General features: G+C 28.5%; 6 protein-coding genes and 1 long non-coding RNA gene across 13 annotated transcripts; 4 read left to right on the top strand and 3 right to left on the bottom strand.

Annotated features, from left to right (window-relative positions):
* Nucleotides 1-14,583: 14,583 nt before the first annotated feature.
* Nucleotides 14,584-32,255, top strand: LOC132933756 (dihydropyrimidine dehydrogenase [NADP(+)]). Its single transcript, XM_061000036.1, has 14 exons — nucleotides 14,584-15,189; nucleotides 17,312-17,521; nucleotides 19,190-19,393; nucleotides 21,696-21,857; nucleotides 22,744-22,973; nucleotides 24,014-24,173; nucleotides 24,466-25,138; nucleotides 25,385-25,650; nucleotides 25,867-26,316; nucleotides 27,112-27,264; nucleotides 28,014-28,487; nucleotides 29,470-29,955; nucleotides 30,482-30,642; nucleotides 31,285-32,255. Exons 1-14 carry the CDS (start codon nucleotides 15,100-15,102, stop codon nucleotides 31,442-31,444), a joined length of 3,879 nt encoding a protein of 1,292 aa, XP_060856019.1. The 5' UTR covers nucleotides 14,584-15,099; the 3' UTR covers nucleotides 31,445-32,255.
* A 2,082-nt stretch (nucleotides 32,256-34,337) lies between these two features.
* On the bottom strand, nucleotides 34,338-42,438 carry LOC132933757 (uncharacterized). 3 transcript variants are annotated; one of them, XR_009662936.1, is made up of 5 exons: nucleotides 41,081-42,438; nucleotides 36,071-36,212; nucleotides 35,785-35,990; nucleotides 35,472-35,710; nucleotides 34,338-35,387 (listed from the first exon to the last, which is right to left on the bottom strand). It is a non-coding gene; the product is annotated as an uncharacterized LOC132933757 (long non-coding RNA). The 3 variants fall into 3 exon arrangements; XR_009662935.1 differs by having other exon boundaries at nucleotides 34,338-35,710; XR_009662937.1 differs by lacking the exon at nucleotides 41,081-42,438 and adding an exon at nucleotides 39,938-39,956 and having other exon boundaries at nucleotides 34,338-35,710.
* Nucleotides 42,439-44,301: 1,863 nt separating this feature from the next.
* Nucleotides 44,302-74,492, top strand: LOC132953588 (uncharacterized). Of its 5 annotated transcripts, none has more exons than XM_060999882.1 (5): nucleotides 44,302-44,482; nucleotides 44,616-44,710; nucleotides 68,486-68,640; nucleotides 69,740-70,037; nucleotides 71,405-74,492. In XM_060999882.1, exons 3-5 carry the CDS (start codon nucleotides 68,490-68,492, stop codon nucleotides 72,882-72,884), a joined length of 1,929 nt encoding a protein of 642 aa, XP_060855865.1. In that variant the 5' UTR covers nucleotides 44,302-44,482; nucleotides 44,616-44,710; nucleotides 68,486-68,489; the 3' UTR covers nucleotides 72,885-74,492. The 5 variants fall into 5 exon arrangements, with proteins under 5 accessions (XP_060855865.1, XP_060856477.1, XP_060854858.1 ...); XM_061000494.1 differs by having other exon boundaries at nucleotides 44,302-44,513; XM_060998875.1 differs by lacking the exons at nucleotides 44,302-44,482; nucleotides 44,616-44,710 and adding an exon at nucleotides 52,513-54,663.
* Nucleotides 74,493-80,701: 6,209 nt separating this feature from the next.
* LOC132936556 (uncharacterized) lies at nucleotides 80,702-90,682 on the top strand. The gene is made up of 4 exons (XM_061003296.1): nucleotides 80,702-81,651; nucleotides 83,869-84,023; nucleotides 87,023-87,323; nucleotides 88,891-90,682. Exons 1-4 carry the CDS (start codon nucleotides 81,632-81,634, stop codon nucleotides 90,365-90,367), a joined length of 1,953 nt encoding a protein of 650 aa, XP_060859279.1. The 5' UTR covers nucleotides 80,702-81,631; the 3' UTR covers nucleotides 90,368-90,682.
* Nucleotides 90,683-100,262: 9,580 nt separating this feature from the next.
* On the bottom strand, nucleotides 100,263-101,095 carry LOC132941402 (uncharacterized). The gene is made up of 3 exons (XM_061009443.1): nucleotides 101,049-101,095; nucleotides 100,451-100,902; nucleotides 100,263-100,387 (listed from the first exon to the last, which is right to left on the bottom strand). Exons 1-3 carry the CDS (start codon nucleotides 101,093-101,095, stop codon nucleotides 100,263-100,265), a joined length of 624 nt encoding a protein of 207 aa, XP_060865426.1.
* Nucleotides 101,096-103,465: 2,370 nt separating this feature from the next.
* Nucleotides 103,466-109,919, top strand: LOC132941392 (uncharacterized). Its single transcript, XM_061009432.1, has 4 exons — nucleotides 103,466-103,521; nucleotides 104,286-104,440; nucleotides 105,591-105,891; nucleotides 108,328-109,919. The coding sequence occupies exons 1-4, from the start codon at nucleotides 103,466-103,468 to the stop codon at nucleotides 109,802-109,804; spliced, it is 1,989 nt and encodes a 662-aa protein (XP_060865415.1). The 3' UTR covers nucleotides 109,805-109,919.
* Nucleotides 109,920-114,449: 4,530 nt separating this feature from the next.
* Nucleotides 114,450-115,501, bottom strand: LOC132937554 (uncharacterized). The gene is made up of 2 exons (XM_061004376.1): nucleotides 115,014-115,501; nucleotides 114,450-114,938 (listed from the first exon to the last, which is right to left on the bottom strand). Exons 1-2 carry the CDS (start codon nucleotides 115,152-115,154, stop codon nucleotides 114,576-114,578), a joined length of 504 nt encoding a protein of 167 aa, XP_060860359.1. The 5' UTR covers nucleotides 115,155-115,501; the 3' UTR covers nucleotides 114,450-114,575.
* Between the last annotated feature and the right edge of the window lie 2,131 nt (nucleotides 115,502-117,632).

Here is a 117,632-nt window from a genome sequence, read left to right as displayed (position 1 = left end):
ATACATAAAAATAAATTTAACTGTTTTGTTTTGTTATTTTCAATGTAAATGTATAATAAGGTATATATTTATATTCAGTATAATATTATACTTAATAGTGGTTCTTGGGCAGTCGTATTCTGATTGGATATAATGATTAATAAAGATAAACGATGTATGTATTATTTTCTTTGTTTAACCGTATACATGTATGGAATCAAGCGACTATGTAGAAGGAATGTTTAAAAAATTTCACGTACCTAGATCTATTATTTAATTGGATTTTGGAAATCGATTAACTTAGGGAGAATATCAAAGGTAATCACTAATCATAATAGGTCTCTTTTAGATACCCAGGAAAAACAGAAAAGATGATTGAAGCAATTAATTATAGACATGCTCTGTTTGAATGCAACCACCGCTCCACACAGCTCCACAAATAAATCAATTAATTGTTATTGTGTTTTACATAAAAAAATACAAATTCCATACATCAATATTTATTTATTTATTTATTTAATAATAATAACGGGCAGAGCCCATTTTAAATATTAATATAATACGGTATTACTATTATAGTAGGTAGTTGTAGTCAATTTTTTAACGTTGTTTGTTATTGCGTCATTATAATATTTATCATCTACTTTTATAACGAATCCCACCATTAATCATTAGAATTTTTTTTGTTAAAATATAATATTTATTTTTAATTTTAATTTTAACGTACACATTTTATGTAAAACAAATGTTTATAAAATACTAATATATTTATATAATAATATATTAATATGTACAACTAACGCAATAGGACTTAAAGCATGTAAGATAAATTGTTGATAGGTACTTAAGTTAAATTTATTTGTATTATAGTACTCTACGATCTATATTCTATATTTTATTTTCAATATTATAAAATATAATATATTGGTTTTCCAATGTGTGTGATTTTTTCATGAATGTCTTCATACCTTAAAGCATAAAAAATGATTCAAATGTGGTATGTGGTTCCTGGGAAAAAATTGAATCCAATTGTTAATTTGGCGTTTAAAAATAAAATATGTTCAGAATTTTTAAAAATAATTTTTTAAAAAACAAAAAAAATTAGAGACAAACGGAAATATTTACGTTAAGACAGTTTTCAACTAAATCGGTTTTCTTATAATTAAAAAATGAATAACAACTGTAGATATTTTAAATTATCACCAAATACTCATATAAAATGTACTTTAACATGATATAATTTTTTAAATTTTTATTCCAATTTATATAAATAAACATATGTTTGATAAAATATTTGTTCTTAAGTAAAAAAATTTTAAAAGGTTCCTTTTAAGTTATTTATATGTTTATAACCTAAAAAAAAAAAATAAAAATATTTATTCACAATTTTTTTTATAAGCGTTTAAAATTTAAATTTTTACAAATTTCATCAAAACTTCGATCATTTGCAAATTATTTTCTAGTGGAAACTCATAAAATGTTTGGTTTTAACACCTATTATGTTTGAAAATGTACACTATATGGTATATGGAGTTCAACGAAATTACAATTTGTTTAAAGTAAAATACTTATACAAATAAAAATATGATATAATTAAATAAACATATTAACATGATAAAAAAAAAAAGGTGGGTAAGTGGATGTCGCTCTGCTGTACAGTAGGTTACAAGTGGGTCACTGTAATGGATGGTGTTAAATATGAGTTCAATGATATAATATCATTGTATAAGAAAAACGATTCTGAGCGAAAACGGTCAGTCAGCCTATGATATTACCAAGTATATTTGATGATATTATTGTGAATAAAGTAATTTATATATAACCTATTTACGTGGAGCCTTTCTTTCAATTTTCAATCCTAAGCTATAAAAGTTGAACATTTTATAAATTTTTAACTACAAAATAATTATGAAATTTTAAATTTGATAAATTTTGTCAAAATTTGAACTTTAAATGCTTATATGTGCTCAAGTATTTTTAATATTTTTCAACTGCTATTGTAAAAATATATCACGAGCCTTGCATTAAATTTTCACGCTTTTTTACCCAACAAATAAAATTTTATTGATATTTAAAGAAAAAAAAACTAAAAAAATTGAAAACTGACAATGTCCGTAAACAGAATCTAATACAAATTTCTAGTAAGTACCTACATCTAAAAATATATTATATCAATAATTAATTTAATGTCGCCATATAAAGTTCAGTTAACGTGTCAAAACTATTTTTTGTAATTTCAGAACGTATAGTATTAATTGATTGATAAGTCATGTCGTTGCCCGTTGGCTCTTATACGCACTTTACACTTTCATGGTTATGAATTGCTGATCACAGTTAAATTTTTATTTTTAATTAGTCTTGCTAAATACGATTACATTATACTACCAGATTTACTTTCATAATCTTTTCTAAAATATTTACAACTATATCGACAATAATTAAATCTTTAAAATGATTTTTACAAGTATAATTATTTCTTATATAGTGAAGTACGACAACTGACTTAGGGCCAGTTGTACCGTCTACGGTTAAGCTTCGATTACGCTTAATCGGCTGATAACAGATATTTAACTGGGCAAATTCGGCCAATTAAACTCCGGTTAACTTTAATTGGAGATGGTACAACTGACTAACAAGCGTTTGAGAAAATAGTTCATTTGAGTATCGTGGTATCGATAAACAAATAATTATCTACTGACAAGTTAGATAATAATATGATTATATACGAGTAAGTACCTTTGTATGAACTATGTACCTCCCAAATACTATATTCGACAATTCGGGATAGTAACAAATTATATAGAAATTGGCAAACCATATTTTCTTATAAGAATACCATTACAATATCATTGCCCTCCGAGATTGTGATAAAAGTTGCCTATTTTACTCCTTAATATTAAAATGTACAGCACGAATTAAGATAATATAATATATTAATTCGTGTTGTACAATATACTAAAATATAGGCAAATTATATACAATCTCTAAGGGCAATGATAACTATTTTAGTATAGAGTGCCCTGTATTATAGTATAATATAGTACTTATTTGGTATCTTTCATGACAGATATAGAAATTAAATTTCCCTGCATTGTTATCAAACGTATAGATTTTTACTGGGTTCAAATAAGTATTTTTACGTTATTTAATTTTATTAAATGCAATAGGTAATTGAAGTTTTTCCATACAGGCGTGAATACTGTAACTAGACACAATCGTGGTCTCTCCTGCCATAATAGGGGCTTACATATTGACGGGATTGCCGAATACCGTCTATAATATCATCACCGATCGACGAGATTGACCTAATTGTGTTTTATATCAAATTTAATATTTAAAGACTGGCTGCCCGAGTAACCCGCCACAGCGAGTGACATCTGATTACCCCCGTGAAGACTCAGTCATTAATATTATAATAAAATTAATATTAAATGATACATACGTGATGTGTGCTCTACGTCTAGAAGGTCTATAGTGGTCTATAGTGGTCAGTCAAAACTCAAAAGTTTAGTTTTTACCGCTGGTGATAACGTCAGTGATAAAGTTTGGTGATGTTGTCACAAACTCACAGATATATACAATAATATGTTGTCTATATCTATAGGTGTTGTGATGTTTGTGATGTTGGTACCACTTATTAGTTATTTGGCAGACCGACGCTTATGCTGTCTCGTTTCGAAAGCAGGAATTTTTTTTGAAAGCCGAGTCGTCTGTCATTACTGGTGTAAATTGAACATTGACGGTCACACAAATAAATAATAATATAAGACAAATAATAAATTATGGGATAAAAAAATGATTTAAAATGATTGTAAAATTCTATGATTGTTTAATATTCAAGTAGTTTCTAGTTCATAGTGCCAAATATTTTACTTACCAATAACTACAATGCTATATTTTTAGAATATCTTACGAAGCTATTCATTCTAGCATTACACAATGTAGAAATTCGGTAGACTAAACCACAATGAACAATGTAAATGATATGGTCCAAACATCCCGGTGCGTTATTTTTCTCACCAGCGAATTTCTACAATATTTAAACCATTAAACATCGGGAACACATTGGTATTATACTAATAGCCAATATTATACCAATATTTGGTATCTTATAGCTTTCATATCGAGCCAGAAGAAAATCAAAGAAAATTGGACAGCCACGATTACAGAATTCTGCGTTCTACGGACTATAGATACACAGGATCGGCGAAACTAAGACTCGTCATTAGTCGTCAGTGGCAGCGGTTCACGAACAGGATATCATAGCGCTATCTAGCGTTCCGGCACGCAACCTTCGTCTGGCGACCGCTACAGGAGAACGTCGCACTCACATGCAGGCACGTAGCCAGAAAATTTCTACTAGGGGGGGCCAGTAATGTTTGGCCCTTTTATAATTTTCCATAATTTTTCTTTATGAAATTCTTGTAGGGGGTATGCAATAGGTAGTGTTCTGTACTACTGTTTAGTGTTTAAACGTCTATTAATGTTCAAAGATACAAAAAGTATTATTATTTTATGCAACTCAGCATAAGTATACTTATAATATTAGCAAATAATATGTAACTTATAAAATACATATAACATGGTTATTGATTAATAATACCTACATTGCAAAATTACCGACTACATAATACTAAAACTTATTTTATTAAATTGTAAATATGTAGTATTTTTATTAATATATTATAATATTATAAAGTAGGTATACTTTATAGATACTAAATATTAGTATAAATATATCAAAAAATATTATTTATTATATTTACCAGCATCTTCAATTTATAATTTACAAGAATCTGTTGAGAATAATGGTTCTTTGTTTGACACTTTCTCAGTCTCAATTTCATAAGCACAACTAAATATGAAATATATTAGGTAATTAATTTTTTGTAAAATAAAAATTGATATAGTTTTTATTTTACCGTCGTGAAGGTATCAAATATTTAAATATAGAAGATGGTAATTTTAAATTATTTAAGTAAATAGTAATAGGTACTTACCAGATGGAGTAGAACATAATATATTTTCAATAGCGTCAAATTTAGTCGTACAATTTTTTTTAGCACTTTTTGCACTAGCATTGCTATTAAATTAACGTTTAATTGAATTAACAAATATATTATCAGTTCACATATGACACGGACTATTTATAGGCTTATAGCTGCGGCTAGTCTATTATTGTTTATAAAACAGGTATCAAGACCTTATTATAAATCTTTTTCAGATAAAGTTATCCACGGTTCCGCGAATATAAAAATTAAATTATTACTAGATCAAATATTTGATGATAAAATAAAAATGGCAGCGTAAAGGGAGCCAATAATCATCAAGTATACATGCGCGAGAATTTTGAATTTGTTAGCTTTTGTTAGCGTGTTTTTGATGATATGAAAAATGTATATTTTTTTGATATCCCTTTACGCAGCCATTTTGTTTCTGATGATAAAAATCCGAGTCAACATGCAATAACCTGTATATTTCAACCATGATTATTTCAATAATAATTGTAATACCTAGCAGTAATCACAATAGATTTTTCTCTGTGTGCATAATCACATTTTTGATAATTGGTAAAAATAATTATATTTTGAATTTGGGGGGACCGGCTCTGGGCCAGAGTAAATTTATGGTGGGCCTGCCTGGCTACGTGCCTGCTCACATGTGTTGTACACTTGTACTGCTGTCGTCCGTCTTACACACGGACGACATGGAGAATTTTCGTTCGATAGTTTCAATAGGGTGCTGTCAGTTTTGATATTTGAGTGAATTGACCTGTTATGAAACTTTTAAGTAACAACATTATCTGTGTTCTTTCAACTTATGAGAAACATTGTATTGCATTTTCCGGATCTTTTTACCCAAAAAAAAATATTTAAAAATCCACCATTAAATGTATTCATTTTTTCTCGAACATATAGCATAATATTAATATGTACTGTAAACATAAATTATGATTTTATTGTTCAATTATGCATAGTAAATAACCCATAGATAGCCATAGGTATGCAATAACCATTTTCTAGATGCATGTTAGGTGGTATCACTTGCAAACTACCTGGAGTTTCTAACGGAATGGTCAATGTATTTACCATAGTTAGGAAAAGTAATCGTAATACGCAGATGTACAGTGTGAACAATATTGCACTTAATTATTAAATTTGAAATTTAATAAAAAGTTATACTGTAAAGTGTATTATTATTTATTCCCAGACAGCATTTTGTAATGATAATATTATAATAGTATTATAATAACGTTATACTAATATTATTCATTATTACAATGTTATAATAATATTATTAATCATAAAACTGCTGTCTGGGTTCCCGCACGAAGTCTATAAGCGAGTAATGTACTCTCCTCCCCCAATATATTCATAGTTTTCTCGAATATATAATTTTGGATGATTATAGTCATGAAAAATGTTTTCCTCAATGGGGCACACAATTGGCTAAGAAATAAAAACAAGTACCTATGCTATGGACTGTTTCTCAAATTTAGCTTTTCTCAATAACTATATAATGAATGTGTTATTTTAAAGAGTCACTTGTCAATTTATTAAAAATGACGACATATGTATTATAAATATCCAAAAATCAAATTTTTAATACTCATACAAAACTTAAAATACTGAAAATTTGTATTAAAATAAATTTCAATGTTTCAATTCAAAAATTTATTGAAATATTATCGTAAATTGATATTTATTTATTATTATGAAGTACTTATAAATATATAAACTTAGAGGAGGGGAATTTTCACACAGATTAATAAAGAAAAAAATAAGAAACGCCACTATATCCCCCCATCAAAAGAAAAAAAATGGTTTTACTTGTGCTTATGAGTTATGACTTTAGTGCCTAACTGTATAATATGATGTAGGTATGTATAAATCATAAATGTAACATATTAATGTATATTATATGACTCATCATAGAAATAGTAGTAACCGATAATATTTAGGTACCTAGTATACACTATATACGCATGGTCATGATTATTATATTTTATAATCGACTTTTTAAAAGAATTGTAATTTATTATTAAATTATTTTGATATGATGTATAAATGTATAATAACTATTTACGTATCTCAGAATAGATTAGGAATTTAAATATTCAGAAATATTACTTTATCTATTTAGATGTTTTTTATTTAAAATTGTAGTCATGATTATTTTGATTGTTAATAATTATATTTAATATAATATTGCGATTCCTATATAACATCCATTACCAGTGTATTTAATTGTATCGTCGACATTCAAGTAGTGTCCATGTCCTTATTGATTTACGATTTATAATTTAAATTATTGATTATTGTCTATACCTACTATTAATTGCTAGTATACTACAATTTTAACAAGAATTATTAATTTTAATGGGTACCTATTATACATTCATACACATTATTTATAATTATTTATTTATTTATTAATTATTTATGGGTTAAAACCCCATTTAGAAGAGATTTTAAAACTTTATACACAATAATATGAAAATAAATAAACTGATAACATTAGAATAATAAGTACCTACATTTGAAATAATAATACAATTATAACAAAAATAAAGTTTAAAAAAAAAAGTTTACATAAATATTGAATGATTTGATAAAAAAACTTAACGCTTCGTTAACATAGTGTATAAGTATAATTAATATGCCAAAATAACATTGACAACAATTGATGGATAGTTGGGATTATTGGCGAAACAAACTCAGTCTTTGAAGCGATTGCTTCTTATACTATGTTATTTATGAGTTAGTATAGGTTCGTTTCGACAATGGATTTGGTTATTATTGTTTTATAATGTAAAATAACTTACCAAACAAAGATTTCTGTAAATTGAATCACTCATTGCATCAGCTATAATACAACTATATATTATAGACAAAGTTGGACATTAACTTGTTAAAAAGTTTTTAACAAGTTAACTTAACTAGTTAATTATTTTATTTTTAAGTTAACTAATTGAATAAATTAGTTAACTTAAAAATAAACAATTATAACTAAATAAGTTAAAATTGTTATTGTTGTGTTATATTATTGTGTGTGTTATTGTTGTATTTTATAGTTAATAAATTATCATTGTCGTGCAGTTAAGTAAATTTTCTTTTCGTGTCATGCGGAACCAACTATAGACAATACAGATTCGAAGACTCTATTTCGATTTTAGTCATTTTTTTCTAATTATGGATATAATAATATAATTTTTTACACAGTGTTAAACGTCTTGATAAATGCTCGAGTAAACCAAAATACTAGGACAGTTAATGACTTAAAAATATTGTTACTTGAAAAAAAATTGTTTAACTAAGTTAAGTTAAGTTAATTTTTTATCTCAACTTAAAACTTTTCTAGTTAATTTTTAACTCAACTGAAGGCAATTTAATTGAATTAACTTAACTTTCCACAAATAATTGTTTTATAATTAATTTGTTCCACTTTGTTTTATAGAACACAAAGAGTTCATACGAGTAATAGTAATATTCTCTGAAACGTAATACTTAGGTGGTCCCTTTCACGTAGTAAGGGACCGCTCACGTAAAAGTTAAAAAATCCAAAAACAGCTAGGTTAAAAGCAAAAGCAAAAGCAAAAGCAGCTGGGTTGCATGTGTTTAACATGTCTACTTAAACATTATTTAGGTTTAGGTATTCGTATTTAGTTATAAATGTTATAATAAATAAATTGCAGTTGTTAATTGTTATTATCGAATGTGTTTGTTTAATGTCTGCATCAGGTTTAGGAATCAATTATTAAACTCTTACGTAAATACGTAATTATATGAATACATATTATAATTATTAATTGCATGACTCAAGGACTACATGTCTATAGTACGGGTCATTTATATTTTCAGATAAATGTATCGGTATAAATTTTACTATATTTTAGTTTACTTATCTAAAATCTAGGTAGTTTAAAATAATATAATAGTTTACATACATGAACTATAATACCTATATACTAGTATATAGTCCACTGCAATTGTATACAGTAAAACCGTATAAATTTAATATGCATTAAAAACTCGAGGAATTCGCTCTACTGTATCTATAGTAAGAGTTGACTGTCGAGTGTACCTCGTGATTGAGTAAGCAGCTACTGTATTATGGCTGTGTTAAATTTTAATTCGATATATTATAAACCATTGTAGGTATGCAAAAAATAGTGATTCCGAGCAGAGTCTATATTATATCTAAGGATATTTTATTATATATTTATATTGCTACCCTTTATATTATAGTAACACGATAAGTTGAACTAATTTTTGACAGTAAGAAATTGCATATGGTTGTTATTAAATAGTAATTATTATTATATTATTTCACATAATATGCCTAGCTGTTATTAGCTATTATAAAGTTATAACTTATCAGTCAACTCCGACATACAGGTATCGTCGTACCTATCGTAGAGCGGTGTGAATAGGTTCATGGTATAAATAGCTTAAAATTAATCTAAATATTTTGAAAATTTCATACTGTATAGCGTATTATAGTAAATAACAATAAACGTATTGGTGAAAAATGCCTACACAGAATATTGTAAGAAATTCAAAAACTTCAAAGACAATTTCCTAGAAATATCTTAAAATTAGTTAAAATATTTTGAAAATAATATTATTACCTATTTGTTATTGCGAAATATGCACAATATAGAGCGTACAGAAAACATCGGTTATTCAAGTTTGGCATAATAATATTAAAATCACATTTAATGATGTAAGATAATACTAATTTATGTAAAAATGAAATACAAAAAATCATATATTATTACAATAATTATTATTTAGATGTATAAAAGACACCGGACGAATGAACAGTGTATGAACTACGAAATGCTTACTACCTAGTAGTTAGTACAATAGTACGTAATAATATGTATAAATTACAACTTCTATAAGACAAATTTTTATCGCATGTAATTATATAAAATATGTTTGTAAAATAAAAATATCCAACGTTTAAGAATGTGTAAAATACTTAGGTACCTACGTAAAATCTAGTTTTATTATTGATAATTTTATTTACACATATAGCTAGTAATAATGAAAAATGTGAGGCTATTATTTAATTTTGATGCTAAAAAGTATTATATATGCTTCGTCCGTCTAATGGAGTAACTGAATTTTTACAAATTTCGCAAGTTATAAGAAAATCATATACAGATTTATAATAATTGTTTTTAAATTTCCAATATTTTAATATTGAAATGTAGAAATGTAAAGAAAAAAGACTTGAGTATTAAAAATTCTTGGTTATTTTATCTTCAATATCGCCAATTTCAGTGAATATAACTATTTGTTACAAGTTTACGGCATGATGTGTCTCGAATGTGCAGACCATAATATAGTTGAGGCAAATGATACTTAAAAATGGAAACATATATTTTAAACCTACGATGTACCGGTACGAAATCGAGCTTTCATAACTGCAGATCTAATTACTATGGTGTTATACTTTTACGTTACCTACGCCAGTCAAACGGGTTGAGTGATGAGGGGGATCTTTTCTTCAATATTTATAATAATTTGAAAGAAAATATTAAAATTATATTCAAAAACTGGTTTTGCATACAATTCAAGTCTTTTCCTAATTTAAGTTATGAGTTATGAATGTATTCATTTTACAATTGTGTGTAATTTTTTTATTTTTGTGTCTGTGTACACGTCACATGATAATCAGTCGGAATAATACTTTCAATTTTTAACTTTAGTGTCTAATAATCTGATAATAGAAAGTACTTGACATTTTGACCAGTAGGTATTATCATTTTCTATACAGGATGACATTTTAAAAATAAATTAACTCTTTTTGAGCTATTTATAGACATTTTCAATTTTTAATTTTTTTAGTTTTTTTTTAATTAAGTTCAAAAAATTAAATATTTTTTTATAAGCAATTTAAGTTCAAATTTTCTAAAAATGTATCAAAATTACGAAAATTTGCAAATTAGTTTTCGCTCAGAATCGTTTTTCTTATACAATGATATTATATCATTGAATTCAAATTTAACACCATCCATTACAGTGACCCACTTGTAACCTACTGTACAGCAGAGCGACATCCACTTATCCACTTTTTATAGATAAGGATTGACATTTTAAAACAAGCATTCTTATAAGTAGTTCATATTATAACCAAACAAGTTTAAAAATAAATACATACATTATATAGATTTTTTCATAGACATTCTTATTCTAAATTCTAAGTTTGAATAAATTAGATATTTTAAGGAAAAATAACGATTTTAGTTTATGGAAGGATTGTTTAGGATGAACATTTAATAAATGAATGAATTTCTAAAGATAAAAAAATAATATTGGTAAACAACGAAGTGAAACATAACTTGTGTGCAGTATATGATTTTGAAAAAGTCCTTACTAGGCCTCAAGGTGAAGAAAGTATAATACATTTTATTATACATTTTAATTATAATAGACAATTTTCAACATGGAATTACACGGTTATGATGTAAGTAAAAAAAAAAATGGTTTATTGGTTTATTGCTGGTCAATTCATTTAATATGCATATTATAATTTTTAATAATTAATACCTAGCTTGAATAGAGACAAAATATTTTGAAAATTATCCTATTTACCTACAGAAATGCTAAATCTATATTAACATTTCAACATTTGGTGAAAATTGTAAGTATCTGCGGGTATATAGATTTTGAATTAAATTATATAAATTATATGTTTAACGAGCATAATAATGCATAATAGTGCATGTTAAAAAATCAGCCACATTCCCCCCTCTCACGTCTCACCATGACAGTATTCAAATGAATGCAAATGCCCACCGTTGCACTACGCCTATAATACATCCTAATATATTATTAATTTAACGTACAGTGGTCAGTGAACTATATGTCCTTCTCCATGTATATAATAATAAAAAGACTGAATAACAATAGGATGATATGTCGACAGAGAATTGTAATATATCAATAACGTTAAATAATATAAGAACGCGGGACGTCTACACTGCAGTGTTTTATTTATTTATTTTATTATTTAACATTAAATATTTACAAGACGTGTAGTTCTTCTGTACTATAATACAGTATACACAATTGATAACAAAAACTCGTATCATAAAATTAATCTTTGATACCTAGCAATTTTCTTGGTTGGAAAATATTGACATTGATATGTAAATAATAAGTAGGTGCATCGTATAACTTCGGTATTTCGGTATAATATTACGTATAGTTATTAGTTAATTTTAAAGGACGGGCATCAATGCACTAGAAAAGTTTAATATAATATACCAAGGCTGGGCAAATTAACGATTTTTTTTACACATCAAGTTAAGTTATTTTAAAATAATATAGTTCAATTAAGTTTATGAGTTTATTTTTTTTTCGTTAGCTCGTTAAGTTAAAAGTTAACTTTGAAAAAAAAGTAACTTAAATTAGTGTAAAATTAAAATTTGCTAATTTGCAAAAATAAAAAATTCCAGACACATAAATACATAATATGGTTTATTAGATACTTTTTCTTTACGCTCAAGAAAGTTACTGTGGAAATTTAAAATGATACATCAAAGTAAAAACTCATTCAACAATTCGCATGATTCTTTGGACGAAAATTAACTTGAAGTTAACACGTTAATTTTGAAAAAAAGTAACTTATAAGTTAAAAGTTATAATTTGAAAAAATAGTAACTAGTTTATTAACTTAATTAAAAATAACTTAACGTTTTAACTTAATTTTAACTCGTTAATATTTTTATACTCTATAAAATGTCAAAATACTGCAGGGATTTGTCAAGGGGAGGGCAAAATATTTTCCTTTTTACATTTTTTGTCTCAGTATCCTATTAGTTATAAAGTATTTGTATTTGTGACATGTTTTTTTTCATATAGACAAGGAATGTAAAAATATTTATGAATTATACGTAGATAGTTAGTTAAAACTTAATTGTACAGCATTAATTTTAATTAATTGTTATGTAATTTTAAATAATCAAATACATTGTTTCTTATAAATAAAATGTTACCGTTGATTTTATAATTTTAGGTAATTTATAAAATTAAATATTTCTAGCTTATTCAGTCATTGATATCACAAACTTGAAAAGTTTAAACTATTGTAGGTATGCCATCTATGAACATTTAATTTTATTATTAAAAAAGTAAAAACTTGGTTGACACTGCAGTATTGCACTTGGTCCCATCACTACATCTCATAATCTATAAAAAAAACGTTCTTAGTTCTGACGTTCATAATTGAGCATATTAAAAATCACTGTAAAAAAAATATGTTTTTATTTTTAATTTAAAAAAGTTTATTTTGAGATATTTTATATTACAACGGTAATGATTGAGGTTGGGATTACGATGCACTTTTCATTGTTTTCCAAATCTAGCTACGCAATACTCGTTTTATAACATATTTACATTGAATTTTTGACGATTTAAAATGTTAAGGTCATTTTTTGGATTTTAAGATTTTTGGAGCATTTTGAAGATTTTTTTAAAATTAAGTTTTAAATTTTAAATTTTATTTTAAATTTTGCACATGTTTTACATGAATTTTATAGTAAATATATGATCTTAAGTCTAAACCTATAGGTATAGAGAAAAAATAGTTAATTTTCAGATTAAATAAGTAGTCCAAATGATAAGTTCTGACTGTAAAACTTTATCAATCGTTTAAAAGTTTAAAATGTATATTATTATGATTCATACATTAAAATCATCAATTATAATTATGATAATCAACCCAGAAAAAGCCAATGGGGGCAACTGCCCTTCCCCCTTGCGGACGCCAATGCGGCTATGCCTTATAATATGCTCTATAAAACGTAATTATATTATGCTTATAAAATAATTAATATCAAGTATACTACTTATGCTGATAAAATAATAAATATTAAATATATATTTGTATGTACCAAAACATTGAAATATGCATTAAAGTATCATATAGTATCAGTAATATATATTGATACAACAAAATCGATCGTGGATCGAGCCCTTATATTATTTATTTTATTTATTTATACATATTAATATTATATTATGCTGCACCTAAATCGTACATAGTTAGCAACAACTCGTATATCCGCGTGGACATTTTTCCTAACCAAAGCACGACGGACGTGCTTCAATTTATTAAATTATTTTGATACCTTTTGTCGTTCAATTCACCTAACCTAATCCACGCGTACCACGGTACAGAAGTCTACGCGTGATTCGCCGCAGTGCTATTTTGTATTATTAATAAATAATATTATTAATGCATTGTGATAACCACCGCGCCGTCGACACAACGACGGCATCCGTCAGTTAATTGAGCAGATTGTAGATATTACAATAACAATAATTATTATTATTATTATTATTACAGCGATCGCGGACGAATGCGGCGGCGACGACAGTGCCGTTTATTGCGCAGCCAACGGCGACGAAAAGAGGTCATCGCCGCGGAATAAACAATAATACAAACAACGCGACGGCGGCGGCGGTCGGGTGTCGGGCCTAGTCGGCTGACCGGGTGTGTGGTACGGTCGGCGGCGGCTAGCGTGTGCGGTGTGTGGGTGCCGGGTGGGGCCTTACGAGTAAGTGGAAGCGCGGCAAGGCCGACATGTGCTCCCGCCGATGCCGAAGCGTGTCGCAATAACGTCGTGCCCGTGATGTGTTAATTCGTTATTGCGTGTGCATACGCTTATCTCTACTACTACTTCTATTATTATTATTTTTAAAGTCGTCGGGCCGCAGCTGGTCTTATAATAATATAATATACAACAGTACTGATCAACCACGTATACGGACGTCGTAACGTATTATAACTATAACATCATAATATTGTTTTATAATACTTTGCTGTCGCGCACCGCTAACCGTTCTCCCGTAATCGCACACAATAATACATTATTATATTTTTTTAAATAAAAAACGATCGACCACCACCCACCCACCTACCCACATACGAGCCCGTCTGCAGAAGTTTCCTGGTTTTTCCGACCGCCGTTGCACATCACCCGTCGCACACGACGAATGGCGACAAGACAATAATAATATTATAAACATCGCGGTACAATTCCAACTATCATCGCTGCCGGACGTACCGTTGTATCCCAGCGGCAGCGGGGGTCACTGACCGATGGCGGCCACCACTACGGTCGGTTACGGACGGGCCGAGCCCAACGGGCCGTACGGCGGACGCTGCAGCGTCGATCCGCCTGACATCGAGGTAAGCGAGTTTCGATGATGTTTTAGGGTAATATACAAGAAGCGGAGATTCGGCCGCGAGAATTCGGAACGCCAGAAACAAACTTTTATAAGTATTAGTGTATATAACTATTTAGGATCGATCCACACAATATGTCCGGTCTGTGTCCGGTCCGTGTCCGTACCACCCGGTCAGTGTCCGACGTTTTGCATTGTATGGCTTATATATTTTAATGTTGTCGTTTACACTTGATTTTACCAAGTATATTTGATGATTTTATTGTGAATAAAGTAATTTAATATATATAACCTATTTACGTGGAGCCTTGTTTTTAATTTTCAATCCTTAGCCATAAAAGTTAAAAATTTATAAATTTATAAATATAATTTTTAACCACAAAATAATTAATAAATTATAAATTTGATAAATGTTGTCAACATTTGAACTTTAAATGCTCATAAAAAAAAATTGTGCCTATATATTTTTAATATTTTTCAACTACTATTAGAACGATATATCAGGAGCCTTATATTAAATTTTCAAGCTTTTTTACTCAACAGATAAAATTTTATTGATATTTATAGAAAAAAAAAACTAAAAAAATTGAAAACTGACAATGGCCGTAAACAGCTCAAAAAGAGTCAAAATATTTTGTAAATTTTATGGTGTATAGAAAATGCTAATATAAACATTCAGTCAAAATTTCATGTCCCTACGGTCATTTGTTTTAGAGTTACACCAAAAACCAAAATCGATTTTCTCGAAAACAGATTTTGCGTAAAAATTCCCATTTTTCCTTAATTTTTCTTTTGTTTTTCACGTCGCTTGTGAAAACTACTGGGAAATTTTTACTTTTGACCCCCCAAAGTACCAACTAGATTCACTTTCCTATCAGAAAAGTTACTATTGAAGAAAGTCCAAGCACTTTTACTGTCTTAAAAGGTGATGACAGACACAAAAATAAAAAAAAAAATTAAAAAAAAATAAAAAAAAAACACGCATCATTGTAAAATCAATACATTCATCGCTTCGCTCAGAATCTAAAATTCATAGTATGATATTCGACTCGAAAAATGTGACCGTTTTGAAGTGGAAAACCACTAATCGAAAGTTCTGATATTAAACTCATCGCGATGATCAGCTGTCGACTGTCTGGCGATCGAAATCAACTGGTTTGGCGCCTGCTATTCGGCTTCCGTATGTATAAATTTAAGTTGCGCATCACAATCTATTTGATTTAACATGTAAATGTCGTTATAGATCTTAGTGGTAAATGATGAATTGAGAAAATCGTATCCCGAGGAGTAACATAGATTTTAGATTTGATTTTCAAACTTTAAACAGAACTTTTATTATATTATTCTGAGCACTGTTTCTATACCAAAGAATCACGACAAATATAATGAAAACGTCATAGTAAAACAGAATCTAAAATAGACACTGAGATACCACATTATCCCAAGTTCGTAATGAAAAGCATATTTTATTATATTATAAATTTATAAGTTATAACATTACATTCATGTGATATACTTCAATAAGTCGCATTGATTTAACTATTTTAGCTTCCAAATGAACATTTTTTGTGGAACTTATGTATTAACTAATTGCAAGCTATTATAAGCTGATAAAAATCATCAGTATAAAAATAGTTTGTTCAAAGACATTTATTATAAATATATTTTGACTAGTCACCCTTCAGTACTACATTACTACCTGAAGGGTACACGACGTAAACTCTACCTGCGAGTCTGTAATAACTTTGTTTGTATATTTTTATTGTATCTATATTCTATATGTACTACTTATATACATTTAATTAATTAAATTTTTATAATATTATGAACATACATATTTAAAAAAGTCAGGTTAACCTAACCTTTATAAATTATAGTAAATAATAAAAAATATATTTCCTTAAAGTAAACTAGTAAACATAATGACCCTGGAGAGTTTACTACCTAATTTAAAAAATCGGGAAAGTATACCATAAAATAGGGTGAGTTTACAACCGGCTAAAATGCAACGATGTCGCTGCCCTCTATTATACGTACATATTAATAGTCTACTGACTACTTTATTATATTATTATGGAGGTGTGTTAATTTAGGGCCATGATCAATTTTGGTTTTTTTTTTCACAGGAGCTCCTCCGGTTGAACCCTAAACCGTTGGCCAACTGCCAATGGACAACCACTGTGACCAACGATGCTGGTACGGCGGCGGGAGGAAAAGGAGTTGGACTGATGGCCGCCGCCGGATCCGGACTGGCCCGGGCCCGGGCGATAGTCAAGCCGTCCGCGGCAACGGTCATGGATCGCCATCACTACAAGCGCAATTCTTCGTATTCCGAGGTGTGTACACTTCACATCTTATACCTACTATTGAACGTTTATGGTTGTTTTTAAAACGGTAACCAGTAAAAACGTAACATAAAGTATATATATGTGATGAATACAAGTCATTATTTAGACAATTTGCACGACAAAAGAATGTGCGGGAAAGGATATAGGTAATAAAATATTAATATTTAATATGTCCATGTAATTACCATATCGTTTTTGTTATCGTCGTATGGACGAACTAATAATAAATTACATTTTTTTTCAAAGATAATAATACTAATATATAGTACCTCAGCCTGTAATATGAGATAAATACGTGATCAAACGCGTTCCGTGGTGGAATAATAGCATAATATTTGTTATTAGTTGGATTCAACTTTCAAGCTAGGTATTTTAAAAATGTAATTTTATTATTTGAAATTGATGGCAGTCAGCAGTATGACAATAATGCAGGCAGTGTAGCTATACAAATTCAGAATATATATATATAGCTATACAAATTCAGAATATATATATATATAATATTATTATTATTTATTATAATATATTAGATAATACTACAACAATTATAATATAGTGAAAATACTTAGATCAATGATACATTTATACCTATAGGCCTTATAGCATTATTATTTCAAGTATAGCAAATTAGAAACTAACTAATATCGGAAAAACTAGGATATTAAAAGGAATTGAGGATGCGTCGCACTGGCATGCAGACGTGATGTCTCTGTTATAGTAGGTAGAGTTATACAAACTTAATAACAGTTATAATAACAGTTACACAAACTTACAACTTGGTAAATTTATAATCAATAGTTCCAATAGTGTAGGCATTTTAAGTGTATTAGTATAAACGCGAATTGATGTATTATTATGAAGTTTAAAGATAAAAATATTATCTGTTTTTTGGTATATTAATTATTTTAAAACGAGATATATGAGCATTTTTGAATTGTGATATTTTACATAGGTAGTTAAATAATCATAACTCACATATAAAAATATCGTAAAAAACTGATACCATTCATACCTTTAAGATTGATAATAGGTCAATTCACTCTAGTATTATAACTGATAACACAAAATTGAAACTGTTGAACGCAAATGTTGTAGGTACCCATGTTTATAAGACTGAGACAATAAAATGTATTAATAATAACTGTATGTCAGTGTATACGCATACAGAATATACAGAGTGGTTTAAATTAAATACAAAATATTTATTTATAAATTTGATTTATTTATAAAAATAAATGGCTAATGAGAAGTCTCCACCCACATCCTAAATATACGGGCATGTATTTATGAAGTATGTATCATATTATCATAGAACTCTGAACTTCGTCACTACGATATTCAGTCGATAACTTCAAAAGACATAGAATATCATTGCACCGGATTTCATTTCGTTTTATATCTTATATCACGATAAAATATTGTGACTATTATTGATAATCGATAATCTGTTTTGACATTTTTACACAATTGCAATAAAATCGTAAGTAAAAAATGTTGTTTCCGGCTTAGTTAGGGTGTTATAATATTATACATAGAGTAGGTATAGTATATAATATATAATATGAGTAGGAACTAGGAACTATATTATTATTGTAACCGTCTTAATTATTGGCCCGTAAATTCTCGTCCTTATTTGTTTGTGTATAATATGTGCAGGATACCGCGGGCGTCGTGGATGGATGTTCTAGTGGCCTGTGGAACAAGTGGTGGACGGACATCAAGCCCAGCACGCTGCGAGGCGGCGAGAAGGCGGCTGTTCGAGAGGCTCGCCGTTGCCTCAAATGCGCTCATGCGCCGTGTCAGCTGTCTTGTCCAACATCCATCGATGTCAAATCGTTTATCACGAGTATCGCTAACCAGGTAATGTTGATTACAGTATTTTTTTCGGTTAAAAAGCTCAAAAATGTTATGCAAGCAGGGACTGGAACCGAACCTAAAATAACCGGTTCTGGAACCGGAACCTGTAAAATATTAAGAACCAGAACCGGAACCAAAACCTTTATTTTAATAAATTAAGTACCGGAACCGAACAGGAATTTTTAAATTAAATAGGTTCTTTTAGGTTTAAAATAAAATAATTGTATTTAGTATAATTTAATGGTATTACTGTTTTGTGTTTGAACTAAATATAATCATACATGAGTTTTCTAATATTTCTCATACTATTAATTAAACTCGAATTCATGATAGGTATTTAAAATTATTATACTTTTCGGTACCTAAGTTATCTGGAACTGGTACCAAAATTATTTAGAACCTATAACTTTATTTTTTTTTGTCAAAAAAAAAGGAACAGTTATTTTATGTTTGAAGAACCAATACCGGAACCGATACCGATAAATTTAAAAGGTTCCAGTGCAAGGTTTCTCTTAAGTTGTTCTTCCGCAGCAATATAAAAAGTGGGTAAGTGGGTCGTGGGTGTCGCTCTACTGTACAGTAGGTTACAAGTGGCTCACTGTAATGGATGATGTTAAATTTAAATTAAATGATTTACCTATTATCATTGTACACGAAAAACGATTCTGAGTGGATACGGTTTGTCAGTCAAGGATAATTTATATCATTATTATTATTATTATTATTATTATTATAATACGGTAGTCGATAAGTTAAATTAATATTATTTGTATAGGTGTATAAGAAGTGTTAGAAGTTATAGGTTTAAGTATCTAATTACGTCCAAACTTGAACTTAAAATAACTATAAAAAAAAAACTGTGTTTATATAGTTTTAGAACTTTTGGTTACAGTAAGAAATTTACGTGGAACCTTGTTTTAAAATTTTAATTCTTAGCTATACAAATTGAACTTTTTATAAACATTTAACTGCAAAATAATTTGTACATTTTCAGTATTCTAAATTTTGTCGAAATTTGAACTTTAAATGCTTATAGAAAAAATATTGTGTATGTATTTTTAATATTTTTAAACTAATATTATAAAAATGTGGAAGGAGCCTTGTTATTAAATTTTCAAGCTTTTTGACCCAACAAATTTTTAAGTATAGAAAATGATAAAATAAACATTTGGTGTAAATTTCAAGTATGGTTATTAGTTTATGAATTACAACCAAATAAGAAAATATCTCCATGAGATTTTAAATAATTTTAATTAAAACTATAGTATAAAGTATACAGTAAACACATCTACTTAGTTAAGCCTTAACTGAAAATTATTATGGATATTACATTATATATATCGTGATGAGCAATTAAATATTGATAGCATGCATGAAATCAGTATGACCGTCTAGTGATGATTTATGAAACATATCAAAAAACAGCTAAAAAAATATTTTTTCAATATTTTATTGAATTATTTCAAAAAGGCTAAAAGTATTTCAAGTTTGAAATATTTCATACTCATAAGTCATAACCCTAGGTATTACCCTATATACCTATACACCTATAGGACTTATATAGTTTCATTTCACGATCAATTAATTGACTATGTATATGTACTATGTAATAGGTAAAGAAATATTATATGTAGAATGTTGAACTCGAATACCTACAGTTTGATAAATATTTTAACATGTAATTAAATACTAACTACCATATATAATTTAAATGTAAAGACCAATAGATCTAACTATTATACAGATGTAGAATGTAGATGATAGACCAAATGTACCAAACCAAAAACTGATAACTGTCTGTAAAGATCATTGTGTAATGCTAATATATAGTTATACAGCGCTTTATATATTATATAATATGTACGTGCCCTACCTGCAATGTGACGGCGATCAATCATATTGTCATGGCATTAAAATAAAATAGACGGCAGTATACAATATTTGGGCAGCTTATTTGAACCATATATGCTGTAAGAAAAGGAGTGACGACCAAATTAAAACATTTCTATACGCTTATACTTTAACCAAATAAGATGGAAGTATATTTTTATTATTACGCCAATTATTCTGCAATTTTTAATGTCACTCTAGTCAACCACTCCACTCAATCTGGACTTAAAGACTTTTTTATTTATTTATATACATTACCTACCTATAATGAGTTAGAAAAATACAAATTATTCAACTCATCTGGCATCGGAAAATCGCGCACAATGGTTATCATTGATTACACGAGGATTATATTATATTAAATACGACAGCCAATTATTATAATATTATTTAAAATTACATGCGAATTCCACAGAACTATTATGGAGCTGCCAAGACGATCCTGTCAGACAACCCGGTGGGCTTATCTTGCGGCATGGTGTGCCCGACGAGTGAGCTGTGCGCCGGTTCCTGCAATCTGGCCGGCTCAGACGGTGGCCCTATCAACATTGGTGGACTGCAGCAATTTTGTCTGGAGGTAAGTGTTGTATTTTCCATACCGTTAATCTACTGCCCGAATTGATGATTTGGTATCGTCTCTCAGTCGGCTTCTGTAGCTACAATAATAAAGGCACCTACTCAATCGCTGTGTCGTGTCCTGTTCCGTTTATTCAAGAGGTATACGTGGCTGGTAACATAACACTGGTATCACGTCATTAAAGCTAGATTCCCACTACACCGTGTCGTGTTCCTTATATTTAATATGAAGGTAGACATGTAAATGTAATTGGTTACCAACTTTTTTTTTACCTACAAGTAAGAATATATTCAACTTCACACGAAACCGCGGTATTATATAGTGGGAACCCAGCCTTATCGACGAAAAATATGACGATTGGTACTTGTGGTTCGGATATTGAGTGTCACATGAATATTCCTAAGTTGCTATTATGATCGGCCTAACTTCTTCGACTGGGCGTGAGCGGACTGCAGTTATTAGATTTCTTGTCGGATTTCAAAGTGGTAGAATTGAGTCGTCTGCCCCAGTGTCGCTGATATGTTCTAAAATAACTCTGCGTTCGTCTCAATCTACTTATGCGTCCTATGCCACCACCAATTATTTAGCTCCTCTAAAACGGGTGATGTCGAAAGCCAACGTGGACACTTTAATTTTTAGTTTATTTTATTAAATTTAAGTAAGGGAATAGTAATTCATATTTATATTGTAAACTTCAATAGTTTATCGTACTCATCGTGTATCAAAGGGCCAAATCGTATATAATAATACATAAATACTTATGTAATGAAATGTTGGTAACATGTTACCCATACTAGTTGAATATACTATTCGTCTATTCAGCGGTACACTACACGGTGTAGTGAGAACCTAGATTTACAGTGGATGTAACTACGTGCACGTGCAGGTGTTCATGGACATGGCAGTGCCTCCTTCAATCGTATCGTCAGACAGCGATGGCGATGACGACGAGGAACGAGACGATGGACCGCTGAAGGCCCGTGGCCAGAGTAGATTGGCACCTATAGCAGTGGTTGGCGCAGGTCCAGCCGGACTGACGTGCGCCACGTACCTGAACCGACTTGGGTACCGGTGCGTAACGGTTTACGAATCGGGTGCGTATGCCGGTGGCCTTAGGTAAGTTCATATTATAGGTAGTCTGTATACGGATTTCCGCCAAAAGTATACCTTTCCCTTTTCCCGCCAAAACCATAGATACGATTCAATTTTCCGCGATTTCTTAAAATGTTTACAATCATAACTCATAACCACAGTTCATGTAACGTACTTATGTATTACAAACATTATAACTGTTATTTCTAACATTATATCATCATTATACATTCATACAGCTCATGGAAAAATAACTGACATAATATTTATGAATATGACGAATTTCGTTAAAGTTTGAACCTATGTATGTACGCTTGTAAAAACAAAGTGACTACCTATATATTTTTTAATATTTATTAATTGTGTTAAAAACATAATGTAAGTATTAGGATTGCAAAGCTCGTAAGTACATGCCCTGAAAAATTCTTAAATAATGTACTATTATGTACTACGAAGTGAAAACTAGCAAAATATGCATTGAAATATGCTTAAAAAGTTTAGAAATATGCATTTTTATGCATAAAAATCTAAAACTATGCACTAAAAATACACGGATTAAAAAAAAGAAATCATAAGCAAAATTCGTAATTGCAAATAATATACATTCATATTTTTATCATTTTACGTTGCGAAAATTCCATGCGACATTTCCAATATCACAACAATATGAAATTATCATATTCACTGAACTATAAAATAACAATAATATATAGAACGTGCATTATTCAATTATTATTATAATTATTCATGCATTAAAAAATGTCCAACTACAAAAGGCTGCCATTTTGATTCCGTTAGCTATAATTCTCATTGTAATTATATTATTATAAGCATTAGGTAATACAATTCTTAGTGATAATTAGATTAATATCTATGCATGTAATGTGTATCAATAACAAAGTAATATAAACATTTATAACGGAATAATACCGGACGCCAATATAGATATAGCTATTGGTGCTATGCGAATTTCATGTTTACAATTCACGCTGTATCGAGTGTGTTATTTTTGTCATGGTAATATCACTGAATGTCTTGTCTTGTCATGTTTTCTGTGTGTATAGTGCCTCCGAGATACCAGAGTACCGGTTACCGTGGAGGGCGGTCCGTTGGGAAATCGAGCAAATGGTCGAGCACGGTCGAGGTGGCGTCCGTCTGGAGTACGGTCGTCGGCTATTTTCTTCCTCCGCCAAGGACAGTAAACCCGGTGACATTACGCTAAAAGTGCGTAACTATACATTATACTTATACAGTAAAACCTCTTTATAACGGACTCTTCAAAGACAAAAATCATCTAACACTTTACAGCCGAATATAACAACAGTTCCGCACAACTAATATACCGCATATTTTAGTCTCTCAAAAATAGGATCTCTTTTTATAACGAATAAATCAGTTGGTACCGGTTGATTCCGTTATGAGGAGATTTTACTGTATTATGGTTAAAACAATAGTCGAACGTTATCAATGTTCTTTAAACGGCGGTTTACGTATATAAAATTTTCACTTTATCAAGGACATACTATCTGGGCCGGATGGCGCACAGGCCGTGTTCGTGGCCGTCGGCCTACCGGAGCCTCAACTTCCAGCCGATCTCTTCCGCGACGTCGACGTCAGCAGCACGACGTCCACCACCCAACATCTGGGCGTGTACACTTCCAAATGGCTGTTGCGTCAGGCCTCGGGGTACTCCAAGCGATTGCCTGACAACCGAGGAGGATGTAACGGCGGTGGTTGTGGCGGAAGTACCAATGACGGTGGCTGTGGGTCGAAACCTGCCACCACGCCTCTGCCCCCAGATTTCCGAGGTAAAACCGTACTTGTGCTAGGCGCCGGCGACACAGCCATGGACTGCGCGACGGTTGCGCTCAGGTGCGGCGCCCGTCGCGTCCGCGTCGTCTTCCGGCGTGGCACGCCTGACGTGCGCGCCGTCCCAGAAGAATTGGAAGGAGCTATGCGCGAGCGTTGTGAGCTAGTTCCCCACTCGCAGCCCGTCCGGTTCTTGTTCCGCAAAGTTCCAGGTGGCGGTACGGATCGTATCAGAGCCGTGCAGTTCCGCCGAACAGATGTGGATGACCTGGAGCCACTGCAGGGCTCCACCGACGACGAAGACCACTCAGCCGACGACCTGTTCGTATTGCGTGCCGACTGCGTTGTCTCAGCGTTTGGCTCACGGTTACCGCAAGAAGGTGAGTTTCTCGCAATCAAATTTCGATGTCAAAAAGTAACTATAATTTAAGGAAATTGGGAGGGAGGTGATGGGATGCAGTCCCTCTCAACATTGAGAAATGGATAAAGACCTCCCCCACCTTAAACGAAATCCTAAATATATCACCACGAGAGGTTGGGGTTGGTGTAGATACTAAAATTAATTAGCTGGTGAACATTATCAAACGAGTTTATTATACGGTCGCCTTTTTGTTGGTTACGTTCAGTGGTGGCAGCGCTGGCGCCATACGCGAGGGTAGATGGACGCACCGGACGAGTGTGCGTCAACGCTCAAACAGGCCGCTGTGAGTGGTGGACGGACGATGGTGACAAAGTGTCTAACGAAAAACAGGAACCACGTGCCCCTCCGCCGGTGTGGTGCGGTGGCGACGCTTCTTGCGCAACAGGATCTGCAGCAGATCCATCGCAGACCACGGTGGAGTCGGCTAACGACGGGAAGACGGCGGCGTATCACATACACCAGTATCTGCAGGTAAACATATTGCTTCTATAAGGGATACGTCATAAAATCTGTAAGACCGCATACGACTTTCAAGTCCGTTGTTACTTTGTTAGATACATTTCAAAAAAGTAAACAGGGAAACAATTTGTTTTAATAACTACATTGTCTACATTGGTCTAGCCTAACCCTTCACGTGACAGACATTATTTGTGCAAAAATGTCTTATGGTCGGTTTTTTTTGAGCAGGAGTTATACGGTTATCGTAATCAAAATCACCAACCATCCGTTTCGCGGCCAATGCTGCCAGGATTCCGAACAGCAATCGACGACGTGGACTTATCTGTTCGGATGTGTGGACTGCGGTTCATGAACCCGTTTGGACTGGCCTCAGCACCGCCCACAACGAGCGCTGCGATGATCCGCCGAGCGTTCCAAGCTGGGTGGGCATTCGCCGTAACTAAAACATTTGGACTGGACAAGGACTTGGTAACGAACGTGTCACCACGTATCGTAGGACTGGGTGGGCACGGTGTGGGAGTTGGTTCGGCTGCCAGTGGCATAGGACCGGGTACTCTCGGTGCCGGAGACTCAGAAGTGGCTAGAAACGCTTTTTTGAACATTGAATTGATTTCGGAAAAGACAGCTGCTTACTGGTTGCGCTCCATTCGGGAACTGAAGCGTGATTTCCCGCAGCACGTGAGTATAATATGGGTACATGATGATTTACCAATATTGATCACTAGCCTATTTTCTTTGATAATGAATTTATTGAAATTCTGATTTTTAGAATTTTTAAGTATATTTAATAATCATATTTTCAAATAAGTTGTTAGATTTGATATATCATTGAAAGAGCGCCCTTTGGCGTGCCAACTTGTTTTTTTCAAATGAGAGACACACATTTTTTCGGTGAATTGTATAACAGATGACTCTTTTGAAGACCTTGATTTATATAAGAGTTTGGACGATATGGGAATATTAGGATCTGTGTTGATTTTCAAAATTATAGTAGTATCTGTAAAAATTTCCAGAGTATAATACAAACTAAATTCAATATTAAACATATTTTATATTTATGTACAACCTTCTATCAGGACTTACTCGTATATACTTTATATTTAAATCGTAATAACTCGGAAACTACTCGTCCGGATTTTGATTTATATTTTAGACAAGTTGATTTCAAATTTCAATCAATATTTTCAAAAAAAATATTCACTTAATAATTTACGATAAAAAAGTCAATTCTCATTTTAAAAAAAGAAATTATGCCGCCGCACAAGACATTCCATGAACGGTATAAAAAATCTAAGCAATTTTAAATACGGTCCTTTAAATAGTTATAACTACTTAAAGATTCCAAAAGTCAATAATTGAATGAGTTCATTTTATGAAATGACTAAAATGGGGGTGAGCATGTATGTTTTTTATTTAAAATCACCATGTACAATTATAACAATGTCGATGAAGCACAAAATGACATCGTTGCAGATTCTAATTGCCAGCATAATGTGCGCGTATATCGAGAGCGATTGGACACTACTTTCCGGGTTGGCGTGCGACGCAGGTGCTGATGCACTGGAGCTGAACCTAAGCTGTCCTCATGGCATGGGGGAATCCGGAATGGGTCTGGCTTGCGGACAGGTATTGAATCAGCATATTGTAATATGCATGACGAAACATTATTATAATAATACATATAATGTTTCCAATAGGTATTATATATTTATTTATTTGTACATTCATTGCAACAGTTAATAATCATTACATTTTACAATTTAAAATAGTTAACGATAGTGCAGCGCCTCTTAAAAGTTCAGCTAGTTTGAGGGGAGCAGTTTTTAATTATTATCAACTAACTGTCTTCTTAACTCAATAACTGTAATATAAAATCTGTAACAGCAAAACCTAATAATTTATAATATAAAAACTTTTAATAATTAAATATATGAAAATAAAATATGAAAATGTTGTTGATAGTAAATAATTTAAGATTTACTTATGTCTAAAAATTCCCCAAAAAAACATTTAAAAAAATTTTTTATCACGTTTCAAATTAATTTAGTACAAGGAAATATTGATACTTTAAAAAATAACAAAAAATAAACTATTTGACTTCAATAAACGATTTACCATAACATTTGTATTTTTAATTGAATTTACAAATTTATATAAAAATGTATTTATTTATTTATTTATTGATTTATAAATAAAAAATGTTTACTTACTATAATTTGGTTAATTATTGTTATAAACGTGTAGTATTATCAGTTGGATTATGTTATCGGTTTTGTCCAGTAGATACCAAAATAATTACTTTAAGTGGCGACCACTGTATCTAAATTTGCATTTTAACGAATTTTATTGAAATTACTTTCATGTGTCCCGCGCAGGATCCGGTGTTGGTGGAGAACATTTCGCGATGGGTTAAGCGAGCGGCGGTGCGACCGGCCAGTGACGGTGGAACGCCAACGGCCGTGCCAGTGTTCGTGAAAATCACGCCCAACGTTACGGACGTGGTGGCCGTGGCTCGAGCGGCTGTGCGACTCGGTGGAGCCGACGGGGTGACCGCGGTCAACACGGTATCAGCCCTCGGCCCGTTGGACGTGACCGGTAACGGCGGTCGGCCGTGGCCGGGAGTCGGCAGAACCACTGCGGAAACACCAAGAACCACGTACGGCGGAATGTCAGGCACGGCAGTCCGGCCGATGGGATTGCGGGCCGTTTCGGCGTTGTCCCGGGCCCTGGGGCCAGACGCAACGGCCGGTGGTGACGGAGGACCACCTGTTCAAATAATGGCCACGGGTGGCGTGGACAGCGCCGCGGCCACGCTCCAATACCTGTACTGTGGCGCCAAAGTCGTGCAGGTATACCATGGTCATGGTTGGGACGGTATCCGTCCAAAATAGCGAAACCGCAATGACGAAACAATAATCACAAAGTAAAAAACATTAAAAACTGTAATAGCAAAAGTTATAATTGTGAAATCCAATGCAAATTGCCAGCAGATAAATCAAAAGGCGAAATATACACCGCTAATAATAAATATGCATAATTTATTAATAAGTAATAGTAATATTTGGAATGTCGAAGTTATGACAGGTATAAATAATAATTTGAGTAATGTGTAATATAAGTATAAAACCACTTCATAATCTGTACTTATCGGTAAAATACAATCGATATTAATAATAATAAAAATGAAGAAATGAAATAGGTACAGAGCCCGTTGGTCTGAGGGAGGGTTGTGGCAGGATTTAGATATTCAGATTTCAGATTTGTCTTATGGGTCATTTTACTTATTATTTTTCGCGTTTATAAGTGAGAGTGTACAATTTGTAAATTCAACCTTTTTGAAATAAGTATAAACTATGCGAGGAATCACATATACAGCTTGAATAATTTTATCAGAGAAGACCTCCATGAACCTAGTCCACCCGCATAGATATACCAGTTAATGTATCAAAATCATGGCAAAAGCTGGCAAATATAGCCTGAAGGCTTGTATACTGTAGAGTTAATCAAATAGAATATCAAATTAATTTTTGAAGTTAGGTCCATTATACATAGTTTAAACATTCTATTATTTAAAAACATAATCAAACATAATCTTGACTCACAATACATTACCTCTTCCGTTATTATAATATGTGTGTTTTTACACGAAAATTAGATTTCTTTTCTTACCTTGGATTTCGCTGTTATTACTTTAGCTAACTATTTCAGTTTGAGCTATTTTTTACCTTCGCGACTATTACTTCGCTACTTTTATATGCACTTTTGCTATTTTGGTATAGACCCGGATGTCCAATCGTGTCCCCGCAGGGTACATAATTTTATTTCACACAGGTGTGCAGTGCTGTCCAGAATCAAGACTTCACGATCGTCCAGGACTACATCACCGGACTCAAGGCATTGTTGTACATGAACGGCCGTGGCGGTGAAGAACGGCAGTTGGAACAGCGTCGCCCCACGGCCGCGCTGGTCAAGGACTCGATCGACCTGTCCGACGACTATGATATCGTATCGACGACGGCGGCGGTTGCCGATAAAAGCGATGGTAAACCGATGTTCGGACCGTACTTGAAGAACAGGCGCTGCGAACAGGCGTCTGGTGCAGCAGCCGACATGGTCGACACGATCCAGGGGAACAAGTCGAACGCAGCCGATCGGAAGCCAGCGAGATCGGTTCCGGCACCGAAAGTGACCAATGATGGACTAGTTCCAGCCGCGGTGTCGACGCCTGTGGAACTGGTCGTGGGCCGCGCGCTAAAAGCCGTCGGCGCATACAAATCGCTCGACCGTCGCGCGCAGGTCGTGGCTCTGGTGAACGAGGTTAGTACGCGTGTGAATTTTCCCTCCCCCTCCCATTTTGTCCCAAGTTACACCGAAAGAATTATAAGTTTCTAAACTTAATTTGTAAATAATTTTGTGTAGTTTTTCGGAATTCGTATGCTCCTCGAAGTTAAGTCTAACCGAGATAAACTTAACATGGAGGAGTTAACTCTATATTAACCCTCTCAGAACTCTGCAGATGAACTTATGAATTCCCTAGACCAATCAACAGTATGACATACAAATATCGAGCTTATAAATTTACGATTTGTCCGGTGTAATTTGGACAAGATGTGGGGGGAGGTTAACTTCACCGATTCGTTACCGGAAATATTGTACACTTTTCTTGTTGGGTTGATATGCATATTCGGTCGGTTGTGTGCGTCCGAGGTGAAAATGTGCTCGCGGGCCGACCGAATTTCCATGTCCCTATATGCGGTTCGTTTCGAGTATTCTATCGTCACGCGATTTGTAGTCGACGATGGACATTTCTGTGTGGCTCATTGTGTAAACGTTTTATATATAGGACTCGTGCATCAACTGCGGCAAGTGCTACATGGCTTGCAATGATTCCGGTTACCAGGCGATTACGATGGACCCCAAATCTCATTCCGTTCACGTCCAACCTGACTCGTGCACGGGCTGCACTCTGTGCTTGACGGTGTGCCCGATTCCCGGTTGCATCAGGTACGTACCTCGGATACTATGTTATAATCAATATTCATATTGTTATGTCTCATAATTCCGAATGTTGTAAGACACTGAGACCCACTTGGTTACAAACATCGTTTGAAAAAAAACACATGTACCTAAATATGATGACGAGTGATATCCTATTATTTAAATACACTTTTATCATTATCTAAGAAAATATAACATTTTTGGAATAAAATTATATTTTGAGGATTTTTTATCGTTATCACTTATAAATAATTAAGTTATTTTAACTTTTGATAACGTACGTTTTAAAATATGTAGAATTCTAATTTCTAAAGAAAAATGTTTTGGAGTACTTCGATAAAAATCGAATTTTGGTCACAAAGGTTCCCTTCTCATACAAACTTTAAAATAGGTACTTAAAAGTTATAACTATAAATTACTTGTGCAACATTTGAATTTTATAAATTAAAATACTCCGAATAATCATCTGTTTTGAAGTATGAAATCACCAACGTATGTTCTCAAAAGTGAAAACTTAAAAAATGATTAAAAAAATACTCAGGTTCTTCGATTAATAACGGTGCTTTTCGATTACGTCTAAACACATTGCTCGTCCTATATGATGACTCAACGGTATGGTTATAATATTGTCATTATTTTTGTTGGCAGTATGGTTGAAAAGACGGTACCACACGTGGTTAACCGTGGTCTGGGACTCCGCCAGCTCGTGTCCACGTACGCGTGTCCCAACGATGGCGAATACATTGGCCAGCAGTGCCGCTCGGAGGAACAGGATGACCGCGGTAGTCCTGCAGTGGCGACTCAGTGATGGCCACGACGATGATATTATTCTCGTCGCCAAAAACATTATTTAAACGAGTCCCCGCGCTTGTTAAATATATTAACTGTGCCGATCGATAATAATAATAGAAATAATAATAATAATAATCATTATTATTATTATTATTATTGTCCGAATCGAAGCGTCTAACAGCGATTTATAAATATATACATACTATTTTATACAAATATATTAACTCATTTTACAACAAAATAGGATTATATCATGGAGTAATATCGGTATGTTACGCTTAAGTTGTTTTTATTAAATGTAGCTGTAACTCGATGCAGTATAGACCTAGAATTATAGTAGATACAGGTATAGTAGGTTATTCTGTGTACAATGTATATGTATATACATTGTACACATTGGGATTAGGTACTCATCACACCATTCATAATCGTATATTATAATATATTTATAAATTTATAATATTATCTTATTAATTGTTTTAAATAAGTTTAAATAACTGTCGATATAAAATAATGGTTAGTGTAAGAAAATCGTAACAAGCGATAATGCAATATCGCAATTTTGTAATGTACCTACCTACATTATTATAATATGTACACGTGCGCAATATTATTATACCTATAATTTAATTGCAAATATTTATGATAACATTATTTATGCTATATAATATAAAATATTATGTATCTATATGAGCACAATGTGATGTAGGTATATAATTAAAAATTCCAATGCCTCACAATATGCTTATGTTGCTTGCTGAAGTCTACAGTTAATAATAATAATATTAATAATAAACAACCATATTTTCTAGTTATTATAATTTCTTGCCATTTGTATTTTTATTTCATCCAAAAATCTATTATTCATTTAGCAGCCAGTAATATAAATTTAAATATTTATTTACTGTATAGGATTACAATGACGTAACTCTACTAATAGGTACTAACAAAATAACTAATATTAGTAATTACTTAAAATCACATTTAAAATTTACAACATTTTTGTTTATAATTAAAGAAAAAAATGTAATTAATAAAATAAAAACTCCTTGCTCGCTCCTCTTGACTTTGGCAACCTCCAAGGTATTTTATCTAAAATTCTTTTTATAATTCAATACTCATAGGTATTTATGCTTGATAGTAGTTTTTTCTATGGAATTTATTATAAAACAATGCTTTATATTATAATAGGTAAAAAGATCCGTCTTGTGTATAGAAAAGTTTTAAAATTGATTTAAAAGAAGAAAATTACATTGGATAGTTTTATTGGATATTTTTAACTATACGTTTGAAGAAACTAAACATTTAAATCAAATAGACTTGTTTTATAGAATACATATTATTTAGAAATTACTTCAACATTTTACAAATTTTTCTTACAACAGTTTCTATTCCAATATTGAACAGACATAATACACTAACAATTATTACAATTTAAAATTAATGCATTCTATAAATTAACAACAAAAATACAAAATAAATATACATTTGAGTACTTACTATTTATTGACATTTAAAACCTTTTCTTATTATCCAAACCAGTGGCGTCCGCAGGGGGGGGGGGGGCTAAAAAGCTGAAGCCCCCTCCCATTGCTCGTATTACTTTAAAAAAAAATATATTTATCAAGTTTCAACTGTCAACTATAGTGAGCAAGACGTAAATTTCATATATGTCTTACTAGAATGAATTCATTTTTGAAAAAACATTGTATTTGCACACCAATGTTCATAAATTATCTGTAATTTTTCGATAAAAGTATGAACTACTTGTATGGAAGATCTTGTATTAAATTGTCTAGCCTTAGCTATACAAATTTAATATTTTATAAGTTTAGTACTTCAAATTAATTGCGGTTTTGACGAAATTTGAACTTTAAATCCTTATAAAAAATAACCATATGATGTCTATGTATCGTTAATATTTTAGATATAATAAAAACTTACGTATTACATTTTTAAGCTTTTTGACCGGATAAATAATTTTTTATTGAAATTTAAAGAAAAAAAAATTAAATTAATCAAATACAATTCAAGTGAGGATGGTATAACCAAGCTGGTTAAAATTATTTTAATAAATTTTCATTTTTTTTCTCCAATTATTTTAAAAAGTACTGAACATTTCTTTTATCAGAAAAGTTGAAAAGTTACAAACATTTTAAAATACCTCAAATAAACGTCTGAAATTATTAGATTGGACAAAAAAAAAAATTTTAACTAATTTTAAAGCCCCCCCCCCATTAAAAAATCCTGCGTACGCCAATGATCCAAACAATATTTTTACGTTATTTTCCAATAAAAATATTACAATTAAATTACAATAATATTATAATGTATTAATCAAGTTGTGAAATATCTATGATAAAACATAGCATGCGGGGATAATAAATGAAAGAACAATTCCCACCTTCTGCAGTTATAGCAATTCAAATAGGAAAAAAAACATTATCTTGGTACCTACATTAAAATTAATTAAGTATATATACATTTACCAATACAATTACCTAATCTAAATAACTAAATAAGTTAGTCAATTTCAGTATTTTCATAGTTCAGATGATGATTACATATTTTAAAATATGTAAAAATTTACCTAACAATAAAACAAACATTTTCGGTACACACTTCGCAACATTACTTTCTCGTGCAGTGTTCTTCGAGAAATTAGCTTATCATTTTATACTTTTTTCTAGCTCATATAGGAATATACTCATATTACATACAGGGTAGAAATAAAGGTAAGTCTCATATTTGAGATAATCGCATTGGCAAGGCTGGGCATTAACGAGTTAAAAGTTAAAATTAAGTTAAGACGTTAAGTTAATTTTAATCAAGTTAATTAACTCGTTAATTGTTTTTCAAATTAACTTTTAATTTAATAAGTTACTTTTTTTCAAGATTAACGTGTTAACTTCAAGTTAATTTTATTTCAAAAGTATCTAAATTAAGTTAATTTTCGTCCAAAGAAAAATACAAATTTTCGAATGAGTTTTTACTTTGATGTATCATTTTAAATTTCCCCAGTAATTTTCTTAAGCGTAAATAAAAACTATCTAACAAACCATATTTTGTGTCTAGAGTTTTTATTTTGCAAATTAGTAAATTTTAAATTTACACTAAGTTACGTTACTTTTTTTTCAAAGTTAACTTTTAACTTAACGAGTTAACGAAAAAAAATACGAGTAACTTTTAACTTAACTTTATTATTTTAAAATAACTTAACTTAACGAGTTAAAAAAAATCGTTAACTTGCCCAGCCTTACATATAGGTTAGGTTAACTAACCTATAGGTATATATTATGGCTATTATGCCTCGTTAAACAATAATACTTTTCAAGCTTTCAAGACTTATGAATATTATGATAGTTAAAAATACTACTACATTGGGTTCAAAATTAAAATATGATTTGATATATAAAATCATTTTACCACCGCTATAGTGCTTGATGGTGCTTGGTGGTATCAAATTTGATAAAAACAATGTTAAAAAACTTAAAGTTATAAATAAAGAAAAATCATTTTATTTTCCTAACTTTAAAAAATTTTACCTTATTATTACAAAATTTACCTTAAAATGATATAACTATGAATCACTATTTTTTTTTATTAGCAACACCGAGCACCATGATGGTGGTTAAATGATTTTTTTTATTGTTTTTGATTGATTATGTTTACGTCATTAACGTACATTAAAACAGCAAAAGCGGCTGATTCTTTAGCTTGAGCAATGGTCAATCCAAAACGAACAAACACCATACCATAAATTATGTTTATTTTTGCCACATTTCCAACGTTTGAAAAAAAAATGTTACTTAACTATAGTTAAGATATCAGATTTTAGTTTTAGTTAATTTCATACCGGGAATTTGTTCACGTACGAAGTACGTTAAGCTCAAATCTTATTTTACTGCGATTGTGTTCAACATATCAACGGCTGAAATATTTTCAAATGAATCAAATTCCTGCATATACATAATCAAAAAAAAAAAATTGTACAATATTGTTAATAACTTCTATATAGTCAAATATACATTACAATATAATACTTTTAGATTTTTTAGACAAGGATTATTGTGTAATCGACCAAATAACTCTCTGACAATTTTCAGAATGCCAGGTGAAGTAGAAATCTCCAATGTCTTTTTGTTATCGAAATTTATCCATGGAATTTTGTGTTTACAGTGCTGCAGAATGTTATCGATTTCGTCTTTGGACAAATTTATTATTTGTTCGTACATTTTTTTAGCCGCTTCGTTTTTAACAACATTTTTCTTTCTACCTTAGCCTGTTAAGAAATATTATCGAAGTTTTCATATAAAAAAAAAAACTATAAACAACTATTACTTTAAAATGTATTACCTATGGATTTGTAAATCATCGTGGAGCATATCGCTGTATGTAAAACCGTATGGCAGTATCTACCTGGTACCATGTCCATATTGATAAAATAATCGTATTTTGGAAAATCCCACTTAAGAATTAGGCACAGGATTTGTATATTATTGATATACCGGTTGTCTATAACCGTCTTTATATTCATACATGATGGCTTTTTGCAGTTTTCCCTGAAAACGAATAGAACATAAAAACTGCAGTTTACAACATTTGTCTGTTTGTATTTTACATATAAAATTAAAATACTTACTTTTTTTTGTTAGTTGAATATCCCGCGTTATCATATTTTGTGGACGTCGTGGGGTCCATTTTAAATGACATAGCACAAAAAAGCTTGATTACAGAAATCAATGATCAATCTGTTTTTTCTATCCAATTGGCAATTGCATATCCTAAAAAATCAATAAACATAAAAAAAATCACTTAGTAATAGATACGTTAAATTTTAATTCAAAAACAAATCATTGCATATGAAAATAGCTTAAAATATGAATCTATATATTTTAAAAATATCAATAAAATATAACAGACTTGAATGTAGGTACCACGAAGACTTGACAAATAAAATAGGTACCTAACTTTTGTTCTGATCAATATTTTTAATTTTTTTTAAATTTATAATTGATTTGTTTTTATGTTACAATAATACACGTGTAATATAACATTTTTTTATTATTATTTTTTAATGAAAATAGAAAACATATCTAGTGTTACGTACACCCGCTTACAGGAGACGGTGCCAGGAATATATGATGGTAGTTGTAATAATTATTGATAATTTTTGTTGTAAAATTGTTGTTTTGTTAAATGTGCAAGATAAATGTCACAAGACCCTTTGAATTTATACTGTTTAGACTATTTAAATCAACGAAGATCGCCGGTACGTTAGAAAATAAGCGATTTCTTGAATACTTTCTAAGTCCTGAAAAACGTCGTTAACTGAAATAATCCAAGTCAAAAGAAAGAGTGATTCTTCAGACGTCTATTATTTTTTTAATTATTTTTGTCTAGTAAATTGTAATATGAATATTCAATGAAAATTGCAAGTAGGTACCTGCAGTTTTCGTTTTTGAAGAATCACAACAAAAAATAAAAACTGATTGTCAGTAATTTATTTTAAAATAAAATTTCTCATTTCTCCTTACATTAGACTCCCCAAAGTACCAACAAGATACAATTTTCCATCATAAGAAACCACCCCAAAGTTGAAAATCTTATAATATTTTTACTGTACCAAAGATGATGATCAGAATTTGGATTTAAAGGCAAATTAATTTTTTTTTATAAACAAATCCTATAGGATAAAAATAAAATAATAATTTTATATAAAATTGTGTTTCATTTCATTTCAATGCGAATTGGTAAACATTATGTTGTTTTATTAGCCTTTTTTTATATGTTGTGTTAATTTATCAATTATTCACAATAATTATCTTATGCGTATTTACGGTAAAAATCGATAAGAGTTTTATGAAGACGAAATTGTGGACTTATTGTGTTTAAAAATACATGTTAATTAATATAGAAATCACTCACATACGTACGATAATCGATAGAACATTTATCAACGCTTATTTTTTTAACGTTTATCAAAGAACCTATACTACTAATATATTAAAATGTGTTCTTGTTGGATAGATTGTTTGTCAGACTACATTCGTCGACCATAAATCTGTATCGTTTTACCGCGTTGTTCTTATTTTGTCAAATATTCGTTTAACGTTAATTTTCTAAGTATAAAAATATTTGAAGACCAAACCTTCAACGCTCAACCAAAAAAGTTTGTCAAAGTACATAGTTGTAAATTTTTTTTTAAAACACAAGTTGGATAATTGGTTTAAACCTATTTCATTTTTTGTACATTTTTTTATGTGCTTTTTACCATTTTTTTTTACATTTTAAGTGCTCTGTTTTATTATTTTTATTACCTTAAAATCCAAACCACGGTTTAATGACAAACACACATTGTAAAACCACTACTATTCATCGCTTCTCTCAGAATCTATTATAAGAAAATATTAAAAATGTATCTTCTTTGAAAAACACTATGTTGATGGATATTAAAGAAAGATTTTAAGTAAAAAAAAAAAAAAAATACATTTTAACAGAAATTAAAAATTCAATAACTGCACTAATACAATGATAAATGCATTACAATTTAAAAAACTGAGTGAAATGAAATATTTATAAAATATAAAATTGTACATTAGTAGGCACCATTTTTTTTAGTAAAAAAACATATTTTTATACCTATTCATATTTTGTTTAAACAATTTAGTTAGTCTTTATGGTCCTTTAGACCCTAATTTGAAGCAGCCTTTGTGAAGAATATTAGGGCGTGCGGCTGCATATCCTGCAAGCTCTGTGATTCCGCCTATGTTGCGGTAGGTACCTATTCCATCTTTGAATGTGTGTTTTTATTCATAATAGACAAGATATACTTTTCTTTATGAAAAATACCTCATCTTATATTTATAAATTACCCTTGATCAAGGCTGGGCAAGTTAATGATTTTTTTTAACTCAGTTAAGTTAAGTTAATATGCACCAATAACAAAAAGTTAAAAGTTAAGAGTTAATTTAACTCTAGGTTAACTCAATTAAGTTAAAAGTTAATACACACTTTTTGTTAACTTTTTATTAAGTTAAAAAAAAGTTAATTTGTTTATACAACGCTAGCTTACTTAATTTTTTTCCACCCCATAATTAAATTGTAGGATATAGTGTAAATACTTCATACAGTATTTCCATATAAGTTAGATTCGAATGATATACATTTTAAACTTTAAACAATTTACGATACATATTTTTTGACATGAAAACGAAATAGGCTGGAACAGTGAAATATTATAAAATTAAAAACAAAATAAATTAACTTCACTTACTTCTTAAAATGAAAAATTAACTCGTTAATTTCACGTTAATTAAGAAAGAAATTTAGTAAGTTAACAGTTAAGTTAATGAAAAGCCAAAAGTAACTAGAAAATTAACTTTTTAACTTAACTTTAACTTTTTAACAAGTTAATGCCCACCTTTGCCCTTGATTATAAATGATTAATGTTTAAAAGACATAGATTTTAAGTGATTTCAATTTTTGATCGATTATAATTTCAATGAAAAAACTACTATATTTAACTGTTTTTTTTTTAAATGATAAATATTATTTTAAAGCACACATTTAACTATAAATCATGAATATTAATCGAGTTTTCAATTGGGTGCCGTACCCGTATGTTACTAACGCATAGTATATCAAAATGTACGTCCGGCAGTTGCTACTTTAAATTGTTAGCTTGATTTATATTAATTTATTGACCTACAATCAAACTTAAAAGTATGAACATTATTATCTGTGTTCTTCTGTTGGTTTCTCTGTGATATTTTAATAATGATTTATGAGCATTTTCAAATATAATATTTTACCATAAAAAACAACGAGACAACCCAGATAATGTTCATACTTTTAAGTTTGACTAAAGGTCAATTCACTCTAATATTTAAGCTAACAACACAAAATTAGAACTGCTGGTCGCTGTACATACATTTTACTATTTTAGCATGACATTATGCGTTAGTATAAAACAGAGATAAAAAATGCGATAACGACGTCCTCTTAATAGTTGATTTGTTTTCTTTATGTTTTAATATTTACACACAAAATATCGAATTTATTGTTCGTTGGACCAATTACCAATACTATAATTTAAGTCATTACACATTATTCATTCAAATACACTTTCTGCATACTTTAATTATGAAACTGAAAGACAAAAACGTCTATTTATGATACAGTTGTGTTATTGTACATTTGTACTTACTTATTTTTAATCTTTATTCATAAAGTCGTATTTTAAATAAACAATTGTTTTAATATTTATATTAAGTTTTAACAAATGTGAAAAAATATTTGAACAAATATTATGATGGCTGGTATCATTATTCAAAACAAAATAAGACACAATGCAAAAGTGACTTAAAAATTAAAAATATTGCAAAATATACTATGACTTATAGTATCCGCGCGGTTAATCTATTAATATTTATTCCGTGAAATTGTTTTCGTATATTCATTAAAAATATAATATTTATTATTATTATTTATTGAAAACACAACTTACGCTATGCGATGACTACGACAGCGGTTAACGGATAACTAAAACAGTAAAACCATATACCTATACGGCTATACATCACTAGTCACTATATATCAGTTTACACTAACTGTATGGATTATCGATTATCGTACCTATCTTTATCTTTATAATATTGACTGGTAGGTACATAAATATATATGAAGTCTATAGTTGGCTTTCGTGCCGATAACGAGTAACAACAAATAACAGTGTTTATCACACGAAATTACTGAATAACGGCGAGTCGCGACCAAATATGGCTGGTAAGTTAGATTAGGTATTATTATTAAGTACCTACCTATAATTTCAAAAATAGTAGATTAAAATATTAAAATAAAAATATTTAAAGGGGATCTGGAGGTTAGGTTAGAGTGTATTTAATTTAGAGATGTATTTGGTTGAAGCTCATACGCTTAATATTTGTAAGATGATTTCTACTATATGTGTATGTGTGTGTGTGATTTTATTCTACTACAAGATATTGCAAGGCTGGGCATTAACGAGTTAAAAAGTTAAAGTTAAGTTAAAAAGTTAATTTTATTTTAACTTTTTAACTTAACTAGTTACTTTTGGCTTTTCATTAATTTAACTGTTAACTTACTAAATTTCTTTCTTAATTAACGTGATATTAACGAGTTAATTTTTCATTTTATAAGAAGTAAGTTAAGTTAATTTATTTTGTTTTTAATTTTATAATATTTCACTATTTCAGTCTATTTCGTTTTCATGTCAAAAAATATGTATCGTAAATTGTTTAAAGTTAAAAATGTGTATCATTCGAATCTAACTTATATGGAAGTACTGTATGAAGTATCAACACTATATCCTAAAATTTAGTTTTGGGTTGGAAAAAAATTAAGTACGCTAGCGTTGTATAAAAAAATTAACTTTTTTTTAACTTAATAAAAAGTTAACAAAAAGTGTGTATTAACTTTTAACTTAACTGAGTTAACCTATAGTTAAATTAACTTTTAACTTTTAACTTTTTGTTATTGGTGCATATTAACTTAACTTACCTGAGTTAAAAAAAATCATTAACTTGCCCAGCCTTGAGATATTGTTATATTTGTGATGTGACTTAGAGCTATACCTTTTAACTTAAACACTTACAAATGTGGTGTCACTTACCTTGACTGTAACGTCTATGTATTCTCTTTTGCTCTTGGTGTCTCTGAAGTTGTCTCGGTTGATCGTGATTCGATACGCGTTATTATTGCAATATTAAATTAACTATATACGAATTACCTCTACAATTGTACGTGTGATCTCTTATGTGATCTAAGATTTATTACGTGATGTTGTTTGTAGTGACTTATCGTTATTCGATGTACACAATACCTCAATATGTATTTATAAAAACACGCATGTAATGTTTAACAGTCGTGGATGCAATTTTAGGATGTTTGTTAAGTATGTGAATGTTATATAGTATGTTCAGAATGCAGATACGTCAAAGAATTCCCTCGCATACGTATTCTTTCAAATACTATCGAACGATATATTCTAATAATATTGTATTGTAAATATACTATAAATCAAACACACAAGATAAACGAGTTTTTGAATTGTGTTCTTTCGAGGAAGTAATGTAAATAGGTATTGTGTATATCATAGAAAGATTTTACATAGGCAGACCAAATTTAAGCTAAGGAATTTTAAACCAATAAGACCATATGTGGTATATTAAATTAACGCAATATTTAAATTCAATTTTGAATAATAAATAACGAACGATAGAATGTTATTCGCTTGAGAAAGATAGAATGAAAATGTGTGTATGTCTTCGATGTTGAATGGCGTAGGTCTTGCGTACTGCTCCGATTCTGACGATGCACTGGCAGTCGTAGGGAAGCATTGTGCCCGGAGAGGTACACACTGCTCTGCTTGTGGAGATGGACTGGTCTTTGTAGTTATATAACCATTTTCTGTCCCCTCTTATATTTGGATATTAAATAATAGTTCTATTTTGAAATTGCGTTCTGATAATCTGCATCCGTTTGCGATTATTACTTTGGGTATTTTCCTTTGACGTGGCTGTGAGATGCCAATCGTTCTTTTTATTGCTTTGTTTTGACGATGTGATCATAGGTATTGCATTCCTTCTTCGTGGTCTGGATTTATGTAATTATATTGATTTAAGTTATAGAAATAAATCATTTTATGTGTTTATTAACGTAGAAGTTAGACATATAATATATTACATTTGTATTATTAATTTTCTCCTGGAACCCTAATACCTAACAATAGTTAAATTCAATTGAGCACTCGTGATAAGGTAAAATTAGGTAAGATTGCCTAATATGTATAACAAATGATCAGATTTTTTTTATCGCAGGCACTACGAAAATATTATGACATATTATATAGAAAAATTAACATATTGTAGTTAATTTGCCTATCCATATCGCCGTGTATTGAAAATTGTATTATTGAAAGTGAAAAACTTTATAAAAATAAATACTTACTGGGGTCTGAGAAACCGTTAAATTAATTCCTAAATGGTACTGGGTTAAAAAATTATTTGCGTACTTTTAATTGCGCGTTTAGTTATGTTGGTATTTATTAGGAAATATAACGTTTTATTAATAAATTAATAATTTAATTTATATTAATGGTGGAAAGAAAACGTTTTGTGATAAACCGTTGGTTCATATTATACAATATACCTACCAACTATAATCACAAAATATACTATCATTGTCATATTTATAGAAAAATAATTTTATTTCATATGATTTTTACATTTGTTAAAACTTAAACTCACTTTAAATCAGTCTACTATTTGTAAGACTTAAACTTATAAATTATAGGTACACTATATTATTATTATACCTTAAACTATTAGTTATGAATTTATAAAAATGAAAAATATAGTCACAATACACATACTTAGGTATTATTGTCGTTAAAATTCAGAACATTTTTATTTGAAAAAAAAAGATAAAAATACAAATCTATGTACCAAAAACATTATTTGAAAACATTTAAATATTGTATTTAAGTAGCGCTATCTATTTTACATTTTAATCGAAGGCTTACCCATTGTAAAAAAAGCATACCAGTCACTATACACATTACACTATACACATTATAAGATAATAATTGTATTTGGTTACTCTTATTTTATAAAAAAAAAACATTGCCCCCAAGGCCAATATTATTAAAATAATTAAACAAAAATAAATTATAATGTTTTAAATGACGAATCCAGAATAAATTGAGTATGGACGAAATTAATGGTACCTAAATTATATCAGTGTTTATTAGGTGTGAAGAACTGGAATTAAGATTAGTCTGGTAAATTTTGGTCCAGAGAATGTATAATTGAATAAGTGTCTTCCATAGTTTAAACTTTATAAAAAACCATTAATCAACCACAGTCAAAATTTAAAAAATCTAACCAAGGGGACTTTTTATTTTATATAATTGTTAAAATTATGAAATTATTATTGATACTGTTAATTTTCATATTAATTCATAATAATATATACAATTATTTTGTTTTGGGAAATACTCAGCACGTTGTTAGCGTGAATTTGCACGACCAAATTTTGAATTAGTTATGAGGAGGGGTTGGATAGATATGCGTTCTTCATCTCACGATTTTTGAAATTACGTGGTGTGTACATTTCATCAATACCCAATAGGTGTTTAATAGTCGTTCAGTCACCAAGACACTATATTTGGTATACCCGTATACCTGTATAATAGCCAGGTGATATGAATAAAAATTTGGAGGTATTATCGATATGGGTGATTCGCGTGTGCTTCATTATTTACATTAATATTATATAATGTCTATTTTTATTGTTATACATTGAACCCTAATTACTGTCTTAATGTGATAAATAACAGATTGACGATTTTATTATAATGTTAAAATAAAAAAATTTTAAAATAAAAATGTACTATTAATTATTATTGCACGTATGTAATGTATACTACAATATGACGAAGGAATACAAAAACAAAAACGCTGATCGATAAATAAGGACGAGTAATGAACTACGCGCATAAATACGTAAGTACATAATAGTATTATGTTATTCGTTTGCGCCAAAGCGACGTACTTATTATAATATATGATTATAATAATATATGTTCTTCTCTGCTATATATTATACTCGGCGGACACGACCGGCATTTGACACAAAAGACATAATGTCATTATATATAAGTATAAGTACACACACTACACACACACACACACACACACACACACACACACACACAAACAATAATATCATATCGATCCGCCGCTAGGATAGGACTCGATGATAAACCGGCGGAGGCGGCGGCGGCAACATGAATCAGTTGCTACGGGAAACAGGCGCGACTATCGGTATAATAGCGCAGATGCGAAACTGCGCCCCCGCAGGACGGCCGAAATAATATTATTATTCGTTTATTATTCTTTGATAACCCGCAGCGGTTTGATACACACGCGCAGCAATAATACAATATTATACGCGACGATCGCAATTCCGTATTTCACGCGGCCTCGCCACCGACTGCTGCAGATTGTCCGCAGTGCGTATTATTCATTTTTTTTTTTTTCAATGTAAATAAACAGTTTTTTGCACATAATATATTAAATTATATAGAAGTACTTATTGTCATCATCATTATCATTATTGTGTTATTATTATTATTATTATTATAGGCCAGCCGATTTGCCACTCGCCGCCGCCACCGACGTGCCATTATTATAGACCGTTGTAACTAGCACACGGTAATAAATACACACCATCGTTGCAGGTAAATTTGCCGCTACGGCGCCTGACACCGTTGTCGTACATATTATAATATTATTATGCCTTGTATAGTAAAATAATATTGTGTAGGTTATACCACTTATACCTACGCTATTTTTGGTACCGTGGTGCGTATAATATATTATATATTATATCGTAGGCGCACAACGGGGAGGCTGGGAGCTGTAAAGTCACGTAGGTACTGCACAATATGTGTATCGTCAGAGGCCCATCACGAGGGGATGGGGGGGGGGGGGGCAAAATAGGCACTTTATAGATGATTTTAGGGAGTGGCAATTTTTTGAAGACTCGCGCATTGATCAATATTAGGAGGTTAAAAATACTGAGCTTAAAAAAAAATATTACAAGTAAAACTAATTGTTTTTATCGATTTTTATTTGATTAAATTATTATGTCCTCGGCCGTAATGAATAAATACAACCGTTTGTACGCTTAAAAGTTAAAAAAAAATGATCTAGTTAAAATATAATTATTAATATTTTATGTTTAATTGTTGTGAATAAATAACAGCAATTACTAATTATTAATTAACATAGATTTTTTTTATTTAATATATTATATATATATATATTGAAATTGATTTAAGTTCAGAGTGAAAATGTTTATTTTACTTTATAATTTGTAGATAAATAAAGAATATAACGTGTTAATGTTTCATGACAAGAAAATATTTCTTATAATATCTAAAACGTATAAGTACTGCAGTCTGCCATACATAAAAACAATTCACAAAATAATGGATAATTCCTAGCATTGCGAGAACAAAGTTTTCACAGTGCTAAACTATTTTAAAGACACTTTAACTGTGACCTCGAACTCTATGGGGTGGCAAATAGTTTTGCCTCCGTTCACACGCTGATCCTTAATGCGCAGCTGTGTCACGTTCACAAGATTGGAAATAATCGAAGGAGTACCCCCCACCCACCACCATCGACCCACCAACCACCGCCCTACATTGAAGTGTGCGCCTATGGTATATTTATTACAATATTATATGTATTAGTAATGTTTTGCTTCGGTTGGATTGTATCATTCAGTATCTACGACAATATTAGATTTCATAGATGGTTCATTAGTATAGAAATAGTGTGCTTCACACGATTTTTTACGTCTACGTACACTATACAGTCTACAGACGTAGCTGGTATAATATTACTTATCTACTATTAAGTATTAACTAATATATTTTTGTATTTATAAATAAGCAGCGTACGGTGGGATGTCGATAACCTGTCACTATATCGTTAAAACCAAAAATGTATAATGCAACTAAATTCATACATATTTTATCCATTATTTACAGAAATACCTAAATTTAATTTCCATGTCTATTGTCCTTTTTATTACCTTAAAGTGTTAGTGTTTTTTTTTTTTTTTTAACAAGATTTATTTCAGTTTGTGCGTATTGAGGGAAAGTTTAGGGTTAGTGGCGTATTTAAAATTGTTTTACCTACTCTAGTTATAACTTTTGTTACAATTTGTTTAAAATACCTATTTTATACATGAAATTCCGACAGTTTTCTCGTAATACTGTTATTAGTTATTACCACCATTACTAGAAAAAACCTATTTTGTTGAACATAATAAACAAAATCATTCAATTGCGTGATGAACTGGTGTTGGATGCATAAACATAAATTATTACACCATTAACCTTTTAAAAAATAAGTATACTATATAAGTATAACTATAATAATTTTCATCCAATATACTTGGACATAGGTCCCTATTTTAAATCCATGATTTAATTTTTAATATATTCACACAAAATATGTACAACACGAGTACCTACAAATAAATTATAATTGAATTTCTACTTATGACTAATGACTTGCTTATTGGTTCTTTTTCTTTTAGTTATAAAAGTATGTTAGGACAAATGTGCCATTTTAATAAAATTTGCTACATAAACTCTTAAAAAGTACTACCTGAGGAAATCATCTCCATACTCCTTAAGTCCTTCTATATGCGCCACTGCAATGTATGTGTGTATTACGGTTGTGACGTCTTGTGGTCCTAAACTTAATACAATATTCACCATTTTGGTAAATTTGAATAATTATCGACGTCTTACTGTATTTGCAGTTTGTTGTTAATTAGTTTTACTAAAATATGCTCAAATACTGTACAATAAAATGCACGTACTTATAATTTTTATTCGTTACCTAGTAGTTTGGTAGAACAAAATTATTTTTATTTCACGCAATATTATAGAAACGAATAAAAATAAAAAACGAAATAATATTATAACGTAATACCTATTCTGTATATATATAATTATCTCACTGAAACAAGATAAAAAATAATAAAACTATAGTTCTCTATACGGCTATATGTAAATTAGTAATAGGAAATAGTAAGTTAAATTCCTATTATTTGTGTTGGTAAATAAGCCTATTTTACATTTTGTCCCCGGAAGTTCAATTAAAATATTAAAACGGGATCTTAGCTATTATTTCCATATTATCTGTATTGATTATACGAAACAACGATTATCCGATGTTTAAATTTCTTAAATCATAATTTTAATCATGAATAAAAATAATAATGGAGACATAGGTATTGACAATATTGTGAATACATTTAAAAAAATCAATAGATTTTTAATTAAGACATTTAAAAAGATATTAAAAATTGAAAATAATAATAGTAGAAGTATAAATAGGTAGGTGCCCACAATATTAAAAACACAATTTTAGTAATCAATAATTATAATTTATATTCCATAATATTATGAACTAAACCCTAGTTTTTTTGTACTTCTAACATAATAATATAAATTTGCCTATAAAAAGATTTTAGTACTTAAAGGCTACATTATAAAATAAATAATAGTATAGGTACCTATTAAGACGTTTTTATAGAAAAGTCATTACTGTACAACTAAATGGTTATAGGTATCATAGGTGTAAATGCGAAATGGTTGAAGTCATATGCTCATAAAGTAGGTATATTTAATACATTTTTGTATGTACCTAGTAGGTATCTTAGTAGCTATCTACCTAGATGTGTAACTATTTTAAACTAACTGAATATGAGAAGTATCTATGACATAGATAAATAACACATTTAATAGGTATCATAAAATTGGAGGTTAAATAAAGATTATATAAGTATAGGTACCTACTAAAATACCTATACAGATTACAAACATACAGTAATTTGCGATTTCATCGAGTAATTCTATAATATGTAATGGGTAAACTTATCATATTCACTAAAATTTTCTTAACATAATCTGCTTAATATATCGCTATAAAACAAAAATATTGACTATTGACTTAATAGGTACTATTGTACTAAAATATTTGATGACGTAAAATATAACTATTTTAAATTGAAAAAATTAAATTATAAAAATAAATATAGATAACTCATATACTTAATTAATCTTTAGATTAAAAATTATATTTACTTTACACTTGTATGCCTATAGGCTATAAGTACCTAAGTACTGTTATGTGTCACTTGATGGGCGCAAATTGTATATTGATAGAAAATAATACTATGTGCAATCATAATACCGGGTGACGATCTAACTCTACCTGAATACAATATAATTTCAATTAATAGTTAATAGGTTTGCTACGATATACACAATGTACATAGTGCTGTATGATTCCAAATGATAATAAATTTGGATTTTATATTAAACCTTTAGTCTTTTAAATTTTTTAAACATCCTTTTAATATATGGGTATATGAGGTATATCTAATACATTTTAGCGATTTTTTACTATAATATGTAAATTCTAAAGAGATACATTATAATAAAATGTACTCGTGATTGTATAGGCTGTTTAGTATTTTGTAGTAGGTAATAGGTATACCTATTGTTACAATAAAAGGGATTCAGTATATGATTTATTTGTTGGTAAGAAATCTATTGCATATAGCGGTGAATGCCAGTTAAAAATGTTTTAAGAAAGAATCAATTTAGTATAGTTATTAGTTTAGTTTTAACATATTTTTTTATTTTTTTTCATACCTGTAGTGGTAAAATATTATATCTTTTATTTTTACTGCAGTACATTCACATTAATACATAATACAGGATTCGTCAATTTTGAATATATTTTAAATTTAACAGTTATTAGAAGTGAACAATATATTATCATGTATTACATTTCAGGTAGAGTTAACAATTATACATAAGGTACATAAATAAAAATAAAAATAATATTATTAAAGTAAAAAGAATATTGTACAAAAATAAAAAACTTTTATTTATCCATACGACTATATAGTTATACAATTTTGGTATAGTATTTGAGTTTTGTTAATATTTGTATCGCATTTTATCACGTTAGTTTTAAATCAATGTTAAAATATCAAATATATCAAAAATAGGTAGGTATAGGTGTACAACAAAACATTAATAATAAACGGGAATTTTTAAGTAGTTTGTTTGTAAATATTTAAGATGTCATGTATATATCTTTATGTCTAGAACCTATAAATCACAGTGATAATATACCTATACGTAAGACACGTGAATATAAATTATAATAGGTATAATCACTCATTTCTTTGATCACAAATAAATAAAATGTTTGATTAAATATAATGGTTATTAATGTAATGATTACATTTTAAATAGTGATACATTGTATTATATTATTGTATGTAAGACAGTACTGTCACTGGACCGTTAGCCATGCCGGGTATTGTATCCAAGTCCCATAGAGCGGCTGGGGACAAAAACGTCGTCACTCATGTGTTCCGCAGAGTAAGGATTTCATTGGCACGAGAACCATCTAACCTATCCAATGAGGAGGTCATGCATCATCCCGAAATGTATAGATTAATGACTTTCCTTGAGAGTATGCCGGTAGAAGAGCGAATTCTTGAGTTTTCTGCACCATCTCTTGAAGAAGAACAAGAATACCTAGCAGAAAAAAGAATTCGTGAAACTGAAGAAGCTCGTAGAGTCCGCGAAACAGAAGAAGATCGCAAGAATTACATGAACCGGTTCTTTCGTTAAGATATTAAATCATAAAAGTAAGTTTGGTCAATAATGTTAAAAAATTACATTTATAATAAATACATAATATTAGCCATTAGGTATGTTTAGAGAGGTATACTGCCCCGTCCTAAGAAAAAAACGCAGTAAATCGAAAAAAAAAAATTAGATAATACTGTATTACGTTTAATATTATAGTTTTACATGTTTTTCCTAAACAAAAATGCCATAACTATGATTATTTATCCAGAATTTTATGTTCATAAAAAAACAATATTGCCGCAATAGTAATAAAATATAATCGGTGCTTAGCAAAAACGCCGTAACCACAGTTTGCTTAGAAAGATTGTCGTAAGTTTTGTTTAAATTACAACGTTTTTACTTATAAATTCCGCAGAATCTATATTAGCGGCGTTGTTTAGGAAACCGGTTGCCATTAAGCCATATCGCCCGTATCTTATATATATATAGTTTTAAATTACTGATAATGTTTGGAAATATTGATGTCATATTGTCATTATACATCGGACACATATTATTTTTCGTTCAGTCATGGATGTACCTCGTCTCGAATATTTTACGCACAGTTTTAATTTTTGCCGTAATCATAAGCCGTAATCAGAATTATATAATATAGGTAGGGTATTTGTATTTCAATAGAAATTTTTTAAAACATTTTATGTGTTAAAAAATTAAAAATTAATATTTAACAATGTATTTTTATATTTTCAAATAATTTATCAGATGATAAACATGATACAATGTGACGACGAATCTGATTTTTATTGGTAGCTTTTATATTCTGAGTGGAGCGATGAACGTATTGATTTTATAATGAAGTGTGTTTTTTCTTATTAATTCATTTATTTTTTTTATGTCTTAGTGACTGTGTACACTATAATAGTAGTCGATTTTCAACTTCAGTATTTTGTTTGACGGGAAAGTGAATCTAGTTTGTGCACGAGAAAAACAGAATTTTTACTCAAAATCAGTTTTTGGCAAAATCATTTTTGGTTTTTAGTGTAATTCTAAAACAAACGACCATAGTGATAACGTGAAATTTTCACTGAATTGTTTATATTAGCATTTGCTATACATCATAACATTTTCAAAATTAATACAAGACTTCTAATATATTGTTACAATACCAGTTGAAAAATATTAAAAATACATATTATCACAATTTTTTTTTATAAGCATTTAAAATTAAAATTTTTACAAAAAACGTAATTATCACAAAAACGTGCAAATTATTTTGAGTTAGAAATACATAAAAATATTTCCTTTTCAATCTAAGATTATTGAAAATGTAATTCAAGATTTCTTAAAAGTTTTTATACTTTAATTTAAAAAAAAATGTCTATCGGAATGTCAAATTAAATTTTTATGAGCGATCGAAATTAAAATTTTTACAATATTGGATACTCACTCGATTCACATATATACGTAGATACTTGAAATTTACACCATCTGTTTATTTTATCAATTCCTATACTTGATAAAATCTTTAAAACATTTTGATTCTTTTCGAGCTGTTTACGAGCATAATCAACTCTCAATTTTTTTAGTTTTATTTCCTATAAATATGAAATATCAATAAAATTTTATTTGTTGAGTCTAAAAGGGTGGAAATGTAATAGAAGTCTCTTAATTTATTGTTATAATAGCAGTAAAAAAATATGAAAATACATAAACACAGTTTCTTTCATAAACATTTAAAGTTAGTTCAAATTTAAAATTTAAAATTTACATATTATTTAGTAGTTAAAAAATTATAAAATGTTCAACATAGCTAAAGATTAAAAATGTAAAACAAGGTTCCTCGTAAGTAGGTAAATAATTTTATATCTTTATTTTTAAAATAAATATATATTTTTGAAATCGGATGAAGACTTTTGATACACCCTGTACATACTTAGTAATATCATAGGCTGACTAACCATCTTCGCTCAGAATCGTTTTTTGTATACAATGATATTATATAATTGAATTCAAATTTAACATCATCCATTACAGTGATCCAATTGTAACCTACTGTACAGCAAAGCGACACCCACTTGCCCATTTTTTTAAAAGTTGTATTGTATATATAAGGACGTTTAGATATAAATTTATATTTAAAAAAAAATTATTGATCAAAAAATTATTTTAATAAATTAAATTATAGTTTGTATAAATGGTTTTATTATTTTTGAACAAACTGTGCGATTTGTTATAAATTATCATGGTTATTATATAAATGATTTATATTCTATTTAAATTTTAATGTATAAATCGAACCTTCCAACTTAGTACTGTGTAGAAACTAGACATAGGTCTATAAGTAGATACTATTTAAAATCACATAAGGTACTATTATTTAAATAATAATATAACGGAGTAGCGAATCAATCAAAATTATTAAAATGGATTACTGTGAAATAATGAATTACAATTTAGTATACTATTTACCATTTTGTACGTTTGTAAGATGAAAACAACACGGCATGCGGATGTGGCGTCCTCTTAATGGTCTTATGTTCTTTAAGTATTTCAACTATTAAGCTATTAATAAATTGAATCTCATTAAAACACTTTTCAAAATAAGACATATATTAATTGTTCAAGATTCTATATTTTTAAAGTTTTTAGGAAAACTATTGTATTGTTTATGAGCTAGTGAAAATTAAAAACAAATTAAGTATTAACATATAATATTTTAATTAAAAATATTGATGGTTAATTAGATTATTCTAATATTATTATTATAAATGTAAAAATATAATTATTTTCTATACAATTATAAAAATTGATGTTCGATTTGATGTGATTTTTAGATTCCAGCAACGTACCTTCATACCTACTTACCCAGGAGTTATCTACTTCATGAATCATAACTGTATTTTATTTTTGATAATTTAATTAGATACCTAAATATTATAGTATAAACACCATTATCAGGTAATAATTATTAACGATATTGTATTATATTCATACTTTTTTTTCATCAACTATAACTTATAATTAATATAAAATACGTTTGCATACATAGGATATATAGACGTGCAATGTTCTATGTACTGAGCAGATATTCCGGGAAGTAGGAACAATACTCAACTATAATATATTATCAATTTACACCACTTACCTCATAACAATTTCTAACATATTTAACAAACGTTAAGAACGATCACGAATTAAATATATTTATATATCTTATCTATAACCTTACCAATACTATTTATTTGAAATTTTATGCGTTGATTGCGTTGCTATTACTAGGTTTTTCTGATTATGCGAGCAGTATATATTAGCAGTATATTATCGCTTATTAGGTAGGCAATCTACCTGTGAAAGATCGCGGACCCCACGTGGTGCGTACATAAGTGTATAATTTAACTCTATAGTATCAAAAAATGCAAAAAAATTGGTTCACCAAAACCGTGATTCGAACTTGCTACACTCTGTACTAAAATACACAGGCTTTTCACCTTAATAATAATAATAATCTCAAAATCCCTGTTTGAGAACCTCCACTGGTTGGACTTCTTATTTACGATCTGTTTTTCGGCAAAATGTAGCCTATATTCTTTCCCGAGATCTAATCTATCTCTGTACCAAATGTCACTGCAATTGGATGAACGGTTTAGGAATCCATAAAGGACACTTGTAGTCGGGTACAAACATTTTTGTCTTTTATATATTATATAGATAGCTAGATAATAGGTAGACATCTTTTTTTGTTTTATTTTTTTTTTATTATTTACAATCTATATTTAATAATACAATAAGTAAATTTGATAACAAGAGTTTTTTCACATAAGAGAAAATATCCACTGATACACCAGAGTTCAAGTGTATAAAAATGAGAGTTCTTTGTGTTTAGGACATCCTCTGAAGATAACCGTGTGTTCACCACTGCAGAGGGCGACGTTGGTGGTTGATGTTGAGGTTTTTTTAAAGTTTTCATTTAAATGTTCATTACCACATTTAACACATTTGGGAGAGTGGTTGCAGTATTTTTTAGTGTGGCCATAATTTTGACATTTTGATATTGCGCTAATTCTTTTTTGACATGTGGTTCCTTCTACTTTTATTTTTGTCTAACATATAGAATATATGAATATAATTGAATATGTCAAGATTATTGGGTGCAAGTTCTAGGTCTACAAAGAAAAGTTGTACTTTTTGTTTGGTTTGTTTTTAGAGTAAATACATTGTTTATGTTTCTATAACTATGAAACCATGACCTTCTAATTCATCGTTTATGTTTTGTATTTCGGTAGAGTGGTGTAGGTTCCTGACAACGACTCTGAACGTCCTTTACTGTTTAAGTTGATATGTATGATGTTGAGCTTTACGCATTCTTGTAGGAATTTGATAATTACTCTGTAATCTGTATGCATTTGACGTATTGGTGGTTAGTTTTATACCATTTATTGATCTTTTACACATAAATTTATCATCATCACTGAGTAACTCGTTGATTTTATTACAAAGTAGGTCGAAGTTATTTACATCTTTAATAAATATTGGTGGAGACCGATAGTGATGGAGCCTTCAATTATAATTTGTAGAGTTGGATGTATTGGTTGGCGAATTAATATTACTATTTGGCACGCTCTGTACTCGTAATTTTGGAATTATCAGTGGAAGTACTTATGGCTTTTCACGAGGTACCGCTCTAGAGCGATAAGATTATTGTGAATTACTTTGGAATTGTAGATATAACAACAGTTTGGGTGACGACACTAAGTGATCCAACGCCCGAGTAATATTTAACTAAAATTGTCACTAATTTCTCTGTTGTATCGGATTTTGCCTTTCCAATACGGCGTAATGGTAATTGCTGTATTGATGATGTTAAAACGATTTTTTTGGTTTTTAAATGAAGAAAAATTATCGTGATTAATTTATGATATAACGGATTATACGAAGAGCGATGTATTTACGATGTGGCACACACGGCTGTCATCGCGAGACTATAATAAGAGGTATCTAAAAAATATTTAATTAATAATTGCAAAGGAACGTTTTTTAATTTTGTATTAACTTAAGTTAATATTAACACAAAATGTATTAACTTTATCGTAAGCAAAATAACAAACATTTTGGTAAATTTTTTTGAGATATTTTTAATTCAGTTAAAATATAATTTAATAGTCACCGATAAAAATTAAGTCTTATAATGGCCAATGGGTTAATCGGCAACTATTCACAATTTTCTGAAAAATTAGGTACCTACCAGTGGCGGTTTTTGTAGTATTTTTAGGTGAGGCGACTCAATACTCATGTATAATAAGTCCCCCCTTTCATAACAAAAATCTATCAGTAACCAGAGTAATTAATGTTCAATAAAAAGCACGGCAGCACGCGTAAACCAATTTAAACGAAACAACACAGAACAGAACATAAATATAAATTAATATTACAACGGTTTAATTAAGGCTGTCCCGGCTGTAAAAAATTAATAACAACTGGTTATGTGTTGAACTGCGGGCTATCTGACGTCATCGGAATATTGCTGCCGGCTGAAACACCAGCGTGTGTTTACGTAATAAATATTTCGAGCATTTCTAATCAGTTTATCGCTATTTTTGGTAATAAACACGAAATTATACAAAATATAAATATATAATAAATTAATAAATGATAATTCATAATATTCATATTAATAAACTTCGTAAAGAGGATTTTTTTCTCAAATAAAATCATAAATAGGTTAAAAATTACTATAGAAATATGTGCTATCGGTGAGCAAAAAAGTATACTTTTCGAGTATTATTTACTTTAAAATTTTAGGTGAGAATCCGTCTCACTTGCTGCACCTCCAAAACCACCACTGGTACCTACAGGAATATTCCAAAACTGACTTATCTGTATAGTATTCGTTTTCGTATATACCTATTATATTCATTAATTCATAATTTTTGTTTAAATTCCAATCTACACAAAAGTTTTATCTTCTGTAAGAACAATGAGCATACATATTTCACAAAACAATATTTACTCGCGATATAATTATCACGTAATTCGCTAAGAATTTGTACGTTTTTCCACATACTATAACGTGACCCGTCACGTTATTCATTAGCTCTCTCTTTCCTTAGGTTTGGCTTGTCTTTGTTAACAATAAAATGGTCGTATAACTGTATTTAGTATTATCTATATAGCCATCGAAATCATAGATTTGAAAAAAAATAAATGGAAGATAGACGTTATTATTTTAAAAATTAACGTGTTTTAATTAAATGTTCTATTCAAAAATAAATAATAAATATTATTCATGATAATATATTGTTCTATAATATAGGTAGCAGGTATAAGAAAGGATTGAAAAGTCTATAATAGGTACGATGTAAATATCTGTAAAGTATAAAGAAACATTTTTACACATAACTACCTATATAGTTTTATTTCAATATAATATATAGGTAGCAATTATAATTACCTACTAATAACAATAACAATAACATATTATAACAAACAAAATAATATGTATTATAATTTATAATAAATTTTTGTATGTTTTTTTTAATCTTTCATAATATTAAAATTGGATTTAATAAATGCAACAAATTATTGTAGATAAAAATTGTTATGTTTTTATTATTAATTTCTGTGGATATATTTTTTTATCCACGGCCGATTAATAGTAGTTATATATGATGCACTTGAGTTACATACATTGTGTGAAAAAATTAATTTTACCTACGTAGCTCTTTTGGAATGCTGTACCTACCTACCTACTCTTAAAATATATACATATTATATACCTATACAATACTATGAATAATTAATTATTTCATTGAAAAATTAAATAATTCATTATACCTACTCATTAATAGTTAATACTTTAAATAAAAAGTCACATTATACATACCTATATGTACCTACATTATGGCCATATAATAAGTATATTAGTTTAACATCAGTTTAATCTTGAAAAAAATTGCTATTATAATAAATAAATAAATACATAAATGTATGTTATTTATAAGCTAGTATAAGCTACATTGTATTGTGTATTTGTATGCATTGTTGTTTTTTCTATAATAGTGAATCAAATATTCAATAGCAATAATGCTTATAGAAAATAAGTTATTTTTATCTGGTTTGTTGTGTTTAATCTGTTCACCGTCTACTGCAATGTAGATTCAATATTGTAACAAATTTAGTTACATTTAAATTATTACTTTAATGCTATACCTACATGGCTACATACATATTTTACACTATAATTTATGCCCGCGTACGCCTATTTTGCACGTTAAGAACAAGTAAATTTTTCATTGATCGATAGATACAGATATTTAATCTTACGCTTATCTATCTCATTGTTTTGTGATTATCAACCTTTCGAACTTTCGAAGATCGATCTCGACAGTTGACATTTGTACACTATGTATTATATATTAATTATTTCAAGGACGTAAGTTTTCACACATTTTACTTAATTTTCAATCAAATATTTTTTACAGTAAATATACCAACTTGTTTTTAAAGTGTTTGACATTTTTACTTTGTTAACTTCACTTACATAGTCACATAGTAGCAGACTTTTATATCTTCATAAAATAATACAGGTATGAGTTATTTAAATAGGTAGGTATGAAATTCTATTAGGTCATCAATATTTTCTAAACACTTAGATGGCCAAATCGTAAATTAAGTAAAATAAACAATAACACATAAGTATACCTATAGGTGATTGGACAAGGTATTAGAGATAAAAGAAACTCAGCATTTTGAAAAATGTTACTGTTTATACTTTATAGTGAAAAAAAAAATGTTTTATGGAACTTTAGTACAATAGTATGTAACTCAGGTCGATACCATAGTTACTATAGTGCCTACCTAAATGTTTAAACTTTGAATACGATTTATAAATATTTAGTATACTTTATTATTGGTTTAATTTGTATGGAAATTAATTTATTCTGTTTTTTTAATAAAATCCATAAAAATATTTATTTTTTTAAAATAATTAACTTATCTAAAAAAATATATAATCACTCTCCATAGTAGGTAGTTGTAAAAATTATATTAACTTACAGAGTTATTTATTTTTCAAATTTCAATTCTATCCCCTGTTCCATTAATAGGTACAGTCTTGAATCTCAATAAGTATAAGTCATATGCCATGTTCCGTAAAAAATTGATTACATTAATTGATGGACCAGTCTAAAGCTTGTTTGGGACCATTAGCTCATTATTGGTATTTGATTCATTAAATGTTTTATGTAACCCAGCCATTGGCTAATAATTTATCAAATAGTGTAATATAGCACACATAGTAAATATACTGCTATGTATTATAAAAATAACTATAGAAAATATAAATGTTCAAAGTTAAATAATAGTGAAAATGAAATAAAATTTACTATTGGTCATTGTTTTAGGTACGATATTAGCCATTAGATATTGATAATTAATAATATGCTATTAACAGGACTCTGATTTTATAGCATTTACTAATAATTATTCTAGAATAATAAATACAAATAACAAAACAATAGTAATAATAATTATGATAATGTTAAAATAGCTATAATTTTGTTTTTTACATCAAAGATTCAAAATATAATAACAATTTAAGTTGCATATTTCAAGCTTTTGAGATTTGTGCTATTTATTCATTTTGTTGTATTTTAGTGCTATTTTTGCTAATATACATTCAAAATAACTTTTATTGTATGGTTTTCATAAGATTTAGATTATTAAAGTTGGACTATAAAGTTTAAAAAAAAGTTAATAGATTACCTACCTATACAATATTTCATCCTCATTTCCGTTTTAATAATAATACCTAGGTACTATATTTAAACTTCAGTCCGACACATACCTAACCTAACCTAATGGCCCGAACGTTGTTATTAGTTCAATTAATATAAATAAACATTTTTTTTTTTGTATTTTTACATTTAGTCATTTAGAGCATATTAATAAGTAGAAATCTTAATATGTATTATAATATTACTAACTAAATATCCCGGCTTCCTCCGTATGCAGTTTTTCGTGGCTAATCCTTAATACTATATACGCTATATAGGTGTATCTCGGTGAGAATGTATCTCAGTTTTAGTGTACCTACCTACCTCACGGACCAATCGGCGCCAGTGTACCTAGCTTTGTGAAATATTTCGACCTAGATGGGCAACCAAAAGTCGGTTGTTGGCTTTAGCACTTGGTATATTTTTTTGGTGTAGTTTTAACTCTCTAAACTTGTCTGATATAACTAAAAACAATTTCTAAGGTTTTCATCAAATTCAATTGAGTATTTTTGAGTATATAAGCTACACACATACATTTGGTTTTAAGATGTATTTTCTTTATTCGAGGCCATGAGCGTAACAATTTGATGCATAGATACTTGCCCCGAACTGACCGATGAGTAACCAATGACAACAATTTATAAGCAAAAAAAAAGTTTCAATTTACACCGTGAATATCAAAATCTCCCTGTTTGACCACCTCTTCAAAATGCAAATATCGGAATTGTTTGTATGGTTATCACAATTATAATGTGTAGGTATGAATATAGGTAACTAGGTAAGTACCTATGTAATTAATAGAATTTTAAAACTATATAACTACGGCGATGGCCGATTAAAAATGACCACTGAATATCAATATTGAGTATTTTAAATCAATGGTAAAACGTAGGTACACCAAATAATCTCCTTAAAAGATAACCGCCAAACTCTTACCCTTTATATTGCAGATTCATATTGTGCAGTGTCAAGGTTCATATACGTAAATTATGACTTTTAAAGTGAGTTATGACTTAAGTCATAATTATGTGTATAGTGCATGTGAAATATTTATATTTTAAAATGTTCATAATTCACTTAAAAATGAACATATCGTAAAAAACCAGCAAGAAAAGAATGATTAAGTTCTTACCTAAAAGTTTGATAATAGGTCAATTCACTCTAATATCAAAACTGACAGCACACTATTAAGGCATTATATTTATGTTAATATCGTCATATTATAATCCTAATTAAGTTCATTATTATGTTATTATACATCAATTGTTTTTCGTTATTGTACATGATATTGATAGATTTTAAAATGTTTGTATTTATTGTCGAGCTTATGTAACTAAGTAATAGTTAATACCAATTTCACTAAAAATAAAAATGTATGTATAATATATAATTCTTATAAACATTAATCATGGATTAACCATAGAGTTTTTACGCACAGCACTAGTCAGATGATAGGTTTTGTATCATTTAAATATACAAATAATTCTACCTTTTTACATCATATACATCGTGTGATGTTTGCTGTGGCCTGGTGTGGCCTGGTGGTGGCGTGGTGGTTGGCCTCAGTCACTAACGTGTTCTGAGGTCAAACATTGGCCGGTGTCTCTAGCTCCCAGATAGGTGACCACCCGGGTTTTCAGTGACAAATCCTCGTCACATATACACATGTTCCAAACCGTACCCTCCCACACAGTAAAAACCGTCTAATAATAACCTTCAGGCTAATGACCTCAGCTGTCGAAGCTTTGACTAACAAAAAACTACATTGTTTATTTTTACGAGCACGACTCTTAATCGGTACTTAAAGTTTACAGGTACTGTAGTTGTAGAATATAACTTTATAAGGAAGTGGTTTTCAAACTGGGTGCCGCAAGTATTCGTTAAGAGTGCCGTGGTCTTCTGAGAAATGTCACCTACTCGTCCAAGTATTAAATTATAAAAATATAATTAATACAAATTTGTTAGCCCATCAATCACACATTTCCAATTAAATGTAGCATAATAATAATTCAAAACAATTTTGTTAATATAATTATTTAGTGCAGAATAAATAAAAAGGTCAGTGTGCAGTCAAAATTGTTTGAAGAGCACCGCGGTGTCCCGTGTTTAATATAAGTTTGAAAACCAATGGTATAAGGTGTATATGTAATGTGTATAAGGTGCATGTGTACGCGGAATAATCAATCACCAGGGACAGAATATTTCGACTGTAAAGTTGACGTAACACTTTAATCCAAGGCACTCATTAAAACACCCAATAATTACCTATCTATACCTACGTAGGAACAGAAGCGCTTAAATAATGTATTTAAATTGCACACGCTTGAACACCATTATAATTAATAATTGATGCACAATGTTACTAGTTTCAAATTTATTCCACCATATTAACTAGATATGTGAGGTTTATTGTATTTCAAAAAGGTACAAGTGGTCGAAACTGTTTGAACGCGATGCTATTTGGACATAATTAGCATGAATTTGCATGACTGTCATTTATATCAACACGACAACACGTCATAACAATTTCTAAGCGAGATGCATTTTATCGTTTTACACTTTACTTCACCTTTCTACACATAGAAAATTGGGATTTTTACGATTATTTTTTTCAATCATTATATAAAAAAAATGAGACATGTGCATAGTACATCAGATGTATGTGTACCTATACAGGGTGTTCCATATTTTATGTAACAGTAAATTCAGCTCGACATACTTAAATTAGGAAAAAATGACCTGTGTGAAAAGCTTTTTGAATCCTATAATCAAAATTAATTTGATATTAAATATTTTTTTTTTTAATTAGAATGGAGAGATTCGAGGGGTAACTTTTAAAATTCCTATGGGAGAGAACCTATATTTTTGAAATATGTTTCGTACATAGTTTTATTTTTAATGAATTTTGACGGGTTGTTTACATTTATGTGTTAATAACTGAAGAAGCTAACGACATTTAAATATTGGTATTTATTTATAAAATGTCAACAATGAATAATACTAAAAGTGCTTTCATTGTACATTTGTACGACTTTAATAATTTGAGTGTTTTCTAGCTAGTATCGAACTATCAATTAATTACTGTATAGTGTATACAGTTTGTAGTTATTACAAAACGTATCTATATCCGTATCATAGGCGAAATTTGTGGGGTCTAGGGGGGCTTAGCCCCCTTAAGTTTTTAAATATATTCATTCTTAAATCCACCTAATAAAAAAATTATGCGGGTCTGTATTGATTTTATAAATTTAGCCCTCCCAAACCAATTGTCCAAGTTGCGCCTATGATCCGTATTATACATTTTGGCTAGTTTTGGACAGATTATTTTTATATATGATGTCCTAAATAACACAATGCGTTTGTAGAATAAGAAGATTTGTTTATTGAGCCGAAAGAGAGTTAAACATTGACGTTAATTTTGATGTGAGGGAAAGAGGGTCGGTAGTGGAAGACGACTGCGGTTGTGTCCGGAGCTTATTTATAATAGTATTCCTGGGTCACCTAACCAAATACCTTGGTGTAATTTTAAAAGGTTAGGTTAATTTAAAAATTATAAAAAAATCGAATATGTCCTTCGATTTGTTATGTAAAACCACTTTAGGTAGGCTATTCAACAATGTTGTTAAAAAGTAATTATCAACAGGTAGATGAGAGGCTAATGGTTACCTATATAAAAAAAAATTGTTAGAGGCGCTGCGTGCGGCAGTCAGTAGCGTTGCGCGCAAGCACATAAACGTAAAATCGCAAACTTTGGAAGGCTATAACTTCTAAAATAATAGTTTCCGGTTAAAAAATTGACACCATCGTTTTAAGCATAAAATACAAGTCGTTTGAAAAAAAAAAATTGTAAAATCGTGTGGGGGTTGGTAATGTGCATTTTAACCCAAGGTTAATCTAAGGATTGTTTGTAGATAATCTGATCATTGATAAGTGATAACGTTTGTCACTTCTTATATCTTAATTTTTATATGACAGTTAAAAAAGTTAAACTAATTAGTAAATTTAAATAAAGTTAATAAATTTAAATACATACATAATTTCATTATTTCAATCAAGTTGATATTTTTAAGTTATTGTAGTTTGTGCTTTTGAATTTTAGTCAAATTATAGTGGCCGTCGGGAAATGTTTGCATTTGTTGTAAACTGACATCAGAAGATGTAATTTTGATAATTTGATACATTTATCTATTTATCTTAAATCTAGAAGGTAATTTATATTTCTTGTCTGGATCATAGAAAAATTTATATTTTTATTCATCTCCATCATTAGTTAAAAATTGACAATATGTATTATGTGGGTACCTATTGATAAATTATTTATCATTATGTATCTGCTATCAATGTCATATTTAATTATGTTAATACAACAATTCACTAAACCAATATAGATATATATATTAATATAGGACTTCTTAGTACGTATATATTATTGTATTTTTGTTTTATCCGTGAGAGAAAATGTTCTTGCATTCATGACCAGTAATTTTTAGTTAAAATTAGCTAACCTACTATACATCCCTTGCATTTGGGTCAAAAAAAGTGCTAAATAATAAAATATGCCGCTGAATATTATAACCATGTTTATTTATGTTGGTAGGTATGTCAATCTAAAATGCTTAATCCAGTTTTATATTATGAGTGGTAATGTTGATACATTTATTGATTACCTATACACTATAGTATAGTATAGTATTTGTAATTTTTACTTTTTCAAAAATCCATAAAAAAAATTTTAAGTGTGTCGCCATTTTTATGGATCTAAATTAAGGTGTCGTCGTACAAAAAAGGTTGAGAACCACTGCACTATACAATATTAATTTTTATACCAATACTTTGATTTAACCATAATATTTATTGGAGTTTTTGGTGACCAATAATTCTTAAATATTCAACTAGTTATCTTATTTATTTGAAATTTTAAATCAAAAGAATTACATTTTTTTTTTAAATTCTTGAAATATTTAGGTACACACGTAACTATTTTGAATAAAACATTTTTACTTCCATAGTTATCATTATTCTCAAGACTGAAATTGTGATATAGGTTTTTCATGGTATTCCATTATATGTATTTATATTTCCCATGTTGATAATATAATATTTGGTGATACCTGCAGTTTTATTATTATTTTATTTTATTTTAAGGTATTCTATGCTAAAAAAATGTGGCATATCAGCTAAATCCATAAGTATTATTTAAATACCACCAATACAATATTCAATTTATTTTGAAAAAAAAAGTTTATTGAAATGTACCTATAGTAAACTATTTTGAAAAGGCAATGTTTAATTTCTCTAAAAGACATTGTACATTTGTTTTGTACCTATCTAAGACTTCAGATTTGAAATAACCTTATTCATAACAATTCAATGTGTATAATACTTTGTTTATTTAATTTTTATTTAGCCCATTGATGATTTAAATTAAAACTATTATTGGATATGATCCATATGCTTCAATCAGATGACTAATGGGTAATATTTTTATAGAATTTAACGATTTACTTAATAAATATTTGTATGTATGGTTTTTTGTTGGTTTGTTTTTATAAAATTATAGAATTTATAACTTTTTTAAGTCTTGCAGTTATATTTTACGTAGTATTTCATACAAAAGTAACAATTTTGAGCATGTGAATGTTAATGTGAATGCATGTGAATGCATGTGAATGCCTTGTCATTAATTTCTAATAAATATAGAAAAATAGTAAATATATGATTTATTATTTGTATGAACTCGTTTTAAACCTCTGGCATGAACAATGTTCTCTAAGTTTAAATTGTCAAGTATGTTTGTATTAGCTATGTATTTCCAAACCTCTGGCATGGTATTACACTTGTAAGTGAGATCTTGTCCAGCTTGTATGACAAATATAAATAAATAATATTACTTGTAGCTAATAAATTTAAGTATTCCGAGTGTGGTAAACAATTAGTTCCTATATTGATATACATTTTTAAAGACTTGAAGTTATATTTTACAAGGTTTTTCACACAAAAGCAACTATTTTTTATCAACTGAGTAAATGTATGCTTTACCATTATGTTCTAATAATTTGTTTAAACATTGGTAAAATGAAATAGTGTCATAAATATAGCAAAATAGTTAATTTATGAAGAATGATTGAACTCGTTTTAAACCCTTATCATGTATCTACAATGTTCTCAAAGTTTAAATTATCATGTATGTTTTTGTTAGGCATCTATTAAACCGCTGGCTTTTATAAACTTTAAATTTCTTTAGATATCGTAAATATAAACAAGATGTGTATCTTACTATCTTAAACACATAGATTGTTTTATTTAAAAAAAAAAAAATAGTCTCAAAAATATAGGCTCCTATTTGAATTTTGAAAGGTACCCCTAAAATATCCCCTTTTTAAAAAATAAAAAAATATCATGAATATCAAATTAATTTAGATTATATGATTTAAAAAGGTTTTCACATAAGACATTTTTTCCTAATTTAAGTATATCATACTGAAATCTGATGTCATTTAAAATTTGGAACACACTTTATATGTAAAAGCACTTGTCTCGAAAAATTATGATTTTATTTCATTAGGTATGTTTATTTTTTTGTTTCACAATTAAAAAAATAGACAGTGACACAGTGGGATTTGTTGTATTTAATTTTTCAATATATTATTAGTGTGAATATAAATAACATTTTAAAAATGGTCGCCATGTATCAAATTCTCAAACTTTTTTTCAACCCGAATTTATAAGAAACAAAAATATTATCACCATTAAATAATAAAAATTGAATTCAAAATGTTAATAATCACTTAAAAGATGTTAAAACTTGAAATATTTTTAAAATATATTTTATAATATATGAGTAAACTAAAATAGTCAAATGTCTACCGAGATATTAATCTTCAAATGTAAATTAACTGGTCCTTGACAAAATTGATAATTATTTGTAATTATATGATTACTTATTTACACACACGTTTAATAATTGAGCCTAAACCTGGGGTAGATATTGAACAAATACAATATTCAATAATAACAATTGACTGCTGTGATTTATTATTTTTTTAACTAAATAGTAAATACTTTATGCATACTTATCAATTATATTACCTATATGGCATAATATCCATGTAAAGGTATATTTTGAAAATGCAATTGCTTTTAGAAAATAGGTAACATATACACTATACCAAATATATGCATGACTTTTTGAATAATATTTTTTTAATTACAACAAAATAACTAAATCAATATATTATTTCGATTTAAATATCCGATTTTGTCAAGATTTGAACTTAAAATTTAAAGAAAATAAACCACACATCACTGTAAAACTAGTACTAGTAGGTAATACATTCCTCATAAGAATCTAAAACCATAATTTAATACGATATAAAACATACGTTACTTAATAATTGTCCACTTGAAAATCACTCATGTTTTACTTAAGATTAGATATAAAAAAGTGTAGATAAATAAAATTATAAACACAGATTAATGTATCATACTCAGTTGTATATGACACAGTGAATTTGCTTAAACTAACAGAACATGGCACGTTGAGCGACGAGCGTGTATAATTATTATTTATGAATACAGTTGTGAGGTTTTGATTGCAAAGTTAAGACTAATAGCAGTCAACTTGAATATTTTTAAAAATATAATTTAAAATTGATTTACTTACTTTATAGATGTAATAACCTCGTTAATAAACAAATAATAAAAGAAAAGTTTTTAAAAATATAAATATTTACTATATATTATTGGAATAATTAAATCTTATCATTTTACAGTTTACTATTATACATCAATAAATTTAGTTGTGCTACTCATACTTCACCAATACTGTGATCTTCATTGCCATTCTCAAAAAAAATATTACTCAGGTGATAGTGTACTGTACGACCGTACTATTTTATTACAATTTCTACAGACATTGAACAAATCTATATGTATAAACTGTTATATCCATTGGTGTAAATTGGGGGTTTTAAAGGGGTTAAGCCCCCCTAAAAACTCTTGAAATCCCCCAAAGTATTTCCTAACTTAACCCCATGAGTGTAATACATTTTATTAATACTTGTTAATTAATATTCCTCCCCCCCAGATTTTTATCCAAATTTACACCTTTGGGTATATCGTATACGATCGTGTTGGACACAGCATAAATAAGTTTCTAGGACCTGTAAGATATAGCTTAAAAATCTTTATGTATATCAGTCCAATTACCCGGATCGCAAGAACGGTTCATGTGGTTCTATGTTCTAAATTTCCAACCAACCAATTATACTACTTAACTGGATAGAATATTAGGATTAGGTATAAATATAAATAATCTACAGCCAATGAGTTAGATAGAACAAGTGTGGTGTATCACAATTTGGTGGTAAACAGCCCACAAAATTGTTCATAATTAGAAGTATAATAACAGACCATGGTTTCAAATTAAAGTTTACATCTTTGTTTGTTTGTTTGTTAGTTACATTTAAATAAAATAAAATAAAATTGTTACAACTGTATGAATATACATTTAAATTAATATGAACAATATAATACTTTTAAAGACACATTTACTTGCTAAATGTTTAAATAAATTTTATTTAAAAAGAGTGGGTAATAAATAATGACCAAACTATTGCTATTTCAAGTCTTAGATCATATTAAACATGACTATCATAATAATATTATATGAGAACTTGTATTCAATTTTCAAGCATTTGTACCAATTCAAACATTTATAGGTTACTTACACAGTAAAATTGTAATTAAAATATTTATTATTATTGTTGTTATTGAAAACAGGCAGTTAGTATGGGTTACTAATAATATATATATAATATTATCAGGGTTAAGCAAATCATAGTTACATGTAACAACCAACTAAGTTATGTGACTCGGTTACTTTTGTTACTTTTAACTTGTAACAGGTTACTCATTTACAATTTAACTTGTAACTTTTGTAACTAGTTAAACATTTTCCTGTAACCTTATATAGGTACAAGTTATAATTAGTTTAGTTAAAAGTTACATTATGCTTTTTGTAGTTTGATAATTAATCATAAGTGGATCTGCAAAAGCAAAAAAAGATTAATATAAGATTCCTCAAAAGTTTGTCTACTTTAATCAACAGAAAAAAGTCTACACAGGAAAGTCAATTTAAATTGTTATGAGCGTTTGAAGTTAGACATCGGATATTTTCCAGTAAATTAACAAATTCTCATACAGTTTTCTTATTTTATTGTTATTTAATAACGAATAAACGTAGATACTAAAAATTTACACCATATGTTTATTCTATCATTTTTATATACTTGATAAAATTTACAAAATATTTGAAGTTGTTTACAACTTTCAAATGCTTGAACATTTAATACAAGACTGAAGGCTCCTCACACATTTTTGCAATAGAAGGTACTAGTTTAAAAATATTAAAAATTACACGGTCAAGATTTTTTTTTATATTTGTTCATTTTGGTTTTAACAATTAATCTGGCCTCTAGATATTTAGTGATTGTACGATTATAGTTGGTGCATCTTTTTTATCTTAACATTACGAGCATAACGTGATTTTACCTAACCCCTAGCCGGTCAATAATTCTTTATACATTTCATACATTTACCAATGTAACTTAGTTACATATAACTGTAACTTGTATCTAGTTACTCAACATAAATGTATTTAGTAACTTGTAACTTGTAACCAGTTACAATAAGTTGAGTAACTTGCCCAATCCTGTATATTATATATAATAGTAAGTTATTCCCTGTTTATCAGTTGTATCATGTACCTTAGTGTATAATATACAAACACCTATGCATGAATTATTAGTCACAACAAATCTGTCACATTTTAATTGATGCGGAGGGATGCGCAAAATTGGCGTACTTTTTCGCTAAACAGAGTAGGTACAGGTTCTACGTGATTATGCAGATGATTAAATAAGGTGTATTTATAAAATACCTTCACCTAAATTTGTTTTTCTTACTAAATTCAACAGCAACAATATTTTTTTATAATAAATACAGTTTTTAACTATAACATACATTTTAAATTTTTTTATAGATCAATGCTAGATACGATTAAGCACATTTTAAAACCAAAAATATTCATGCTATGGATTTTATTATTCACATTAATAGTATGGACTTACTCATATTATTCGTTGACTGCATTTGAAGTGATTTTTAGTGAACCACGTTCACTCTTCTTGGACCACGGTAAGTTTTAAATTAGTATTCAATTTATATTAGGTAGGTACCTATATAATATGTGTGACACATTAATACAAAATTAAAGAAAATTACAGTTTCTTCTTTTATTATTTGATAGTATTAATTTCATGCTGATAAATTAAATATATTATTTAAATTAGTTGTATGAATATTGAAGAATCAATGAGATCATTATCCTTTTTTTCCCCCCTTTGTTAATCACTACATGGGAGCCGTACTGTTTACACATTGTTTGGCCCCGAGATCATTATACTGTAAATTTGTTTACGGACATGAATTATTATTGTAGGATCTATATTGTAATATTATGTTTAAGGTTATTGTAATAAGCGTTTTATTTTACATACCTAGGTATTGTGTTATAGCTTTCAATTTGTTCAGAATATAGTATATGACTCTTGTAAATTATAATTGTTCCTAATTGCATCAATACAAAAATACTTACACTAGCTACCTATAATATTTTCTCAATAATTGACACAATATGATAATTATCTTTGTTCACTTTAAACTATATTTTAAACTAAACAGTACCTAGTATCCTAGCAGTTCTTATCACACATTAAAAACCTATTTAAAATTATGAAACATTCAAATTAATATTTTTTTTTTTTTGACGTTTTAATATTAACTTATTATAAGCATTTAAAAGACACTAAGACAATAAAACTTGATGAATAAAAAAATGTGTAAAACTGGAAATATTTCTAATTTCTATTTATAAAATCTCTATCATTGTTCAATTTTTGATATTTTTTTTGATTAAAGATTTAGGTGAATAATGAATAGATAATATTATTTTTAAATTAAAGGACTATTTAGTGAATTTAAACATTTAAAAAAAATTACTAGGAATATTATTTTTGTGCAGTCAATATTCAATTTATTATTATTTAGATTATATAAATAATACATGTATAGGAACATTTAGGATTACTTTTATAAAAGCATGTTGTTAAGACGTATAACTTAGGTTTTAGGTCTTTGCTGAGTCGTTTCTATTAAAAAACTATACTTAAATAATAAAATATTCATTTAAAATTGTATGTTTAACACATTAATGTACTATTGTTATTTGTTTCAGATAATTCTGGATATTTAATTAATACATCAGGATGTCGAATTCCAGAAATGTATTTGAATGGACCTGAAATAGAAAAATGTTTTAAACCAAACCTAGAACTAAATTGTAAAACGAAATGGAACTATAATTTGCCATTAATTACTTCAGATTTAACATCTTTAATATTAAATATGAGTGCATGGGCTACTTTAAATATCAGTGATGGAGATCCAAGTTTTGAATGTTATTACATTCCAATAGAAAGATCAGCATTTGGCGACGACCAAGATCCTAAATCATATAGTGATGATGATGTGAAGTAAGAGTAATTTTCTACTTTAAGATAAATACATATTTGCTAAGTCTGGGGTGTAAACTTATCTCATGTGTACCACCTTTTTTTAATAACACTTATATAAAATGTTATAAAAATAAAATATAAAAGCTACATTTTTACGGAAATTTCCAATACATTTATAATGTTCCAAATAGTTAACAAATCTGCAAATAAATTGTTTTTGTCTCAATTGTAATTCAGTATTATTAGAAACATGGTTTTCTGTATTTGAAATAACTTAAAAACTAAATTATCTGACATTTCAAAAATGTATTTCAATTATAATATATAGGTACCTAGTATAATACTTAACCAAGTATAATAAGTCACTGATTGAATCATTAAAACAAACTTATACTCGTAAAATTCAAAAAAGTAGGAAATAAAAATGTATCACTGAATTGCTAAATTTAGTCATTTTATTTTAAATAAATTCAGTAATTATAATTTAAGATTTTTCAATGATGGGTGTTGTTTTTTTTTAGGAAATAAAAATGTTTAATTCTCAACTTAAGAAAAAGTTTTTGAAAAAATCTATTTTGCATTTTTATTGTAATTCAAAACCAAATAACGGTAGATATGTACTTAAAATGTTCACAAATGTTTAGATTACCATTTGTTATGCATGTTAAAATATTTATAGACATTTTTAATCTATTTTATTTTTTTTTCAATAAATGTCAATAAAAATTGTTATGCTTGCTCTAAAAGACAGATAAATACAATATTTGTTATAGATTATTCTACCTATAATAAAAAAAAAAGTGTATCAGAAAATCACATTACTCTTTATAAGCATTTAAAGTTAAATTTTTAACAAAATTCATAAAAATCACAACAATTTGATATTTTTGAATCCGTTGAAATTAAATATATTGTATAAATTGTTCAATTTTTGTATCTAAGAATAAAAAATGTAACACAAGGTACCACACAAGAAATTTATACTGAAAACAAAAAATCAAAAAAAAAATATATCATACCTAACCATTGTTTTTTTTGGAAAAACATTTTCCGATTTTTGTTTCTGCGGTTTATTTTTCATGATTTTAACTAGAACCAATAAAAACTTATTGACTCACTAACAGATTAACTTTACATTCGTATAGTACATCGTTTAAAAATCCTAACCCTAGTGTATTAGATTATAGCATTCACCTCATATTATATAATTAATTTTGAATATAGTAGTGGGAAACCCCATACCTCCAGTGATATAAAATAATAATATATTATGTTATATTATGTGACAATAACATCACTATAATTCATATGTATTATCGTATTATTCTTATTTAAAACTAGAAATATTGTGTATAGAATTGTAAATAGATTTATTTTTTTTATAGACTTGGCGAAAAAGTATATTTTGTACACAATACAACAGTTTCAAACGAAATGGTTGAAGTAGTATGTACATTAAATTCAAATATAATATACAAATATTATCATATATTCATACGACCAACTTCGTCAGTAAGAAACCGAAAAGACGGAGAAGTAAGTATATTACTTTTGGGTTTGGACGCGGTATCTCGTATGAACTTTCATCGTCAAATGCCAAAAACTAGTTCGTTCTTATCTGAAATTGGCACTGTGGAAATGATAGGTTATAATAAAGTTGAGGATAACACGTTTCCAAATGTAATTCCCACACTAACGGGAATGTCAATAGAAGAGTTGAAAATAAATTGTTGGCCTGAAAACAACAACTTTTTTGATAACTGTAATTTTGTATGGGATGATTATAAAGATGCTAATTTTAGCACAGCTTTTGCCGAAGATAGTACTTCAATTGGAATGTTTAATTATTTCAAATCTGGATTTTTAAAACAACCCACTGACCATTATTTAAGACCAATTATGACCCATGCTGAAAATGTTATAGGGCACGAATCCATTGGAAACACAATAGGTTGTCTTGGTCCTAAGTTGGGTATGACCATGTTGCTCGATTATGCTTTTAAAATGTCATTATCTTTGACTAATCATTTATACATGAATGTATTTTGGACGACAAGCCTAACGCACGACTACATAGAGTATCCAAAATTTGGAGACGATAATTTAAGAGACTTTTTTGATGCATTTAACAAGTCTGGTGAGCTCAACAAAACAATTGTCATACTAATGAGTGATCATGGCATCAGGTGGGGATGCTTTAGGGACACATACCAGGGTAGTTTGGAAGATAAGCTACCCATGTTGAATTTCATCATACCACAGTGGTTTCAAAATATGTATCCCAACGCGATGGAAAATTTGAATAAGAACACAATTCGCCTAACAACGCCGTATGATTTACACGAGACGCTATTAGACTTCATCGACATAAAACAGCTCGATGACAATGCAATTGCGAGACGAACGAAAATGAATAAATATAAAAGAGGCACAAGTTTGTTTCTTGAAATCCCAGAAAATAAAAGTTGCGAAACAGCAGGAATACCTAAAAATTATTGCGCGTGCCACGAGGAGAGGCAGGAATTAGTTGTAGATGACGTAAACGTCGTTGAAGCAGCGAAAGCCTTTATGCAATATGTAAATTTCAAGTTGTCGACGTATAATACACTTTGCACATTTCTAACGCTGCATGAGATCCATAAAGCATCAGTTGAAATGAGAAAAGATAATAACTCGGTGAAAGATTACGAGATACAAGTAACTACAGTTCCAGGGTTTGCGAAATTCGAAGCAACGTTAAGGCATTATAACGGTAACTTTAAAATGGTTGGTTCAGTTAGTAGATTAAATTTATATGGCAATCAAAGTATTTGTATAAATGACGCCAAAATGAAGTTATTGTGTTATTGTATATATGAAAATTAAACTCAATCGCATACTCGTAATGTCCAAACTCATATCATAATGTTAATCATTGTTGTCTCAGAATAAAAAGGTTCTAAATTCATTTTTTTTAAATGCTTGTTTGCATATATTTATTTAATATTTGTATTGTAGGTATAAATAAGTCTTGAAATCGTATCGATCCGTTGATTATTCAATGAGATGGATACAGATAATGAAAAGGTTCTAACATGAATGATATGTTTGAAACCGAGAATGAAATAGTTCTAAACGATCTTAAAATATGTAATATAGGTAGGTACTAATATCTTAGAATGAAAAGGTACTGTTATAAAACGATTATACCACTGATTCAATATAAATTATTATTGTGCCATAATAAAATATTATTCTAGTATGTACTTACCGCCTATTTTTGTTTTGTTACGATGATAAGGTAATGCCTACCTGGTATGGTATTATAATTATAAATATTGTCATATTATGCTGTTTTCGTATAGGTACCGCGAGTCTGTGTAATATACTAATATACTATTTTATAGGTACCATTAAAATTTTTTTAATATAGCTCTATCTTAACGTCTTGTACAGTTGTAACTTATATTAGTGGGTATTTCGTATAGTAGTACTAAACTTAAAAACTAAAAATATTGCATAATCAATATATATAATTTTTTACACAATTTACACTTAGAAGTAAGTATCGCTACGTAGAAAAAAATACTTAAATCAGTATGAAAAGGTTCTAACTAAATAAATAATTTGTGTTTCCATAATGAAAAGTACTACTCGTAAAACCTTTTAACTCTAAAACTAATATTTTAGTTATTTATAATTAACTCGATTTAGTATTTAAGGTGAACAAAGTTATTCAATTTTTAACTTAAAAATATTTCCCTGAATAATTACAAAAATTACGTTAGAAACTTTTCTTTCTGAGACGACGTATAATATTATGATCAAAATATCAGTACTCGGTAGGTAGAATATACCTTACAATAATAATTAGAATTAAGATGTCGTTTTGGTAGGTTACAAAATTTGGCCTTAAAAATATACTTTTGTAGTTTCGATTTTCTTCAGCTCTCAATAGTCGTATAGAAACATGATTATTTCATCAAAATGAATGTGAAAAGTTCTTTTAGATAACAACCATTTTTTTTTTTTTTAATTGAATATATAATATTTTTTTATAAAATAGACAGTTAAACATATCAAAAATATAGAATTCAGTTATCTAGAAGAATTTATCAAGTTTATTTTGGTGGAAAAATCATGATTCTACGTCTAACGAGTGAAGAGACAAATGCTTGTCAAAAACATGTTTTGGTAAGAAAAATAAATAATTTTGAGCAATCTCTTGAGCTGTGACTTGTATAATTTCACTTTTACCAGAACAGCATCTTAAAACGAGAGAGAAAAAAATCAATTTTCTAATGGAGTTTAATTTCGTTTGTAATGTGATATTTTTAATTTTATACAAAATATATTATTAGAATGTTTTTATTGTGAAAATATTTTTGCTTTTTATTTGTATTTATTTTTTTACTATTGAACAATACCAAATAATATGTATGAGTATGACTATGCGTAGTTGAAGAAAAATATATTTATCCTTTTATAAGTACATATTATGCGTATTTTAACAAACGTCTAACATAATGTTATTATTGTCTGTTGAAAAATAATAAATATGATTATTAGGTACCTGTATAGATTATAATGTTATGGATTTATCTTGTGGAATCATTATTAATTCATTAGAATTGTATAACGTCACAGAGGAGAGATGCATCATACATGCAACACTGAATATCTGATGTTGACGTATACAACACAATTTTTTCAATTTGAATAATTTTCCTTCTGCATCAGGTACCCTATACAAACAGTAAAAAAACAATAACATAAACACAGATTTATAAATCGTAGTATATTCAAGACAATTAAACAAAATTACAAAATCATATGAACTTAAAAGCTTAAGCCACAGGAAAAACAATAACAATTTATTGCCTTTTATGCTATTTTTATTCTAATCTTTGTACATGTAATATATATATATTTATAATTCTTCTGTACGTTTTAAACTCACTGAACTCCTACTAAACGACTGGACTGATTTTGATGAAATTATTTGTATATGTTTGAGTGGTTCCCTGGATGGTTTATATTCACAATTGAAGCCGGTAGGTCCAACCTGGAGAAGTGCTCAAACAAGGATTTTGAAATTTACAATGGATATTTTTGTTTATAAATGGTTGCTACTTGCTATTGATTACATCTTACAGGCTATAATGTAGCGATAGGAGAAATAGGTAGGTATTATTTTTTTTTTTGTATATAAATGTTTAGTGGTTACCAATGGTTACTCGGGCAGATAAAATAAAAGCATGCATCAAATCATCTATTACTATTATAATCTGTAGCCAATGACAACCACAAAAAATATACGATTTTCGTTTTCCGAATCTTTAAAATGCGAATTTTTAAAAATTCTTTCTTATTGCCCATCTAGATCCAAATGTCAAATACGTTTTGTTGAAAATAGGTATCGGGAAGTAGATTAGTGGAAAAGTATTATAATGAGGCGGTAACTAAAATATAATTTTCAAATTTTATAGAATTGCGGAAAATTTGAAAAACTAGCACCCCTTAAGACATTTAAAACAGTATAATGAATAATACTAAGTAAGTTATAATTTATTAATTAACAAACCTTCTACCCTTTGGTTTTACATTTTCATTATTATCATTAAAGACTGTTTTAGAAAAAAATTTTTTGGTCCTATTTTAAACAAATTATAAGTCTCATATTTAAAAGAAGTAACTTTTTAAATAGTTTAAAGAATGGACAAAACAGTAGGTACCTAATATTCAGTGTTTAGTAAGTTAGAAAGAAATAAAATAAAATAAAAAGAAACTCATTCGGTTCCTTATTGTTCTTTAAAAAAAAAAGAATCGTTCCTTTGTCGTTCCTTTGGAAAATGAGTTCCAAATAAAATAAAAATTCTTATTTAATCATTAATGTTTTTTTTATGCATACCTAGGTACTTCTTTAATTATAATTTATAACTACAAGTATAGGAGGTACATATTTTATAATTCTATTTTGAGATTTTCTACAAAATTAAATTGTTGGTCGACGTCTTATCGTTTATTATTATAAATAATTGTATTTTATATAGGTACCTACTCATTTCTAAATAAATTATAACTTATAACTATAAGAAATAGTTAATAAACTGACTAATGAGTAACGATTAACATCGATACTCGATAACGATCATTAATTTGCAAGCTCCATGTCCCCGCCCCCCCTTCTTTAGAATTTCAAAATAAAATTAACTCCATTCATTTGTGCTTTGTTTGTGCTTTTAATCCCGTCGTTTGTGCTCAACTCATTCCAAAGTTATTCAACTTACAAAGTCGGGGAGCTGGGGACGTGCTTAGCTAACCACTTTGGAATTTCGAAACAAAATTAACACCATACGTTTGTGCTTTTAACCCCATTGTTTGTGCTCAACCTCTTTCAAAGTTATCCAACTTTAAGAGTTGGGGGTTAAAGTGTAATCCCCTTTGTCTTGCGAATCTGATCAAAACTGTCAACATAATCATTTTTACATCTATGGTGTTTAGAAGTAAAACATTTGGTTTGTCAGAAAAACCCATAAACTTGTGGATTAGAATTTTTTTTTTAAGTTTGTGCCATTTCCGGAAAAAATATTTGCGACCCAACAAATGGACTTACAGCCTAATACTAAAGATTTAATTGTGATACAGGTAGTACTTTAAATACATTCTATGTATTTTGGAAAATCAAACCGATGTGGATTAAGAAAAAGTTTGAGCAATTTTTTTTAAAGACATGAATTTCTAATTTTATGATTTTGTTTACCTAGGTATATATTATTTAAAAGAAAAATAAAGGTTTTAACTATTTTTTTTGTAATTTAAAATTTGTTATTCTTAGGGACTTATAACTTTTTTTTATTATGCTTATATTATTAATTAAAAAGCATATTTCAAAAAATTAATAGCTAACATATGACAAAATTAATTAAACTTAAATTAAATAAATATTATAATCTATCAATTATATATAAATAAATATACAAAAAAATAAATAATATAAAGAATAAATAAAATATTTAGTACGTTTAAAATTTATTTTCTAGGTTAGAACTGACGGACTAAATTTCTCTAGCCCTCCCCCTACAATTTCAACAATGTGCATCAAAACATAACTGAAAGTTTGAAAGCAGTTTGTAAAGGGTTTTAAAAATAACGTTTTCGTTTAGAAAACAAAAAAATTTAAAAAAAATGGAATAAAATGGAATAAAATAATATAATATGAAATCTAAATTCGTAAAAATTTAAAATTAAAAAAATACAAAAAATATCAAAACTAACAAAAAATTTAAAATTAAAAAAATCTAAAATTAACAAATCGAAATTGATAAAGAAATGAAGTTAAAATATCTAAATTGATAAAAAATTGACTGAATATAAATCTAAATCGATATATATATTGATTTATACACAATTGATAGATTTTAATATATATATATTTTAGATTCTGAGCGAAGCGATGAATGTATTGATTTTACAATGATGTGTGTTTTTTTTTAATTTTTTTTTTTTATTTTTGTGTCTGTCATCACCTTTTAGGACAGTAAAAGTGCTTGGATTTTCTTCAATAGTAACTTTTCTGATAGGAAAGTGAATCTAGTTGGTACTTTGGGGGGTCAAAAGTAAAAATGTCTCAGTAGTTTTCACAAGCGACGTGAAAAACAAAAGAAAAATTAAGGAAAAACGGGAATTTTTACGCAAAATCTGTTTTCGAGAAAATCGATTTTGGTTTTTGGTGTAACTCTAAAACAAATGACCGTAGGGACATAAAATTTTGACTGAATGTTTATATTAGCATTTTCTATACACCATAAAATTTACAAAATATTTTGACTCTTTTTGAGCTGTTTACGGCCATTGTCAGTTTTCAATTTTTTTAGTTTTTTTTTCTTTAAATATCAATAAAATTTTATCTGTTGAGTAAAAAAGCTTGAAAATTTAATAGAAGGCTCCTAGGTTATTGTTTCAAAGGCAGATGAAAAAAATTAAAAATCCTTAGTCACAGTTTTTAATTATAAGCATTTAAAGTTCAAATTTTGATAAAATACGGAAAAATCACGAAAAATAGCAAATTATTTTGAGTTGAGAATTCATAAAAATTTTTCTTTTTAAATCTAAGATTTGAAAATGTAATATAAGATTACTCATAAGTTTGTCTACCTTTATCAAAAAAAAAAATGTCTAGAAGAAACTTAAAGTAAATTTTTATGAGCTTCTGAAATTTATATTTTTACAACATTTGATATTTACTCGATTTCTCATGTAACAATTTTCTTATTTTATTGTAATTAAAAAACGAATGACTGTAGATACTTGAAAATTTCACTGAATGTTTATATTAGCATTTTCTACACACCATAAAATGTTGAAAATATTTTGACTCTTTTTGAGCTGTTTACGGACGTTGTCAGTTTTCAATTTTTTAGTTTTTTTTTCTATAAATATCAATAAATTTTTATTTGTTTGGTAAAAAAGCGTGAAAATTTAATATAAGGCTCCTGATATATCGTTCTAATAGTAGTTGAAAAATATTAAAAATACATAGGCACAATTTTTTTTTATAAGCATTTAAAGTTCAAATTTTGACAACATTTATCAAATTTATAATTTATTATTTATTTTGTGGTTAAAAATTTATAAATTTTTAAATTTTTAACTTTTATGGCTAAGGAATGAAAATTTAAAACAAGGCTCCACGTAAATAGGTTATATATAAATTACTTTATTCACAATAATATCATCAAATATACTTGGTAAAATCATAGGCTGACTGACCGTTTTCGCTCAGAATCGTTTTTCTTATACAATGATATTATATCATTGAATTCAAATTTAACACCATCCATTACAGTGACCCACTTGTAACCTACTGTACAGCAGAGCGACATCCACTTATCCACCTTTTTTTTATATTTCACATACCCATATCTTGCTCGAAAATGAAAACTTCAAGAATTCGGCTACGCTTAAGCACAGATAATGTTCTTACCTAAAAGTTATATTATAGGTCAATTTACTCTAGTATCAAAACTAACAGCACACTATTGAAACTAGTGAACGACAATTTTCTATGTCGTGCGTGTGTAAGACATACGGAGACAACAAATGTATGGGTGTAGCGTACTCTTAAAAAGGAATTCGTTTCAAGAATCCATTCTTTTTTTAACTAGCCCCTTCCAAACACTACTAATATTGATGTTATTATGTTAATATAAAAGCTACAACAAAACATAATACACAACGTGTTTTAAAAATAAATAATATATATTTTTGTTCTTACAATAATAAACATATATACAATTTTGAACTGTTTACGGACATTTTCAGTATCCAATTTTTTTAGTTTTTTTTTTTTATGAATGTCAATAAAATGTTATTTGTTAGAAAAATAGAAAATTCAATATAATGCTCTTAATATAATATTGTTACAATGACATTTGAAAAATAGAAAAAATCCAGTCACAATTTTTTTTTATAAGCATTTAAAGTTCAAATTTTGACAAAAGGCGTACAAATCACGAAAATGGGCAAATTCTTTTGGGTTAGAAATTCATAAAAATTTTCTTTTTAAATCTAAGATTTAGAAATTTAATACAAGATTCCTTATAAGATTATCTACCTTTATCAAAAAAAAAATGTCTATTAGAAAGTCAAATTTCATTTTTATGAGCGTTAGAAGTTCAAATTTTTACAACATTGGATATTCATTCGATTTCTCATGTAGCGATTTTCTTATTTTGTTGTAATTCAAAAACGATAATAACCGTAGACACTTAAGATTTATATCATAATATGTTTAATTTATTAATTCCCATACATGATAAGATTTTCAAAAAATGTTGACTTGTTTTGAGCTGCTTACGGAAATTTCAAATCTCAATTTTTTTTTTTTACTATAAACACCTATTAATACAATTTTATTTGTTCAGTCAAAAAGCGCCAACATTTACTAAAAAAGCTCCCGATATATTGTTTAAATATCAGTTGAAAAATATTAAAAATGCATATGCACAGTTTCTTTTATAAGCATTTAAAGTTAGATTTTTAACAACCTTTATCAAATTTGAAATTAAAAAATGATTTTGTAATTAAAAATTTATAAAATGTTCAAATTTTATACCTAATGATTGAAAACTTACAACAAGGTTCTACACACGTACGTAGGTTATTCTGTAACCAAAAAATCTCAAAAATATAAAAACACAGTTTTTTTTTATAGTTATTTTATGTTCAAATTTGGAGTAATTACATCTTAAATAACCAAGAATAACGATTTGAGTTATTTTGTTGTAATATGATAATATTAATTTAACTTACTAGTAAATAACATTAATTTTTCATGATTGTTTGACAATTTTTACGTCATTGTTTATTCACCCGTAATAATAATGATGACTCATTAATTGATTTTTGATATTTCGTAAGAATTCGAAAACAAATAACCGTAGATACTTGAAATTTTCCTTTTAGGCATATTATTGTACTTGTTTTGAATAATCCAACATTTAAAAAAAGTATTTAGGTGTATTAAGTTATTTTAAAAATTTACTATTATAATTTATAGTGTTAAGTATAATATTATATATTAATTATTTAATGATCACTTTAAATTAAACACATTTTGTTAGAACATAATCAAATTATATAAGTTAAACAAAATTAACCTTTCAATTTAAATTTAAAAATTACTAAATTAACTGATTTTTATTTACGAAAAGTATTCAATAAATTAAAAAGTGTAAGGACAATATTGACAATTTATTATTTAATAATTCATTTTAGCAAAGAACTTTAACATAAGGAGATTGTAACTTGGAAATTCTGGGATTGAACTTACGAATTCTTACTAATTACTTATAAGATAATGGCACTGTGCAGAACTTGTTTTAAAAAAGTGTATGTTTTAAACTGCCATTTATATTTTTTTTAAACTAAATATTTTATAAATACTTCACAATTATATTATATAGATTATTAGATTAAAATGCATATATAAATACATACTACGGAAATTTCATTATGTAAAGAAATAATAATATAATACCTATACAGTATACATAGTAGTAAAAAGTCTTCATAAATCGCATTTTTTAATTATATAACGAAATAAATAAATCGATATGTTTTTTGTTTAAATACCCAATAGGTACTTTTACTTATACATTAGTTTTTAGTATCTTAAACTATGATTCAATAGAATATTAAGTAGGTATACACCTACTTATATATTTAATTCACCACTTGAAATTTCCAACAAACTATTAAGGTAGGTACTTAAAATTAGATAAAAATAGTGTAGATAAATAAAAAGTTAAACATAAGATTGGCAATACACTCAGTGAATTCCCAGGAGCGATGAATACGAGCGTTTATAACTAATATTTATGAATACGGTTGTCAGGTTTTGATTGCAAAGTTAAGGCTAACAGCATTTCACTAAATGTTTATTTTAAATATATTGAAAAATCAAATTTTTACTTTATAGATTGAATAATCGTGTTATTAGACAAATCATAAAATAATTGAAAAATTTAAATAATTTTATTTAAATCTTATAATTTTTCCAATATATATAAATAGGTATATTTAATTGTTCCACTCGTGCTGTGTTCTACTGCTGTCTGCTGTGAGCTTCAATGACACTCTCAAGAAAAAGGTAACTCAGCTGATAGTTTTCTGTATTATTTTTTAACTATTTCAGCAGACATTGAACAATCTATATGTATACACTGCTATATCGCGTTCGATTAAGTTGAAAGCAGGACATAAGTTTCTAGGATCTGTAAAATATAGTTTAGAAATCTTATTTATATCAGTGATCAGTCTAACAAAACCGGATCGCAAGACCTAGGCGTGTAGTTCCAACCACGTACCAACCCAACTATACTACCTACTTAACTAGATAAGATTACGAATAAACATCCAAGGCAGGGACTGGAACCGTAACGAAGTTGATCGGTTTTGTACCGAAACCTTTTGAAAATCTTGGGACCGAAACCAGACCGGAACCCTTAAATACATTATTTTAGGAACCGAAACCGAAACCTATATTTTGGTTTTTTTTCGGTTCCAAAATCCAATAGATATTTTATCTAAAGTAGTAGGTATAATTATAAAGTTAGTTAGTTACTACTTATTGGTAAATATAACATAAAATTATAAAACCATGGATCTATACTAAGAAATAACAATATTATTATGTGTACAACAGAATTGTCATAAAGCAAATTCCAAAAATCCAAATTCTAATTTCCATGTAATTTATAACAAGCGTGGTATCTACCTGCGTTCAATTATTATTGAATCGCAAATCACAATTCGCAATAATTAATGTAGAATTTCTAAACACAATAACAATTTGTACGTTTATAAGTGTTTCAGAGTAAGTTGTCTTATAATTGTTCCCTAACTAATATGCCTGCAGGGCTGCAGTTATAATATTAAATACCTAATGTGGGTATCGTATACTAGTTTAAAATTTAAATATTATTAACTAATAAAATAGTTAGGTTTAGTGGATACCTATTTAATATTTATGTTACTAGGGGACCCACCGACTACCACCCACCCCTCTATTTAAGAAAAATCTCAGAGGCAAATGCCTCTGAAATTACCGTTCACCACACCACTGTGGATAATAATTGGTCATGGGCAGCGCTGGGGTAACGTTACCGCAGCACGAACATGGGGAAATCGCGTTTTCTCGTGTTAGGAGAGGTGTACAAAATTGTACAAAATAAAGTACATACTACAGGATAATTTTGATATTCAGTTTCAAAATTTGCATTGCTGGGTTAACGGACCTAAGATTATAGGCAATATCATAGGCTTTATATTATATTATAATTTTAAAGCTATTTATAAGTATTTTAAGACTTACATCCATAAATTTGTACTGTACTTAAATATTATCCCTGTCTTATAATTTATTATTTAATTGTTACTTATTTATTTGTTTAAACTTAATTTGAATAGTTTGATAAGAATTATGAATGTAGTTGTCTAAAAATTGTAAACACATCTTTAAAATAAGAACTGTTGTCTCCTCCACAAGCCTACGTTTTTGGAGACAATCATTTAAATAATTTTTTATTGTATAATGTATGTACATTTTTTCTTAAAATGCAATAAAGTTATTATTACTACTATTATTATTATTATTATTATTATTATTTGCTTTGGGGATTTTGGATTTTATTTCCGGGGATTTTTTTTCCAATTACCACATTATAATAGGTAATACACTAATACCTATCAGGGATTGGTGCCGAACCTAAAAGAATCAGTTCTGGAACCGGAACCTTTACTTTAATAAATAAAGTACCGAAACCGAACTGGAATTTTTAAATTAAATAGGTTCTTTTAGGTTCAAAAATAAAATAATTGAATGGTATTAATGTTTTGTGTATATACTATGTATGATCATATAAGTTTTCTAATATTTCTCTTACTATTAATTAAACCCGAATTCCGGATAAGTATTTAAGATTATTATACTTTTTGGTACCTAAATTATCTGGAACTGGTACTAAAATTATTTGGAACCGATACATTTTTTTTTTTGTTATCAAAAAACCAGAACCGAACCTATACCGATAAATTCAAAAGGTTCCAGTCCCGGGTACCTATATTATATATAGAAACCTATGTATGAACTATTGTGTGGGTCACTCACAATAAATCTGTCGTATTTAAATCAACTGTGTTTAGATCGATCTAAATTATTCAAATGTTTAAATAATGTATATTTATAAAAAATCTTCACCTAAATATTTATCTTAGTTTCTAAATTACATGTCACTAATAAGTTGTTATAATACATAGGTACTTACTGTTTACTTAATGTATAATTTTAATTAAATTTTTTTTGTAGATCAATAGACACGACCAAGCACATATTTTTGAAACCAAAAATTTTCATTTTATGGATGGTATTCTTTACATTAATATATTGGACTTATTCATATTATTCTTTGACTGCATTTGAAGTGCCTCTTAGTAAACCACGTTCACTTATCTTAGACCCAGGTAAGTAGGTATTAAATTACAATTCAATTTTATTAGATAGGTACAAAATATGTGCGACACATTAATACAAAATTAAAGAAAATTACAGGTTATTTCTTTTATTATTTGACAGTATTAATTTCATGTTGATAAATTAAATATAATATTTAAATTGGTTACATCAATATTGAAAAATCAATGTCATCATATTAATCTTACTAATTCTTACTGTAAATTTGTTTACAAATATGAACTAGTATAATAATTTATAGGATCTTATATAATATATTGTATAAGTCCATAAGGGTAATAATTGTAATAAGCATTTTAATACAGGTATTGTGTTAGGTATAGCTCTCAACTTATGCAGAATACAGTACATCATGACCTTTTATATTATAATTATTTCCAAATCACTTTAACACAAAAATGTTAACACTTGATATAATATTTTTTCAAAATGATAATTATCTTCGTTCTCTATAAATTCAAACTTAAAATAACCAGTAGGTATCTAGTACTTATTATCACACATTTTAATGTACCAATTTAAAATGTTAAAACATTCAAATTACTTAATTTTTTTTTTTTTTTGACGCTTTAATAACTTATTATTAGAGACCAGAGTTATATGAATTACAAATGTACTAATTATGATGTAAATGTAAATATGCATGATCAAAAAGGCAAAATAATTGATTACAAAATATCTTAAGTAGAGTATACCTAATGTCAAATTATATCTTTAATACTATAAAAAAAACTTATGTAAATCACATTAATTCTATGCATTGGAAAATGTTTAGAATTTTAATAAAAAAATTATGTATTTTAATTTATTATGTATATGTATATAATAAATATTATAAATATATAGTAAAATGTATTATGTATTTATTTTATTTTATTTAGTGAAGAGGGTTCAAACAAAGATCATAAACTGTGGTAGTTAAAAAAAAAACTAATAAAACTCGAAATTTTTTTATGCCTATTAATAGCCAAAAACGAATCGCCATATTACGTAAAAATGGTGTGGTGCATAGAAATTGGTACTATAAACTTTCAATGAAAATGTTATTTAGTCTGTTATTTTTTTTAGAGTTACACAAAAAACAACATTATTTTTTTCAAAAACTAGTTTTGTGTAAAAAATCTTAGTTATTCCTTAATTTATTGTTTGTTTTTTCTGACACTTTTGAAAACTATTGGGAATTTTAACTTTTGAACGTTCCAACTAGATTCACCTTCCTACCAGAAAAGATACTGTTGAAGAAAATTGAACCATTTTTCTGTCCCAGTGGGTGATGACTAAAGACCGGATTTATATTCTTTTAAAATACCTTAAATATGATGCTAATATTCTCGAAAAAACCTTAAAATATTCTCATTATATTCTCTTAAAAATTTTAAAAATATGCTAAAATATGCAAAATATACAAAAAAAAAGAAAACATATGCAAAAATAATCAATAAACATCATTATATTTACTTTAATATGCATTTAAAATTTTTTTTTTTCAATTTTATATTAATAGCGAGTTAATTATTAGGTATTTAAAGTTTCGTATTCTAATGGAATATTATTGCATTTTAGTAAGAGTTGGAAATGATAAAATAAAAAATTGTAAATGTTCAAAAAAAATTTTTCTGGGTACCGTAATATTAAAATTAAAAATAAATTCAAATTTTTTCTCACAATTTACGAAATATTCCAAAATATGCTAAATGAGTTAAATATTCTCTAACCCATAAAATATTCTCAAATATGCAAAAAAAACTTTTTTCTATGCATTCAGAATTGAACAAATCATCCACATTTTTTACTCTCATAAGACTGCATGGATCCAGTAACGAAATGTAAAAACATATAAATCCGGTCTTTAGTGATGACTGATGACAGACACAAATAAAATTAAAATAAATAAAAAAATAAACACATCGTTGTAAAATCAATATATTCATCGCTCCGCTCAGAATCTAATAGGTATGTATTTTGATTGTCAAAAAGATTTCCGTGATTATTTAACATTAATTGTTGATCAACATAGTATCCTAGTTTTTATTTTAATGGGAACCAAGAAAAGAGTAAAAAGTTATTATTTTTATTAAAAGTGTTTAAAATATACAAATTATATGATATAATAAGAAAATATGCCTTAAATCCTCAAACTATATGGATCAATATGCAAAACAAAATTCAGCATGAAATCAGTTTGATTTGAACACACATATTTCGAACCTTCATAGATTAAATTTATACAAACAATATAAATATAAAAATTCATATTAATCCTATAGTTATAAGCATTTAATGCTGAAAACACGGACTCAGTAAAAATAGATAAAAACAATTTAGAAATTGAAAACAAACTTACAACTTTGATTTATAATATCTCTATCACAGTTCAATTTTTATCAGGAACAATTTAATATAATAACAGAATGAATAACTAATAGATAATAGTTTTAATCAAAGAACCATTTCGTGAATTTGAAAATTGTATAGAAAATTACTATAGAAGTACCTAATATAATTGTGCAGTCAATATCCAATTTATTATTATTACATTTAGGATTAATTTTCTAAAAGTAGTGTCTTTAAGATGACTTAGATAGCTAAATATTACTATTTCTTTCCAGTTACCTAACAAACTATAATAAAATAAATAATTATTCATTTCAAATTGTATATTTAATATATATACTGTGGTGTTATTAATAAAACTTTTTATTATTATTATTAATTTTAGAATTTTAATCAAAAATTATATATTTTAATTATGTATTATATATGTATATTATAAATATATAATATATAATGTATTATAAATTTATTTTATTTAGTTCAGTGTGTACAAACAGAGAGTATAAACCATGGTAGTTAAAAAAATAATAAAATTCGAAATTTTCTTATGTCTATAATATGTTAAATGGGCCATAACTATTGCAAAACTATACAAACCTATAAATTGATAATACTACTAGAAATCACATTTATGTATAATTGTTATTTGTTTCAGATAAATCTGGATATTTAATTAATACATCAGGATGTCGAATTCCAGAAATGTATTTGAATGGACCTAAAATAGATAAATATCTTAATCCTAACGTAGAACTAAATTGCAAAACGAAATGGAATCTTACTCTCCCATATTTAATAACCTCAGATTTAACATCACTAATACTGAATATGACAGCATGGGCTACTTTAAATATCAGTGAGGGTGATACAAGTTTTGTATGTTATTACATACCAGTAGAAAGGTCAACAATTGACAACGACCAAGATCCTAACACGTTTAATGATAATGGTGTGAAGTAAGAGTATTTTTTTTACTTTAAGTTCAAAAAATAAATATGCATATTTACCAGGTTAGGAGTGTATAGGTATCTCATGTCGTTTATTAGAGATAAGTCTTATTTAAATTTGATAAAATTAAAATGTAAATGCTATATTTTTTGTTTGAATTGCTATTCATAGACATTTTAAATTTGTTTTAGTTTTTTTTCTAATAATGTCAATAAAAATTGTTTCACTTGATCTAAAAACGAATTGATTAAATATATTTAATTTAATAATTTTTATTGTATACGAGATTTGTTATAAACTGTTCTTCCTATAACAAAACTAGAATGTCATATTAATTTTTTATAAGCATTTGAAGTTCAAATTTTAGCAAAATTTGTTAAAATCACAAACATTTGCAAATTATGTTGTATATAGTTAAAATATATAAAATTTTAAATTTTTATACCTTAGAGTAGAAAATGTTATAAAAGGTTCCTTACAAGTAGTTGATACTTAAAATAAGAAATCTAAAAAATATATACGTAAGCAGTTTTATTTTTAAACATTTGAAGTTGTCGTAGTACTTCCACTGGGAGGCCTCTGCAGTCTGTCAATTTTACCTTTTTATTTTATTTTATTTTTATCAAATACTATTAATTGTTCTTATTGTTCTTTTTTTTAAAAAACGGATTGAACGATAAACTTATGAAACAAAAAAAAAACATCTGAAGTACAAATTTTAACAAATGTTGACAAAATTAGATATTTATATAATATTTTGTTGTGATTAAAAATCATTATTCATGAGAACTCAGAACAGTTAAGTATTTTATATATTTTACTTCATGAAAATACATTTCAATACATTTGAAAACATTATGGTATAGCCTATTTTTGGTTTTAACCGTAGGTATTACACTATAAATAGTTAAATAAATTATTATAATAATAATAAACAATAGAAATACCCACATAAAGTAGGCGTTTGATTGTTATACGTATGCATTGATTTATCATTTAATTCAAATTTAACACTTCCATTACAGTGATATGCTCTATGGCAAGGAACACTCAACTACTACTGCAGGGCAACAGAGTGGTTATATTTATTTTCAAGTTTCAATCATTGTTTTATATTATATGAAGTCTTGGTCAGTGCATATAAGAATTCAACATATTTTATCCATATAGCAATATTACTATGGTACTTATTTACGTATAACCATCGTCAGTCGAAGGCATTGTAAAATCTATATATAAAGGCTTATGTTAGAGCAAACAAAACAGACTTTGTAAAATTTGATAAGAAAACATTTTAATTTTATTTGGCTGCGTACTTATAATTTGTATCAGTCGTCAAAAATAAAAATAATACAGTGCATAAAACGACATGAAACACCTATATAATATTTCTATTAGCTATACCTATGTGAATGTGTAGTATAATATTAAAATTCCAGAAACGTTAATACCTAATAATTGCCACATAGTATAATTAATTTTAAATTTAGTGGCAAGATGCACCAAACCAAACCTACAGTGATATTAAAATAGGAATTAGGTGTACAATTATAAATGTAATTATTTTTCTTATAGATTTGGCGAAAAAGTATATTTTGCACACAATACGACAGTTTCAAACGAAATGGTTGAAGTAGTATGCACATTAAATTCAAGTATAGTTTACAAATATTATCATATATTCATACAACCTACTTCATCAGTAAGGAACCGAAAAGACGGAGATGTAAGTGTATTACTTTTGGGTTTAGACGCGGTATCTCGTATGAACTTTCATCGTCAAATGCCAAAAACTAGTGCGTTCTTATCTGAAATTGGCACTGTGGAAATGATAGGTTATAATAAAGTTGAGGATAACACATTTCCAAATGTAGTTCCCACACTGACTGGAATGTCAATTGAAGAGTTGAAACTAAACTGTTGGCCTGAAAACGACGATTTTTTTGATAAGTGTCATTTTGTTTGGGATGATTATAAAAATGCTAATTTTAGCACAGCTTTCGCTGAAGATAGTACTTTAATTGGAATGTTTAATTATTTAAAATCTGGATTTTTTAAACAACCCACTGACCATTATTTAAGACCAATGATGACCCATGCTGAAAATAGCATAGGCCACACATCGATAATAAACACTTTAGGTTGTTATGGTACTCGGTTGGCAATGACCATGATGCTTGATTATGCCTATAAAATTGCATTATCTATGACTAATCACTTATATATGAGTGTATTTTGGACGACGAGTTTAACGCACGATTACGTAGAGTATCCGAAATTTGGTGATGATGATTTAAGGGACTTTTTTGATGCGTTTAACAAGTCTGGTGAGCTCAATAAAACGATTGTCATACTAATGAGTGATCACGGAATCAGGTGGGGACGCTTTAGGGACACATACCAGGGTAGTTTGGAAGATAAGCTACCCATGTTGAATTTCATCATACCACAGTGGTTTAAAAATATGTATCCCAGCGCAATAGAGAATTTGAATAAAAACACGTTTCGTTTAACAACGCCGTATGATTTACACGAGACACTATTAGAGTTCATCGACATGAACCAGCTCGATGACAATGCAATTGCGAGACGAACGAAAATGAATAAATATAAAAGAGGCACAAGTTTGTTTCTTGAAATCCCAGAAAATAAAAGTTGTGAAACAGCAGGAATACCTAAAAATTATTGCGCGTGCCAAGAGGAGAGGCAGGACTTAGCTGTAGATAACGCAAACGTCGTCAAAGCGGCTAATGCCTTAATGCAATATGTAAATTTCAAGTTGTCGGCGTATAATACACTTTGCGCAAATCTAACGCTGCAAGAGATCTATAAAGCATCAGTTGAAATCGATAATAATACTGCAGTGAAAGATTACTTAATACAAGTAATTACGGTTCCTGGTTCTGCGAAATTCGAAGCAACGTTAAGACATCATAACGATAACTTTGAAATGATGGGTTCAGTTGGTAGATTAAATTTATATGGCAATCAGAGTATTTGTATGGATGACGCTAAAATGAAGTTATTGTGTTATTGTATTCATACAAATTAAACTCAAAAACACATAGGTACTTCGAGTAATGTCCCAAACTCATATCATTTTATCAATATATTATTATATTAAAGTGATTATTTTATTAATCAGTACTCGACAGATAAAATAATGTAAGTCGCAATAATTACTACTCATTAGTAAAATGAGGGACAAAAAAATCGATTTTTCTAATGGAGCTTAATTTGTTTTGTAATATGATATTTTTTATTTTATATATTTTCTTTATAATATATACGACTATGTGCATTATATTTTCACAAAAACAAATATCAGTTTTTAATTTTTATTCATTGATATGTGCATTTGCGTATTTTAACAAACGTATAACATTTTATTATTATTTGTTGAAAAATAATAAATATGATTATTATTTATTATAATAGTATAATACTATATATTATTTTATAATTTGATCGATTTGTATTGTATTATCATTAACAATTCATTTGAACTTTTGATTGACAAAGGCAACAAAACACGTGACATAGGATTTTAGTCTGGTTCTTTGTTAAACATACAAATTGATCTAACGAAACGATAAGAATTCTAAAAACAGATTTGAATTTGTCGTCAAATCTACTTAAAATCGATCTTGCCACATTTTGATTTTAACTTCTCCAAAAATTAAAATATGACAATTTTTAAATACTCTTTTTTAATATAAAATGTTTTGGAATTTGGGGGATAATTTTTTTAAGATGTACCTAATCGCGGAATCAATTTCGCGTGGATTCATGGGCAACGCACGTAACAATATCGCAGACTATGAGGCACTAAACAATAAAATAATACATAACTATCTAAATGTTTTAATGTTTTGATTTAATCATTTAATTTAGTATATGTTGTGGGGATGCGGGGGACAAAGTCACTATACAATTTATCTGGTATGCAACGGAGTTTTCTGAACTAAAGTCCGTCCTCAATAATTTTTGTTCCAATTCAAGCACTGGTCTCGACACAGGTAAATGCACACCACACATATTTCAATTTTAATAATAATTATACCCAGTCTCTATAATTATGATATTATCATAGAAATCTTTAAATTTATCAATAAAAATTTCAATTGTGAATCTCCGACTTATTAGTTACCTACTAGAGTAAAGTATATGCAGTTATTGGCACCTTAAGAATTCGTTTTTGGTAGTTATTGGCACCTAACCTGCTCTATTACGAAATCGAATAGCAAATTATCAAATAAATAATATGATAACATCAAGATTGATAATAAAACAGTATCAGTATGATCGTATAATCGAAAAAAATACCCCTAAAATTCATAATCAAACATTTTATATACGAAAAAAATATTACTTAGTGCCACTAACTAAACCCCTGCCAATAACACCATGCCTTACCCTACATACTTTCATTCAAAATTAATTTCGTTTATTTTTGATTAGGTAGGTACTCATTTAAAATTATATATTAGTATTTAATTATGATTTAGTGACTTACAAATTTCAAATTACTAAATAATTAGATAGATAAGTTAACATAAATTACAGTAGTTTATTGAACTACTGCAATTTAAAAGTGCCAACCCTGTATATAGACATAAGTACTAAATAGTACTTAGGTATATTTTAAATCAAAAAATAAAAAGATTATATTAAATTCGCAGGCCACAGCTGCGTATGGTATCGTATAAACAAGTTTATTTTAATTAAACAACAACTGTACATTTGAACATGTATATTTGCATAAATGTTCGTATTTTATAACATTGCAGGGATCTGAAACATTAATTATTATTAATATTGCCTACTTGAATATAGGTATATTAGATATTATTATAATATTAAATAGGGCAATATTATACTTTGGCAGGTTTTATTGATGTAGGTACCTAGAGCTAGTTGGGCTAGTTGGCTTACTTTTTATACTTGTATTTTTAATTTTTTGAGTATTTGTGATTTTAATGCTCAATCACACCAAACAGTTCACTAACATATTATAAAATACATAATCAATTTAGGTTATTGTTTTAATAATCTGTAATTGTCAAAAAAAAAAAAATTCTACAAAAAAATATTCAAACCAACTTGCCCCATTAGCGGGGCAAGTTAACAATACCAATGGGGCATGTAAATAACACGTAAATAAACATTTTAAATAATAGGATATTTATACATTTAACTTTTTTAATGTTTAAAAAAAACATAATAATAGTTAATAGAAATTAATGAAAATTAAATAACACCTCTTTATAGCTTATATAAAACAATATTTAAATAAAACAAATACCTACATATACTTCAATTTTTTTATAAATAACAATTATCTCTTTATACAAAACATTTAAATGAAACATTATTTGTAACACGTCCTCTTTAAGTAATTCATAGATATTAAAATTAAGAACAGAAATTTAGAACAGTGAAATTTTCAAATTCAGAACCCAATAGAACCCTATGGCAAAAACAATTACTATAACAGAAAACTCGTACATTATTTTATTTATTGACTATTATAAGTTTTCATATAATACAATGCCTAATTGAAATATTCGAATTACTCTACGTTAAAATTGAGGCATAAAGTTAGCTACGTATTATTGCTATTATTGCGAATACGTTATCGAATTTAACATCTCATTAATTGTATTTTGTAATTTACGACTAACAGATGTAGGTACTTATTGGTTGTTTGTACAAAAATTACGAACATAAAACTCGTAGAACTGCCGTACATTATTTTATTTTATTGACTATTATAAGTTTTCATAATAAAATGACTAATTGAAATAATCGAATAGCTCTACATTAAGACTGAGGCATACGGTTACCTACTTATTATTGCTATTAATGCGAATACGTTATCGAATTTAACATCTCATTAATTTCATTTACGATTTACAGGTGTACGTACTTATATTTTGTGTTGAAACTACTAACATTAAACGATAAAACAACTGTTAGACATTATTCTTTTTATTGACTTATAAGTTTTCATTGTAATTAAATGCCTACCTAATAGAAAATATAATCAAATAGCTCTACATTAAGATGGATGCAAAGGTATATTATAAAGTTAGAACCGGTTTCGTTTAGTTTAGTAGGTAACAACTTACTGTTGTACAGTTATCTATATAGTCTATATAGGTAATGTTGTTCTATTGAATATATTTTGTGTGTTAATTAAGAAGCAACATGGCTAAGATTATATTTTTGATTTCCAAAATGCTTCTAAGTTCTTACTTAACGGAACAAACAAAATAATCACGCGATGACATTATTGAAAAGAAAAACATAGTAACTATATTACATTGAAGCTGAAGGTAAATAAATATTTGTATATACCTACAATACATTAACATCTGTGATAAATACTGATTAGGTAGGCACTAATACTATTGGTATACGACACTGCTGGGTTTAGACTTAAAATTCTAGAGACATATGCCATAGATACGGAATGTTATGACAGCATTGCAAAATGTAATAGCGTCACTTTGTTGTATATAATTGTTATAAATTGTAAATATTGTCAGTTTTTATATTTAATAATTTAATGATACACATAATATTACAATACCAATAATTAACATTAAATATTTTATTGACACAATAATTTTAATAGTGGTATCAAAAATGATTATCTGCAGATAATTACTTAGATAATATTTTTATTAATTACACTTGATTTTTTCCATTTTTCAATAACTTTAAATACTTATTTGAAATGTAAAATAACGCGCCATATGCCACAATGATAAGTTCACAAGACATCAACCGAACTGAGCAATAATACTTTATGTTGGTATGTTTAGAACCAACCAAAATAAATTGTCAATTTGTTTTAATATTTAATTATCTGTATTGATTATTATGTTTTTTGTCAAAAAGTCATTATTTCATTAAACAATAAAATTAAGTGTCCGGATAATTCAAGATGAATGTCCAATATATGGGTTTGGATAGCCCTAGTATTATTCGGGTTAATATTGGTTAATATTGGTTAATACGGGTGTTAACTAGGCTAGAAAAAACACTCTGGGTTTATCATTGTACAGCAGTTACATTTTTCTAAGAAACTACAAGAACTAAAGCCGGGTTCACACTACACCGTGACGTGTAAAATAATCACAGTTACCAAACGATACCGTATAGTTGAATATATTCAACTTTTGACCATGTGGTTACATTTATGAGCGGAAAAGTAAATAGCTAAAATAAAATAATATTTGTTATCATCAGGTATGTGACAATACCGCGGCTTATCACTACTTTTTCCCGCCTTTATCGGTACCGTTCCGCATCGCGGATAATCGTGTATTAGGTATATTCATGGGCATTGCAAGCCGTGTGAATACAGTTTTTAGTTTTTAGATTCCGGTGATTTACGGTCCGTATGAATACGTTCCGCACTTCCGTGGTATTAAAGTCTTTTTAGGGGCATGGTAAAATGTGTGTATATATTTTATTATAATATGTTCGTGAAGATCATTGCAATTTTATTTGTCGTGAAAGTATAATAAAATCAAAAATATTTGTGTGTACGTACACACAATGTGTACAATGTGTACAATGTGCTACACACATTTTATTAATCTAACAAAAATATTATACCTTTATACAAATAGGTACAATAACTATAGTACTATATAGACATTAATAGGTTAATACAACAGCATGTATGTTGATATGTCAAAAAAAAAAATAGGGGCACTGTCCAAATATCAGGGCACTATAATTGCCCAGGATCGACCAGAAATTGAAGTCGGCGCACACCTATGGGTATATTCGTTATTAAGGGGATTGGAAGCGGTGATTTTCTGTCTTTGTCTAACACACGTGGAACATAGGAAAAATAGCTATAGGCCTGACAAAAATTAAGGTACTTATAGTAGTTCGATTTAAAAAATGTAAAATTATTTGAATTGGTAAACAAGTTTTTTTTGCATCGGTCGAAGCACTTTTTCAATTTGTAGCAATATTTTGATGAGAATAAATATTTTAAATTTTATAAATTTGTCAATTTTTAATATTAAAAATATGCTTCGACCGATGCAAAGTAAACTTGTATGTCAATTCAAAAATCTTTACATTTTTTAAATCGAACAACTAGAAGTACCTTAATTTTTGTCAGGCGTATAGCTATTTTTCCTCGTGTGTTAGACAAAGACAGAAAATCACCGCTTTCAATCCTCTTAACTGTTTTATATTGTATTCGTTTTAATAAATAATTGTACCATGCATACGACTTCTGTGATTTTTATATATTTATGTAACTCTGTTGGCGACGCCAGCGACTCGTCCCGCGGCGGGTACGACACAGTTGACCGACCGGCCATCGCTCTCTTTGCTGAGTTTGCTCACCACCCTCGACTGAGCCACAAGTACAGACCGACTTGCAATTTTTTTATGATTTGATCAACTAACCATTATTAGTGGACGGGGGCGTTATTTTAAGGGGTTTTGAATAGGAAAATATTTCAAAATTTTGACTTTGAGACATTTTCTTTTAGAAGTAATTAACCAATAATATTTGTATGTTCTTTCCCCCTAACGTCTATAGTATTGCTACCCAATGATGCATATTCAGATATGAATAAGGTGGACAAGGTATAAATTTTAAATTTTGTTTCCTATGATTTTTATTATTGCGTTAAATACAGATAGGTACCTAATATAGTGTAATCTCTAATTTTGAACCTTGGATTCATTACTAATTTTACAAGGTTAGGTTAACCAACAACTTCAACCTAAAAAGCTCTTGCTGGCCCGATTGATCACGATTAAAATCCCAGTACGTATCTAGCTGATAAACTAAGTACTTATTATTTTTTTAGAGCAATTTAATTGATTCTCCCAAATTGACGACATTTATCAACAGAGAATAGAAACTGATAGGTAAATTTCGAGTACCATGATATTATGTAATAAAAATAATAATAATATTATTCATAAAATGTACCTAATACATTAGATGAAATCAATATAAAAATAAATACGTAGACTATACTAATTAGTAGCTAGTAGTATTGTATACTTTAAACCATACTAATTTTCGTAAACTATATGAGTATATGACTAATAACTTGATTGGGACATTAGGTTGACAAAAATTGGTTAAAATATAGGAAATCACTTTTTAATTTTTACAAATAACTCGAACTCAAAAAAAACATTCCTTAAAATACTTATACTTTTTCATACAAGCATAAAAATGTATACAAATTGCATAGGTACTAAAATATAATTATTGCAAAACAGAATTGTAAAGTTCATATTATTATGTCCCCCACATATTAATGTGATTTGGTCAGGTACGTAGTTTTTTGAGAATTTTTCCTTCAAGATTTTTAGTTTTATCGATTAACAGTCTAAAATACGATGTTTTTGCAGGGACGAATTTTAGTTGAATCTTAAAACTTTTAAGGAGAATTAGCATAAATCTGATTTTTTTTATGTAACAATTATTAAAATATAAAACTCAGAATTAGGACGTATTTTAATCCGAAATGCATACAAGGATCATTTTAACTACAGTGTGTTGAAAAGTTTTCAATATAACTTTAAAGACTGGACTCAATTTAATACATCAACATCATCCTCTACCAGTCTCCCCCTTATGTTTTGCCAATAATTGCCTAAATGTGTAATAAATTATGTGTCTATATTCTATAGGGTAGGTTCTACAATCAATTTGAACGTGGCAATAAATATGAGTTGGGTATATTTAATCTCTTTAAAGTGTGTACTGTGTAGGTATACTTATTAATTTATTTACCAATACATCACAACGATTTAGTATAATATTATGTGACATATAGACATAACGTGGCAGGTAATCAAATTGTATCTTATTATATTATATTAAGTTTTTTTCCAAGCAGTAGTGCAACTAGCCCAAATAATTGGTGGTGCTAGTCTCCAAAAATGTTCCTAAAAAGTAACACGTCGCGGATTTTTGCCTCACTTCAATGCTTATTCAATAATAATTTTAACTCAAGTTTCGTATTTATTTTATTATTACTAATGAACGTTTTCAAGTTGTTTTAAGTCTTACTTAACAAATTTAAATTCAGATGTATTATCATTTAATAAGTTTTTAAAAAGGTATATTAGTAGATACCTACATAATAAAATTTTAACTAAATAGTAAATATTAAATATGGACTGTAATAATAGAGTTATCCGCGTTGGTAAAATATATGAATTGACAACAAAATATAAATAGATACACATTACAAAACACTCAATGTGTTGTACAAAATGCCTTATGAATTTAAGCCTATTGTGCAATGGATTCGTTGGCATTGGCGTTGAATATGTGCATGCCATGACAACATTTTACTGAGCAATATGCTAAATGTATTACGATTGTTTAAGATATATTTATCCTGAGGGGGCTAAGAGTTGTTTTTTTGGGCGAGGGGCTAAGACCCCAGCTGACCACTAGTTGCGCTTATGTTTCCAAGTCTGTTTGATAGGGCATATAATAATATCATGATTCGAATAAATATGTTCGGACATTAACGCGAAGACGAATTCCGGAATTGTACGTTCCGGACGATTATATTCCGGAATTATAGTATTATACGGTCCAGTGACCAGCACTATACGTGAATACGAATTCCGGAAAGGTACGTTCCGGACAAATACGGTTTTAGGTTTTTAGATTCCGACCATATACAGTCCGTATAAATACTTTCCGGAACTATACATTCCGGATAAATACGTTTTGGAAATAAAATATTCCAGAATTATTATACGTCCCGAGCAAATACGGTTTTAGGTTTTTAAATTCCGACCATATACGGTCTGTATAAATACTTTCCGGAACTATACATTCCGGATAAATACGTTTTGGAAATAAAATATTCCAGAATTATACGTCCCGAGCAAATACGGTTTTAGGTTTTTAGATTCCGACCATATACGGTCTGTATACTTTCCGGAACTATACGTTCCGGATAAATATGTTCTTGGGATATACGTTCCGTGTGAATACAGTTTTTAGTTTTTAGATTCCGGTGATTTACGGTCCGTATGAATACGTTCCGCACTTCCGTGGTAGTAAAGTCCGGGCAAATATTTTCCGCACTATTATAGCTCTCCTCCTGGACCGTATTTCCCATAAAAAAATTTTAATTCAATAATCATTTTTGAAATTAAAGCCCAGCTTTTTTTGTTTAACCCCGAACAAGCTTTTGGTAGTCCCAAATTATATATTGACTGATTTATGCAAAAGGGTTTTAAATTTAGTAGTGTGTTAAAAATGTCTTCATAGGTGGGTTTATCATTAAATTGGTACGCGTTTTGTAATTAAATATAAAATCCATTGTTTGACATTATTTAAAGGTATATTACTGGTATTATATTGGTGTTCCTGTGCAAACCCAGTTATCTGCGGAACTATATTAGTTTTTTTGTACAAATTTATTACAGTTTCTTTTTATGTGTCCTGGAATCCCACACAGAAAACATATCGTAGTCTCTTATTGTCGATTTCTATAAGTATAATTTGTAGGGGGTATTATTCTCTGATTAATTTATGTAGGGCGTAGGGTGTTAGCTAATTGGTTATTATTTGTATTATAATTTTAATTTTGATAAGTTTGGTCTAGGGAATTGGGTGTTTGTCATCTGGTTATTATTTGTGGAATAGTTGTAATTCGGGTAAAAGCTCGGTCTTGGATTATTTTGATAATATTGATTTAGATTATTAAATATAAGTGATTGGTAGGTTTGATTTCTATTATAAAACGTAATCCATTGTTATAGCTAGATTCTTCTCCGTTCTGATAATTATTGTTACTATTTGGGATGTAATTTTGAGTTTGTCCAATCTTTATTTGACTTATATGATTTTTTGAAACCCCCATTTTTCTAGTAAATTTCTATACTTCTCCATTTACCTTATCTTCCGATCTCAATAAATTTGTTACTTCCAGATTCTCTTAGAGTTTTTTTTTAATGCTTGCGATTGATGTATTATCCTAACCTTATTAATTGAAAAGTTTTTTTGGGTAATCCTTTTAATATATGCTCACATGCTTCCTCTTCGGTCATATTCTTATTTATTTTATAACATATCCCTATTGTTTTAATTATAAATTCTTTATATGTTTCTCCTTTCGTTAGTTTAATTTTAAATTATTTTATTTGTATTATATAAATTCTCTAATAAAGCTATCTTTTTATTTTATGTATGTCTTAATTTTAAACAATTCATCATATTCTAACATATATCCTAATTATTGTTACCGTATAACTTAAAATCTATGCTTAAGGGGCTCCAGCATACCATGTTTTAAGGAGTAATATTTAGGCAATTCATATCTCACGTACATTTGAACTGTGTCATTGTGTGAGTAGTAAATAAACATTAGTGTGTGTATCCATTATCGCACGCCACCGCCTACCGACCGACAGTTTAATGGTTTCCCGGAACTACGATGATGAAAATTAAAATGTACAAATAATAATAATAAAAGTGTCATTATACCTACGTACGTACGAATATCTTATATATTGTAGAGTTATCTTTTACCATAGACCATAGTACTCGCTATCTCGACTTTTTCATTATTACACAGCTTTATTTTAAATGTAACTATTTAAAAAAGTATTACTATAAAACAATACCTGATAGGCAACCCACGCTCATATGTTGAATCAATTAATTCCAAAACTATACTATTCATAAGACGACATATACAGTTGAGCCATGCCTATGTGTGAGTAAAAAATGAACATTAGTGAGTTATGTGCCAATGTGCATAGTAAAACAATATAACATGAATATGAATTACGATAGATACAATTTAGAGTAAATAAATAAGTGTTGGCAAATACAATTATTATATTTTTATGGGTATAAATTATAATAATATATATTATATATATTTTGTAGATTAAAAAAAAGTACTGCGGTAGATTTATTGAAGCAAGTTTTCTTTAGTTAATATGGGTAAAAGATTTTCTAAATAAAACGATTTAATTTTAATTGCCATGTTGTTTTGCCAAAAATCGTCGTCTCTTTTTATTTTTTCATACATCAAACCTGTAATAATTAGTTTTACTATTAGCTATATTTTAAGTTTATAATTTTATAATTTTTGTTTACCTTTTGGGGTCCATACACAAAAGTAGCAATACTTTTTTTGACTTATGTGCAGTTGACCCTGAACTTGATAATAATAATTATCGTTGCGTTTTAAATACAATTGTCCATCCTTAATTGAGCAACATTTAATTTTCTTGACTTGTATAGCATCTTCTGGTGTAAGGTCTTTGGCACTAGCTGGACACTTAATTTCTATTAATGATCCATCATCCAGTATTCCATCAGGAGAGGCTGCTATAAATGGCATATTGTTGTCAACTATTAAACCTGCTGGTTGTATTTTTTGCTTTAGAATGCCTTCTAGTTGTTCTTTAGCAATTATTTCATTGGCAATTCCATACCTAGTGGCGGCATTTCCAGTGAATGTACCAAATAAAATATCATTCACAGTTTTAGCACGTGACGTTTTATCACGCATTTTACACACTTTCCCAAAAATGGATGCTGTGAGACTGTCAATATTTTAAATATTACATTAATTAATATAAACTATAAATTATAACTCAATAAAATTTTCAATTTTGAACTATATTTTACAAAAATATTTTTTTAAATAATTATAATAATAATTCAATATATAACACGTCAAAAAAATAACATGATTTCATAGTCAATAATAAAGTCAAATTTCATGAATTTAGTCATATATCCGTTTGATAATAATAATAATAATAATTTTCGTGATTTTAATATATTTTGTAACAATTTGAACTTTATACGCTTATAAAAAAAATTGTAACTTACAATTTTTGATTTTTTTTAATTGTGATACATACAACTTAGAAAGTAATTTATAAAAAAATACTTAATAAGTTACATTTTTTTATAATAGGTATGTTATTACTTATATAGCCGTCGATAATATTTAGACATTTAGCATATTATTATCTATAACTTCTACGTCCTACTACTGTTATTTCACAATGACTAATATCCAAATCCAATAACTGTTTTACTTACCTAGTGACGTTAGTAAGTTCTATATTGTTTTCTTCTATCGTCACATTTTCAGATACTGGTAAATGCGTATTTTCCTTTTACAATTAAAATAAATAATACTGAATTATTTTCAATTGTAAGAATATTATTATTATTCTAAATGTTATATTTTTGTTTTATAATTACCTGATCGCTGCTATTATTTATATCACTTTTTTTCTTTTGTAAATTTTTTAATAGATATTTTTTTGGCCTGTGCGCACTTAGCTTGCATCTAGTTTTTCGCCCAAAACGCCAATCTTTACCCATTTTTTAAACAAATTTAAAAAAGAACACAATACTAAATTACAGACAACTTTGCTGATCGGCGCTAAGTACTGAAATGAAATGATTCATAAATCATAGACCATAGGTATATTTCCTGTACATATATGGGTTGTACATATTATTATTATAATATGTAGGTATAATTTTTGAAATAATCATTATTATTGTTGCCCATTAGTAATTTTACTATACCTATCCAGTAACTCTTATCGGCTAAGTGTTTCCGAGAATCACTGTTACGTCGTGTCGGGCAGCCGTGCCGTGAATGCAACTCTCGTACGTGCACGCACATGTCAATACTCGCGAAAAACAAAATATATTTTTATATGCACAACCTATAAAAACTACTGAAAGCGGTAGTAAATTAAACATACTTCCTGAAGTTCAATTTTAATTTCGAAAAAAGGGTTAAATTCGTAAGCTTCTAGACTATGCTTTGTAGGAACCACTTTTTTGATTTAAAACCAGATGTTCCCAAAATAAACATAAATGTAATGCAATTATTTCATGAGGTTTTTTAAAACTAATTTCTTAATTTTAAGGTCCTTTAAAATTGAAAATTAAAAATCGACTTCCTAGAAAGCCTAGTAATTTTGTCAAAGAGTACATACATGTATTAAAAATTAAAATCAGACATTCGGAAGTATGCATATTTTACTACCGCTTATTGGTCTAAAACATACGAAAAATACGTATGATGCGATTCCCTTAATATTATCACTCAAAAATTCGTTATTCAAAACTTCTCTGGCTTATAATTAAATTTATTTATTTCAAATTCGTTTATCTTTCTTAAAACCTATATAGTCAGCATTAATTACTTATTTCTTTAATCAAAATTTTAACTCACTTATAATATAATTTTTCCTTCAAATTAAATTGTCTCTCTTGAAACTTAAAATTCCTCTTAAAACCTAAAGTCAGTATCGCTTACGATTCAAAATAAACCCGACCAAACCTGTAGGAATTCTTTTCGGACGTTTTAATACTTCATTCATCCCATCATTCTCCTTAACTACTCGACAATCATGCAGTGGGTAGACCAAAAACATGTATTTAATCACCTTCAACCAAAACTTCCATACACTATACTCGTACCGGCGAGAGAACGCTTTTGGGCGGCGACCAATATTCGTCCGATCTCACGCACTCCCACCACTAAACCTTCCCAAACGCTGGCCGCCATCAACTCTGGCCGCCGCCACCGCCGCCGCCACCGTCGCCATCACTTCCACCGGCTGACTCGGTGCTGAGTGGGAGAAAACCGCGGAGCTCCGTTATTCGGATGCGCGAACGAGAAGCGTTCTCTCGCCGGCACGAGTATAGTAGAGGCAAAAGCCTGGTATAGTTAACGGCCCATCTCTCAAAGCAAAACAAAGCAAGAGTTATTCAGTATAGAGTTAGTATCTTCAGTCTCATTCAGCGTTCTAGAAACAATCACGTTTAACATTCAAGTTTACAACATCAAGATCATCAGTCGGCAGCCGAACTACCAGTATCGACAACCCAGTTATTCCCCCCAGTAAGGCGAGTGAGGATGATTCATTCGTAAATTTTAGATAGGGAGGAGAGTAGAGCTTGGGAATAGAAATTAAAAACGGCTTTTTTCCAAACACGTGGAAAGTAGCAAATTCTGAGAGAGCAGTTGATAATTTGTGTTAGGGACAGTAGAATATTATTTGGTAGACATATAAGAGCAGTGTTGGTGATGAGGTTATCACCGGGGTTTTCTATTTTAAGAGGTTGTTTATGATTTTTTGGATTGTGCCAGGAGTGATTACTGAAGAAGTCCTGGAAGTACCACGGTATATATACCCGTTTGGTGACGGAAACCGGTGCTGATTGGTTGAAATTCCTTGGTATGAATCATCGCATCGTTGCTTAAATTTTGTAACTTTCTAAGTGCGTTTTCCCTCGTCATACTTTTGAAATTTAATTGTATAAAATCAGTTTTTATGGTTGCCTTTTCCCCGCCATATGTATACCACTCACTTGTAAAATTAGATTATTTATGGTCTTGATAAAGACCGCTTTCTCAGTATTTGTTCCGTAACACAGTATAATTATTCTCCCAATTAAGTTAAATAGCTTTAACATACAAGTTGAAGTAAAATAAAAACTAGAAAATTTAAAATTTATATGGATCACCTTAAACAAATCTAAAATAATATGAAAATTATGCCCCAAATAGAAAATTCTAATATATATAAATAAATAATATATATTTAATTGAGTACATAATATACTAAGAAGGGAATAGGTAATACCAAGAATACCAGAAACCATTCTTAAAGTTGTACAGCTTTTTCTGCTACAAAATATAATGACAGACACAAATATTTGTACACACATAATAAATTGTAAAATTAATATTATATTCATTATAATTCATGAGAATCGAAAATCATTGTATAACACAATATTGAACGTTATTATTACTTAATTGGCTAGCTAGTAGATCATGACGTGTTCACTATAGCAATATTGTTTAAAACTGAAATTAACTACAATATTTTTTTATAATAAATATAGTTTTTAACTATAACATACAATTTTAATTTTTTTATAGATCAATGCTAGATATGATTAAGAACATTTTAAAAGCAAAAATATTCATGGTATGGATGATATTCTTCACATTAATATATTGGATTTACTCATTTTATTCTTTGGCTGCATTTGAAGGGCTTCTTAGTAAACCACGTTCACTCTTCTTTGACCACGGTAAGTGTTAAAATACAATTCAATTTATATTAGATAAGTATACATATAATATGTGTGACACATTACTACGAAATTAAAGAAAATTACAGTTTATCTCTTTTATTATTTGATAGTATTAGTTTCATACTGATAAATTAAGTATATTATTTAAATTCATGACATCAATATTGAAAAATCAAAAAGGTACTCATGCATAGGGAATGTTTTGAACCACCCCCGTATTCTTTCTGACCTGGCGCCTACAGATTACCATTTGTTCACATTCCTGATTCTTGGCACATGGGTGGAAAAAACTTTCAACCGACGAGGAGATGAAGGCAGAGCTCTACGAGGCAGGCATTAAAAAACGAATCTGCCGTCTCACAACCTGTATTGAAAGAGATGGCAACTATGTAGAATAATAGAACACAAATATATTAATGTAACCACGCAATTTTTCTTTTTCAATTAAATTTTTTGAAGCCTACAAAAATTGATTACACTTACTTTCTGGACATGCCTCGTATGTTTTAAATAATTAACAGAAAATTATAAATATTTTCGTTCACTTTAAATTCTAACTTAAATAACTAAACCGTCTGCACTTATTATCACATATTATTATGAATTAATTTAAAATGTTGAAACATTAAAATTACTTTATATTTTTTTTTTTGACGCTTTTTAAACTTACCTATAAGTAGAGACCAGAGTTATATTCATTACAGAAATGCTTATTATGATGCAAATATGCATGATCAAAAGGGCGAAATAATTTAATATAAAATGTCTTAAGTAGAGTGTATCTAATGTCAAATTATCTATGTAATACAATAAATAAAAACTTTTACGTACCTATGTGAATCACATTTCTATGCAATGAAAGATGTTTAGAATTTTATGCAAAAATTATATATTTTAATTATGTATTATATATGTATATTATAAATATATAATATATAATATATAATGTATTATACATTTATTTTATTTAGTTCAGTGTGTACAAACAGAGATTATAAACCATGGTAGTTAAAAAAATAATAAAATTCGAAATTTTCTTATGTCTATAATATGTTAAATGGGCCATAACTATTGCAAAACTATACAAACCTATAAATTGATAATACTACTAGAAATCACATTTATGTATAATTGTTATTTGTTTCAGATAAATCTGGATATTTAATTAATACATCAGGATGTCGAATTCCAGAAATGTATTTGAATGGACCTAAAATAGATAAATATCTTAATCCTAACGTAGAACTAAATTGCAAAACGAAATGGAATCTTACTCTCCCATATTTAATAACCTCAGATTTAACATCACTAATACTGAATATGACAGCATGGGCTACTTTAAATATCAGTGAGGGTGATACAAGTTTTGTATGTTATTACATACCAGTAGAAAGGTCAACAATTGACAACGACCAAGATCCTAACATGTTTAATGATAATGGTGTGAAGTAAGAGTATTTTTTTTACTTTAAGTTCAAAAAATAAATATGCATATTTACCAGGTTAGGAGTGTATAGGTATCTCATGTCGTTTATTAGAGATAAGTCTTATTTAAATTTGATAAAAGTAAAATGTAAATGCTATACTTTTTGTTTGAATTGCTATTCATAGACATTTTAAATTTGTTTTAGTTTTTTTTCTAATAATGTCAATAAAAATTGTTTTACTTGATCTAAAAACGATTTGATTAAATATATTTAATTTAATAACTTTTATTGTATACGAGATTTGTTATAAACTGTTCTTCCTATAACAAAACTGGACAAAATTAGAAATTTATATAATATTTTGTTGTGATTAAAAATCATTATTCATGAGAACTCAGAACAGTCAAGTATTTTATATATTTTACTTCATAAAAATACATTTCAATACATTTGAAAACATTATGGTATAGCCTATTTTTGGTTTTAACCGAGGGTATTACACTATAAATAGTTAAATAAATTATTATAATAATAATAAACAATAGAAATACCTACATAAAGTAGGCGTTTGATTGTTATACGTATGCATTGATTTATCATTGAATTCAAATTTAATACTTCCATTACAGTGATATGCTCTATGGCAAGGAACACTCAACTACTACTGCAGGGCAACAGAGTGGTTATATTTATTTTCAAGTTTCAATCATTGTTTTATATTATATGAAGTCTTGGTCAGTGCATATAAGAATTCAACATATTTTATCCATATAGCAATATTACTATGGTACTTATTTACCTATAACCATCGTCAGTCGAAGGCATTGTAAAATCTATATATAAAGGCTTATGTTAGAGCAAACAAAACAGACTTTGTAAAATTTGATAAGAAAACATTTTAATTTTATTTGGCTGCGTATTTATAATTTGTATCAGTCGTCGAAAATAAAAAAAAATACAGTGCATACAACGACATGAAACACCTATATAATATACCTATTAGCTATACCTATGTGAATGTGTAGTATAATATTAAAATTCCAGAAACGTTAATACCTAATAATTGCCACATAGTATAATTAATTTTAAATTTAGTGGCAGGAGGCACCATACCAAACCTACAGTGATATTAAAATAGGAATTAGGTGTACAATTATAAATGTAATTATTTTTCTATTAGATTTGGCGAAAAAGTATATTTTGCACACAATACGATAAATAGGCGTTTGATCGTTCTACGTATGCAATGATTTATCATTGAATTCAAATTTAGCACTAAGGGTCCACGCCAGGGTACACTAAGCTACTACCGGGGTGCAGAGTGGATATATCTATTTTCAACCATTGTTTTATATTATATGAAGTCTTATATAAAGCCCACCTAACAACATTTTTTATTTAAAACAACCCATAGGAGTCCTATATCTAAATCAATAAGAGATATTTTTTTTAGGGGGGGCAGCCCCCCTAGTTGCGCCACTCTTTCTGCGGACACTGGGAGAAACAATGACTGAAAACATCCAACATACTAATATATAGTATAATATTATATTAAATTTATCTACCTAATTTATATAATTATTATTATTATACACAATTATTAACGTCTGATAACATTTTTTTTTTCAATAATTAGTTAATATGCCAAAGGGGGGGGGGGATAAAAATACTTATTGGTGATCTAACCCCCTCTTCCCAGTTGGTTATGTGTACATCATATTACATAAGTAATTGCATACTATATTTATATGGCACATACCGTCAACAGTTTATAAAATGGTCATAAACAAATAACATTTAATTATTAAAATCATTACCAATGTAAATACGTTTATCAAAAAGCAATTGTATCGTGTATGGCATTCATATAATTTTATAATATGGCATTCTTTAAATTTAGCATAAAGTTATTTTTATAATATAATTAAATTTTAAAATGTATTGTAAAAGATCCAAAAATATAACTAATGAAATAGTAATTAATGAAGTCTTGGTTAGTGCATATAAGAATTCAACATATTTTAGCCATATAGCAATACTATAGAACTTATTTACCTACCATCGTCAATCACGGTCCATTGTAAAATCTATATAATATATAAGATTATGTTAGAGCAAACAAAACAGACTTTGTAAAATTTAATAAGAAAACTTTTTGTTTTTATTTAACTGCGTATTTATATTTTATAATTTGTATTAGTCGACATGAAACGACATGAAATACCTATATAATATACCTACCTAAGTGGTCTGTGTAGTATAATATTAAAATTCCAGAAACGTTAATACCTAATAATTAATATCAAATAAAATAACCTTAGCTTAACCATATAGTATTTTAAGGTATAGCATGTGTCACATAGTATCATTCATTTTAAATTTAATGGCGGGATACACCAAACCTACCCTGATATAAAAATAGGTGTGCAGTTGTAAATGTATTTATTTTTCTTATAGACTTGGTGAAAAAGTATATTTTGTACACAATACGACAGTTTCAAACGAAATGGTTGAAGTAGTATGCACATTAAATTCAAATATAATTTACAAATATTATCATATATTCATACGACCAATTTCGTCAGTAAGGAACCGAAAAGACGGAGATGTAAGTGTATTAGTTTTAGGTTTGGACGCGGTATCTCGTATGAACTTTCATCGTCAAATGCCAAAAACTAGTTCGTTCTTATCTGAAATTGGCACTGTGGAAATGATAGGTTATAATAAAGTTGAGGATAACACATTTCCAAATGTAGTTCCCACACTGACTGGAATGTCAATTGAAGAGTTGAAACTAAACTGTTGGCCTGAAAACAAAGATTTTTTTGATAAGTGTCATTTTGTTTGGGATGATTATAAAAATGCTAATTTTAGCACAGCTTTCGCTGAAGATAGTACTTTCATTGGAAGTTTTAATTATTTAAAATCTGGATTTTTTAAACAACCCACTGACCATTATTTAAGACCAATTATGACCCATGCTGAAAATGTAATAGGGCATGAATCCATTGGAAACACAAAAGGTTGTCTTGGTCCTAAGTTGGGTATGACCATGTTGCTTGATTATGCTTTTAAAATGGCATTATCTTTGACTAATCATTTATATATGAGTGTATTTTGGACGGCGAGTTTAACGCACGATTACGTAGAGTATCCGAAATTTGGTGATGATGATTTAAGGGACTTTTTTGATGCATTTAACAAGTCTGGTGAGCTCAATAAAACGATTGTCATACTAATGAGTGATCATGGAATCAGGTGGGGACGCTTTAGGGACACATACCAGGGTAGTTTGGAAGATAAGCTACCCATGTTGAATTTCATCATACCACAGTGGTTTAAAAATATGTATCCCAGCGCAATGGAGAACTTGAATAAAAACACGATTCGTTTAACAACGCCGTACGATTTACACGAGACACTATTAGAGTTCATCGACATGAACCAGCTCGATGACAATTCAATTGCGAGACGAACAAAAATGAACAAAAATAAAAGAGGCACAAGTTTGTTTCTTGAAATTCCAGAAACTAAAAATTGCAAATCAGCTGGAATACCAAAAAACTATTGCGCGTGCCAAGAGGAGAGGCAGGACTTAGCTGTAGATGACGCAAACGTCGTCAAAGCGGCCAATGCCTTAATGCAATATGTAAATATCAAGTTGTCGGCGTATAATACACTTTGCGCAAATCTAACGCTGCATGAGATCTATAAAGCGTCAGTTGAAATCGATAATAATACTGCAGTGAAAGATTACATAATACAAGTAATTACGGTTCCTGGTACTGCGAAATTCGAAGCAACGTTAAGACATCATAACGATAACTTTAAAATGATGGGTTCAGTTAGTAGATTAAATTTATATGGCAATCAGAGTATTTGTATGAATGACGCTAAAATGAAGTTATTGTGTTATTGTATACATACAAATTAAACTCAAAAACACACATGTAAAGTACTCGTAGTCCGGAATGTCCTAAACTCATATCATGACATCAATTTAATATTATATTAAATTGATTATTTTATTGTTCAGTACTCGACAGATATATTGAGGGACAAAAAAATCGATTTTTCTAATGGAATTTAATTTATTTTGCAATGTGATATTTTTAATTTTTTATAAAATATATTATTAGCATTTTAAAGTTTTTACAATAAAAAAATATTTGCTTTTTATTTGTATTTTTTTTTTTTTTTATTTAATTATTATATAATATTTATGTTATTGTAATTTATAATAAACATAAATAATAATTAGAACATTATTTAGTTTCGGTCAAGGCGTTTCGGAGGAGTTCAATAACAAACACTGTGATACAACGTTTTAGATTCTGAGTGGAACGATGAATGTATTGATTTTACAATGATGTGTGTTTTTTTTTATTATTGTGTCTGTCATCACCTTTTAGGACAGTAAAAATGCTTAGATTTTCTTCAACATTATCTTTACTGATAGGAAAGTGAATCTAGTTGGTACTTTGGGGGGGTCAAAAGTAAAAATTTCTCAGTAGTTTTCAAAAGCGCTGTGAAAAACAAAAGAAAAATTAAGGAAAAACGGAAATTTTTACGCAAAATCTGTTTTTGAGAAAATCGATTTTGGTTTTTGGTGCAACTCTAAAACAAATGACCGTAGGTGCATGAAATTTTGACTGAATGTTTATATTAGCATTTTCTATACACCATAACAATTTCCAAATATTTTGATATAATTTGAGCTGTTTATGAACATTTTTAATTTCCATTTTATTTTTAGTTTTTTTTTCTATAATTATCAATAAACATTTATTTGTTGGTTAAAAATGCTCGAAAATATAATAGAAGACTCCTAGTATACTGTTTCAAAGGCAGATGAAAAAAATTAAAAATCCATAGTCACAATTTTTTTTTTTATAAGCATTTAAAGTTTAAATATTGACAAAATACGTAAAAATGACGAAAATGTGCAAATTATTTTGAGTTAGAAATTCATAAAAAGTTTTCTTTTTAAATCTAAGATTTTAAAATGTTATACAAGATTCCTCATGATATTAGTCATATTAGATTCAGAATAATTATACTATGATTTAGTTATACACAATAACAAATAAAGACAGCCACAAATCACACAAAATTATTTACGATTTTAAATCATATACCTTTTATTTATTGTGTAACAATAATAGTTTACATCATCTTTTAAGGATATAGGTACTAAGCCTGAAGCCAGTTCGATGTCAAGTTTTATTATTATAATCACGCATTTTAAGTAGGTTTGGTACTACTTAAACTACTTTTACAGTCTAATATCAGGGCCTAAAATTGTGTGCAGTAGCACACACTATGTGCAGTAGCTAATATTAAATGTGCAGTAGCAAATTTAAAAGTGTGCAGTACTATTTTCGGCTTATATAAATTTTTATTTGATTAATATTCAACATTGATTATTGAAAATTACTAATTAGCATATTGTATTTGTTTTAAATCCTTAACATTGCAAATAATACCGACTACACCATATTCTGGGTGGCTTATAATATAGTAAGTACATTAACCCAAGCTATTTAGTTTTTAATTTTAAAATGCTTAGTCATATAGGTATCAAGAACTTTTATAGAAGATTGTCTTATATTGTTTTTATTATAACTAATTATTAATAATTAGCAAAAACAATTATGCAATTAAATTATATGTGGCATGTGCACTGCTAGGTCTATGTTCATTATTTTATAATACTTTGGTGTAGAATTAGGTGTGCAGTAGCAAAATATCTTAATTTCTAAGCCCTGATCTACTTGGAACATTCTAGAAATTTGAATACCACTGATGAATCAATGATCTATCCGAAATATATTGATTTTACAACTATATTTTATACACTCATTCAGATATTATGTAGGAAACTGGAAGACGCAATTATTAAGACTTATATTTTTTATTGTTGAAATAAATTGAGTGCGTGAAACAATCTGCAAAAATTCGACTATTGTAATTACATGCTTGTGTAATTTAAAAATAACGGTACCTGGAACACTTTATACTCCGGTGGTCGATAGATATTTAATAACTATGTACTATAATTTATGAATGAAACTAAACTCTCACATTTCTAAGCTATAATAATGTAATAATAATATTATAATATTCTAAGTTATCGATAGTGAAAGATGGATGAATTAGAATATCATATGTCATGACAGAGATTGTAAGTCTTCACTATGTTATAAGCAGTGCTTCCAAACGTTATAATAACGTTATGGGTACATGACAAAAACGGTTGATATTTTTACATAATTACACATAGTTAAAAAGGTAACTGATAAACGATAAAAATTAAATATCGCAAAACAAGTCATACCTGTGGTTATACCTTCTTATAACAAAATATTTAGAATATCTTTAAATAAAATATAACACAAAACGAAATAATGCTTCAATTTTCAACATCAGTTATCAGTATCTTTTCTGGTGGGAAAGTGAATCTAGTTTTAGCTTTCGGGAGATTAAAATTTAAAGTTCCCAGTTGTTTCCAAAAGCGCCGGGAAAACAAAATAAAAACTAAGGAAAAACAGGAATACTTACGTAAAATTATTTTTTGGTTATTAGTGTAACCAGGGACGATCTCAAAAAAACTCATGGGAGACGTAATCTTCAAAATTGACGACTAGAATTTAAAATTCAAAATGTTTGTTAACTATTAAGTTATTTTTAGTTACATGCTATAAATTTATAATTTCTTTATTACCTTATGTTTCAATTTTTAGTTTGAATTAAATTTGAAGTTGAAACTTAGAAATACCTAACTTATTATTACTTTCTATACAAAAAATATACAGGGTGTATCTTATGTCATTGTACGCAGGTTTTCTTTAACAATTATGGATCAATGATATGGAATTTCGTTAAAACAAAAAAGACACGTGTTTCTTTATTTTTAAGAGGCATTTTTTTATTAAATTTTTTTGTTATTCGAAATAACATAAAACAACATTTTTATCCAAATGCACACCCTGCTATACAGTGATATTTGGACGAATATATCAGGTGTATTAAGTTAATTAATTACACTAATGTTTACCTACAATTCAGGCAATATGCACCATTAAAATCGAGTTTAGGTATATTATAGTATAATTATATGTTAGAAGTTAGAACACTGAACACTTTAAGGGCGTTGGATCCGGTGATTTTCTGTCTTTGTCTAACACACGTTGGACATAGGAATAACGACCTAATGGACTGACAAAAATTAATGTATACTATTCTAGTTGTTCAATTTAAAAAATGAAAATATGTTTGAATTGGTATACAAGTTTACTTTGCATCGGTCAAAGTACTTTTTCAATTGTAGCAATATTTTGATGAGAATAAATATTTTAAATCTTTTTATAATTTTTATTAAAAAATATTAAAAATATGCTTCAACCGATGCAAAGTAAACTTGTATACCAATTCAAACATCTTTAGATTTTTTAAATCAAACAACTAGAAATACCTTAATTTTTGTCAGTCATTTAGGTCGTTATTCCTATATGCTCCACGTGTGTTAGACAAAGACAGCAAATCACCGCATCCAACGTTCTTAATATTATAGTTAACTACTACGGCACTGTCACACATATAAATATTATGTTTTTGGGTTTGTCTGAACATTCTAATATTGTAAATTACAATTATAAATGCATATAATTATAAAAACTACTAGTTTTAGGTTTCTAAACATAAGTTTAGAACACCTTATATCCTGGATCCCCGTTGTGTCCGTCCGTTACTTATCAGTAGGTACATAGTTACGATTGTTGATAAATATATTCTTTTTCTATAGGTATTATACATTGTACATAATTGCGTCGTATTTTAATACGTTTAGAAATCGAGAATTTATTACGCTTGTTGGCTTAGTTGGCCTAACTTGTTTTTAATTTATTGCTAGAAGATCCTAATATAATATAATTTCATCTTTGTTTATAAGTTGAAATGTTGAACGATATCTTCTTCAACAAACAGACGAAATAAATGATCCATATATTGTTGTTTTTTTAGAGATCAAAGTTAAAATCATCTTAGACCCATCTAAAGTCCCACTCACGACTCCAAGTGATTTATAGTTATACATTTTCCCATTTAGCTACGGGCGCCTAATATTGAAAAATGTCCTAGCAATTACCGGATAGCCGGACGGGCCAGGCCGACCCGGGTTTCTTTCGTAATTTGAACAGTATATTCTTTCAATTTGTAAATGAAGTATAATATTTTACTAATAATACATAATATGTTATAGATTAATAATTATATATTAAACGCAAAAACAACTTTTAATGTTAATCCTTTTATTAGTCAGAATGACACTGATAACTACATATAAATTTCTGTTTATTTGGGCTCAGCACAAAATCAGTTGAAAATAAATGATACAAAATATTAACGAGTAGCATGAATCCATAAGATCTCTTTTACATGTAAACCAAATATAGCAATATAGCAAACAACCAAATGAGCATTATAGTACCAACAAACATTTATTTTAATACGCAATTCGAATCGACGATTTAATAAACAATTAAATATTAAATTATTATTTTCCAATATTTAAGCTTAAACAATATTAAAAATTATATTATATTAATCAATACATGAGTCTTACATTTTTATACATAAATAGGATAATACACATAATTTTTTGAATGATTAAAATCAGTTTAATAATTATAATCGATTTCTCAGTATCAATATTTGTTCCAATCACCTACCCACGTACAATGGTAATTATTAGTGGCATTAGATTCGGTTGTCTCTGGTAAAATTTGCAATGGAATAGGCTCGGGAATCAATTTGTCGTCTTCTGCGATTTGTGAAATCAAAATGATGTCACTAATGCTGTTTTCATTGTTCTCGATATCACAGGGTCGTCTTGACAATTTTCCAATCGAAACTATTACGTTCGTCGTGGTCCATCCGTATAAGCCGTAAAAGCAAATAATAATTATTATAATGGCGTATACGTATACAAAATTGACAATAAGAAACGAAATCGGTGATTTTATAGGCGGAGACGTTTCGGTGTTGTTTTCAGCATTTCTGTTTGATATCTGGATACAAAACGCGCAAGTACCTACATTAGTATTTTGTTACGTTATAATATAAATTTCGTAATCAGTACTCACTAAATTGTTATTAAAATTATCACAGCGCACGTGGTATAATCGGTATAATGGAATGTATTTGGTAAAAACAAAAAAGATAATCAAAAACATTACAACTACAATTACAAATGACTGAAGTACATTCATTTTATTGTTCATCATAACGTTTGTTATGTTTGTACAACGCGATTTTATTTACATTTCATCGTAGCCAATAAGTAAAAAAAAAAAAAAAGCTTTTTATAAAAATAATAATAAGAAAAATAATGATCGTCATAATGTGATACGAATATTGAGGTTAATACATTTTAATGGAAATTTATAATTGCCACGAACAATTTATGTAATAATTATTTAAACTAATAACCTGCCGCAATGGCACAAATACGCGTACCTAATCATTCAATATCCCCTCGGGCCTATTAATGCACATAGGTTAATAATTAACCTACCGTAATATTATGTCACAGAAAAAATGTCGCGTTTTATGAGTCACCAACCGCAGTGGAAGTCACGCAAGAAATTCGACTATGTGGAAATCTGTTTTCCTAGGAAGAAGAACGAAAACAGCGGGTTAACGTTTGATTACCTACGCAGTGGCTTTTTAGCGGCCACGTGCTTCGCGGAAAATACGTGTCCAGACGATGTGACATTATTTTGTTTTTCGATTAAAATGATTTTAAAAATGAAAATAATGTATAAAAATAAATAATGTTGTAGCGCTTTTCCTTTAATTTAGACCGTCTGCAGTAGTGGGCCGATTATAAATTTCGCCACGCTGCATCCAAAGAAACAACCAAAAACGAATTTTTCACGTCACGTCGTCACACGTATGCCGCGTGCAAAAGCTGTTCCGGCTTTGCAGCGATTCTTTTTGTTGTACGCAGACACCTGTGGAAATAGTCTTTGAAGCCACGGACCTCGAGTTTATGAGCAAAAAAATAATATTTAAATAATTACATTTTTTACGCGATGTAATTAAATTCATGCATTTATTTTTTCATTACAAACTATACAAAAATATCTTTAATAGTGCAATAAAAAAGTAATTACTTAATTAATGCCAAGGCTGATAATGTATTGCGTATCTGCTACAAGTTTCGATATTTCAGTGTCGATATACCGGGTAGTACTTTTAACCGCAGATCGGAATCAGCTATATTTTTCAACCAGTTTCTTACTTATCCTTAATTATGTACATACTAGAGCAGAAAAAGCTTTTTCGCAGAGGTATTTTATAGTGAGAAATGGTATTACAACTTTCAGACTATGAAATTCAGAGCCTTATTTGATTACGTGTTTTGTGTATGTACTCATATTGTGTCTGTGTGAGTGTATACGGCCAGAAAGACGATAGCCTTGGTTACCATATATTATTTTCGTTATCCGTTTACTAATCCGTACTTGATAGGGTTTTTTTTCGTGAAGTGTTATTTGATTTTGATTATATCAATTATGGAGCAAATGAGCGTGTTATCGCTCATTGCGTGACAACCAAGAATGATGATCTTACGCCGTGAGATTTCTCTTCATTCTGAAATCGAAAGTGTACGTAAACAAACCACGAACGATTCTGAGAGATTCGGTATCTTCTTTTTTAAAGTGGTTGTTGATTTACAATTTACACTCAACTTTTTCTTTTTAATTCCAGTAATATACCTAACATTTTATGAGGAAATCGTATTACATTTTTAAGCTTTTTGACCGAACGAAAACATTTTTACTGACATTTATAGACGGAAAAAAAACTAAAACAATTAGAAAATTTAAAAAGTCTATAAATAGCTCTAAATGAGTTGATTTATTTTTTGAAAATTATACCACGACCATTGATTACACATAGACCCTAGTATGATGTAAAATATTAATATGTTCATTATACTATGCATAATTAGTACCATGATGTATAGAAAATGATATTAGGTACAATAATTTGGTTAAAATTTCAGATATCGCTTCGGTTATTCGTTGTAATGAATTATTATTTATTACCACACAATAAGAAAATCGATTTTTTGAAAACTGGTTTCGCGTAATACAAATTGTCGTAAAATCATTACAATTATCACTTCACACCGAATCTAAAATCAATAATTTACTTGTATGTACTATCTCATATTCTTTTCAGATACCTATTACTGGTACCTATATAATCATATTGGTATGTTTATAAAAGTGAATTTAAAAATTGCTACGTTTTTTATGTCTATATAGTTATCTTGGTAACTTAATATAAATCATAATTTATTACCAATACAACTGATTATGTATAGTACTATCTAATATCTATGATCAGTATAATCAATGATGATATAATCCAATATTGTAAAATGAAAGTATCACGGCGTCGTGGATAGGCAACTAAATGTTCCACTACTGTCGTCGTTCGTTTATGGAAGCTTCTCTAATTAAACTGTCACCAAGAACACATTTGACACTATTGATTATCAGGAACCGTTTTTTAATACTATTTTAAAAATCATTTTAGTTACAGCAATAATTGAATGAGGGTAATATAATAACAGATATTAGTTTGAGTTATGAAAAAGTCCAAACATTAATCTCTACCCTGTAATAGCGTAAGATACGCGAAAAAATGTATTCTCTCAACTATCAAGTTATTTCGTGAGATATATTATA

The sequence above is a fragment of the Metopolophium dirhodum genome, chromosome 1 (genome assembly GCF_019925205.1).
Source record: "Metopolophium dirhodum isolate CAU chromosome 1, ASM1992520v1, whole genome shotgun sequence".
NCBI lineage: Eukaryota > Metazoa > Arthropoda > Insecta > Hemiptera > Aphididae > Metopolophium > Metopolophium dirhodum.
The sequence above is the reverse complement of the archived record's forward strand: the minus strand, read 5'-3'. Positions and strand labels throughout refer to the sequence as shown.

Coding starts and splice junctions, on each gene's coding strand:
- LOC132953588 (XM_060998875.1), top strand. CDS start 54,623: ATGTGGCACACACGGCTGTCATCGCGAGACTATAATAAGAG. Junction 54,664..68,485: donor TCGCGAGACTATAATAAGAG/GTATCTAAAAAA, acceptor ATTTTTTTATAG/ATCAATGCTAGATACGATTA. Junction 68,641..69,739: donor TTCACTCTTCTTGGACCACG/GTAAGTTTTAAA, acceptor TATTTGTTTCAG/ATAATTCTGGATATTTAATT.
- LOC132937554 (XM_061004376.1), bottom strand. CDS start 115,154: ATGATGAACAATAAAATGAATGTACTTCAGTCATTTGTAATTGTAGTT. Junction 114,939..115,013: donor ATAATTTTAATAACAATTTA/GTGAGTACTGAT, acceptor TTTTGTATCCAG/ATATCAAACAGAAATGCTGA.
- LOC132936556 (XM_061003296.1), top strand. CDS start 81,632: ATGACACTCTCAAGAAAAAG. Junction 81,652..83,868: donor ATGACACTCTCAAGAAAAAG/GTAACTCAGCTG, acceptor TTTTTTTTGTAG/ATCAATAGACACGACCAAGC. Junction 87,324..88,890: donor TTTAATGATAATGGTGTGAA/GTAAGAGTATTT, acceptor TTTTTCTTATAG/ATTTGGCGAAAAAGTATATT.
- LOC132941392 (XM_061009432.1), top strand. CDS start 103,466: ATGATTTTTTGGATTGTGCCAGGAGTGATTACTGAAGAAGTCCTGGAA. Junction 103,522..104,285: donor GAAGTCCTGGAAGTACCACG/GTATATATACCC, acceptor ATTTTTTTATAG/ATCAATGCTAGATATGATTA. Junction 105,892..108,327: donor TTTAATGATAATGGTGTGAA/GTAAGAGTATTT, acceptor TTTTTCTTATAG/ACTTGGTGAAAAAGTATATT.
- LOC132941402 (XM_061009443.1), bottom strand. CDS start 101,095: ATGACTAAATTCATGAAATTTGACTTTATTATTGACTATGAAATCAT. Junction 100,903..101,048: donor ATTATTGACTATGAAATCAT/GTTATTTTTTTG, acceptor AAATATTGACAG/TCTCACAGCATCCATTTTTG. Junction 100,388..100,450: donor TTGTGTATGGACCCCAAAAG/GTAAACAAAAAT, acceptor TAATTATTACAG/GTTTGATGTATGAAAAAATA.
- LOC132933756 (XM_061000036.1), top strand. CDS start 15,100: ATGGCGGCCACCACTACGGTCGGTTACGGACGGGCCGAGCCCAACGGG. Junction 21,858..22,743: donor TGCAGCAATTTTGTCTGGAG/GTAAGTGTTGTA, acceptor GTGCACGTGCAG/GTGTTCATGGACATGGCAGT. Junction 26,317..27,111: donor AGCGTGATTTCCCGCAGCAC/GTGAGTATAATA, acceptor ACATCGTTGCAG/ATTCTAATTGCCAGCATAAT.